Source organism: Rhizophagus irregularis, chromosome 1, assembly GCF_026210795.1.
Source record: "Rhizophagus irregularis chromosome 1, complete sequence".
NCBI lineage: Eukaryota > Fungi > Glomeromycota > Glomeromycetes > Glomerales > Glomeraceae > Rhizophagus > Rhizophagus irregularis.
Window position 1 is genome coordinate 4,598,306 of NC_089429.1, and position 112,528 is coordinate 4,710,833.

At 28.4% G+C, this 112,528-nt stretch overlaps 26 protein-coding genes across 26 annotated transcripts; 16 read left to right on the forward strand and 10 right to left on the reverse strand.

The window, feature by feature from the left end:
* Positions 1-5,783: 5,783 nt before the first annotated feature.
* Positions 5,784-8,113, reverse strand: OCT59_000939 (uncharacterized protein; the record flags this gene model as incomplete). The annotated part of the gene is made up of 3 exons (XM_025309024.2): positions 5,784-7,061; positions 7,143-7,648; positions 7,927-8,113. 3 exons carry the CDS (start codon positions 8,111-8,113, stop codon positions 5,784-5,786), a joined length of 1,971 nt encoding a protein of 656 aa, XP_025186744.2.
* Positions 8,114-8,680: 567 nt separating this feature from the next.
* OCT59_000940 (uncharacterized protein) lies at positions 8,681-10,092 on the forward strand (the record flags this gene model as incomplete). The annotated part of the gene is made up of 3 exons (XM_066139219.1): positions 8,681-8,736; positions 8,789-9,709; positions 9,834-10,092. 3 exons carry the CDS (start codon positions 8,681-8,683, stop codon positions 10,090-10,092), a joined length of 1,236 nt encoding a protein of 411 aa, XP_065988642.1.
* Positions 10,093-16,256: 6,164 nt separating this feature from the next.
* On the forward strand, positions 16,257-17,696 carry OCT59_000941 (uncharacterized protein; the record flags this gene model as incomplete). The annotated part of the gene is made up of 1 exon (XM_066139220.1): positions 16,257-17,696. The coding sequence occupies one exon, from the start codon at positions 16,257-16,259 to the stop codon at positions 17,694-17,696; it is 1,440 nt and encodes a 479-aa protein (XP_065988643.1).
* A 9,661-nt stretch (positions 17,697-27,357) lies between these two features.
* Positions 27,358-28,390, forward strand: OCT59_000942 (uncharacterized protein; the record flags this gene model as incomplete). Its single annotated transcript, XM_066139221.1, has 2 exons — positions 27,358-27,486; positions 27,581-28,390. The coding sequence occupies 2 exons, from the start codon at positions 27,358-27,360 to the stop codon at positions 28,388-28,390; spliced, it is 939 nt and encodes a 312-aa protein (XP_065988644.1).
* A 4,872-nt stretch (positions 28,391-33,262) lies between these two features.
* On the forward strand, positions 33,263-34,921 carry OCT59_000943 (uncharacterized protein). The gene has a single exon (XM_025313753.2). The coding sequence runs from the start codon at positions 33,303-33,305 to the stop codon at positions 34,728-34,730; it is 1,428 nt and encodes a 475-aa protein (XP_025186749.2). The 5' UTR covers positions 33,263-33,302; the 3' UTR covers positions 34,731-34,921.
* Positions 34,922-35,602: 681 nt separating this feature from the next.
* Positions 35,603-37,029, forward strand: OCT59_000944 (uncharacterized protein; the record flags this gene model as incomplete). Its single annotated transcript, XM_025310062.2, has 1 exon — positions 35,603-37,029. The coding sequence occupies exon 1, from the start codon at positions 35,608-35,610 to the stop codon at positions 37,027-37,029; it is 1,422 nt and encodes a 473-aa protein (XP_025186751.1). The 5' UTR covers positions 35,603-35,607.
* Positions 37,030-37,691: 662 nt separating this feature from the next.
* On the forward strand, positions 37,692-39,101 carry OCT59_000945 (uncharacterized protein; the record flags this gene model as incomplete). The annotated part of the gene is made up of 1 exon (XM_066139222.1): positions 37,692-39,101. The coding sequence occupies one exon, from the start codon at positions 37,692-37,694 to the stop codon at positions 39,099-39,101; it is 1,410 nt and encodes a 469-aa protein (XP_065988645.1).
* A 571-nt stretch (positions 39,102-39,672) lies between these two features.
* Positions 39,673-41,094, forward strand: OCT59_000946 (uncharacterized protein; the record flags this gene model as incomplete). The annotated part of the gene is made up of 1 exon (XM_066139223.1): positions 39,673-41,094. The coding sequence occupies one exon, from the start codon at positions 39,673-39,675 to the stop codon at positions 41,092-41,094; it is 1,422 nt and encodes a 473-aa protein (XP_065988646.1).
* Positions 41,095-41,504: 410 nt separating this feature from the next.
* On the reverse strand, positions 41,505-43,791 carry OCT59_000947 (uncharacterized protein). Its single transcript, XM_025313757.2, has 2 exons — positions 42,097-43,791; positions 41,505-42,007 (listed from the first exon to the last, which is right to left on the reverse strand). The coding sequence occupies exons 1-2, from the start codon at positions 43,740-43,742 to the stop codon at positions 41,974-41,976; spliced, it is 1,680 nt and encodes a 559-aa protein (XP_025186754.2). The 5' UTR covers positions 43,743-43,791; the 3' UTR covers positions 41,505-41,973.
* A 1,869-nt stretch (positions 43,792-45,660) lies between these two features.
* OCT59_000948 (uncharacterized protein) lies at positions 45,661-47,190 on the forward strand (the record flags this gene model as incomplete). Its single annotated transcript, XM_066139224.1, has 1 exon — positions 45,661-47,190. The coding sequence occupies one exon, from the start codon at positions 45,661-45,663 to the stop codon at positions 47,188-47,190; it is 1,530 nt and encodes a 509-aa protein (XP_065988647.1).
* Position 47,191: 1 nt separating this feature from the next.
* On the reverse strand, positions 47,192-53,433 carry OCT59_000949 (uncharacterized protein). The gene is made up of 29 exons (XM_066139225.1): positions 53,248-53,433; positions 52,993-53,161; positions 52,763-52,916; positions 52,535-52,673; positions 52,187-52,450; positions 52,019-52,119; positions 51,828-51,912; positions 51,602-51,745; positions 51,463-51,529; positions 51,326-51,387; positions 51,160-51,233; positions 50,919-51,084; positions 50,784-50,844; positions 50,640-50,716; positions 50,010-50,570; positions 49,864-49,947; positions 49,690-49,791; positions 49,509-49,614; positions 49,342-49,434; positions 49,248-49,276; positions 49,187-49,203; positions 49,022-49,095; positions 48,877-48,934; positions 48,698-48,800; positions 48,505-48,604; positions 48,340-48,394; positions 48,233-48,268; positions 47,865-48,169; positions 47,192-47,767 (listed from the first exon to the last, which is right to left on the reverse strand). Exons 1-29 carry the CDS (start codon positions 53,260-53,262, stop codon positions 47,211-47,213), a joined length of 3,858 nt encoding a protein of 1,285 aa, XP_065988648.1. The 5' UTR covers positions 53,263-53,433; the 3' UTR covers positions 47,192-47,210.
* OCT59_000950 (uncharacterized protein) lies at positions 53,410-57,222 on the forward strand (the record flags this gene model as incomplete). The annotated part of the gene is made up of 24 exons (XM_025331051.2): positions 53,410-53,580; positions 53,652-53,721; positions 53,797-53,824; positions 53,903-53,919; positions 53,995-54,080; positions 54,144-54,206; positions 54,289-54,447; positions 54,511-54,594; positions 54,674-54,738; positions 54,817-54,929; positions 54,995-55,085; positions 55,156-55,285; positions 55,403-55,512; positions 55,578-55,656; positions 55,730-55,778; positions 55,855-55,982; positions 56,050-56,082; positions 56,162-56,295; positions 56,371-56,416; positions 56,488-56,603; positions 56,679-56,738; positions 56,808-56,844; positions 56,915-56,990; positions 57,077-57,222. The coding sequence occupies 24 exons, from the start codon at positions 53,410-53,412 to the stop codon at positions 57,148-57,150; spliced, it is 2,019 nt and encodes a 672-aa protein (XP_025186758.1). The 3' UTR covers positions 57,151-57,222.
* Positions 57,223-62,144: 4,922 nt separating this feature from the next.
* OCT59_000951 (uncharacterized protein) lies at positions 62,145-62,399 on the reverse strand (the record flags this gene model as incomplete). The annotated part of the gene is made up of 1 exon (XM_066139226.1): positions 62,145-62,399. The coding sequence occupies one exon, from the start codon at positions 62,397-62,399 to the stop codon at positions 62,145-62,147; it is 255 nt and encodes an 84-aa protein (XP_065988649.1).
* Positions 62,400-62,944: 545 nt separating this feature from the next.
* On the forward strand, positions 62,945-63,526 carry OCT59_000952 (uncharacterized protein; the record flags this gene model as incomplete). The annotated part of the gene is made up of 1 exon (XM_025310063.1): positions 62,945-63,526. The coding sequence occupies one exon, from the start codon at positions 62,945-62,947 to the stop codon at positions 63,524-63,526; it is 582 nt and encodes a 193-aa protein (XP_025186759.1).
* A 7,639-nt stretch (positions 63,527-71,165) lies between these two features.
* Positions 71,166-72,510, reverse strand: OCT59_000953 (uncharacterized protein; the record flags this gene model as incomplete). Its single annotated transcript, XM_066139227.1, has 8 exons — positions 71,166-71,356; positions 71,442-71,612; positions 71,689-71,755; positions 71,824-71,889; positions 71,969-72,064; positions 72,161-72,247; positions 72,337-72,397; positions 72,473-72,510. The coding sequence occupies 8 exons, from the start codon at positions 72,508-72,510 to the stop codon at positions 71,166-71,168; spliced, it is 777 nt and encodes a 258-aa protein (XP_065988650.1).
* Positions 72,511-75,977: 3,467 nt separating this feature from the next.
* On the reverse strand, positions 75,978-77,319 carry OCT59_000954 (uncharacterized protein; the record flags this gene model as incomplete). Its single annotated transcript, XM_025313762.2, has 8 exons — positions 75,978-76,171; positions 76,255-76,425; positions 76,503-76,569; positions 76,639-76,704; positions 76,784-76,879; positions 76,978-77,064; positions 77,146-77,206; positions 77,282-77,319. 8 exons carry the CDS (start codon positions 77,317-77,319, stop codon positions 75,978-75,980), a joined length of 780 nt encoding a protein of 259 aa, XP_025186763.2.
* Positions 77,320-79,304: 1,985 nt separating this feature from the next.
* OCT59_000955 (uncharacterized protein) lies at positions 79,305-80,691 on the reverse strand (the record flags this gene model as incomplete). The annotated part of the gene is made up of 8 exons (XM_025323399.2): positions 79,305-79,594; positions 79,663-79,833; positions 79,907-79,973; positions 80,050-80,115; positions 80,194-80,289; positions 80,366-80,452; positions 80,520-80,580; positions 80,654-80,691. The coding sequence occupies 8 exons, from the start codon at positions 80,689-80,691 to the stop codon at positions 79,401-79,403; spliced, it is 780 nt and encodes a 259-aa protein (XP_025186764.1). The 3' UTR covers positions 79,305-79,400.
* Positions 80,692-81,008: 317 nt separating this feature from the next.
* On the reverse strand, positions 81,009-82,664 carry OCT59_000956 (uncharacterized protein; the record flags this gene model as incomplete). Its single annotated transcript, XM_025324358.1, has 1 exon — positions 81,009-82,664. The coding sequence occupies one exon, from the start codon at positions 82,662-82,664 to the stop codon at positions 81,009-81,011; it is 1,656 nt and encodes a 551-aa protein (XP_025186765.1).
* Positions 82,665-84,700: 2,036 nt separating this feature from the next.
* OCT59_000957 (uncharacterized protein) lies at positions 84,701-86,411 on the forward strand. Its single transcript, XM_025333484.2, has one exon. The coding sequence runs from the start codon at positions 84,755-84,757 to the stop codon at positions 86,147-86,149; it is 1,395 nt and encodes a 464-aa protein (XP_025186766.1). The 5' UTR covers positions 84,701-84,754; the 3' UTR covers positions 86,150-86,411.
* A 4,645-nt stretch (positions 86,412-91,056) lies between these two features.
* On the reverse strand, positions 91,057-92,238 carry OCT59_000958 (uncharacterized protein; the record flags this gene model as incomplete). The annotated part of the gene is made up of 2 exons (XM_066139228.1): positions 91,057-91,520; positions 91,578-92,238. 2 exons carry the CDS (start codon positions 92,236-92,238, stop codon positions 91,057-91,059), a joined length of 1,125 nt encoding a protein of 374 aa, XP_065988651.1.
* A 3,485-nt stretch (positions 92,239-95,723) lies between these two features.
* OCT59_000959 (uncharacterized protein) lies at positions 95,724-97,121 on the reverse strand (the record flags this gene model as incomplete). The annotated part of the gene is made up of 2 exons (XM_066139229.1): positions 95,724-96,187; positions 96,245-97,121. The coding sequence occupies 2 exons, from the start codon at positions 97,119-97,121 to the stop codon at positions 95,724-95,726; spliced, it is 1,341 nt and encodes a 446-aa protein (XP_065988652.1).
* A 6,687-nt stretch (positions 97,122-103,808) lies between these two features.
* On the forward strand, positions 103,809-105,257 carry OCT59_000960 (uncharacterized protein; the record flags this gene model as incomplete). The annotated part of the gene is made up of 2 exons (XM_066139230.1): positions 103,809-104,210; positions 104,640-105,257. 2 exons carry the CDS (start codon positions 103,809-103,811, stop codon positions 105,255-105,257), a joined length of 1,020 nt encoding a protein of 339 aa, XP_065988653.1.
* Positions 105,258-105,380: 123 nt separating this feature from the next.
* On the forward strand, positions 105,381-106,910 carry OCT59_000961 (uncharacterized protein; the record flags this gene model as incomplete). The annotated part of the gene is made up of 1 exon (XM_066139231.1): positions 105,381-106,910. The coding sequence occupies one exon, from the start codon at positions 105,381-105,383 to the stop codon at positions 106,908-106,910; it is 1,530 nt and encodes a 509-aa protein (XP_065988654.1).
* An 83-nt stretch (positions 106,911-106,993) lies between these two features.
* OCT59_000962 (uncharacterized protein) lies at positions 106,994-108,876 on the forward strand (the record flags this gene model as incomplete). The annotated part of the gene is made up of 2 exons (XM_066139232.1): positions 106,994-108,122; positions 108,200-108,876. 2 exons carry the CDS (start codon positions 106,994-106,996, stop codon positions 108,874-108,876), a joined length of 1,806 nt encoding a protein of 601 aa, XP_065988655.1.
* A 113-nt stretch (positions 108,877-108,989) lies between these two features.
* OCT59_000963 (uncharacterized protein) lies at positions 108,990-109,460 on the forward strand (the record flags this gene model as incomplete). Its single annotated transcript, XM_025329730.2, has 1 exon — positions 108,990-109,460. One exon carries the CDS (start codon positions 108,990-108,992, stop codon positions 109,458-109,460), a length of 471 nt encoding a protein of 156 aa, XP_025181761.2.
* A 93-nt stretch (positions 109,461-109,553) lies between these two features.
* On the forward strand, positions 109,554-109,970 carry OCT59_000964 (uncharacterized protein; the record flags this gene model as incomplete). The annotated part of the gene is made up of 1 exon (XM_025325292.2): positions 109,554-109,970. The coding sequence occupies one exon, from the start codon at positions 109,554-109,556 to the stop codon at positions 109,968-109,970; it is 417 nt and encodes a 138-aa protein (XP_025181762.2).
* Between the last annotated feature and the right edge of the window lie 2,558 nt (positions 109,971-112,528).

The following is a 112,528-nucleotide window of genomic DNA, read 5'->3' on the forward strand; positions in this document are numbered from 1 at the left end:
AATAGGTCCATCTGACCAAATAGCTTTATGAATTTCACTAAATCCACCTTTATCATGATAATTAATACTTGAAAGTTTATTATAAGGTATCCACTCTAAAATTTCATAACTATTTTTAGCATTTAGCTGTGCTTCTTGAATAAATTTATCAATAAATTCATTTTTACTAGTCCACTTTGAAAAATTCCTTTTTAATCGTTTAGTATTACATTTTTGACACCATTGGTAATTACTATATGGTCGTCTGCATTCATTACATAATTCATTCTTATTTTTAAAACTTACACCATCACTTTCTGCTGCTTTTTGATGCCAATAAAGGGCTTTTTCTAAATTCCTTTCTGTTCCTTTCCCATCTTTGTAATATATAGATAAACTATTCATTGCTTCTTTGACACCATTCTCTGCTGCTTTTTGATACCAATATAAGGCTTGTTTAAAATTTTTTTTTATTCCTTTTCCATTTTCGTAACATCTGCCTAATAACCACATTGCACCAATGTGACCATTTTCTGTTGCTTTTTGATACCAATGAAAGGCTTTTTCTAAATTCTTTTTTGTTCCTACTCCAAGTTCATAACATAAGGCTAAACTAAAAATTGCTTCTTCTTGACCATTTTCGGCTGCTTTATGATACCAACAAAAGGCTTTTTTTAAATTCTCTTCTGTTCCTTTGCCAAATTCATAACATATGGCTAAGTCAAACATTGCACTAGTCTGATCATTTTCTGCTGCTTTTTGATACCAATGAAAAGCTTTTTCTAAATTCTTTTCTGTCCCTTCTCCATCTTTATATTTATTGGCTAAATTAACCATTGCTACCTTATCACCATTTTCTGCTCCTTTTTGATACCAATAAACGGCATTCTCTAAATTCTTTTCTATTCCTTCTCCACTTTCAAAACATATGGCTATTTGATTTATAGCTTCTTTACGACCATTTTCTGCTGCTTTATGATACCAATAAAAGGCTTTTTCTAAATTCTTTTCTATTCCTTCTCCATTTTTATATTTATTGGCTAAATTAAACATTGCTTCTTCATCACCATTTTCTGCTCCTTTTTGACACCAATAAAAAGCTTTTTTAAAATCCTTATTTGTTCCTTCTCCATTATAATAATATAGAGATAAATTATACATTGCGTTTTTATCATTCATTTCTGCTGCTATTTCATACCAAATAAAAGCTTTTCTTAAATCCTTTTCTGTTCCTTCTCCATAATAATAATTATATGCTAAATTAAACATTGCTTCATTATCACCTTTTTCCATTGCTTTTTGATACCAATAAAAGGCTTTTTCTAAATCCTTTTCTGTTCCTTCTCCATTTTTATAATAAATAGCTAAATTCCACATTGCATGAATATAATTATTTTCTGATGCCTTTTGATACCAATGAAAGGCTTTTTCTAAATTCTTTTCTATTCCTTCTCCATTTTCATAATGTGTAGCTAAACAAAACATTGCTTCTTCATTATCATTTTCTGCTGCTTTTTGAATCCAATAAAAGGCTTTTTCTAAATCCTTTTCTGTTCCCATTCCATTACGATAGCAAAATGCTAAAACAATCATTGCTTTAATATGATCAATTTCTGCTGCTTTTTGATACCAATGAAAGGCTTTTTCTAAATTCTTTTCAATTCCTTCTCCATTATAATAACATATGGCTAAATTATACATTGCATCATTATTACCACTTTCTGCTGCTTTTTGATACCAATAAAAGGCAGTTTCTAAATTCTTTTTTGTTCCTTCTCCATTTTTATAACACACAGCTAAATTATGCATTGCATCAATTTGCCCATTTTCTGCTGCTTTTTGATACCAATAAAAGGCTTTTTTAAAATTCCTTTTTGCTTCTTCTCCATTTCTATAATATGCAGCTAAATCAAACATTGCTTTTTCATTCCCATTTTCTGCTGCTTTTTGACACCAATAAAAGGCTTTTTCTAAATCCTTTTCTGTTTCTATTCCAATTTCATAATGTATGGATAACATATATATTGCATCAGTGCAACCATTTTCTGCTGCTTTTTGAAACCAATAAAAGGCTTTTTTAAAATTCTTTTTTGTTCCTTCTCCATTTTTATAACACATAGCTAAATTATACATTGCATCAGTACAACCATTTGCTGCTGCATTTTGAAACCAATAAAAGGTTTTTTTCAAATTCTTTTTTGTTCCTTCTCCATTTTTATAACACATAGCTAAATTATACATTGCAAGAGTATAGTTATTTTCTGCTGCTTTTTGATACCAATAAAAGGCTTTTTCTAAATTCTTTTTTATTCCTAATCCATCATTATAACATATGGCTAAACTAAATATTGCATCTTCAAAATCATTTTCTGCTGCTTTTTTATACCAATTAAAGGCATTTTTTAAATTCTTTTTTGTTCCTTCTCCATTTTTATAACACACAGCTAAATTATGCATTGCATCAATTTGCCCATTTTCTGCTGCTTTTTGATACCAATAAAAGGCTTTTTCTAAATCCTTTTCTGTTCCTTTTCCAGAATAATACTTATTGGCTAAATTAAACATTGCACCTATATAATCTTTCTCTGCTGCTTTTTTATACCAATAAAAGGCTTTTTCTAAATTCATTTCTATTCCTTCTCCATTTTCGTAATGCGCGGCTAAACTATTCATTGCATCTTCATAATCATTTTCTGCTGCTTTTTGATACCAATGAAAGGCTTTTCCTAAATCCTTTTCTGTTCCTTCTCCAAAATAATGCTTATTGGCTAAATTAAACATTGCACAAGTATGATTGTTTTCTGCTGCCTTTTGGTACCAATAAATGGCTTTTTCTAAATCCTTTTTTGTTCCTTCTCCATCTTTATAATACATGGCTAAAATATTCATTGCATCTTCATCACCTTTTTCTGCTGCTTTTTGACACCAATGAAAGGCTTTTTTTAAATCCTTTTCTGTTCCTACTCCATCATGATAACATATGGCTAAATTAAGCATTGCATCAATAGAATCTTTCTCTGCTGCTTTTTGATACCAATGGAAGGCTTTTTCTAAATTCTCTTCTGTTCCTACTCCATTTTCATAATGCAAGGCTAAACTATTCATTGCTCCTTCATCACCTTTTTCTGCTGCTTTTTGACACCAATGAAAGGCTTTTTCTAAATTCTTTTCTATTCCTTCTCCTTTTCCGTAACATATAGCTAAATTATTCATTGCTGCTTCATAACCATTTTCTGCTGCTTTTTGATACCAATGAAAGGCTTTTTCTAAATCTTTTTCTGTCCCTACTCCATTTTTATAACATTTGGCTAAATTAGTCATTGCTTTAATATGATCTTTCTCTGCTGCTTTTTGATACCAATGAAAGGCTTTTTCTAAATTCTTTTCTATTCCTTCTCCATCTTTATAACATATGGCTAAATTAAACATTCCTATTTCATCATTATTTTCTGCTAATTTTTCTAAAGAATTAATACATTCTTCACACCATAATTCTTTAGTAAAAGGTTTATTGCAATATGAACAATTTTTTGTTCCTTTTGTATTGATATCTTTATCTGAGATATTTGGTTTACTAAGTTCGGTTTCCATTGGTTATTTTAGAAATTTATTTTATTGGAAAAAAAAATTTTTTATTAATTTTTTTTTAGGCGAACTTTTTATAAGTAATATTTTTTTTTTTGTAACATTAAAAGGGAATATTCTAACCAAATAAAGGTTAATATTTTTCGGGTCACATTTTCCGTTGCATTGAACTGCATTAGGTGAAGTTACTAATGATAGGAAATTCTCGTATCAATAAATAAATTACCATATTAATAAATGAAAAAAAAAATGTCAATGTATTAAGTATACTTTAAAACGAATATTCTAACCAATAAAGACTAAAATATTTTCGGTCACATTTTTCCGATGCATTAGTGAAGTTTCTAATGATAGGAAATTCCGTATCAATAAATAAATGGTCCATTATTACCCATAATAGGTGTAAGATTAAAATACAAAAATTACGATAAAAAATTATAGGTAGTGCTTTTTTTAAAAAAAGAATATTCTAACCAATAAAGATTAAAATTTTTCGGGTTACATTTTCCCGATGATAGGAAATTCCCGTATCAATAATAAATGGTCCATTATTACTATAACAGTGTGGTAGTGTATGATCCAGCAAAATTTTGGAAATCGGTAGAAGTTGATCATCGGAAATGACTTGATCATTTGACCATTTTTCGAATTAGGGTTAAATGATTTCATTCCGTAAATAACCCAAATGCTAAATGATTGGATATCATTTTTGCATCCTTTGTCATTTGATCATTTGTTATTAAAATACAGAAAGATCATTAGACAATTTAATTACATTATCACGTGATGTACAAAACTAAAGATATGTGTATATAAATCATAATCACCGCACCAAATTAAGAACGGCTAGGGAGTTCAGCTCAATCAAGGTGGCCACCCCTTGTTCTGAAAAGGCAATCGGGTGTTGGTTATCAATTTTACATAGACTATTTTCGGCTTTACATATGTAGAGTTTGTATTCTTTACTGTAACCGGGTTCATTTTGTGAATTAAAAATAGAAATAAATTAAAAACTACACCAAATTATTTCTTTTTTTTTTAGCCTCCCCCTCAGATTTACCTTCCAAATGCACATGAAGAAAGGGCCCAAAAGGTTCTTCCTACAAAAAGAAACAAAAAAGAACGTTAATAAAATTAAATAACAAAATATTAAAGAAAAAAGCCCTCCTCAAATTTACCTTCAGATGCTCATTAAGAAGGGTCGCAGATCATCCGACAAAAAAGAAACAAAAGAAATTTAGTTGTAACCTCCTTAAACAAAACTACTAAGGAATACCTTCAAACGTTGTTCTGAAAGGTCCAATAGTCCAAAAAGTTAATTTTTACTACACAAAGAAATAAAAAAAGTACGTTAACAACGTTCTTAAATCAAATTACTAAAGAAAACACACTCCTCTATTGAATTTACTTTTAACGTCCTGTTTCGGAAGGTTTAAATATTCAAATTTATTTCTACAAAAAAAAATCGAAAAGAACATATTAAATAATGATAAATAAATAAAATAAATAAATAAATAATAGTCTTACCTTTTCCCGCAAGAACCGAAAATCTATCGTATATGATTCTAGTAGTATAGTAAGAAGGATACATTTGCAAATCTGCACCACTTATTTTGAATGTTACACCATTCTGGACGTTACACTCATTACGAACATTACACCACTTATGACTAGTTGTAAAATTACGGCAATAACTTACAACTTTATCGACATACGGTTATAACCTTCACTTATTGCAACTATTACCATTTACCTAATCAACAGTACATAAATTTTTAATTAATATTTGCAAATTTATTGAAATACAATAAAAAAAAATATGTTTCATTTAACAAATTTTTCTTTCAGTATGAAATTTCAAAAAAATAATAAAATATTTAACTGAACCGTTCATACTGTACTGTATCTTAAACATTTATTATAAAAATTGTTATCATGCTAAAAGTTTTTTAAAAAAAAGATTGGAAAAAGAAAAGTTTGCATTTATCTTTACAACAATACTAAATTCATATTTAGGGATTGAATATAATAGATTTAAAAAACTTAACTAAAGATTAGTCTTCAATTATGTTAAATTTATCGACCTTCATGTTATATAGAATTTTATTTATTGAAAATGTTAAATACTACATGGCTGTCACTAATTAAAAAACAATATAAAATAATAACTTGCCAAAATTTTCGCGTAAAAACTTAAGCGAGACTATTAATCCATTTATTTAGTGTGTATGACCACAAGAGTTGCATTCCTTTCTGTTAAATATACCTGGTCGAAATGTAATACAACCACAGCTACAAACACGTGGATTCCAACGTGATGCGGAAGTTGCTGAACCTTGAGGTATAAATGAAGAACTTGATGCTTTTTGAGGTATATTTGGAGGCATACTTTGAAGTGTAGATGTATGAGAACTTGGTGCTTTTTGAGGTATATTTGAAAATATACTTTGAGGTTTAGATATATGAGAACTTATTGAAGAACTTGATGCTTTTTGAGGTATATTTGGAAGCATACTTTGAAGTGTAGATGTATGAGAACTTGATGCTTTTTGATGTATGGGTATATTAATACTTTGAGATGATTTTGATGCAGAAGTTATTGGGCTTTGAGGTGAACTTTTTGCTGAATTATCTAGAAGCTCTTTTAACTCATTAAGCCAGGTAAGATCATGATCTTTTTGGAGTAAGGCATAAGGTTTCACTCCATAAGGCCATGATATTGTTGGATTCATTGACAGTGGATACCTATCTTGATTGTGAACTCCGCACCAATCGAAGTCAATAAGTTTTGCTCGCTGACATCCATCTATTTCATCAACCAGAATGTTTGGTGTTCGAAGATCCGCAAACACTAAGTTCTTGTCATGTAGCAGTTTAATAGATTCCTTCACATCAGCATAAATATTATTTTTAGTTTTGATCTCGCCTCTATTGAATTTCCGTGCAAGTGAAATACCATCAATATATTCCATGATAATCATTTTATATCCCCCCAATCTCTTGGCTTCTTCTTCATCACTGTAATACAACAGTTCCGGAGCATAATTTTTTTTCGCACAAATAATGTGTGCTTTAGCATTGTATTTAAGCGCAAATTTCACAACAATCATTTTGTTATTATCGTCTCTCATAGCCTTCCAGATAGGTCTTGAATGGTCATCCAATATTTCGCATATGTAGGTAAAAGAAAAAGCATTCTTCCCGAATCCAGCCTGTTGAATATAAGGGAAAACCCGCCGGTCTGATGGTAATGATGATAATTCCACCTTCTGGTAAAAAGAGGTAAGGTGGTCAAAAGCAATATCTAGTGCCTGAAAAAGGCGAGCAATTCGCATCACTTGTACATCATTTCGTAGATTGACTGTAAATGGAATGGTATCTGTTAGTGGCTGGACTACTACCCTATTAAGAAAGACAGCTCCAAGAACACAAAACCATGGGCCAGCTACGGTGATAATTAAGGATGGAACGCAACAGCTATTTCGAATTTCTTGAGCCTGAATAGAAGATATCAATTGCCATATGAACATAATAATAATAAGTTTTGTACCAATTGAGGAATTAAAATTAAAACATACACGATGCTGAGACCAGTGGTCTCTATAATAAATTGCCCCTTGAATGCTGGGATCACATCCACCTGATCCAACCTCGTTCTTTCCTTCGATGAACGCGATGTAAGCGGTGAGTTTGTTTTTTATTTTACACATAAATACTCCATCACAGCTGTGGCCTATCCCTGACTTATCCTGGTATTCTATCAAGTCTATGGTCCATTTTTTCGAAAGGATATCTCTTATTTTTTCCAAACGTTCATCTTCGGTATCATAAAATTCTGCTGCTGCAAATATGAAATCTGTGATCCAGTTAAAAATGTCAGGAGATATTTCCAAATTCACATCCTCAAAATTTTCGAGAAATTCACTAAAAGCCCTATGGTAAAGGGTGATAGGAGGACCAATGAGATCAAGCGGTCGACCATTAAGGATTGGATTTTTCTTTTGATCTACGGAGAAACGATTTGGCTTGGCACTAGTAGAGGGTGGTTCTGCCTCAAGGCTATTTTTAACAGTATCCATATATTCTGTGATAAAGAAAAAAGAAATTAGTCACAGATTTCAACTTATATACCTTGAAAAGGATGAAAGGAGAACCTTTTTTTCGCTTTAATTTTCTACTTTCATCTATCAGTAGCTGAAGATCTTCCAGCTCCTCAATTATTCCCTCTACCCCTTCTGCTGTAATGTGAATGTGTTTTTGGGCGGGTTTGACGATAAGAAGCAGGAAAAAAGCACAAGAATAAGTAAGTATTCGGAATTTTGGTGAATACGACAGCGCACACAACACAATGATGAAACATACTAGGCGTGGATAATAATGATAAAGACTTCAAGTAAACCCGCCTATCACCATCCGTTGTAAAGTTAGGAAGAAAAGATACGATTTTTTGTACGTTATGAGTGAAGTATTGGACTAAACTGATTTGTTCTTTTGGAGTGAAACCAAGACGATTAATTTCTGTTGTAAGAGTATGCAGTGCCTCATCCATTTTAGTATTACTAATTGCTTAATCCGAGAAAAAATTTTTTTTTTGGGGATCAATGGATGTGAGAAATCGATCGTCGCACAGATTGATTTTGACATTTTGATTGATAAGTTACACAATTGCTTTACTGAAACCCTAAAATTTCAAACATCTTAACGACCCCATTACTACTACTATGATTCCATTGAAATGCATGAAATTTTTTGGAGTGCTACGAACAGTACGAAAAGGTGTAGAGTAGTGCCCCCGTGGTGAGTAGAGTATAACGAGGATGTGACATTATACTCAAGTGATAAATAAACATCTCGGCCAAAGCTCGGCCCAGCGGTTTGGCCGGGTGACTATTCATCACTTTCGTATGTTTCGCACCTTTATGTTACACTCTGCCAAATGTCACCATACTCTACTCACCACGGGGGCCCTACTCTACACCTTTTCGTCTTACCGAATTTTTTGCTAATACTTTTTTACCAAATACTATCCTAAATTTGTAAAAAACCGGCATCATATTTATTATTTATATACTCATTGAACTACAAAAAAAAAAAAAAAAAAAAAAAAAATGTTAAAATGACGAGAGGATATTCGTTAGAAAAAGATTTAAGATTATTAATAAATAATCCAAAGTACAGTGACAGAAATTTTATGTAAAGATGAAAAGAAATTTTATGGTTGTAGAGTAATTTTAGCAGCAAGATCAGAAGTATTTGATAGATTACTTTATAATGGGATGAAAGAAAGTTATGAAAATAAAATTTCTTTTCCAAAGATTAATTCCGTTGGAATGGAAATTGTATTAGAATATACTTATACGGGATCAATTAAAGAAGAATCTTTATCAAAAGATAATATAATTGAGGCATTTTATGCTGCGGAATATCTTCAATTACTAGGCCTTCAGGATTTTATTATGAAAGTTTTCAAAAATATATTAGAAAAAAATCAAACAGAAAATTATTCACCAGAATTATTATCTAAATTTGCAAGTAAAATGCCATTAACAGAGAATAATATACTTTTAAATTTGTCGGTTGAAGCGGTAGCTACTATTCCATTAAATACCGTTGAATTTGGTCGATTATCTATTGCAGGACTTCAATATCTTTTAGTTTGTACATATGAAAAAGAAAGACCTTTTGCGACCCCAGAATACGAAGTTTTCCGATATAGTGCTATTCTTGCTGCAAAGCAAGTTTCTAATGATGCATATAAAACTCTTATTGAACGGTCAATCTTAGAAAAAATAGAACAAATAGAAAACTCTGTACAATTAGAAAATAAAAATAAATTTATTACCGGTCAACAAAAAGTTGCTAAAGAATTGGAACCTTTAGTTGAATTTATTGATTTCAAACGAATTCATGGTCAAGCATTAGTTGATATCATCGAACCATTAGAAATTGTCCCAGCTAAAATAATTGTAAATGTTTATCGACATAATACAATATCCAATAATTCCAATAGAACTTATTTTCGAGGAATACCCATAACAAATTGTACCAATTATGTTTGGGATGAGTCAGCATGTGGATCAAAACTTATAATTGAGGATAATGGAAAAACTGTACATGCACAAATGGTCTTAGTTCACACTAAAGTGTTAGAGCTAAAATGATATTAGAAAATAATGGTATTTATGAATGGGATGTTATTATTGAGAAAGTTTGTTCATGGTCTTGGGTTGGAGTAGCATCAGAAAATTTAAATTATGAAGATTTTGCAGGACTAGATGGGTATTAGGTTTCAATGGTTATTGTTACAATTCTGGAAATCGTATAAACAATCACTGTCCATCATTCGGAGATGGTGTAATGATAACTATTCACTTAGATATGAACAGAAAAACTTGCGCTTTTACAGTTAATGGAACAAAGTATCAAGAGGTACCAACATGGAATAATTTACCATCAAGACTTTATCCAGTAGCATCATTAACCTACCCTGGTCGATATCGAATTCAACCTCATAAAAAAAATATTTAATTGCGGAGATTTTAAAATAAATAAATTTTGCTCATTATTTTTATAACTATAAAATTTAGTAAAACAAGATTTAATTCATGACAAGAAAAAAAATATACTTAGGTCGTTTAGTTATTTTATCGTTTGAGTCATTTAAAATATAATGCTGTATAGATTTATATTATCACATGACAAATTTTAACTTCAAAACTGTATAAATAAATTTTGGCCAGAATTAAGATCATAGCTTAGTTGCTTTGTCATCATTTATGACCCAAATTGACATGTGACTAATGACCATGTCTTTTCAAGTCAATTAAATGCCTAGAATGTTTTAATAGCTTTATTGAGTTTGACTGTTAATAAACTGATTATTATTCAAAACAAATGTTTTTTGATGTATAGTATAGAGTTTGGAAATCATTTCTCAGTAATTTTACAAAAAAAATATTTTTTAACATTTTAGTGATGCAACGCCCTTAACTAAAATACTATTGTAAAATTCGAAAATTTTTATTTTGCACTAAATAAAAACCCTGAAATTTTATTAGCTAAAGTAATTATTATATAAAAAGTCAAAATTTGTTATCATTACAATAAAAATATATGTATAAATATGCAGTAGACATTTTTGGCCCGCATTATAGAATTATATTTAATTATGGCCAAAGGATGATACAGGCCCCTGAACTCGAAATTATCAATTAATAAAAAATTTTTTTTAATTAATTAAACATTAGCCACAATTAAACTTGATTAGATAATGTTTGATTAAATTCTCAATTGTCTAATTGTCCAATATCCAATTATTAATGATCAAAAAACCATTACAATAATTTTTTCAATTTTTTTTGTTAATTCTGAGATTTTTTTCGTTGTGGCGTAGTTATAGAAACAGCAAGATTATATTACTAGATTATATTTGCTGCGCCAAAATATAAAAAAATTCGATTTATTGGGACTCAAAAGGTTTGTGCTAAATTTGTGCCAAACGGGCTAATCATACGATATTTGTTTGAATTTTATATTATTTTTAGTACAAATTTGAATAAATGTTGCATGACTAGCCCGTTTGGCACAAATTTAGCACAAACCTTTTTTATAGGGCGATTTTTAGATTCGATTAATCAATTATATTAGATATGATTCAATTTTCGATTAAATCAATTTTAGTCGAATCGATTCCAATCACTGGTTCCATTTTCGAAAACGGATTTAAAATGGGTTCAAAACCCGATTGAAATTGAATAACTGATTTGCGTATATTTGATAATTCTGGCCAGAATTAAATGTGACCTATTACCGATCATCAAAAAGTTGGGAACCTTTAGTTGAATTTATTGATTTCTGATCAAGCCACTAGAAATTGTCCCAGATAAAATAATTTTAAATATTTATTTACATAATACAAATCAAATAATTTCAATTTAAATGATACTCGGGGAACAACTAATGAATCTGATTATGTTTGGGGTGAGCCAACATGTGTTATAATTGAAACGTTGTACACGCAACATCAAGTGAAGCATGGCAAAATGTTAGAGCTAAATTGTTATTAGATAAAGGCATTTTTGAATGGGACGCTATTATTGAAAAAGCTTGCTGTTAGTCTTGGGTTGTGAGTACTATGTGCGCCAGAAAATTTTAATTTCGAGGATTTTGCAGGAAAACAACTTACTGGATGGGTAGATTATTGAAAATGGCCAAAGTTGCAGTTCATTTAGACATGAATAGAAGAACTTGTGCTTTTACAGTCAATGGTACGTATCCAGAAGTATCAGCGTGGAATAATCTACCATCAAAGCTTTACCCAGTAGCATCATTAATTTTTCCCGGCCACTTTCAGTTCAAAGAATGCTTGAAATTTTGTGGAATAAAAATTATTTCCACGCAGTATAAATGAGAACTTGGGTATTTAAAAGCGTTTAAGATCTATACTAAAATTATTTCAATGGAGAATTATTTGAAGCAATACATATTAAGTTACTGTATTACCGCAACCTGTAGCATTTATTATTTATAATTAAAATAAAGAAAGCAAAAAAAAAAAGAAAAATTTGATAGTATTATTTACGATGAAAATTTAATTTCTAAGCTTGTAGAAAATGATAAAACATCTTTATTTAATACATCCTATTTCGTTTTATACAATAATTTTATTACAAATATGAAATATTCCTGATTTGATAATTACGAATTAGTGTTGTGATGAGATTTTTGTACGGGTATGAAATTGATGAATGACTGATTTGTTTTATAATTCACCCTTGGCTCATTGGTTAGTCCGTGAGTCCCCTCGTGAAGCCTGAGCATGGTGAGGTCGCAGGTTCGATTCCACCGATCACAGAAATTAAAAGAATTTTACTGCGGACACTACTACCAATAGTGTGAAGGTACAGGGATTAGTGTAGGCTGGACTGCATCATTCAATAATGTAAAAATGATATTTAAATTTAAGGAATGTTAAAATTGTTGTTTGAACAAAATCAATCAATAATGAATTAGTCAACTGCAGAAATCAAATGTCATAAACAAAAGAACTAAGAAATCTAATTAAACACAAGAAATCTTTATATATAAAATCTTGAGTCACTTGGCTCGGTCGACATTGATTTAATAGATATGGTCATATGGCCTTTGACTATATTTAGGTTGTCCATAATTAAAGATAACAGTTTGACCATTATATCATAGACTATAACATTTAAATTCCTTAAATATTTTTTCGATAATTCTATATTTCTCCATTTATTTTCTATCTAACATATCAAACAAAAGATATACTTTATTAGGTATATAATAAATATAATAAAGCTATATAATTATTTGCTGTCAGTGTGGAAAGTATTTTTTTAGTTTAGGAAATATAATTTTGATATAAATTCAAAAATTTTAAAATATCAGTCAGATGAAATAATATATACTAGGTAACAGCAGGAACTATTGGAGCGTCCAAGGCGTTAAATCACATGATCATCATTTAAAATAAAAAAAAAGTATAAAAACTAATACTATCGATTATTTTTATCACGTATGATGTAAACAAAATCACATAACGTAGATTGGTATTTAAACGCGCGTGCGAACAGACAAGTATCTGGAATGGAGTGTACCTAATCATAAGTGTCCTACGCTTACGTCCCGGATAATTATTGATACAAAAGACATTCTAAACCGAAAAATTTATTCGTAAGATATAAATTTCTGAATTTTCCATTAATACTTTTATTCACAGTAATCTTGATTGGTATAATATTAGTTCCCATCATTGCCCAACTTGGATAAAAATAGTTGGTGAGATCGTGAGAAAAATCAATTTATTACAAATGACAAAATTATAATTTTTTTTTTCTCTTAAATAGTTGCACAGGTTGGCTTGGTGGCTAACCTTTCAAAAAATATGATGTCAGTAACTTAGCCACACTGGCACCAAGTAAAGCCATCACATTCTCGTATTAATGTGCCTAAATATAACCATTAACTGTTAAAATTAAATCAAAGATGTGATTAGAAAAAAAAGTCTAGACCATTGATTTATTGATTTGTTACGATTGAATCAATTTATTACAAATGGCTAAATTACAATTTTTTTTTTCTCTTAAATAGTTGCACAGGTTGGCTTGGTGCCAAAAAAATGTAACTGAGCCACACTAGCACCAAGTAAAGCCATCACATGCTCGTATTACAAATGACAAAATTACAATTTTTTTTTTCTCTTAAATAGTTGCACAGGTTGGCTTGGTGCCAAAAAAATGTAACTGAGCCACACTAGCACCAAGTAAAGCCATCACATGCTCGTATTAATGTGCATAAATATAACCATTAAATCAAAGATGCGATTAGAAAAAGCCTAGACCATTGATTTGTTACGATTGGGGCTTAAGAACATTAAGGCTGATACACACCAACCATGATTATAATTAACTTTTACCACGATTTGAGGCTTTAGTATATTAAGGGAGACTGAAATTGGCCCTTAATTAACCAAGCGTGAACGCGAAATACCTTCCTTTATAAAAGAAAACTAAAAAATTACAAATTTGAATCACGTATTAATTATGAGCTATCAGGCCACGTATGATATGCAGCATTAAAATTGGCTTAGTGATCGTACACGTTGAATATTCTGAAAATACAATTAGGCTATGCCACACCTTTTTCAAATTTCACCATTTTTTATAAATACTCTCCTAAAACTTTTTCCTTAAAATTCCAAGGCAAACAACCATTTTTTTAGCCTTACAAACAAAAAGTTACAGATTTTTCTAATCAAATTTAAACTTTCAAGTAAAATAAGTAAGTCTTTTAATAATGTTAATTTAATATAATCGAAATTAAGATAAATGTCTTTTTATTTTACAAATTTCTCAACTTGTAGATGATGCTTTTCAAGTTTATTTTTGTCTTGTTGATTGCTCAACTTGCATCAGCATTCTACTTTGAGGCATGGTCACAACCAAACTATCACGGTGCTGCCAAGACTTACACTCATAGAGGAACTTTTAGACCTGGCTATACCATTAAATCTTACAAATGGGATAGTCCTATTTGGGATGATTGTTGTGTTAGGATGTGCAATGGCAATAGAAATGTTGGTTATTATTGTAGTTCTCATAGCAGTGGTCAACCAAGCGCTAATTTCAACAAAGTTGTTATTGGATGTGGTAATGAACAGCTAATTTGTTAATTGATAAATATTCTCGTTATGTATTAATAGTAATAAATAAAATTTAGTTATATACAAAAATTTTTCTTTGTTCTTAAATGGCAGATCGGGCATTTAATTGTATAAAGTATGTTTTTTTATAGACCGAACCTCTAATTAAATACAAAACCACGCGATTAGTAAGAACTGAATGCATTCGTAACGATTTTGATCTGTACGTGTCTCAATAAAATAAAATCAATTTCCTCTTCTCTCGTATGGTATCCGATCTTTGAACCAATATTTTTGAATGAATCAAAAATTCCGCATGGATAAAGTCCTTAATTTAATCTCTTTAATCTCTTCATTATATTTTTCGAAAACTGTCATCTGCAGATATTTAATTACAAAACGGATATTTATGAATTTTAATATATTTGAATATTTTTATGTTTATTTTTTTTTTTATAAAGCTAAATAAAAATTCAAAAATTAATCATGTTAAAATCTATAACATTAATATATTTGCGGTTGTCCTAAATAGATTGCAAACAGAAAGATCAAATATTTTAAAGTGATATTGGTAGCACGACAATATCATAAGCTTTTCCTCACGAACTTTCTTATAAAAAAAATATTCTATAATTTATCCTATTTTCAAACAAAAAAATTTATTATAACTATTATTTAGAAATTTTCAATAATTTTAAGGCCACACAAATTCAATTTTTCGGTTCACGTAACATTGAAATTTAAAATCGACCCGGGGACCCGGGGTTTATTGTTTATTAGTAAAAAAAGTTTATATATAAAATCGTGACATCTGATTGGTTGACTTTTAAAAATGAGGAATTTATTTTCGCTCTAGAAGTTCTCAGCCGCGTGATAAACTTACCCGCCAATAAAAAAACGTCCTGATCACGTGATAAATTTTTTATATATAAACTTTTTTTTATTGAAATTTGAAAAAGTGACCCGGCCGGGTGAAGTGAACCGAAAATTCGAATTTGTGTGGCCTAATAATGTTTACGAGAATTTATGAAACTTAAGAGATAAAAGTAACTTAAAAGATAAGTATCAGTTCTAAATACTTATTGTATAAAAACATATGCAATAAGTGTTTTATTATATAGACTCTCACGATCACACTATTAAATCAGTCACGAGTTAATTTATCGTCTATTTAAAGTTTTATTGTATAAAAATCTAATTTATTAATGTATTTGTAATGATTAAAACAGTATTCATTTATTATATATAAAGCTATTCAATAAATGTAAAAAAAATACAGTGTGAGTTGTGATTAATTTATTTTATAAATTGTTTGATTATTCACTTTAAATGTATTTTTAGAATAATGTAAAACTCATTTTTTTACGGCAAAATGATACGCTGTATCGTGATCAAAAAATAAAGCATATGAGATCATCCAATTCTGTGTACTCGTGCAATCATTTAAATTTGTAAAAAATCGACATAAAAGGAGTTATTTGTACCCACCACAAAAAAAAGAAAAAAAAATATTTTTTTTAAAAAAAAAATGACGAGAGGAAATTCATTAGAACAAGATTTAAGATTATTAATAAATAATCCAAAATATAGTGACTTAGAAATTTTATGTGATGATGAAAAGAAATTATATGGTTGTAAAGCAATTTTAGCAGCAAGATCCGAAGTATTTGAAAGAGAACTTTATAATGGGATGAAAGAAAGTTATGAAAATAAAATTTCTTTTCCAAAGATTAATTCTTCCGGAATGGAAATTGTATTAGAATATATTTATACGGGTTCAATTAAAGAAGAATATTTAACGAAGGATAATATAATTGAAACTTTTTACGCTGCTGATTATTTTCAATTAACGGACCTTCAGGATTTTATTATGAAAACTTTCAAAAATACGTTAAAAAAAAATTACAATGAAAATTACTCACCAGAGTTACTATCTGAACTTGCGGAAAAAATGCCATTAACAGAAAATAATATTCTTTTAAATTTACTGATTGAAGAAGTAGCAACTATTCCGTTAAATACCATTGAATTTGGTCGATTGTCTATTGCGGGTCTTCAATATCTTCTAGTTTGTACATATGAAAAAGAAAGATCTTTTGCAACCCCAGAATATGAAGTTTTTCGATATAGTACTATACTTGCAGCAAAACAAGTTTCTGATGATGCATATAAAACTCTTATTGAACGGTTACCAACCTTAGAACAAGTAAAACAAATAGAAAATTCAACGCAAGTAGAAAATAAATTTATTATTGATCATCAAAAAGTTGCTAAAGAATTGGAGCCTTTGGTTGAATTTATTGATTTTAGACGAATTAAAGGCCAAGTATTAATTAATATCATCGAGCCACTAGAAATTGTTCCAGCTAGAATAATTTTAAATGTTTATCGACATTATACAAAATCGAATAATTCTAATTTAAATGATATTCGAGGAATACCCATCTTACCAAAGTATAGTATTAATGAATCTGATTATGTTTGGGATGAATCAGCATGTGGATCAAAACTTATTATTGAGGATAATGGAAAAATTGTACATGCACCAAATGATTGTACTTCACACCAAAATGTTAGAGCTAAAATAACATTTGAAAATAATGATACATTTGAATGGGATGTTGTTTTTGAGAAAGTGAGTTTTGCATCTTGGGTTGGAGTATGTTCATCAGAAAATTTTAATTATGAAGGTTTTGCAGGGGATCAACCTAATGGATGGGTATTGGGTTCTAGTGGTTATTGTTGTAACTCTAGAAATTATATAAATAATTATTGTCAACCATTCGGAGATGGTACAAAAGTTACAGTTCACTTAGATATGAATAAAAGAACTTGCGCTTTTACAGTCAATGGTACAAAGTATCCAGAAGTATCGGCATGGAATAATTTACCATCAAAACTTTATCCAGTAGCATCTTTATTTTATCCTGGTCGGTTACGAATTCAACCTCATAAAGAAAATATTTAATTGCAGAAACTTTAGAATAGCAAATTTCGTTTCATTATTTTTTATAACTAAAAAATGATAGCGCGTGAATTTAAAAGAAAATCTTAGAAGTGATATTTCGTTGATATTTAAATAAATAAAGTTATTTATTGTTATTTATCAATTATTTGAGCGTTGCAAGTCCAATAACTTGTATAGTTAATAGCTTGATTAAGATTATTATTCTTTAAAACAAATGTTTTTGATGTAAAATAAATATGAGATCATATTATCTTATTTTTATTCTACAGCCAAATAGGATCATGCTTTTTTCATCATGCTGATATTTTTTTATTAAGCTATAAATAAACTACCATTGCATAATTATTATTGATATTTTTGACGTTGATTAATCAATAGTTTATTGTATTTATAAGATGATCATTGGCGGCTGCAGAATAACACAGTTATTTGATAGGGGTGTTAAAATATCATCCGAACTGCTTCGCAGTTCGGTGATATTCTAACCCCCCTATCAAATAACTAATATATATCCTATACCGAATAATTACCATAATATTGAAAAATTTTCTTATGATGTAGATTTGTCACCAGGCGAGTATAAAATAAAATTTAAAAAAAAGATCAAAATCATCGTTAAATATAATACTGATCAATTTTTATATTTTACGCACGCATAAATTTTCAGAATTTTATATTTAAAATTTACAACATTTAGGCATCCAAAAATCTTTGTTTGCTATTTCACTTTTCAATTGTAATACTGTAAATATATAATAATAATATATATATATGTATATAAAGCAAAAAGAATCTATTTCATAAAAGTCACTGAGCGTAGGGCGATATTTGCGATGAAGGGTGCAATATTAATTTTAGGTTTTTCAATAATAAGAGGATTGCATCAGTGAAATCCATATTTCATGTATTATCATAAGAACGCAACTTTCCGAAGTGGTCTACCCATATACGGATTGGAATCGATTTCCATAATTTGAATCGATTTTAGAATAAGCTAATCGCGATTGATCGTTTCTCAAATTTCGATTTCGATTAATCGTTTCCGCATCATTAAATTTGTGGCAGGAAAATTTCCAATGATCACAAATTTAACATATAAATCATTTAATTATTGAATTTTATGATTTTGCATTTAAAATAAAACGTTTATTGCACGAATAATCAATGATCGGTGGTAACTCTGGCCAAGCTTATAATTCCGGCCAGAATTAAACTTCAATTCAATCATATGTCACGCGATTTATAAGTTCGTAATTCGGGCCGGCACTAGAGTTTCGATTTTTTATTCGATAATCGATTCCTGATCGGATTTTCGATTAATTCGATTTTGGCAGAATCGATTCCAATCCCTACATGATGCAACCTGCTAGATTCCCACAACGACGGAAACCCGCTATACATCACTTTTTCGATAAGCTTTTAGCCTTTTCAGGTCTCATGCAACAGACATAAATCGTTTCTTCCGAAAGGCATTTTATTTGCCCATGAATTTATCTGGCTATTAATATTTTGTTTTACACAGGAAATTACTGTGGGATATTTTTGCAGGATACGTTCTCTCATACTTATTGAGATATATAAAAAAGTCAGAACTCACAAATGTAATTTGGAATTTGCCTTCCTGAATGATTAAAAAAAAACTACAGAAACTTAAATTTCTATATAACATTTATACTTGTATAGTATTTTGATATTTACTTTAAAACTAAGAGATTATTATTAGTCATAGATTAGCTTCTATCTTTATCATAACTAGTCGTAATAGTTTAATCAAGAGTTTAATTTTTCGGCGATAATGTATTTTGTCACAGAATCAAGAAAAAAATCATTATATAGGTCTTATTCCGATCATAATATTTCCCAGACAATAAATAGTCACAGCCTCAAAAGTACATTGCATTGATCAACTAAATCTCTATTCTCATATACCTCCTTAGTTTCAATCTTCAATAACAATCTCTTTCTTTTGTATCTTTTAACATTAGAAACAGAATTATCGCCGATACCGCCTGAAACCATAATCATGATGTAATTATGTTAGATCCATATAAAAAATAAACAGGGTTCATTACGCCACATAATCGTTAAGCCAAGATTAATGGTCGTTTTCCTGCTAACTGGTATTGCAATTTCGATATTAAAATATATGAAAAAAATATAATTCAAGCGACTGCATTAAAGTAATATGAAAATGCCATCATACAAAGCGTATTCAAGATAACTGTCTACTGGTTATATTAGTTATATTATAATCTTTATTAATCCTGCCTTGTTACATTTTTTTTTTATTTTTCTGTAATCGCTTCTCTGTGTCTTTAGTAATTTTATTATGGTGATTTCTAGAGGAAAAGTCATACGCGATGGAGTGGGATGATGTTTCTTTAAAGGAAATCCTCATGAGTCAAAGCAGGAGTCACATAACATTTTGGTGCAGAAATTAAATTTTGACAAAGAATTAAACCAAAAACCTGGAAAGCTTTAGCTTTTAAATATGAATTAGGTTAGTGTTTTGAGAGTACTAAAATATCTGCTCCAGTTATAAATATAATAGTAGTTGTTATCACACGTTCTCAGGAATGTGAAACATTAACAAGTAAGCGTCTAGTCATGTGAGCAACTTTGTGATGACATGGAATTTGCAGGAATTTATCGGGATCTGTGCAAATTTTACATTAGTAATACTGTACAAACCTCATAAAATTCCACGTAACAGTTAAATAACCCCAGTCACATGTCTTACCGTGGGGGCGGAAACAAATTCGCTTAAGAAAAGTCAAAAAAGAAGGTGAATAGTATAACGCTGTGTTTTGACACATATCACCATTTCACCCATTTAAGCGATTTCACGGTATTTAAAATCTTCAATTAGTAAGATAAACGAGGAAAAGCGAGCCATGTTAATATTTTAGAAGGTCGAAACCTTCCTTTTGAAGTGAATATAATGGTAGTGATTTCGTTTATACAATTTGAAAGGCTTTTCTTTTATATGTACGAAATAAAAGATGTTAAAGGCCTGAAATAGACAATCGACCAAATTCAATGGTATTTAATGGAATGTCCGAATGTCCGCTACCGCTTCAATATTATTTCCAAGTTTAGATGACGAGTAATTTACATTGTAATTTTTTCTAACGTATTTTGAAAGATTTAATAAATTCCTGAAGGCTCGGTAATTGAAAATAACCGCAACGAACGTAAAAGCTTCAATTATATTATCCTATGTTAAAGATTCTTCTTTGGCTGATGATTGTTGAGCAATTGAGCATATTCTAATACAACCTCCATCTCAGAATTAATCTTGAAAAAGAAATTTGAATTTCGTAACTTTCCTTTATCCCATTATAAAGTAATCTATCAAATATTTCGGAACTTATTGCTAAAATTGCTCTACAACTGTATAATTTCTCTTCATCTTCACATAAAATTTCTATATCGCTGTGGATTGTTTATTAAAAATCTAAATCTTGTTCTAATGAATGTCCTCTCGTCATACTTTTTTTTTTCAAAAAAAAAATCTTTTTTTAGTAATTCCATGACAACGAACCACATCAGGAGTTTAAATAGGGTGTGAATTTGCAAAACTATACACGTATAAAAATACACGTTGAATCACACCACCTACGGGGTGCTGTAAATTTGCGAATATTACTTAATAATGGAAATTCTTGAATAACAAAAAATTCCGTATTTTTTAACAAAATTATATCCCTAATATATCATAGCTCGCAAGTCGCAACCTAACCACTATACTATTTAACTTTTATTTTAATTTTACATATTATATTTATATTTATTCTAATTTATATAATAAAAATTAGGGTTGAATTACATAAAATTGTGTATTTATACAATTTTTTAAGGTGTAAATTGCCGAAATTTTCTATTTATATAAAATACATGTAATTTTTTTAAAATACAAAATACTAAGAATATTTTGACCAATATATTTATATGTAAATTACTCAAAATTGTGTATTTACTCAATTTTTTAAAGTGTAAATTACTTAAAATACCCATTTATATGATTTCACGTAAACTTTTAAAAATGGAAAATTACCGAAACTATATTTTCATGTGTAAACTACATGAAATTGTGTATTCCCACTTTTTTTTTAAATTGCAAAATACTGATAATACCTGTTTATGTGATTTTACATAAACTTTCAAGATGAACTATGTTTTAAGGTGTAGATTACACATAATTGCGTATTTACACTCTTTTTTAAGGTGTAGACTTTCGGGTATTACACATATTTGATAAATCTACGCATGTAATCGCACAATTTAATCTCCTGATGGCACAGTATAGGATGTTTGCACATTTATTTTACTGTTACATCAAAAAACATTTGTTTTGAATAATAATCAGTTTATTAACAGGCAAACTCAATCAAGTTATCAAACAAATTCTAATAATCCGCATCCCTAGAACTTTAGTAATTCAATTAGCAAAAATAAGGTTTGATCTAAAAATCACTACATTTTATTATTTTCAAAATTTTCGATGATTATCTGACGAATAAACCCTACAAACCTGTATAACATTTATCTCGTGCGCGTTTTTCAAAAAGCTTAAAACAGATTCACGTATCTGTAAATTCTTCATTTTATATATACTTAACTTTTTTTAACAATAATAATACTTTTGTTTAATATTTCTTTAATGAAATAAAGTATTTTTTAACGAAAACAATATTTTTTTTTAATATTTATTAATGAAATAAAGTACTTTTTAACGAAATATAATATTTTAAGAATTTTTTTAAATGATTTTTTTAAAAAGTATATATTTCTATTGGAAAAATATAATTATAATATTTTTTTTCACCGTATATTCAACACATTTCGTTTTTATATGGAACGTATATTTTAATAAATTTTATTAAAAAAAATGTCTTATATTTTTTAAAAAAAGAAAGTATTATAAATAAATCAAACCACGAAAAAAAATGTTTGTGTATAACACATGACTTTTAAATTCAATAATGTTATTTCAATAATGTTTATTTCCTACCAAATAATGAAATTATGTTGAAAAATGCGTTAATGAACAAATCTTTTGTTATTAGAATGTCTTGTAATTGCCACTTACAGTATTTCTTTATATTTGATATTTCAAATTATCGTTCAGCACAATAAGTACAATAAGTCCGATATTTTTATTAGGCGTAGTAATAATACATGATTGATATGTAAAGAGGTGTATACAAAGTTTTATATTCATATTGTTTACTTAAATGAAATTTTTATAGGAAAAGTTTAAGTAAAGTTATAAAGTGGATTAAAAAATGAAATTTATAGAAAGTTAAATTGATAAAGCTTATTTATGTTATAATTAATGCATGGCCATCCCATACTAGATTGCCATCAAAGATCCAGGGACTTTTATTCTCAACTTTCTCGCATATTCTCAAAATTATTACATATATTATTTTAAAAGGACCCTTGATGATCTTAACATATGGATAGCGTTAAATTCTTTTATTGTTAAATTAAGGAGAGTCCATTGATCAGATTTTCATGATGCGATCATATTAATCCTGCAAATTATATAAAAAGGTGATGTCCTGGTTAGTGAACCCTTTTATCCGCCTTATGCAAGTAAAACGAAAAAATCAAGCAAAATAATAAAACTTACATCATCATTATTATTAATAAGGTATGTTGATTTTATTGCTCGGCTAGCTTCTTGAAAACGATGCTAATCGACGGATTTTCCCTCCTCTATAGATGTTCCAATATAAAACGGGCATACTACCCTTATTAATTATTATATATCTGCATTTTGATCTCGCCGCTGACCATATTTATATTTGAGCTACGTAATTTTTGGTTTTATTTCTTTTGATACTTTGGTGATCGTGTATTCTGTTGCTAGTACTGTATTAATAAATTGAATAAAAATTTTATTAATACTATAAAAAGTTGGATTTATTATCATAAAAGTAGAATGTATTATCATCACGCGTATAATAGGCGCGGTGAAATTATTCAATCTAATCACATGCCTTAACATCACGCTCCTCAATAAATTTGGCGCAGTATATCTAACGACAATGAAAAATAAGCATTTTCACGTGTAGTGCTTCGATCCGGATGAAAACCGTCATCCGGGTTACATAAAAAAAGGACCCGGATTTTATCCGGATCAATCCGGATTCTAATCCGGGTCAAATAATCCGGATAGAAACCGGAATCCGGATTGGATTTACAACTGATCGGCAATAATTCTGGCCAGAATTCATAACGCCGGCCGGAATTACAACTTTGTGTGACATTAAAAATTTTCGTGCCACTATGCATAGCCAATAAAAAATTTTTTACCCGGTGGCTAAACTATTTTTTCGGTGTCACGTGATATTAATTTCGGCCAGAATTACAAATTTGGAAAAGAAATTCATTAGATCCTGATTTATTAGGAAAAATGATATTTTTAAAGTGTAATATGCAAACTATGGAATATATTAATGTATTTCCTCCAGACTTAGATGTGGAAAAAGAAGACTTTATAGAGGAATTTTTGCCTGAATTTGAATCAGAAGAATAGTAAAAATTAATTTTTTTATTTTGTATTTTTTTTTTAAATACTCTAACAATTTAGCAAAATTTTTTATTTTTTAAAATTTTTTTTTATCTTCATATTTGAATTGAAAAAGGTGTATTTTTTACATTTTTAAAGTTAATAAAATAAAGAACATTTAAATATATTTTACATTTAAAAAAAACTATTTTACAGTTCTTTTCTAATTAGTCAGAACTGTTTTCGCGCAATAACTCGCTATCCAGTGATCGTAAAAAAATGATTAATGGATCATTAGAATCCACTCATAGAGAGCTTTCGAATGGTACCAAAATAACCTTTCTAGCATCAATAGATGGAGAGTTATTCATGTAAATATTTTAAAAATTATCTCATCATCTATCGAAGCTAGAAAGCTCATTTTAGTACCATTCGAAAGCTCTCGATGCGACGATTCCAATGACCCATTAATCGTCTTTCTACGATTACTGGATGGCGATATATTGCGCGAATATAGTAAATATATATGAAAACTCATCCGGATTCCGGTTCAAACCGGATATTTTCCATCCGGATCAAAATCTGGGTCAAAATCCGGATATCCGGATAAAAAAAAATCCGGATTCATCCGGATTCATCCGGATGAGACAGAAACGGATCGAAGCACTATTCACGTGCCTAATTCTTGATGTTTGGCGCAGTATCGTACTGGCGATAAAAAATCGACATACCTTTATTATAACGCATTAAGCAACAAATTTCTAAGAGGTTGGTCAATGATCACTTCTTCATCCGAATTCTCTTCGCCTGTTTCTTCTCTTTCATCTTCATCTTCGCTTCATTAAACTTTGCATCATTCTTTCATATTCGCTTTCAAGCTGTATACCATCATCGTCCACTTCATTTTCTATATTGTTAAATATAAGGCGGAGTGGAATATTGTGAAAATGAATCGTAGAGGTAAGCATGTAAGTACGAATAGGAAATATTATATTAATTATTTTTTTACCTCAGTTGCTAATCCCTGAATTTATGCTGTAGAAACAAATTAGCAATAGATATTTTTCGTAAACGTGAGAGAGCGAAGAATAACTTGATGCTGGAACTCGCATTAAATGGTCTAGGACCCGCGTACTCCCTCCTCTTTGATAGCATCATGCATTTCATTCGCTACCTCTATCATTTTATATTTATTTCATATCTAAAAATTAAAAATTAATAAAGATTTCGCCCACTAGGGCTTATATTTTTTTAATTATATAATTTTGATTGGCAAAAAGTGTAAGACAAAAAGTTAATTCGTTAAAATCTTAAATGAAGTTAAGAATTAGATAACAAACGAAAATACTCCCTTTGAAATCATAAAACATTAGGGCAAGCCAAAAAAAAAGTGCAGTCAGTGTTGAAGCGTACCACCTGGTCGAGCGTACTCTTCGCAGACGGACTGTAATAACGTCCCGCTTATCCATGATGAATAACCGTAGTTTTTTCCCGACCTTCAACTTAATACCTAGCAGACACTTGCGCAGGGATTATTTACATATTTAATATGAAAACGTCTGCAGAATACAAGCGAGTAACCGTAGTTTTTTCTGCACGAGTAAACCAACTGCACTTTGAAGGAAAAGATTTTGTTATACGAAAATTTATTAGATCGAGAAATCGCGAAATTAATACTAGCCGTAGTGGTGGTACAAAATATCCCGCGTGATGGTTTGTCACATGGTCACGTGATGGCGCGGACGCGTTGTTTATACTTATCTCGGCGACGAATTTTTTTGTGGTCTGATCTTTATTTGTCACTTGCACTTGCATAAAATGTTACACCCTTTTTGCAGTGATACGATCACGTGCTATTTTCTTATACGATCCTTTTTATGTATCTTTCTTGGACCATCAGATACTATTTTCTTGTACGATCAGATACGCAAAAATTACCTGTCAAAAGTACAGCCTTTATGGACGACACTACAATAATTAGTGATAGTAAAGATAAATTAGAAAAACTAATTAGTATGTGTCATAGCTTCTTCAAAATTAATAATATTCAAGCAAATATCCAGAAATATGAATTAATTAAAATTAATGCAAAAGAAAAAGAAGATTTGAATATTGAAGGAGTTAAAATTAAGAAAGTTAATGATGAGGAAGGTAATCGATATTTAGGTTTTTACTTTGAATATAATAATAAAAGATCAATATATAAAAGGAAAATTAAAGAAATTGTTGATAAAGCTGCAAAGATAATGAGATTCAAGATGCTGACAGAAAAACAAGTGACAGCGGTTTGGAACATGGTGGTTATATCTCAAATTGAATATCAGTTTTGTTATCTCGAGGTGAATGTGAAAAAATAATGTCGTCAATTTAAAAGTAAAGGTAAACTTGCCATCATCGTTACCAAATTATATAATGTATGACAAAGACTTAATTGGTTTAAAGAACATATATGATTTACAAAGTGAAATGTTAAGTAAGAATATTATATATTACGCTAATAGTTGCAGCGAATTAAGTTTATTATTTGATATACAGATGAGAAACTTACAACTAAAATATTGGACAAGTTATTGCTTAGGCGAACATGGAGAAGTTTTGACGTTAGGGAATAATAGTTATTTAGGTGACGCCTTAAAAATATTAAAAGAAAATAATCTAACAATATGTGATCCCGAAATTGTGGATGGAAGAAATTACTCAATAAAAGGAGGCAATATTAAAATAGAAGACATATTTACGCCTTTAGAATATAAGAAATGGAAAACATCTTTGAAAAAATAAAAATATATTGTTCTTAGAGTAATGCCTTGAAGTGTCAAAGAGAAAAATATTAAAGTGGAAACATTTATGCAAAGCTCAAGGGTCAAGTATCAAAGGAAAATCACCCAAGTGGTACGAGCGCTTAATTGAATTAACTACAGATAAAGATGGAAGTAGAAACTTATCACGTAAATATGTTAATATGAATAAAAATTGGTCATGTAGAAAACAGATTAATTTATACGACGAAGAAAATGATATAGGAAAAAATCAATTAATTACCTGGAATGATATTAATAATGACATAGTTTTGGAAAATACAAAAAGAAATCCAAAAGTTAAAATTTTAAGAAAATTGGAGTACATTGGATAATAGAAAATATGTCTAACATGGATGATTCACCAAACTTGATTAAATGTTCGGGATGTGAAAAAAACATATCAAAGGGATCAAAGGCGATGCAACATAATAAATGTTGGATTTATTTAGACAATAATAGTGGCGCAAGGGTAATTAATTATCGAAAACACAAAGACGCTCTAGATGTAGAGGTTATTAAACCATACGAATCAATAGATAATATTATTCATAATAAGAAATTAGAAAAAGATTTATGTGGATGATACGTCGCTTTATAATAGAAATGTAGAATTTATTGATCAATTTGTAGATGGAGAAGTATCTGCTATCAACCGTTTAAAAGAAAAATGGCTTTCATCGCAGAGGAAGACGTTTAACTTTATTCAAAAAGGAAGTTCATCAAATAAGAAATTTACAAATGGCGATGATAATGCTTTAAGGTCATACAAGATTAAAAATCTGTTGAAAATTTTGCCAACTTATACAATTTTATTTGAAAGAAATTGTGGACATATATTGACTGATGTATGTTTAAGGTGTGAATCAGAGGTTGAGGATTGGGAACATATATGGATATGTGATGACAATGATAAGTCGGAATATGAAATTCTATTGGATACATTAATTACGACTGAAGAGAAATTGAAGGATTTGGATAAAGAAAAATATAAAAGCGTTAGAATTCTAGCGAAAGAAATGGTAAATTTTTTAAATACTCCATCCAATATATTAATAATAGGAAATCAATTACGAATTAGAGAGTTAACTAGAGGAATTTTTAACAATGAGTTATATAAACTTTGTAATTCAAAACAAGAACGACAATTGTTAGAAGAAATTTGGGAAAATTGTTATTTAAATATACGTTCAGGTATATGGTTACAAAGGTGTGAAAAAGCTAACGAAATTGATAAAAGGAAAGGCGTCACTAAAAATGACAAGAAACGTAAACGCTTAACTAGTGGAATAGATGAGGTTGAGACTAACACTTTAGACGAAGAGCGTGGGAAAAATAACAACAATAATCATAAAAAAAAATCAACAAAATGTTAAAAAAATTAAAAAAGAAATTATAATAGAAAATATAGTTAGTAATGGTAATAGGCCAAACATGATGTCATAGACCAGACCTATATAATTTATAATGTCTAGTTTAAATTGTTTAGTATTTTATACTATGATTTGCTTCTTCTAGCTTATAAATTGTATTACGCAATAAATAAATAAATAATGCATATTACTAACAAAAAAAAAAATTACCTGTCAAAATACGCGATAATTGATGATGTGATAAACAAAAAGAAATATTTTATTTTTTATCATATTTATACAAAAATAGCGTTCTACAATATTAATAAAATTAAAATAATTACAAAGATAGCCAATAAATAAGATAAGTACATTAATTAGGTAATAAATAATAAATTACCATCGCATAAAACTAAATATTAGAAATAAAGTTAGTAGGGAACGGAAATTACATGTAATAAATAAACGAAAACAAAAAAATAAAAAAACATACCTTAGTAGTTGCAGAGAAGAACCGAAAGACCTAAAAAGAATGAAAGAAACGAAATATAAGAATGAAATAAAAATAAGAAGAAACGCCCATGTAGCGTTGGATATACCTTAATTGCAAACCCGAAAGAGCCAAAGGACCTAAAAACGAAATAAAGTTAGTAGGAAACAAAATGCAAGAAGCAAAAATGAAAAAAAAGAAAGAAAACGTACCTTGAGTGCCGTGCAAAGGAGTGAAAGGACCTAAAGAAAAAAAGATTATCAGAGTACGTTTAAAAAAAATAAACAAACATAAGCCCATTAATTAGCCAATAAAATTTAATAGGGTGCTATCACCGGGTAAATTATTATGGTTAAATCACCCAAGGTGAAAAATTGTTAGGCCGGGCAAAAAAATTTTTAGATTCACGTGACATAAAATTTTAAAAATAACCCGGCCGGCCGGCATTTTTTTTTTATATATCAGATATGTAAAAATTTTTTCATATGTAAAATTTTTTTACGCACATTGGCCAAAAACTTAAAATCACATGATAAAAATTTTTTACTATAAAAAAAAAATTTCCATTTTTCGAAAAACTGACCCGGCCGGGTCACGAGAATCTAAATTTTTTTTTTGCCCGGCCTTAAATCACCCTGGGTGATAAAATTTTTAGCAAAATCACCTGGGTTAAAATTAATCTTAATATTAATATTTATATAATATTTAACTATTTATTAATTTCTATAATAATAAAAAATAATTTCTTTTTTTGCAATATTTTATTATGAAATAATTTATTAAATACATTACTAAATTAGTAGAATTAGAAGTTATGTATATAAAAGAAATAAAGAAAAAGATTATTTTGATTTATAAATCTTGTTCATTCTTTCTGACGTTTTTGACCAATTTGAGGACTTAAAGTTTCTCATGTTATCTCATAAATCGATTTTTCTTAATTACAAAATGTAAGCGGCAACCATCTATATTTTCGCAAGAAAAGTTGAAAAAAACTTAATAACTTATATGCGATTGTAAATATGACATCACCTAAATAATTAAAATTACAAATATTCGGTTACTTTATTATAAATTTTACGATGGTTTCTTAGGAGTATGTTTACATAATTAAATTATGCCAAAATTACGAAACTTTAAAATAAATTAAACCAATATAAACACAAAACACACAAAGACGGATTGTATTAAATATTTTTTTCCTCTCGTGATCTAATTTCTTATATTTCGTTTTGGAGGATCGTGCCATCGTGTGATGATGTTCAACACTTAAACAGTAAAACTTAAAAGATCTGTACTACAATACTGTATCCGAATACCTCGATTAGAAAATACAAAGAAAATCTTGCTGATAGACGTGGCATTTTAAGATTTGATCAAACTTAAAGCGAACGTGATAAAATTCCGCCAATTTCAGCCGGCAAAAGTTATCACATCTGTTGCGTCATCATTTTGATCTCGAATTTACATCATGATTATTCCTATTAATAAAAGTAACTACTAATCAACCACTGAAAAAAAATCAGACTAAACTTTAATTATGTAACTGGGAGTTGACTTATTTCTTACACACAATAATTTTTTTGCTTTCGTCCTTAGTATTGTTCATAGTATAAAGTTGTTAATAAAAAAAAATCAGATAATAAAATCTCATTTTTCCCACAAAAAAAATTTTTTGAAATTCGGTGTGGTAAGATAATCCACAAATTAATTGTTAAATAAAGAAAAAAAAAAGAGCTTTTCTTATTTTTATTTCACTTTGTTAGATTTTACAACCTTTATTACATTGGTTAGGGTGGTTGGTCCCTCAGGGATGACCCGCCGCGGTTCCTTTGTTCGATCAACCAAAGGTGACAACTTCACGATAGCGGCGGTTTGGTTCATAGTTTTTGTAAATTGCTTTAGGCTCTAGATTTGATATTTCAGTAGGTTTTTCTTTTTTTTTTTCTTTAAATTTTTTTTTTAATGAATGGTTCTTAACGTTCCTTTTTTTCTTTTTTAGGACACAGAATCTTGGTGAGAAATCTGGAAAAAGCTTTACAGAAGTAACAAGACTGGAAAGCAAAAGAAAAGTAAGTTTCTTTGCAAATTTACTTTTGGAGAAACGTCAATCTTATACAAATATTTTATTTTTAATATGTCTATAGGGGTTCTTATTGAGAAATTGATCACGTGGCTTATCGCTCCGGACTCAACAACAGTTACCGTTTCCCTAGTGATACTAATCCGGACTAAGTCACACAGCTAGTGTAATGTACTACAAGATCGCGAATTTTTCTGCTTATCAATAAATTCCAAATGAAAAAAATACAAGAGATTCGCAAAGAACAATCCAACTTCCTGCGAACTTGCTTAAGTCCTCGTCCGCTTGAGTTCTTCAAGAGGTTTATCTGGCTATAACAATTATAAATTAGGATTAGAAAAGCGTTGAAGGATGAACCAAATTCAGAGAATTTACTGGAAATGGAAAGAAAATATAACAACGATGAATTTAAGGATGGGTGGTCGTTATATGATGATTGAAAAAAAAAATAAGAAAGTCAATGTAAAGTTACCTTCAAAATAATAAGAAAAGGTAAAGAAAAGTTTCAACATCTCAAGCTGAAAAAGACATCTTAGATATATATCGCTATAAGTTCAGCCAATGTCCAGTCATAGATCTTCGATTAAATTCATACCTCTCCCTTTCTTTAAATCAGGAATTACAAGATAAGATTTTACATGAAGTTTTCGATTCAATATATCTCTCCGATTTCTTTAATGCTAACTTGGGTTGGTGTGAAGCAATTTGAAGAATAGTCTATTTACGAAAATGATTTAGGACTGTTAAAAGACATAAAAGAACTATTAAAAGAGACATTAGGGTGATTGTAAGTTGTTAGATCATAATAATCATTAATACCTATTATATGTAGTGTAAAAGTTTCTCTCTGGATGCATTGAACTCATTGAGGGATCTCTTTATTTTTTTATTAAAATATAATTAGAATATATTATGGAATATGGAGAATAAGTTAAAAAGTATTTATGATTTATAGTTTAGGCATTATTCTATAATTCTTTAATATCTTTCTAGAGAATTATATAGCTTTATTTTAGTTTAGTATTTTGTTTAATATTAATTATATTAATAAAAAATAAAAATGCTGTATTTATGTTTGCCTTAAAAATGTAATCTATGACTTATTTTAAAGGTTTTTAGAATTCTTTATTAGTTAAAAAAACTTAGAGAAATATATAGAAAATATATTGAATGTTATTAATTAATACTAGTTGCAACCTGTTGCTTCGCACCATTATTCTATTCTTCATATATTTAAAGTAAAAGTAGTGTAATTAATTTTTATTTAACGCTATAAAAGATAAATTTGATAAAAAAAAATTTTTTTTAACGCAAAAAAATGGCGCAAATGATCGGTGTGTTTGGTTTGAAGTGATAACTGACGTCGGAGATGTCAAACTGATCAGTTGTGGCAAAAAGGTCAAACAGTAAGATTATAGGTGTTTCAATAATTTTGTAACAAAATATAGGAGTATCACTAATAATCCCAATAGAAAATTAGCAATGAAAGTATAATTCCGGTAAATAATGTAAGGGTTTCTTAAGAATAAAATCTATCAAACAAAACACAAGGGTAAAACAAGTAAAACACGCAAAAAGTTTACTGTAATAAAAACTAACAATCAAATCATACAAAAAAAACAGCACTTCGGATAACACCGTTACTTTATAGTCATCCAAAAGTTGTGGATTATCAGAAGATAACATTCTTAAAAATTCTTAAATTTATTGGTCTAGCCAGCAACAATCAATTCGTGCACTTTAAAGTTCTCTTTGCAACTTTCAAATAAAACTTACTCGAATATAAAGTCAATCAAGTATTATTGATATTATCGAGCATTATCATCCAATATTAGTATCTTTACGTTATAACGGCCGAATTCACATTCAGGCTTCTAAAGATATGCTTAATTGTAGAAATATCGGAAAAAGTTTTTTTTTTGTATCATTATTTTCATAATGATGATAAATTAAAAATTAAAGACTTATTTGTAATGGATCATATTTAAATAAATATATAATAATTTGAAATTTTCATATAAAAATAAATAAACATTTCTTAATGTTCAAGACTAAAAAATTGTGAAATTACCGGCGTAGTAGTGAAAAATTAGTTATTAATGTGGCTAAAAAAAAAAATTATTAGCGAATTATTACGTCATTCTATGTCTAAAATCGTTTGATTTTGCTTACGAGTATCGTACTAACTAGACGGATTGCCTTATAATGAGATGAATCTTTTATGACGAATGTCGATCGTAAGGCGCAGCTAATGTTCAATGAGTGGTACAACATAGTACAAATCTAAATTTATATATTTGAGTAATGTTTCAAAAAAAGCCCTATCGAAATTTTCTTTTTATCAAAAAAATTTTTTTCAAGAAATGACGAGAGGATATTCATTGGAAAAAGATTTAAGATTATTAATAAATAATCCAAAATATAGTGATATAGAAATTTTATGTGAAGATGAAAAGAAATTATATGGTTGTAGAGCAATTTTAGCAGCAAGATCCGAAGTATTTGATAGATTACTTTATAATGGGATGAAAGAAAGTTATGAAAATAAAATTTCTTTTCCAAAGATTAAATCTTCTGGAATGGAAATTGTATTAGAATATACTTATACAGGATCAATTAAAGAAGAATCTTTAACAAAGGATAATATAATTGAAGCTTTTTACGCTGCTGACTATTTTCAATTACAAGACCTTCAGGATTTTATTATGAAAGGTTTCAAAAATACATTAGAAAAAAAATCTACCGAAAATTATTCACCAGAATTATTATCTAAATTTGCAGGAAAAATGCCATTAACAGTAGATAATATTCTACTAAACTTATTGGTTGAAGCGGTAGCAACTATTCCATTAAACACAATTGAATTTGGTCGATTATCTATTGCGGGTCTTCAATATCTTTTATCATGTACATATGAAAAAGAAAAGCCTTTTGCAACCCGAGAATATGAACTTTTTCGATATAGTGCTATTCTTGTAGCAAAACAAGTTTCTAATGATGCATTTAAAACTTTTTTGAAACGATTGCCAACCTTAGACCAATTAGAGAATTCAATGATCCAAGTAGAAAATGAACCTATCCCCGATTATCAAAAAATTGCTAAAGAATTGGAACCTTTGATTGAATTTATTGATTTCAGAAGAATTAAAGGTTCAATATTGGTTGATATCATCGAGCCGTTAGAAATTGTCCCAACTAAAATAATTTTAAATGTTTATCGACAAAGTATAAAATCAAATAATTTCAATTTAAATGATATCCGAGGAATACCCATCTTACCAAATGATAGAATTAATGAATCTGATTATATTTGGGATAACACAGCATGTGGATCAAAACTTATTATTGAAGATAATGGAAAAGTTGTAAGAGCACCAAAGAGTCTTGGATCATGGAGAAGTGTTAGAGCTAAATTGATATTAGAAAATAATGGTATTTATGAATGGGACGTTATTATTGAAAAAGCTTGTAATGCTTCTTGGATTGGAGTAGCATCAGAAAATTTAAACTATGAAGATTTTGCAGGGGATCAACCTATTGGATGGGTATTAGGTTCCGGTGGTTATTGTCGTAATTTTGGTATGACGGTATATTATTGTCCGCCATTTGGTGATAGCACAAAAGTTACTGTTCACTTAGATATGAATAAAAGAACTTGCGCTTTTACAGTCAATGGTACAAAGTATCCAGAAGTACCATCATGGAATAATTTACCATCAAAACTTTATCCAGTAGCATCATTGTGTTATCCTGGTCAATTTCGAATTCAACCTCATAAAAAAAATATTTAATTGCGAAGATTTTAGAATAAAAAAATTTTGCTCATTATTTTATAAAAAATGAGAACGTGGGCGTATTTAAATGAAATTTAGTAAAACGAGATTTAATTCGTGACGAAAAAAAAAAAATGCTTACTAGGAATGATAATATGAATTTTGGTAATATTTAAATAAATAAAGTTGTTTATTACTATTTATTGTTATTTATCACTTATCTGTTATTTCTCTGACCTGGTCACTTGAGTGGCTGTATAGAATTACAAATTATAATATAAACGTGACATAATTTAGCCTTGAAATTGTATAAATAAAATTTTGGCCAGAATTATAAGATCATATGATATAATTTTTTAATTGAAACGACATGTGACTAATAACCCAAGTCATTTTGTCTTTTCAAGTCTAATTAAATGCTTAGAATTTGTTTGATAACTTGATAATAAACCGATTATTATTCAAAACAAGTGTTTTTTTGACGCAACAATTAATTCGTCCATTTTTAACATCATTATCTTTGTTAAATTTTACTCGAATTCAAAGGTCAATCAAATATTAATTGATATTATCGAACTTTATCCAATAGTATCTTACGTTATAACGGTCGGATTTAAAATTCAAGCTCTTAAAAAAATGCTTAATTTTGTAGAAATATTAGAAAAAAGTGTTAAGATTATAAAGATAAATAAACATCTCTTATCGTAATCTAGTACGGATTACTTCATAATGAGATGAAAAGATATAAAAAAGAACGTGATCTTTTATGCGTACATACGACCATAAGGCGTCTTCAATGGTAGTACAGTACAACATAGTACAAATCTAAATTTATAAGCTTTTTAAGCCCTCGATTGAAATATTTTTTTTTTAAAAAAATAAATTTTTCCAAGAAATGACGAGAGGATATTCATTAGAAAAAGATTTAAGCTTATTGGTAAATAATCCAAAATATAGTGATATAGAGATTTTATGCGAAGATGAAAAGAAATTATATGGTTGTAGAGCAATTTTAGCAGCAAGATCCGAAGTATTCGATAGATTACTATATAATGGGATGAAAGAAAGTTATGAAACACAAATTCCTTTCCCAAAGATTAATTCTTCTGGAATGGGAATTGTATTAGAATATACTTATACGGGATCAATTAAAGAAGAATCTTTAACAAAGGATAATATAATTGAAGCTTTTTATGCTGCTGACTATTTTCAATTACCAGACCTTCAGAATTTTATTATGAAAGCTTTCAAAAATACATTAGAAAAAAATCCTACAGAAAATTATTCACCAGAATTATTATCTAAATTTGCAGGAAAAATGCCATTAACAGAAGATAACATTCTATTAAATTTATTGGTTGAAGCGGTGGCTATTATTCCATTAAATACAATTGAATTTGGTCGATTGTCTATTGCAGGTCTTCAATATCTTTTATCTTGTACATACGATAAAGAAAAACCTTTTACAACCCGAGAATATGAAGTTTTTCGATATAGTGCTATTCTTGCAGCAAAACAAGTTTCTAATGATGCATTCAAAACTCTTTTGAAACGATTGCCAACCTTAGACCAAATAGAGAATTCAATCCAAGTAGAAAGTGAACCTATTACTGATCATCAAAAAATTGCTAAAGAATTGGAACCTTTAGTTGAATTTATTGATTTCAGAAGAATTAAAGGTTCAATATTAGTTGATATCATCGAGCCACTAGAAATCGTCCCAGCTAAAATAATTTTAAATATTTATCGACATAATACAAAATCAAATAATTTCAATTTAAATGATATTCGGGGAACACTACTATATAGAACTAATGAATCTGATTGTGTTTGGGATGAGACAGCATGTGGATCAAAACTTATTATTGAAGATAATGGAAAAGTTGTAAGAGCACCAAAGAGTCTTGGATCATCATGGAGAAGTGTTAGGGCTAAAATGATATTAGAAAATAATGGTATTTATGAATGGGACGTTATTATTGAAAAAGCTTGTAATGCTTCTTGGATTGGAGTAGCATCAGAAAATTTAAACTATGAAAAATTTGCAGGAAATCAACTTACTGGATGGGTATTGGCTTCCAGTGGTTATTATTGTAATTCTGGAAATTATATAGGCAATTACTGTCCAGGATTCGGAGATGGTGCAATAATTACTGTTCACTTAGATATGAATAAAAGAACTTGCGCTTTTACAGTCAATGGTACAAGGTATCCAGAAGTGCCAACATGGAATAATTTACCATCAAAACTTTATCCAGTAGCATCATTGTATTATCCTGGTCAATTTCGAATTCAACCTCATAAAAAAAATATTTAATTGCGGAGATTTTAGAATAAAAAATTTTGATCATTATTTTATAAGAACGTTGGCGAATTTAAATGAAATTTAGCAAAACGAGATTTAATTCGCGACGAAAAACAAAAAAAATACTTACTAGGTGTGATGATATGAATTTTAAATAAATAAAATTATTTATTGTTATTTATCACTTATCAGTCAGTTATTTACTCATTTGGCCGTATAGAATTACAAATTATAATATCACGTGACATAATTTAGCCTTGAAATTGTATAAATAAATTTTGGCCAGAATTATAACTAAGATCATATGATATAATTTATAATCATTTAACCTTGAAATGATATGTGACTAATGATCCAAGTCAAATGGTCTTTTCAAGTCCAATTAAATGCCTAGAATTTGTTTGATAACTTGATTGAGTTTTCCTGTTAATAAACTGATTATGATTCAAAACAAATGTTTTTTGACGTAAATATGTAAATACTGTAAATGTGGATCCATTTTCAAAAGAATTACTAAACACACGAGATCATCCTATACCGTGATTCGTTGAAAAACGTATCGTAATAATTTTTTATGCTAATACTTTTTTTATATTTTATATAAATCTGCGACAAAATATTGAAATTACGAAAAAAAATTTTTTTTTTTTCTTTTTTTTTTAAGGAAAAAAAAAATGACGAGAGGATATTCATTAGAACAAGATTTAAGATTTTTAATAAATAATCCAAAATACAGTGATATAGAAATTTTATGTGAAGATGAAAAAAAATTATATGGTTGTAGAGTAATTTTAGCAGCAAGATCTGAAGTATTTGAAAGATTACTTTATAATGGAATAAAGAAAAGTTATGAAACTCAAATTTTTTTTCCAAAGATTAATTCTACTGAAATGGAGATTGTATTAGAATATATTTATACAGGATCAGTTAAAGAAGAATCTTTAACAAAGGATAATATAATTGAAACTTTTTACGTTGCTGACTATTTTCAATTATTGAACCTTCAGGGTTTTATTATGAAAACTTTCAAAAATATTTTGAAAAAGAATTACACTGAAGATTATTCACCAGAATTATTATCTAAATTTGTGGAGAGAATGCCATTAATGGTGAATAGGATTTATAGTGTTTTTCTAAATTTATTGGTTGAAGCGGTAGCGAATATTCCATTAAATACAATTGAATTTGGTCGATTGTCTATTGCAGGCCTTCAATATCTTTTATCTTGCACATATGAAAAAGAAAAGCATTTTACAACCCGAGAATATGAAGTTTTTCGATATAGTGCTATTCTTGCAGCAAAACAAGTTTCTAATGATGCATTTAAAACTCTTTTGAAACGATTGCCAACCTTAGACCAAATAGAGAATTCAATCCAAGTAGAAAGTGAACCTATTACTGATCATCAAAAAGTTGCTAAAGAATTAGAACCTTTAGTTGAATTTATTAATTTCAGAAGAATTAAAGGTTCAATATTAGTCGATATGATCGAGCCTCTAGAAATTGTCCCAGCTAAAATAATTCTAAATATTTATCGACAATGTATAAAATCAAATAATTTCAATTTAAATGATATTCGGGGAATACCAAAAATAGAGTACGTTTGGGATGAGACAGCATGTGGATCAAAACTTGTTATTGGGGATAATGGAAAAGTTATAAGAGTACCAAAGGGTCTTGGATCATGGAGAAGTTTTAGAGCTAAAATGGTATTAGAATATAGTTATATTTATGAATGGGATGTTATTATTGAAAAAGCTTCTTGGGTTGGAGTAGCATCAGAAAATTTAAACTATGAAGATTTTGCAGGTAATCAACCTAATGGATGGGTATTGGGTTCCTGTGGTGGTTGTTACAATTCTGGATATTATAAAAACGACTACTGTCTATCATTCGGAGATGGTGCAAGAATTACTGTTCACTTAGATATGAATAAAAGAACTTGCGCTTTTACAGTCAATGGTACAAAGTATCAAGAAGTACCATCATGGAATAATTTACCATCAAAACTTTATCCAGTAGTATCATTTTATCATACTGCTGCTTGTCAATTTCGAATTCAACCTCATAAAAAAAAATATTAATTACTAAATTTTTGCTCATTATTTAATAACTATAAATGAAAACGTGGACGAATTTAAATGAAATTTAGTAAAACGAGATTTAATTCGTGACGAAAAAAAAAAATATGACCTGGTCATTTTGCTATATAAAATTACAAATTATAATATCACATGACATAATTTAGCCTTGAAATTGTACAAATAAATTTTGGCCAGAATTATAAGATCCATATGATATAATTTTTTAATTGAAATGGCATGTGACTAATGATCCAAGTCAATTGGTCTTTTCAAGTCTAATTAAATGCTTAGAATTTGTTTGATAACTTGATTGAGTTTTCCTGTTAATAAACTGATTATGATTCAAAACAATGTTTTTTTGACGTAAATACGTAAATACTGTAAATGTGGATCCATTTTCAAAAGAATTACTAAACGCACGAGATCATCCCATACCGTGATTCGTTGAAAACCGTATCGTAATAATTTTTTATGCTAATACTTTTTTATATATTTTATATAAATCTGCGACAAAATATTGAAATTACGAAAAAAAATTTTTTTTTTTCTTTTTTTTTTAAGGAAAAAAAAAATGACGAGAGGATATTCATTAGAACAAGATTTAAGATTTTTAATAAATAATCCAAAATACAGTGATATAGAAATTTTATGTGAAGATGAAAAAAAATTATATGGTTGTAGAGTAATTTTAGCAGCAAGATCCGAAGTATTTGAAAGATTACTTTATAATGGAATAAAGAAAAGTTATGAAACCCAAATTTTTTTTCCAAAGATTAATTCTACTGAAATGGAGATTGTATTAGAATATATTTATACAGGATCAGTTAAAGAAGAATCTTTAACAAAGGATAATATAATTGAAACTTTTTACGTTGCTGACTATTTTCAATTATTGAACCTTCAGGATTTTATTATGAAAACTTTCAAAAATATTTTGAAAAAGAATTACACTGAAAATTATTCACCAGAATTATTATCTAAATTTGTGGAGAGAATGCCATTAATGGAGAATAGGATTTATAGTGTTTTTCTAAATTTATTGGTTGAAGCGGTAGCGAATATTCCATTAAATACCATTGAATTTGGTCGATTGTCTATTTCAGGCCTACAGCATCTTTTATCTCATACACATGAAAAAAAAAAGATTTTTGCAACGCCAGAATATGAAGTGTTTCGTTATAGCACTATTCTTGTAGCAAAACAAGTTTCTTATGAAGCATTTAAAACTTTTTTGAAACGATTACCAACCTTAGACCAATTAGAGAATTCAATCCAAGTAGAAAATAAATTTATTACCGATCATCAAAAAGTTGTTAAAGAATTGGAACCTTTGATTAAATTTATTGATTTCAGGCGAATTAAAGGCCAAATATTAGTTGATATCATTGAACCACTAGAAATTGTCCAAGCTAAAATAATTTTAGATGTTTATCGATATTATACAAAGTCAAATAATTCAAATTTAAATGATATTCGAGGAATACCAAAAATAGAGTACGTTTGGGATGAGACAGCATGTGGATCAAAACTCATTATTGAAGATAATGGGAAGGTTGTATACGCACCAAATGGTCTTAATTCATGGAGAAGTGTTAGAGCTAAGAATAAGTTAGAATATGAAGGTATTTATGAATGGGATTTCATTATCAAAAACCTTTGTTTTGCTGCTGTTGGTGTATGTGCATCAGAAAATTTAAATTATGAAGCTTATCCAGGATATCAATTTGCTGGATGGATAATTGATTACAATGGTTGTTGTTATTCTTTTGGAAATTGTATACACAATTACTGTCCACGATTCGGAGATGGTGCAAAAATTACTGTTCACTTAGATGCGAATGAAAAAACTTGCGCTTTTACAGTTAATGGCACAAAGACTCCAAAATTATCGGCATGTAATAATTTAACATCAAAATTTTATCCATTAGTATCATTATATAATTCAGGTCGGATTCAAATTCAATCACATAGTAAAGAAATTGAAATTTTTTAATTTTAGTATAGAATATTATTTCTCGTTAATGTTCACGTGATGATTTCGATTAATGTAACGTAGTTCAGTATATAATAAATTTGAAGACGTCACAATCGGTACATAATATTTTTTAATAAATATGACTTTGCAGTATATTTTATTTAATTTCATACGAGATTTTTATATTACTTAGCGACGGAAATTTTTTATACAACGCAGTAAAATATACTTGGAGAATTTTTTTTATATCGTTATCGCATTATTCGCATAGAAAAAAATTAATACAATTTTTAATAGGTCCATATTATAACGTAATATATTAGATTAATTTTTCATTAAAACCAGTATATAATTATGCCTATTTCTATTATAATATCTATTAATCTATTCTTAAATAAAATTTTGAAAAAAAATACGCAAATAAAAATACGCAGATAAATATACGTGTTTATTGAGATCTGTGTAATACGCAATTATTAAATTTTTATTATTTGCTTAAAAAGAAAATAACTAAAATAAATTATATACAATTTTTTTTTAACATGTATTCCAAATATCGAAAAAAATATTAAAATAATTATAACTATTTCTATTATCTTATCTGTTATAACCCTTAAATAATATCGATGTTTTTTTTTTGATAAAATTACGTATTACGTATCCAGATCTGTACGATAAAAATAATTACTTTTACTTTTTATTATTAGCTTAAAAGAAAATTAACTAAAAAAAAAATTATATACAATTTTTTTAATAAATCTATATTATTGATCTATATTATTATAAATCGAAAATCGAAATTCTAAAAATATATCTGAATATTAAATTAAATTTCTTATTAAAATAAATATATCTATTTTTCTATTTGTCTTAATCTAATTATTATAACACATTAATTTAATCTAACCTCATATAAAATTGTGGTGATAATCTGTAAATAAAAAAAATTAATAAATAAATTAATATAAATTTTTTAAAAAAATAAAAATACGGACGTAACTATTTCATATTTATACATACCCAGATTTGTACAAAGTAATATTTCCATAAGTTTTTAATATACCCAAACTTTTATATATAGAACATTTCTCTATAAATTCTTTAGAAGGTTGAAAATTATGTTCCATCCATAAATAAGAAACAGATTTTCTTATTTTATTTGATTCATTTTTTTCATATGTTTTACATAAAAATTTCTCCCATACTTCAACAGAAAAACTACAATTAATTAATTCAAGAGCATGTAAATTGGTGGGATTATTTTCTTCAAATTTTAATATCTGAAGCAAAAAATTATCACAATAATTAATATTAATTTGATTTTCTGAAGGGATGGAAAAAAGACATAATCTCTGAATATCCTTACAAGATTTGAGTAGAGTAATTAAAGGAGGATTAATCGTTGAAATTGGGATTGAACAATTTTTTAAAAGAGGACAACAAGTTATAATAGAATCCAATAATAAATTACAATTAGATGGATCTTCTATTCTTGAACCTTCAATTATAACTTTTCTTAAATTTCGAGTATTCTTAATTAATAAAGCTAAAAAATTCATCTCATATTTATGATCACATTCAAATTCGATTTTTTTTAAATTTTTGAGTTTTGGAGTCCTCGCAGATCTATTACTATTACAAGAATTTCTATGAACACATTTTAAAGAAAATTCTTCTAAATTTATAAAATCTGGTAATAATTCTAAAAATCCACAAGAACCTTCTAATTTAAGTTTGGTTATAAAAAAAGTTTTCCTTTGTAATTCTAAACCAACGCCAGGTGTTGACCAATATTCATTAGGTGATATTCTATTAATATTTACAATATATAATTTTTGTATTTTTTTCTGAACACTTATTAAATCTGCCAATGATTGTGTATTTTGACAACCATGAATCATAATTTGAGAAATGTTTGTATTATTTAATGCGAGTTGTGTATAAATTTCTTTTGTATTTTGATCATCCACGCATTCTAATCCGGTTAGATGTGAAAGACAATTCTTAGTGTCACCTAATTTTACTAAATATTCAAATAAAGGAAATGTTATTTCATATTTCTTTGGTTTTATACGAATTAAACTTAATTTTGGTGATTCTTTAAAAAAAAGTAATAAAAGTTTCGAACAGATTAAATTAATTTGATCATATTTTGTCTTATCTTCATCGTCCGATTCCATAGAATTATCTCGACCTGTAACTTTTTTACCAAGTTTCTTAAGACGAGTAACAACTTTTTGAATAGGGTGAGTTGAATGTTTTTCATTATATTTATCATTCCAACGTAAAATTGATTTATAAAGATAATTAAGGTCTAAACCTCTTAAATAACTTGGATAATTAAAACTTGATCGAATTTGATATGTTGGAACATTAATTCCATTTGTTTGTAATTCAATTATTAATTCTTGAGGAAGTAATGATAAATATGTATTAATTAATTTAATCGGTTGAATTTGAGTTGAAGGGGATGAAGTATTTTCCAATCGATAAAAGAAATTCCAAGGATCCCTCCATAAGATTGGAATTGTTAATTCACACCAAAGTCGATTTACAAAAAGGCATGAATATAATGATTGTCTATTATATCTTAGAAAATATAAAATTATTGATAAAACATCCGTATTAAATCTATTATTATTTTTATTATAAATTTTTACGGACATTTTTTTATTTTTTTAATAAATTTTTAATTTTTTTTTTTTTTTTTTTATTAAAAAAAAAAATAAAAAAAAATTAAAAAATAAAGGAAAAGAAAAAGAAAAAAGTTCGTTAAAAAAAAAAAAAGTTAAAAAAGAAAATCGTAAAAAAAAAATGAAAATTCTATCATTATTTATATTTTGAATCATATATTTTGGATGGTATACCATTTATAGTAAGATCCTTAAATTTCGGACGATATTTTCCTTTTTTTGGTTAGTTGTAAGGAACAAAGGTCAGATTGGTTTGTACTTCTTTGATTTATTGTTACACTATTATATTATAAGAACTAAATGTTGACCAATTGTGAACAAACAACTTTGCATACGATATTGTTATTTCTTTGGTAAAAAGTCTTTAAAAATCAAATAAAAAATATCCGGTGCGGCAATTTAAGTTTTCTCCACTTGAATGGTGCATGAATTGCAGAATGGGCGGAGTTGCGGAGTAGTAACGTAACGCGCCGACATACTTAGAATAGAAGCTTTATAATGATGATAATTGTTTATAGAAATTATTATGTCCTACAAGATCAATGATGTCATGATCAAAGCCTTTTGAATGCAAAACGTTATACATATCTTTCCAATATTTCGGACAATTCCAATATATATTAATTAATTATAAATGGCAAAATCCTGCCACTATTCCTGATACTATTGTTGAAATTATTAAAAAAAAAACTTGATTTTTTTTATGAATGTTTTACAATAGAAAAATTATTTGAATGACCATTGATGATCGGAAATTTTTTTGGTCATAAAAAAAATGATTTTACTAATTCCGACCTAATTATGGAAAACCTCGATCATTTTGACGAAGAAAAAAAAAATATAAAAAAAAAATTTTTTTTTTTATTATTCGAAAAATAGAATAAGTTTAATACACATTAGATTGTGTTTGCATGATCTGATACTATAATAAAAAAGATGTACATATTTTTTTTTTCTTATAATAATAGTCATTATTTATATTATTTGTAACATGAATCATATGAATCATTAAGATTTGAATTAATAATGAATTTTATTTAACAAAGTTTATTTTTTTAATCAAAGAAATTATTTTTTTTATTGTTGTTATTATTTGTTATTTTTTTTTTCTTTTTTTTTCTTTTTTTTTCTTTTTTTTTTTTTTTTTTTTTTTTTTTTTTTTTTTTTTTTTTTTTTTTTTGTTAGCGGTTTATTATTATTTTATTAACAATTTCTTTTACGTTATTTTATTGGCTCAAGCGAAATATAACGAAAAACTATTGTTTTCTAATAGTTATCCAAATAAAGATAATGGAGATTCTTAACATTTATTACATTAATTTATTACATTTATTACATTTATTAAGATTCTACCAATAATAATAAAATTAAATTTATGACAGTTTTATGACCTCGCATTAATTAGTTTCATATTAAAAAAAAAATAAAAAAAAATAAAAATATTTACAGTCAAAGAAATTCATTATAGTAGCTATAATAATATAAAAAACGGCAAATACGCCAAGTGGTTTCACAGGACAACTTTAAATTTCTCCGCCGCAAATCTATTTTTGGTAAATTGCGAAATGTTCTTGAAACGTATTTATACATTAATTTTTTCATATAATAAAAATATTATGTAAGAATAAAAAAATATTTCTTTGTTTCCAATTAATATACTTTTATAATAATAATAATAAATAATTTAAAAAAAAATGACCAATTCCATTCATTATGCATTAAATGCGTCTATTACACCGTTACTAAATTTAGAATATATGATCAACTGCTTGTACAACGTAATTTACGCAAAAACTATTTGGTGTGATTCAGGTAAATAATATATACATTGGTCATATTTGTTTTTAATTCTTCTTCTTTTTCTTTTTTTTTTGAAAAATAATAATATATTATGGCATCAACATTAATTCCGGAATGTCTTATTCCAATATTTAAATATTTAGAAGATGATCCAGTATCATTATTCCCTTGTATATTAGTTAATAGATATTGGTGTCGTACTGCCATACCAATATTATGGAGTAACCCTTTTTCTTTAACAAAATTTGATAGTAGATATGGATCAAGAAGAATGTTTTCTCTTATTAATACATTTATAATAACATTACCACAAGAATCAAAAAATATTTTAATTAAACAAGAAATTAAAATACCTGAAATAAAGAATTTAACATTTAATTATCAAACATTTCTTCGTGTTATAGATATGCTTTGTATTGACTTGGCAGTGAAAGATTGGTTTGCTCATCCAAATTATGGTAAATTATCTTATACTTCTACTCAAATTAAATTATTACTTTCAATTTTAACTACACATTTACATAATTCTTCTTTTATAAATATTTTAAAAATCAGTCATACTATAATAGTTAAAACTACTGGTACTACTTCTGATATTATTTTTGATATAATTAATCAAATTCCTATATCATCAGGGAAAATAAATTGTTTTTCAAATCTTAAAGAATTTCAATATAATTCTGATACTCCTATAATGGAAAATTTATTTTTAAAACTTTCTCAAATAACAAATTCTATTGAAAAAATTTCTTTTACAATTTATAAAATTATGACTAATTCTTCTCTTATATTATTAAAATCTCAAAAAAATCTTAAAGAATTAATTATACAATATAATATTAATTATAATATTTTAATTGATAATAATGCTATTTTAACTTTATTAGAAAAATCTTCTAATTTAATTATTTTAAATTTAGAAAAATTTTTTTTCCCTCTTGAAAATTTATCTTTATTTATTAATTTACAAGAATTAAGTTTATCAGATTGTGGTTATCATAATTATAATTTTTATGATTGGTTAAAATTTTCTTTAATTTCTTTACCAAATTTAAAAAAATTATTTTTTAAAGATTCAAATCCTATTTATTTAGATATTTTTTCAAAATTTATTATTAATACTAATTTTAATAATTTTGGTAGTAAATTATCTCATATTATTATTCAATGTTGTAAATTTAAAAATTCAATTAATACTAATTTACTTTTAATTTCTATATCAAATAATTGTCCTTTACTTTCATTTTATAGTGGTCCAATTTCTTCTAATGATACTTTTGAATTATCTCAATTATTAAATTCTTGTTCTTTTATTAAAACTTTAAAATTTCATCCTTCAATTTCAAAATGTTCTACTGATTCTGATATTAGAATTAGTTTTGATCCTCTTTTATTAGAATTATCAAAATCTCCTTTATTACATTTAAAAACTCTTACTATAGTTCACGGTTGGATGATTCAAAGTAATATTTTTGAAGATTTTTTAAAGAGTAGAAATAGAAATGAAATTAGAAAATTTAATTTTTATTGGAATAATACTCTTATTATTGGTGATTTAGTGAAAATTTGTGAAGATTATCCTAACATTATTAAAAGTTATGGGGAATTTAATAGTATATAGTTAGATTTATAAATAAAGAATTATACTTTTGTATATTTTTGTATATATTCATATTTAAATATTTCTATACCAATTCCAACAATTGTTATGTATACAATATTATCACTAATTCTTAGAGTATTCATTGAAGACGGATCACATACATCTACAAATTCGGATTTAATTAATTTAAATTCATTACGTTTGTCGATCTCATTTTTGACCTCATCACGTTTGTCGAATTCATCTTTGAAATATTTCACCTCATTACTTTTGTCGAGCTCATCTTTGAAATATTCCACCTCATTACGTTTGTCGAGCTCATCTTTGGAATATTTCACCTCATCACGTTTGTTGAACTCATTTTTGGAATATTTCTCCTCATTACGTTTGTCGATCTCATCTTTGGAATATTTCACCTCGTTACGTTTGTCGAATTCATCTTTGGAATATTTCACCTCATCACATTTGTCGACGAAATATTTCACCTCATCTATCTTATCTATCTTATCTCGACTATAAAAATCTATTTCCCACAAATTTAATCTCTGATCTAATGCTGTGCTTAGTATTTTCGTATCATTTAGTACATGAATACCTAATTAATAAGGACAATCAGTAATCTAATAAGGATGGAGTGTGTATATATATGTACAAAGTATATAAAATTTTTTTAAGTACGATTATTTATTTACCTTGAATGGATGATCCATGAGCGGCCTCTATTTTTACGATTTCTCTATATTTAGGTCTAATTATTAACTGAATCTTATTATAATCATCCTCTTTGCGAAATGTATCCCATAAAATTTCAAAATATGCTATTGATATAGCATTATCATCTCCCCCAGCTACGATCATATATAGACTATTATAATAAGACATTGGATGTATTGCTAAGCAATTTATTCCAGATTGATGAGCTTGATAATAATAAACTGGTTCTCCCAAATCTAATGAGTCAATCGCCTCATTACTTTTATCGTATAAATCTAAATAACTAAATGAAAGATGATTATATTTAGTTAAAGAAATAAATTATAATATAATAAATCAAACACACCTATAAATAGGCCTCGATACGTCCCAAATAGCAATTCTAAAGACATAAAATATTAGTCACATTTTTCATAATAAAAAATATTCACTTTCTAATGTACTATACTATACCTCCCATCCGTTGCAGAAGTAAATAAAATAATTCCATCCTTTGAATTTTCCCCTGCTATTTCAAAGAAAAAAAATTAATAATTAATTATTTTTTCTTTTTTTTTTTTTGCTTAAATAAAAGTTTATATCGCGATCATTTTACGAATAACGAATATATATATATACCTGAAATTACTAAATGACGAACTTGCAAAATACATCTAGTATGAAATTTAGCGTCTCCGATTAAAAAAAATTTCCTTTTCTTTTCATCAAAAAGCCATACCTATTAAAAAGAAAATTTAGGTAAATTCGTGGTTTACCGACGAAAATATTCCCCGTAGAATTGGATTATATTAAAAGTTAAAAAGAATCCTACTCTTAATACAGAGTCGGAATATACAGCTGCAATAAAATGCAATCCTTTGAATGAATTAATTAAACAAACACTTGTATCCATAATCCTAGTTTCCGGAATTTCACTAATATTTAATCAAATAAAATAAATAAATTTACAAATATAGCAAATATGTAATTCGAGTAAAATATTTTGAATACCTGACAGCTGGACACAAGGACCATTCTAAACAATTAACGCCTACCGATGGATATGCTGCTATAGTGGAAAATTATTAAATTATTTAATTAGATTACAAAAAAATCAATATATAATATATATAGTAACTATCGCTATTGAACTTACAAGAGCCTGCTTCCGGTTGATTACATGCAAGGCTAATTTCAACTTTCCAACATCTTAACTCTTCATTAGCTCCACTTGAAAATAATAATAATTCAGTTCCTAGAAAAAATTCATAAATACACTCTTATGTTTTCTATATATTTAATATATTTAAAAAAAATTTACCGTAACTCCACTCTACACTTTTAATTACAGAAGTATGCTTCTTTATGCTGCATAAACTAACCAAATTTTTTTCTTGCTTATCAGGAAAATCTAACATACATCAGAGAATGTTAGTATAAACGAATTCCTATTATAATAATTAAAGCTAAACCTACATTGAAAGAGTCTTAGAATACTATCCTCCGCTCCTGTAGCAAACATTATTGGTTTTTGATCATTATTTCCTAAATCAAGATCAAGCGGATAAGCTGTAGGAAAAAAAAAATTAATTAAATATCGTATCAGATGATCAATAATCGTGTATGGTCAATAAAATACGCACATAAATAATTAACAATTCTACACTCTCTTCCATGAAAATTTCCTTGTAAATTACATTCGTTAAATCCCTCATTAATAGCTGAACTTTCCCTTGAATAAATATAAACCTATATAAATATAAAAAATTAATAACCTGAAGAATATTTATAATCTTTATAATAATAAATTAAAAATGTTCTTACATTTTCTTTTCTAATAAACATAAAACTTGCCTTATCCATTCTTTTATCTTTAGCTTTAAAATGCCACATTCTATGTGCTCCTCCGCACGCTACGGAAAACATCTAACAAAAATACAAATTATTTTACAAAGCTTCTAATGTAAATCAAAATAAGTAACCCAAATAAGCCAATACCTCATATTTCTTGTCTTCGTTATAGACAAAAAATCTTTTCCGGAAAAATCCTAATAGTATAAGTTCATCTTCTACGAAAACCACCTTTTTAAATCTCATCAGAATTAATATAAAAATTTAATAAAATTTCATTTTATATAACTTACCCTTTCTAACCATCCTTTCGTAATCTTCACTTTGTAAACTTGTTCTAAAATTAATCCATCTACTAATTCTTTCTTTTGCAATTCTTTTGCGGAATTATCACTATCTATATTATAATCTTTCGTATCCTCGTATAAATCATCATCACAATGTTTTGTCTTATTGATTTCTATTATTATTGGATCTTTTTCTGTGCTCTCGGAATAATTAGTTTTTAAATTTAAAATAGATAAGCCTCTGAGCCTATATTTAATATATCCGCCATCTCTTCCTGAAGTATATATCATTAATACCTCTTCTTCATTACTCTTTAATTTATCTATCCTAAAAGCCACAGATGTCACCGCTTGCCTTCCATGTGTTTTTTTTAAATATATGATTGGAGACAGTTCTTTTATAGAATTTTCCGTATTAGATAAAATAGGTGAATTCAAGTTATAAATTGCTAACCCGCTCTCTCGTGACCCGCATATTAATAGACGATATGATGGACAGAATGCAAGGGACATTAACTGAAATTGCGGTGGCACAGAAAGCTTACATAGCATTTCAAATCTAGGTTCCTATTATATTATACAATTAGTGAAATAATAATCACGTACGTCTTTATAAAATAGATAATTTTGACTTACCGAATCATTTAAATCCAATTTTAATAAATATATTTCATTATGAATAGCATGAGAAACCACGTGTAAAATATTTGGATCTATTTTAATTAAGATTATAAGTAAATAAAATGTAAAAATGAATAACTTATAATACTTAATACAAACCTTCAGTTTCCTCTAAAAATAATTCGAACACTTTATATTGATGTAAATTCTTCTCTATAGTCTTATTAGAAGTAACATAAAGAATTATTAATAATTCTACAATTAATAGTTCAATCATTATTTTTTTTCATTTACCTGAAATTCTTGATTTACACTTATAACAAACACTTTACCATTAATACTTCCACAACACACAACTCTCCCACAATTTGAAACTTTCATCATCGTATAATTTCGTAATTCTTTTGAATTATATAAAGACAACCATTCTTTTGTTACATAGCTATATCTTAATAAGTGTCTAAAAAAAATATTGTAAAAAAAAGATTAACTCATTATCTTATACTTAAGCAGTATAAATCAAACTTAAGCTTGCCCATAGTTTGTAGCTATAACAACAGTAGAATAATCAACTTGAACAAAATTTCTAACGTGTTCTCTTGTATTTCCCTATTAATTAAGAAGAGCGAAGTATTTTGGAAGGAATAAGAATACAAGAATATAATGAAGATAATCGAAATTCCTATAAACATATCACTTACTTCTAAGTGAGCGTAAGAATCAACAGGAGGCAATTCGATTTTAATCAAATCCTTATCAGAATCTATTTTTTTTAAAAAAAATTAATTTATTATGCCAAGATCTCTTGTAAAACGTTCGGAAAAAAAAAATTGCATGCCTATCTTATTATTTGTAACCGACGAAAGTGACCATAATCGAATTTCTGAATCTCCTCCACCTGTAGCCTGAAATAATAATACAATAAATTACATTATTTACTAAAATTTCTTGCCTCTTTCACCTAAAATACAACTTACAACGATTTTCCTTGAAGGATCAATCGCCAAGCTCCAAACACTTTTTCCAACATGACCCTCCCAGCAGGCTAGGCAATTTACATCACTTGCTTCATCATCCACATTTAAATCTATTGAATTTTGCCAGACTCGACATGTCGAATCCTAATAATAATAATAAAATTGTATTAGAGAGTAACAATAAATGAGTAACAATAAGTTAGAGTGAATAATAAAAAAATAATACCTCTGAAATACTGATGAGATAATTGTCTAAAATTTGACAATCCCAAACACGCGCCATATGTCCATAGAATATAAGAGGATTAGATCTATAAAAATCAGACTACCGATTTAAGAGAATGTTTTTGATTTAAACATAATCTCCACTTAAAAAGTTCGACAAAGAAATCGTAGAAGAAATAGATGTCTACTTACTTTTCATTTCTGTCAGTCTTCCAAACGCGAATAGTTCTATCGTCTGATACCGAAGATATTATTTTTCCATCATCACTAAAATTTACTCCAAATATAACACCCTAACCATACATAAACTAAAAATTAATTTAGTCCAATTAAAACATCATTCTGATATTTATAGCTTACTTCATGTCCAATGAGCTTCTTAAATACAACTCCATCTCCAAATTCATTCTTTTTCATAACGTCCCATAGATGAACTTGATTAAATACCGTACCGGAAGCTAAAATTAGTTCATTCAGAGTATCCCCAAAAAATCTTGCAGAATATAATATACAACGTTCTTCGCATTGAATAGAATAGACGCAGGTTTTATTTTGAATATTATAAATTTCAACAAAATTATGAGCAAAAGCTATCGCTAATTCTGCTGGATTAGTTATAGATGACTATAATTTTGAAAAAATTGGAAATTAAAGTTAGATTAAAAAAAAATAAATAAAAAAATGTAGATAAATTGTTTTATTTCTTACTCCAACAAAATCCACAGAATTAGTAGATGTAGATGTCGAATTGTTAATATAACCATATAACCATTTGACATCATGAACCCAATCTCTTAATGGTGATAACCTCGACCCTAAGGTAATTGAAACTCTAGGTAGCTCTAACCTATTTTTAACCAATAAAAGAAATAAGAAATACAGGAATATGATGTGGGTAATATGAAAATTCTCGAAAAAGTAAAACCATCAACATACCTGTCCTTATAATAATCTATACTAATGTTAACAATTTGAATAGTCTTTGATCCGTAAATGGCCAATAATCTCTGTTCTTTAATAATACTATTATAGTACGTCTTGTTATTTTTGTTTTCTTCTACAGTTATTTCTTCTTTCTTTACAAATTTAACTTTCAAGAAAAGAATCAAAATTTAGTTATCAATCATTAAAATATGAGCAAACCTAACGATTGTGTTTTGGATTACCTGGTACAATCCTATATATTCTCCAGTATTCCATAATAGGATGACTATATAATAAATTTCCAGTTGGAACATAAAAAACTTTAAAATAAGGTCCTTGACCAGATAACAATATTATGTCATTATGAAAACATAAAGATGTTATTGGACCTGCGTAGAAAAGTTTCTGAAACTGAAAAAAATAAAATTGATAAGTACTACAATCGTTTTTAATTACGGAATTTTTTTCGTAAATAACGACAATCAAAAAAAATATACCTTTTGAGTATCCATACTTTTATTTCATTAATTTAAAAGAGAAAGTGAAAAAGATAATCGAATCTTAAAATGTACGAAATTTATCCTTTTTTGTAGTTATCAATGATGCAGATTACCCAGATAAAATTTATTTTTAATTTTTTTTTTAAAAAAAAAATCGAAATGATTTTTCGACCGATTCTTTCTAATTTTAAGCCACAATTTTACAGCAATATCCATATATTTAATCGAAATTCATATATTTTAAATAGAGTAAACCGATCTTTATATATAAATTATGATAATTTAATAAAATCATTACAGAAAAGAGATCAATCATCATCGTCGAATTCGGTAAAATTCTGTTGTTTCGTGAAAATTTTTCTTAATTCATAAAAAATAACGATTTGAATACTTTATTTTAGAACAAAAATATAGATTTATCTAAATTTCCTGCTGAAAACATTAGGAATTTTAGCATTATTGCTCATGTAGGTACGTTATAATTTTTTATTTTCTCAAAAAAAAAAAAATATTTTTTGATATTAATTCTACTTATATAATTTACAGATCATGGGAAAAGTACATTGGCAGATAGGTAGAACTTATACTAGTCGATGAAACTCATTTTATCAAATATAAGAAATAATTTTAACAATTTGTCGTTAAATTGAAGGCTTTTAGAACTTACAGGTAGGAACGTTATGTTTCGTCAATTGCATCTTAATAATGGAATTAGGGCTAATTTTATTTTCTATAATAATGAAGGAACAATTTCTTCTAATCATTTACACCAACAGGTGCTAGATAAACTTACTGTTGAAAGAGAAAGAGGGATTACAGTAAAAGCTCAAGTATGGTATATTTATTTGCATCAATAATGCTGCATTGTATTTATTAAAAGTTTATTCATTTAGACATGTTCAATGTTTTATAAATATAATAACAAAAGTTATTTACTTAATTTAATCGATACGCCAGTAAGATATTTTCTTTATCAATTTCTTATAAATTTTAAATGAGTTGATAAGTTTAAATTAAAATTTTTATTTAATAACATAGGGACACGTTGATTTTAATTATGAGGTGTCAAGATCACTAGCGGCATGTCAAGGAACAATATTATTAGTAGATTCATCACAAGGGATTCAAGCACAAACTGTCGCTAACTTCTTTCTGGCTTTTAATGAAGGATTGACTGTCATACCTGTTATAAACAAAGTACGGACGTAAAGTTTCTTTTTGATTATTCGATGTATTCAAACAAACTTATTTAATTTACAGATTGACCTTCCTACTGCTGAACCTGATCGTGTCGTAAATCAAATCGAAAGTACATTTGAATTGGATGTTTCGAATATTGCATTGGTATGAAATATTTAGTATTGTTCCTCATGCTTTTTTTTTGTTTTTAAGCCGTTTTATAATTAATTACGATGTATTCAAGATTTCAGCTAAATCTGGAGTCGGCGTTGATAAAATTTTACCAATCGTAATCGAAAAGATACCTCCGTATGTTTTATTTAGTTTACTTTATTTCAAATTATGACATATTGTTTGGCAAAATTTTAATTAATTAATTAATTTTAGACCCAGTGGAAACATTAATAAGCCTTTAAAAGCTTTTCTTTTTGATTCATGGTATGATACATATGTTGGTGTTGTTTGTGTAATGGCAATTGTCGATGGAAAATTACAAAAAGGTAATTGTCTTTTTTTGAAATGTGTTCTTAATGTTAAATTAATAGTTAACCATTAAATTTTTTAGGTGATAAGATAATGTCGGCATATTCAGAAAAAAAATATGAAGTTATTGATATTGGCATTATGCATCCTGAACAAGTTACGACCGGATATTTGTATGCAATAAAGCTCTTATTATCATAATATCTTTATGTCGCACGAACTAAATTATTCTTATAAATTTAGACATGCTGGGCAAGTGGGATACGTTATTTGTAGCATGAAGGTCGCAGCTGAAGCTCATATTGGTGATACATTTTATCATATCAAAAATCCAGTGGAACCCCTGCCAGGATTTGAACCTGCAAAATCCATGGTATGAATTAGTTGAAATTCCTAATTCTCTAATATGATCTTAAAATCGAAATACGGTGTTTTGGTAAATATGCTAAAAAAAAAATTAAATCAAATTTGTTAATTGTATAATTTGTAGGTATTTGCCGGTGTATTTCCTACAGATACAAATGAATTTAGCCGATTGGATGAATCAATCACCAAATTGACATTGAATGATGCTAGTGTTTCTGTTCAAAAAGAGACAAGGTATGAAATCAAATTGATGTGCATATAAAAATAAACATTTTAATAATTTAAATAATTGTTTAAAGCATGGCTTTGGGGCAAGGCTGGCGTATTGGATTTTTAGGAACACTGCACATGGATGTATTCAGACAAAGATTAGAAGAAGTAAGTGTACTTTAAGCGCTTGAATCGTGCAAACTTCTTAAGGAAGATTAAAAATCCTTTTCTCTTGTGATAGGAACATGACGCTAATATAATTATCACTCGGCCGACAGTTCCTTATAAGAGTGAGTTTAATAACAAATTATATTTTGCTACATATTATAGGTTTATTTTGATTAACTTGATTTAACTTAATTTTAGTAATTTATCGTGATGGATCATCAAAGTTAATTCGTAATCCGGCTGAATTTCCGGATTCAATGGAAATGCAAAATAAGGTGGTTGAATTACAGGAGCCAATTGTTATGGCTACCATTATATTACCAGAGGTATGTCAAATAATAAAATTGATTAACTTTTAAAAATTACTTATACTTTCCTTATACTTTCTTTTAGGATTACATGGGTTCTGTTATGGATCTTTGTGGAGTATGTTTATTTTATAATATCAAGTAACGTTTTATTGAACTATTACATTCACTCTCTAATAAACATTCTTATTTTTAAGTCTCGTAGAGGAGAACAGTTGGAGTACAATTATATGGACGAATCGCGTGTCATTATGAAATATTGTATACCACTAGCAGAGATAGTAACAGATTTTCATGATGAATTAAAATCAAAATCTAGCGGTTATGCAAGGTTTGGTAATCCAATCTTTAAATTTTAACCACGAATCGTGTATATGTTAACTAATATCCAATTATGTTATTTTAGTTTAGATTATGAGGATATAGGATATCAAACAACCGATATTGTTAAAGTAATGCTATCTAATTCTCATTAAGTCCTATTACGTCAATAAACATTAGTAATTATGGTTTTTTAATACAGTTGAATGTGCTGATTAATAAAAAACCTGTAGATGCCCTGGCAGCAATTTTACATCGATCTCAAGTTACACATGTTGGAAGAGAATGGGCAAAAAAATTAAGTGAAGTTATACCAAAGTAAGTATATTTAATATTAAATAGATTATTATTATATAGAATTTTGTATATATTAAAATTTTTCTATAAAATTAGACAATTGTACGAAGTCGTAATACAAACAGCCGTTGGAGGAAAAGTTATTGCTAGGGAGACGTAAGTTCTCTATCGTTATCATTTGCAATTATTTTGTGATTGACGTAATTCCATCGGAATTGATTTTAGAATTTCTGCTATGCGAAAGAACGTTACCGCAAAATGCGTAAGTCATAATTTATTAATGAATATTTTTCGTTAAAAGAAATGTTCTAAAACACAAATCTAATTTTTAGTATGGCGGAGATGTAACTCGTAAAATGAAATTACTTGAAAAACAAAAAGAAGGGAAAAAGAAGATGAAGATGATCGGTATGTTATAGTCTAGATTACTTATTAGTTGAATGCAGAATGAATTGAAAATGTTTATTTTGTAACAATCCTAATTTATTTATTAGGAAATATTGAATTACCTCAAAAAGCATTTTATGATTTCTTATCAAAAGGTTCTGGTACATCAAAAAAGAAATAAAAAAGATTTTCACAAAACAAAATAGATCAAGTTTTAAACCCGTATAATAAACATTTTTTTTGATATCATTAAAAACTTTGATGAATTTCGTTGATAATTGTTAAATAAAATAAATTTTGATATTAAAAATAATATAAATTCAGTTTATTTGTTTATAGAAATTAACATGCACGTTGATATGGCTTTCATAATTATAAAAAATTATCCATGTCAATGTACGAATATTTTAATCGAACGTATACTCAGTGAAGTATCATAAAGTACCATAGAGTTTCTAAACGAATGTGACAAAGAACCTTTCCAGACAAAAATAGATACACATTTAAAAGGTCTCGACTCTCGAAAACATTATTAGAAGTGATAAAGGAAAATGAGATAGCATATTTTCGACAAATTTAAAATGGCAAATAAAAATTTTTCTATCATTCAATCTTTAGTCAATCCAAACTGATGGCAAGGTACAGGCAATATTTTAGTTTTGCTTCAAGTTTTTTAGAGAAATCAGATGGTCGTGCTGTTGAAAAAATGTTAATTACTTGATTCTTCTTTAGATACTCGACTGCCTGACCGCCAACTTGTCGTAGATCGAAATGAGCAATGAACCATCATTTAATATTTATAATTCAACATTTTCAAGAAGCGCCCAGAAAACTGGAGCAATCAATAATGAACCTTTTAGCATTGGTAATTCAAAGAGAAACCCGGGGAGGGAAGTTAGATACACTTTTGTTTTAGCTAAAAGTCAATCCTTTAGGACTATTATAGTAAGAATTAACAACCCATTTTTCACATCTAGATCCCTCCTCCACGTGCTGTCATCCCTTTCATCCTTCGCCATGAATGCATGAACATCAGATGAATTCCTCCGTTTCTCCAACCACAAGAATTGAGAAACCGATAGTGATGTCCGTGATGATTCTAACGCAGATATCCATAGCCCTAAAGATTTTATATGGACGATAAACTGAAATGGAGACCAAAGACGAACATGTGGAGGATGTCATTTATGAGTTCGGCAGATCGTATCTCATTGAAAATTCTTTTCACTCTTGTGTGTTCTCTAAATGACGTCTAGAAAATACTCGTTCATCAATTTGGATGACCGCAAAATTATGGGACTCTTCACAGGAGGAGATTAAATCTACAAACATTAGGTACGATCCGGTACCGATGAAGGTGTGGAACTTGTCTAAACGCGTTTAATAAAGTGTTGTCTGTCGCTTGAAAACCGCCTTTATTGTTCAATTAAACGACTTTAAACAAATTTCAAATTTGCATGATATTCGTGCATGCTCCAGGATGCCAGATACATTTTTCAAACAGACTTTTCGACCGACGCAATAATTTACGTTATTCATTGTCTAAGTATTTCTAATGCATGAGGGGTATTATGCACTAATACTGAGCTTAGTTTATCTGGCAGGACGAAAGGCACTCAGCATTATTCATTTCTAAAACTGGCATAACGTCAATCTCTGGGTCCTATTGCTGACACAACTTTGAAACATAAATGAGTCCGTATTTATGTGCGTAATATGCCCACTATATGAAAAAAAGGTTGTGTGCGAGAATTATGAATTGTGATACACAATTAAAATATTTTTTTTCTTTTTTTTTAATAATTGTATGTGCGGGTACTGTGTGGATTGCATACAGCTTAAAGAATTATATGCGGAAATCTTTCATGTTTAACAGCATATGATCACATCGTTAAAATCATAATATTATCAGGTGATAACTTACATAAACTCTGCATTAATAACCGCATGTTGTCGTTAATATAAAGGAGATTCCTACAGTATTGTAAGTAGTGACGGAAAAAAAGAAAGCATAAATACACGGACAGAAAAGAACTTGGGTGATGTCCTGGTTTGATCATCAGAAAGAGCACCGGTTAGGCATTCTATAATAGCAAGATAGGGCCTAGATGGCTTGTCAAGATTGGATTGAAGGTGCAAATATACTTTATAATATGTTTATTGCAACTCTGCAGTCAGGTAAAAAATAATTCAAAAACTAGAGATATCATACATGAAGATATATAGAAAAAATTTTTTTCCTGTTATTTCTTCTGTCATTAATGACATAACACATCCTTTTAACAAATATTTAATGATATTGGACAATTTGGCTGTCCTATCAACACTAATATGGGGCAGAGTCACAGAGAATTCTGTCTCCTTAAATTCTTGTAGCTTAGAAATTCATTATTTTGAAAATTGCGCTGCATGGAAAAAAGCAATAAATAAATTAAGGAACCTTACATATATTTAATCTCTACTTGGAAATTTAAAAGTAAGTATTTCAGTTTTTATCAAATCAATTAGTTTAATGGGACCTATGTAACCTAATTACCAAGGGAGATTCCAGAGGATGTTGAGTCATTTGTATTAGTCATTTGCATTGGCTTAGAACTAATTGACTCATAATTTTTTCCCAATACTACTTGTAAACTAATTCTACTAATTCTAAATATCTTTTAAAATTCACAAGAACAATAAAGATAATAAATATAGTATAAAATATTCCACAACTTAAAGAAGTAGTAATTATAAATCTATTTTTTACAACACTTATAATACTTCAATTCTTGTAAGAAATTATGTAGGCATTTTGAGAGACCTTGTTTATAAATTTATCATTCAACTTTTTTTTATTTAGTTAAAAATTTAACATTTAGGTCATATTTTGTATTTACTTATTAATTTATAATAATTACAGTATATTCTAAATCTTAATAGTAAAGTTATGCCGTTTTCAAACTTTAACAAAGAATTTTTTCCAATTTATGGTCTCGCCGCTGCGATCTTTTCACCTCCTGGGAACGATCAAAAGGTATCTCCCGAAAATCGAAATGTCACCCAAGTTCTGTCCTCCCATCACGCCGACCTTCTCTTCTACACCCTTCTTCTTGCACTTCAGATTCTTCCTTTCGTCCATACACCCGAATAATCCATTGAATTCACTCGCTTGTCGCAAGGATAGGATTGGCTCACAAAGATTTCGGATTTTCCGTCACGTCGAACAGTTCGAGGATTTAAGTTTATAGGTGGAATTTTACTTAGGTACTAACTAAATTCTTCGGATAGTTTGCCCGGAATTTGTTCTTTTAGAATTCAGGTTGGGGCATACGGTACTTACGATACGGATTTGGGATTTAGTTAGGTTTACTTAGATTAGATTTCTTTGATTTGTATTATTTTATCGTGCGACTATTTAATTTGTTATGTTAATTTTGATTTTATTATAATAAAGTTTTAGCATAATGCTGTGTTTGCCTAAATCTTAATAGTAAAATTAAATTAATAATATTTCAGCATCTTAATGGCAGTTGTTTCTCAAATGGACGATTAGATGATTTAGATGATCCAAATTTTTTGGAACAACCCTCAGGTAGTAGTCATGTATCATATGATTGTCGATCATTGTGTTTTTCAGCTTTTGTAGGATACTTCTAGAAATAAAATCTAATTGTTTCGTTTTGATGACCATTATGCGTACCTACAATGATGTGGATTTTAGTCTAGGTCGTAATTCATAATCTCATACATTATGGTTTCAACACAATTTTCAAATTGCAAACTTTTCAAAAACGACCAAGCTCATTTTTAAGAAATTTACGAAAGTTACGATAACAAATATTGCGAAGAGCAGAAAATTATCTCAATTATAATATAAAATGATGTTGCCAAAAATCAAAAAATGAAGGATTAAGAAATTCATAATAGAATATTATCGTTATAAATATGTACCAAAAATTTTCCTAAATTTTCGCCAATATTTTATAATAATTAACAATAAACTACGTTCGTTCGTAAGACAACAAATTATTTGAGATGATCTTCATTCATAATTCTAAAATATAGATTAAATTTAGAAATTTAGAAATTTTGATTTTTCCTGATTAGGACTAAAAAAAATCGCAGATAATTTTATATATATTGTAACTAGAAAAATGAACATTTATCAAAGTTTTTCCCAGGAAATTTTTTATGGGGTCAAGAGTCCAATCAAGACTACTTTGAACCATATTATGAAGAAATATCATAATAACAGGTGTTTATAATTTGTAGAAAAAGAAATTTGGACGGAATATGTTTTTTTTGCTTTCGTAATTTTTTTTTTCAATTAATGTAGGATGTAGGAGCAATTTTTTAGATTGATAAAATTTTTTTATGAATAAAAATATTTTGACAATTAGTTTAAGAAAAGAAATTTTGCAGTTTTGAGATATAAGTGAATTTTTGTATGAATGTACATATTTAATTTCGCTAGGAATCTTTATAAGAAATCATTCGGCAACCATGCGATTCGATTTGAGCGTAAAGAAAAACTTCAACGATGCGTCACAATAAAACGCATAATTGTCGCGAGTCGCGACTGAGGACAAAAAAAAATGTGTTGTATAATTATTTTTGAAAGAAAAAAATATTTGTAGATAAATGCGCAATCGTCTTTATTACTTGGTCTATGGCAATATATAAATATATTCGACTATATTATAAAAATCATAACAGATAAAGGGGACTGTTTTTGGTTAGCATAAAAAACAGATATACAGTGTTACGAAGGTAATATTCTGATTAAAGTTTTCTTATTTAACTTCATTATAAATCAACAAATAAAAAAATGCTGTGAAAAAAATTGCAATGGATCCTTCCCCCCCTTTTTTTTAAAAAAAAACTAGGAAAAGAAAAAAAAATCAGAAATCGGAAAAAAATAATAAAAAAAAAATTTTTTTTTTTAATAAATATATATTTAACGTGGCAAGTTTAGGACATCTCATTTCAATCCAATACAATGATCGATTCGTGAGACTTGTACATCCGAATAATTTTAATTTCTTTAAGTGATGACATGATTTTCAATTACCCTATCAGTAACTGTATAACAATTATAAAAATTAACGTTCTCAAGATTTGGTATGTTTGGAAAAAGATCGCATTTCCTCAGTGACATGATTTTTTCTGTGAATTCCCGATAAATCAAGTCTTTTAACAAAATATCCATAAAATTTTGTTGAGGTTTTGTAAAAGAAATTTGGGTACATCTTTTTCTTCTTCTTCTTTTGAAGTTCTTGAAGTGGGAGACTTTATTACGTTCAAATATGCTTTTACAAATCTACTCCAATTATCTAACGCTCGATTTCTTCTCGTTTTCGTTATTAGCTGTAATATTTCATGAAATCTTGAAAACGTTTCAAACTTATTAAATTCTACTGTGCGCCATATGTAATTATATGGTGCCATGTTTGATTAACTTGTGCGCATAATAATAAATCTTAAACGGAATCTAAAAAAAAACTAAATATGTTTACGAGAATCATAACGACAATGCACCTCCATTTATATCTGCTGCGGCCGTACAGGAATTTATATCTCACTCATTGTTTGTTACTTCCATTAATTTTATAGATAAAATAAGAAAAAGGTACTTCACAAAAAACTTGATTGAGATTGAGATTGAATATAGAATTTCTTTTAATATGAAAATTCTATATGAAGTATTAGTGGTACAAGCACGTATCATTTCGGAGTAATTACCATATATGGCTTAAGGAATATTTCGGATATAAGGTTAGTAATACAAGGAAAAAAAAACCAAAAATAACGTTTTAGTGTTACAAACTCGCGAACAAAGAAGTGAATCATAGAAGATATATAATCTGGTTAATATTTTGAGGAATATTAATTTTTTTTTTCTTACATATAATACAACTTAATAAAAAAATTTTTTAATTTAGTTGTTTATACACCTACAGTACCTCGCGAGCAGAAGTCAAGCATTTTTAAATATGAATTCACAAGGTCAGTTTTCTGATTCAGAAAGCAACCAAAACCCTCTTATTTCTACTGCTTTCAATCCACAAGACACTCCCGTTTCATTTCATGAAAGACAAGAAAGTTCAATTGCTCCGAGCGAGACTAATATGACGCAGCCTCCTGACTCTCAGCCTCAACCAACAGTTACCAACGCATATTTACAACCCGATTCTTCCGCAAATCTTAGAACTCGACCCGTTCATCCTACTGATTTTTTCTTTCGACCACCAAATGATTATTATCATTATCATGTTATTTGCAAGGAAATCTCAAACGATAACGTTGCATATTTATTAAATAAATCATTAAAAGAACGTAACGCTCAATCTAATGAAGGTATTTTCTATTATCAGCAACAATATAATAACCAACTTTATCAGGTATCATACGAAATTGTTTCTCCTCTCTTGGTCAATAATTGTTTGAGTAAAAATTTTCTTGGGATTGAATTTCAACAAAATATGGAACAAGAGCATTTAGTATTAACTTTTGATCAAAGAGAATATCTTGAATGTCACTTAAAGAAATATTTAAGTCAATATTTATTAGGCTAAGCAATTTACTTTTTATACAAAGAATTTTTCATTTTCAACGACTTATTTGCTTTTTATTTGTTATCTTTATTATTATTATTTTTTTTTTGATAAAAAAATTATAGGGCTATATATGATATTCAATGTGACTTTTTTTTATTATTTATTTTTTACAAAATGTATTAATATACAGTTTACCCTCTCTATAGTGAATTTTTATAGTGAATAACTTTGCTATAATGAAGAAAAGTTCAGGTACAGATTTTTTTATATAATAAAATGACTATAACGAGGGTGAATTGTATATAACATCAAGGTTTAAATAAACAATAACATTTTACTTGTTAATCCAACAGTTTAACATTACTTAATAATAATGTTTTAATAAATAATTACCGTATTGTTATTAACAATATTAGTTGTTTGTCCTTAAAATCATTCATGAGTCACACATGTCGATCAAAATCATTCCCTTTTTTTGTTTATAAAAACTTTAGTCGAGAAAATATTAATTGTACAAAAAGCGCAGTACGCACAAAAATCTACATGTATTTATAAACTTTATTCAGCGTTGTAATTATTGGTGAAGCTGGTAATTTGTGTATTCAAAGAACTTTATTTTGAGAAATAATTTGATCATTAGTACCCGTATTTGAAGACTTGAGAAACTACGCATTTATAAATATTTTTATTTTCTTGATAATTTTTGTAATTTTTCTTTTGCTATATATATTGTATTCTAAGTAGATTAAACAAGTTATATTCCACAGATAGCTAAGTGTTTGAATCGTACTCAATACACGTTTTCACATATTTAAATTTTTTTTATATTTTACATTGTGCTCTGATCACGGGATCGGTATTCTGCGTACAATACGGTCCTGTTTTGCCATATTTGCTAACCAAATTAAGACCTACTTCTGGAATACAACTTTTTATTACAACGGCCAATCACAATAAACAACACTATGAAATTTAGATCAGCTGATTATTGATAAATAATGCCGATCTTCTCTCTTCCGTTTTTACGAATGAAACAGTTATTATTTTTTCAGTAGTAAAATAAAGCAGTTCTTTATAGTGAATTTTTTATTATTTCAATAAATATAACTTGCTATGTTTGATTATCGAATCAATTTTTATGATCATACTGTAATTACAGTATATACAAAATTATCATCATATAGTACAAAGTTAGGCGTAATACAATCGGACATAAAATTAAGCCAATCTATTTTATCAAATATTATTTTAATCACAAAGCCACTTTAATATCATCGATATGTAAATTAAGATTCCTTTATAATGAGAATTCAGAAAAAAAGAATTTCTTAACTGTTAAATATATTTAAATTTGAATTTAATATAATACGGCGACTATACGTTTATAGTTTTATTTATATTAGTGTATTAATATCGATAATATCGATAGGCGCGCAGTCACTGATTATCTATGCAATATAAAAACATAAACAAAGAAATAAAATGGTTTTTATGTTGATTAATCGGAATCGAAAATCGAATTTTAGAATCGAGATTTGAGAAACGATTAATCGTGATTAGTCGATTCTATAGAAGGTTGGAATTGAAAGAAATTAGAAGTTTCTAATAGCTTTCAATTTCCCAGTACACATCATTGCCTGTTAGTCTAACTGAACTACCCAAATTTTTATGTGATACAATGTTTACAGTGACCTCTTTTACATTATATACAATTCTTGTTTTATGAGTGATACGCTTTTACAATATTAGAAAATAAAATTTGAGTACGTACATTTTATAGTAATTAATCAATTTACCATGTGCTAAATCAAAAAATATTGGTACTGTACGAAAGTATATTTAAACATTTAATAAAAATTAATACAAATAATAAATAATAACATAATAAAACGAATTTATAATTTTCCTAATCTAGTACCAGCATTAATTCTAACGATTTCACCATTCATGTAAGTATTCTCAATCAAATGAACAACTAGCTTATTAAATTCACCATCTGGTTTACCAAATCTAGCGGGGTACTCAATTTGACTTATCAATTTTTGTTTCATTCTTTCATTTATAATGGCAGATAGAGATTCTATTACATAAAAATTAAAAATAAATATAACTTTAATTAATATTAACATAGTAAATATTAAATAAATTATATTTAATGTTAATAATACCAAATAATCCGGGAGCAATAGTAACAACTCTAATGCCAAATCTAGATAAATCTCTCGTCATAGGTAAAGTCATTGAAGCCACACCACCTTTAGATGCGGAGTATGGAACATTTCCTGTTTGTCCATATTGATAAGTGATTGATGATATATTTATTATTACACCTCTTTCTCCTAATTGAAATATTAACGTTAATCATAATATATTAGTCATATATTAGCTAAAATATTTAATAAATAAAAGATATTTTACCTTCTTCTAATGGTTTTTGTTTAACCATTTATGCAGCTACTAACCTACATACGTTAAAAGTTCCAACCTAAATAATAAAAAATATGCGTGTGAATCGTTTTATTTAATTATTTGATTAAAAATTTGTATTTACCAAATTAACGTTAATAGCAAATTTAAATGAATCTAAATTTAGTGGCATCCCTTTTGAATCAACAATCTATTCAATTAAAAATAATTTCAATTAAATATATTGTGTAAAAAAAAAAATTTAATACATAACTGAATATGAAAACATACTTTTCCTGTTACAAGTACACCAGCACAATTTAAAACTCCACGAATATTCTCCCCAAATTTATCAATTGCTTGTTGAATAGCTTTAGTTATTTCTTCCTAAAAATAAAAAATAAATTCAAATTCTTTGTGCATTTTAACGAAAATAATATTTTTTTTAATTAAAGATTGGAAAAAAATTATAATACATACTTCTGATGTTACATTCGCTTGAACAAATAAAACATTTTTTTCTTGTTCTTTAAAAAACGTTTTTTCCGTCATCTTTTAAATCAATTACCTAATCAAATTTTTTTTTAAAAAAAAAAAAGAAAGAAGGAATAAAAAAATAATAATAAAAAAAATAAAATAAAATAATTCCAATGTATATTGATATTTACCGCTACATTTGCTCCTAATCTTAATAATTCTTGAGCTGCCTCTAAAAAAGAAGATCTAACGTAAATACAGTATTTTTTTTTTAATAATGAAGTTGATATTTATTACTTACTCCCCAGTAACAATAAATGTATTCCCTTTAATTTGCATGATTTGCAGTTCACGAAGAGAGGAATTTAAAAAAGGTTAAAGTACTATAGACCTTAAAAGTTTACCATGGTAGTAGTGTCGGGCGCAAGATTGTTTATTTATAATACGATTGTGATTTTCATTATGAAAAGCTAGTATATTATCGAAAAATTTAAGCTATATTATAATCACTTTATAATCAATCTATAAGAAGCCTAAATTGTAATAAAGATTAAGCAACATAAAAGTTTTATGTCGACATCAGTATAGATTAATTTAATTATTAACTAGAGTAACTTGGTAATTATTAGTGAGTTATAATCATTATACTGTCAGATTGACTCGAAAATTTTGGGTCGGGTCATCAAACGTTTTTATAATTAAATATAAAAAAAATTGATTTTTTTATTAAAAACGTCAGACTTGACGTTTTTGTAATTAAAAAAACAAAAAAATGACTTTTTTAGTTAAAAAACGTCAGGCTTGACGTTTTTGTAATTAAAAAATCAAAAAAATGACTTTTTTAGTAAAAAACGTCAGACTTGACGTTTTTGTAATTAAAAAATCAAAAAAAAAATGACTTTTTCAGTTAAAAAACGTCAGACTTGACGTTTTTGTAATTAAAAAATCAAAAAAAATGACTTTTTCAGTTAAAAAACGTCAGACATGACATTTTTGTAATTAAAAAATCAAAAAAATGACTTTTTCAGTTAAAAAACGTCAGACTTGACGTTTTTGTAATTAAAAAATCAAAAAAATGACTTTTTTAGTTAAAAAACGTCAGACTTGACGTTTTTGTAATTAAAAAATCAAAAAAATGACTTTTTTAGTTAAAAAACGTCAGACTTGACGTTTTTGTAATTAAAAAATCAAAAAAATGACTTTTTTAGTTAAAAAACGTCAGACTTGACGTTTTTGTAATTAAAAAATCAAAAAAATGACTTTTTTAGTTAAAAAACGTCAGACTTGATGTTTTTTAATTAAAAAATAAAAAAAAATGATTTTTTTAGTTAAAAAACGTCAGACATGACATTTTTGTGATTAAAAATAAAAAAAAATGATTTTTTAATTAAAAACGTCAGATTTGACATTTTTATGATTCAAAAAATTATTTTTTACGTTATATTTGACAATTTTGTAATTAAAAATCAAAAAAATTGATTTTTTTAGTTAAAAACGTCAGACTCGACGTTTTTGTAATTAAAAAATCAAAAAAATGATTTTTTTATTAAAAACGTCAGACTTGACGTTTTTGTGATTAAAAATCAAAAAAAAATATTGGTTTTTTTTAATTAAAAATGTCAGACTTGATGTTTTTGTGATTAAAAATCAAAAAAATATTGATTTTTAATTAAAAACGTCAGACTTGGCAGTTGGCATTTTGTAATTAAAAATCAAAAAAATATTGTTTTTTTTAATTAAAAACGTCAGCCTTGACGTTTTTGTAATTAAAAAATCAAAAAAAATGATTTTTTTGATTAAAAATGTCAGACTTGATGTTTTTGTAATTAAAAAATCAAAAAAAAAAATGATTTTTTTGATTAAAAACGTTAGACTTGATGTTATTGTAATTAAAAAATCAAAAAAATGATTTTTTTGATTAAAAACATCAGACTTGACGTTTTTGTTATTAAAAAATCAAAAAAATGATTTTTTTAATTAAAAAATGTCAGACTTGACATTTTTGTGATTAAAAAATAAAAATTAAAAAAATATTGGTTTTTGTTTAATTAAAAACGTCAGACTTGACGTTTTTGTAATTAAAAAATCAAAAAAAATGATTTTTTTAATTAAAAACGTCAGACTTGACATTTTTGTGATTAAAAATCAAAAAAATATTGGTTTTTTTTAATTAAAAATGTCAGTCTTGACATTTTTTGTTAAAATAATAAAAAATGAAGAAAAAACGTTTTTGTGTTATTTTTTTTATAATTTTATATGGAAAAATGCTAAAACGTTTTTTTCTTAATAGTAATGCAAAAAAAAAAGTTTTTGGCATTTTTTTTAATAATATTATATGAAAAAACGCTGAAACATTTTTTTTACAATTTTTTTATTTTTTTGCAATATTTTATGAAATTTTAATGATCAACAAAAAAATGAAATTATGCAAATATTGAATGATGCAACAATTTAACAGGGACTTTTAGTGGCACAGGAAGAGTTTTTGCGAAAAGTTGGCATTAGAAGTTTTTTTCATTGTCATTGTCATTGTCATTGACATTGACATTGACATTGACATTGACATTGACATTGTCACTGACATTGACATTGTCATTGACATTTACATAAAGTTATATAAGATTAATCTGAGAGTTTTTTACCAAAAAGGAAATTTTTTTATAAAAAGGGAAATGATTTTCAATTTCGAGGCAATTCAGCAGGTGTTTTAATAACAAATTGAGAAATGATTTCCATAGAAAATCTCGTGACAAAATTTATAATAAATTTAAAATAAATGATCAACAAATGATCAACAAAATCGTTACTAGTTTTATAAAAAACGCCCAATAATATCTTTTTATTGTTTTAATTTATGCCGATACTAATAAAAAATAATAAAAGCTACATAGAATAATTTATAATCACAAAAATCTGATATAAAAATATTTCCTCATCGGTATTATGTTATACCGATGATTTTTTTTGTAAATTATTCCACCGGTATAAAATCCATCGGTGTGTATATACGCCATACACAATGAGATAATTAAAGTTATTTCTTCCTAAAAACAAATAATAAAATCGGTTCAAATCTTTTATCGGTAGATCTTAATAAAACAAATATATATAATACACACCCCAGATGTTACGTTCGCTTGGGCAAATAAAACATTTTTTTCTTGACCTTTAAAAAATGATATTCCGTCATCTTTCAAATCAATTGCCTATAAGAAAAAATCTTTTTAAAATAAATAAATAAATAAATAAATAAAAATTAAGATTTCAATATGTATAATAATATTTACCACCACATTTGCTCTTAATCTTTATATTAAAAAAAGTTCCGTTTTAAATTAAATATTTTTTTTTTTTTTGAGGTAATGGATTATGATTATCGGCAGCTCAAGAATTATTAAGTCAATCAATTACAAATAATATTTACCCCCCAGTAACGATAAATGTATTCCCCTTAAGTTGCATGATTTGAAGTATAGAGAGTATCGGACGCTAATAATCGGCGTTTTAATTATATAAGATTAGAAGTCGAATCAAGCCTTGGTTTATTTATTTATTTTTTTGGAATATATGAAATGCTAGACTGGACAGAAGTTTAAAGATGGAATACATATTGCTTGACGTTAAACGTCATATCATTTGACTCTGGAGTACAAAGTACGGTTGTTAACATCATGTACCGACAAAAAAAAAAGATGTGATTTAAAGGAGATATTTAAAAAATATTACAAATGTTGAAACAATATTATAAGATCATGTTCAATAAAAAAAAAACAAAACAGAAAACTTAAAAATGATAATTACTAGATATTCCGATATAACAGGAACTACTATATATAATTCCTTAACTCCTTTAAGTAATACTAATGGGGAGAATTATGTTTTTAAGGCTAAGAAATTATTAGAGGAGCCATAAGATCGTTTATGGTTAAAGAAAATTTGGCCAAATTTCAAAATTATTGAAAAAGATGAACAATACTAAAAAAATCATACTACATCATAATACAGGATGAATAAAAGTGTTGATGAGCCTAATAAATCGCTCTTATGTATAGGATATTATAAAAATAATTAAGAATAAAAAGCTAATTACAGGAAATCAAGTCTATAAGATTGCAAATTATTTTAAATATTAACAAAAATAATCAATTTATTTAGCAATAAAATAGGAAAAAGAAATAAATTTTATTATTTATAAAATGACTGTAGCAATAAAAAAATAGCAAAATTTAGTAACATAATAATCTATTATTATGAATAATAGAATAATAGTGTATAAAATGAATTTTTAACATTTTTTACCAACGAAAAAAATAAATATGATTTCGCACTATCGAAACATAATTACCGAGAAAAATCATCTGTGCAGATCACGTGTAGCCTGGAAACAAATCTGACGTTGTTTTGGACGTTTACCGTACAATGATTTATTTTTCGTGCTTTTACAACTTTAAGATTAGGGTTAGGGTTAGGGTTAGGGTTAGGGTTAGGGTTAGGGTTATGGTTATGGTTGTATTAGAATGTATAATTTGTTTGGGTACATATATTTATAATTTACCAAGTGCAAAATCAACAAAATAATATTGGTACTGTAAGATAGTAAGTACATATTGAAATTTAATAAAAATAATATATAGTAGATTATAAAATAAAAATAACTTAATAAATAAAATAACTTAATAAATAAAAATAACTTAATAAATAAAAATAACTTAATAAATAAAAATAACTTAATAAATAAAAATAACAATAAATAAGAATAACTTAATAAATAAATTTATAATTTTCCTAATTTAATACCAGCGTCAATTCTGATGATTTCACCATTCATATAAGTATTCTCAATTAAATGAATAACTAGCTTATTAAATTCACCATCTGCTTTACCAAATCTACCAGGGTACTCAATTTGATTTATCAATGTTTGGGTTAATCTTTCATCTGCAGCAGCTGATACCATTGGAGTATCTAAAAAATTTCAAAATGATAAATATTACTTTAATCAATATTAAACATAATTATTAAACAAAATAATGTATAATGCTATAAATACCAAAAAATCCGGGAGCAATAGTAACAGCTCTAATACCAAATTTAGATAAATCTCTCGTCATAGGTAAAGTCATTGAGGCCACACCACCTTTAGATGCGGAGTATGAAATATAGCCTACTTGTCCATCTTGATAAGCGATTGATGATATATTTATTATTACACCTCTTTCTCCTAATTGAAAAATTAATCATAATATATTAGTCATATATTGGCCGAAATATTTTATAAATAATAAAAGAAACATTACCTTCTTCTAATGGTTTTTGCTTAACCATTTGTGCAGCTACTAACCTACATACGTTAAAAGTTCCAACCTAAATAATAAAAATATGTGTGTGTGAATCATTTCTATTTAATTATTTGATTAAAATTTTATATTTACCAAATTAACGTTAATAGTAAATTTAAATGATTCTAAATCTAATGGCTTTCCGTTTTGATCAACGATCTATTATTATTCGATTAAAAATAATTTCAATTAAAAGTTTCATAACAAAAAACACAAATAACTGAATGTAAAAACATACCTTCCCTGCTATAAATATACCACCGCAATTTACAACTCCACGAATATTTTCCCCAAATTTATCAATTGCTTGTTGAATGGCTTTAGATATTTCTTCCTAAAAGCAAAGAAAAATTAAAATCGGTTCAAATCTTTTTTAGTAAAAAAAATGTTTTTTTTTTCATTAAAAATTGGAAAAAATTTTAATACATACTTCAGATGTTACGTTCGCTTGAACAAATAAAACATTTTTTTCTTGACCTTCAAAAAATGATTTTCCGTCATCTTTCAAATCGATTACCTATAAAAAAAAAATTTTTTTTTTAAAAATAAATAAATAAATAAATAAATAATAAAAAAAATCCTATTATATACTATAATAATATTTACCACCACATTTGCTTCTAATCTTAATAATTCTCGAGCTGCCGATAATCCTAATCCACTTCCTCTAAAAAAAAAAATTTAATTTAAAAACAGTACTTTTTTCTTACTAATATAGTCATTTAATTACAATAATATTTACCCTCCAGTAACAATAAATGTATTCCCTTTAATTTGCATGACTTGCAGAATAGAGAGAGTTGAACGCTAATAATCGACTATTTTAAATATGCTGATCATTGATTTAACTGTATAAATTCGCAGTAGTATGCTTTTTCGCGGTAGCCTTCCTTATTTATTCACTTTTTCGCTCAATTAGTAAGTGATCCACTGATCTTCATGCAGATTTTCATCTTTTTGGGAATGCACCATGTGAATTTCGTAGTTTATAGCTAAAAAAAAATAAAAAAATCATTGCTATTGCTATTCCTATAGCTATAGAAATTGCTTCTTTTGTCATCATTAGAATAAAATCACAAATTATTCACTTCTGTGCCACTTTTAATGCATTTTTAATTGTACCATCAAAAAAAAAGTTTTTGTAAATAAAAAAAATTTAATTTCCGTTGATCAATAAAAAATTTCATTGATCAACGAGAAGACCATTTTTCAATAAAGATGATTACATATCAGTTCAGATTATTATTAAAAAAAATATTTCATTTTATTTATTACATTACGCATTATTTATTTATTCAAAAAAATAAATATATTATTAATAATTTATGCCATTTATTATTTATTTATTAAAAAAAACTTTTTATATATTTAATGATGTATGATATATCTACAAGATTTATTTTTTAAAGGATGGCCTTTTTTTTGGGATGGCCTTTCTTTTTAAATAAAAAAAAGAAATTTGAGAAATTTCTTGGTACAAAATTTTATTGTTTATTTAATTAATTAAAAAAAAATTGGTTTGGTAAAATTTACAACCCAATCAAAAAAAGGAAAAATTTGAAAAAAAAAATAGTTCAGTAAAATACAGCCAACCAAAAAAGATAATATTATTTGTAAGCTATAATTATATTAATAAAATATCAGATATAATATAAAAAATGCAATTTTATATTTAAAATTCATATTTATATATGCTTATTTTTTGTTTTCTTATTTTTTTATTAATAGAATTAAAAAAGATAATTTTTTTACAAACCAAGTTACATACCTTTAAACAGTATTACATCCAAAAAATATTTACATTTATTAAAGAGAAATCCTTTTAGTCATACAAAAAAATCACTTAGGGGGACGAAGTCCCCACAAATCGCAACTTCTAGTTAATTATTAAATTAGAAGTCGAAATCCATTTTTTTTTTGGAATAGAGAAATAAACATAGTGTTACACAGTAAAATGTCGTGCAGCAATCACATGGTATAACCGGACCCGTGATGTAGCATATATAAGATATATAACATATGTAGCATATATTTAATAAGTTAATATGTGCCATATGTTAAACATTTTTAGTTTGGAATTTTATGTATATATAGACCTGTAATAAAGAGCATTTAGGATAAGAACGTGTGTGAAGAATTTAATTAATAAAAAGTTTCAGTTATCTTTTAATATACACCTTAATTTTAAGTTTAGTTTTATATGGTTAATCTGCTTTCCTTTATTTGTGTCTGATTGTATGCGCCAGTATGAAGCGATACTCTATTCACATCTGATTGGATTGATTTTAACATATACGTTGATCTTTAAAATTAACCTTCTGCTTTATTATAAATAAACATTTTTTAATGTATAGCTTATTTTTAAGCATACAAGAACTGATAGTAACATCACATGGCATACCGCGTGACTATAATAAATTTTAAAAACCCTGATTTGGATTTCAGTTAATTATAAATTTTTTACTAAAAAGTTATGTTATAAAATGCTGCCAAAATTATAAATTCATTACTTTATATAATAAATTACACATAAACCAAATGAATTATGGCATTCCAAATTATATAATTATGGCATTATAAATAATTTTGGTCACATGTATAAACAACAAAAATAAAGATTTGTGAGATGAAATTTAAAGAAGATATTTAAAAAATGCTGAAACAATATTACAAGATGATAATTTGGTATTCCGATACTATTAACAGACTATATAATTTTAAGTAAATACCAATGAACTTTATGAAAGAGAATTATGTTTTAAGACTAAGAATTATTAGAGAAATCATGCATGTAATAAGCCATAAGATCATCTATGGGTAAAGAAAGTCTGACCAAATTATTGGAAAAGATGGATGATGATATTTTACAACACTAAAAAAAATTATCATTTAGTGAACATACATATATGAAAATATCAGTATGTCAAAAACAGCATGATCCTATTAAATACATATATAATAAAAGTATTGTTATTTATAAGATGTCTAATATGGAAGTCTTGAGCTTATTTATCAGAGGCACAAATTTAATTGGTGAAAAATCACGTGATGGACAGAAACACCCGTGACTTTAAATTTTAACTTTGCGTAGGAATAAAAATAGCAAAAGTATTAGGTAAAATGCAGTACCATAATAATTTATTATTATGAATAAAATAATAGTTTATAATATGCAGTTCACCCTTACTATAGTGAATCCCATGGAGATTAAAATTCGTTAGTGAGAAATTCACTATATTGAGGGTCGGTCATTTTATTATAAATAAAAAAAAATTTGCACCTGAACTTTTCTTAATTATAGCAATTTAAAAGTTAGCTAGCTATAAAGAGGGTGAACTGTAATAAGAATTTTTTTTCGGTATACATATAAATTGGAAAACTAGATACATTTAGAATTTATGCTAAATTTTTGTCGAGTTTAGGTGTTACGCACCATACAATATGTGGTTTCGCGAGAATAATCACCCGATCATTCAAGATGAAATTACTGGAAAGAACAGGTGAGAAGGGAGAACTGTGAAAAATATTACTATGTTTATTTTATATAAGAAGTACAAAGTCACGTTACGAAAATTTTTTGGCGGTGTTCTTTGGGGTAGTTGCAACAAACCTGGTTACCATTTTCATAATGATGTTGGTAACGGTGTTACTCTTTTTTTAGTTATCCATAAGGAACGTAAATCCCGAAACATTATTATTTTGTATATGCTTTGTGTATTAATCATACATGTTATCGATAACACGTTACGATTATGATTGAGACTTTATTTAGTCCCTTCGAGCGGCAAGCCTTCCAATTCCAGTCCTTTCCAATATTTCAAATGCATCATCACTGCCCGTTAGTCTAGCATCCCAAAATTTCTTTGTGGGATACACCGTTTACAGTGATTTTTAGTTTTTATTTTATGGATGATACCCTGCAGGCGCATACTATTTTTCGTGCTTTTAACGATATTATAACGTATAATAATTTGTTTGAATACATATATTTATAATTTATCAAATACAAAATCAACAAATATTGGTAGTTTAATAAAATAATATATAGATAATATATAGATAATAAATAATGAATTTTTCTAACTATCACCGGGGTGATGATCACCTGTGACTGAAATTATTACAATCGACCAGCATTAAAAAAATATAGTGCCGGTAAAAATTGATAATTCTGGCCAACGGTGATGATCACCCCCGGTGATTTGAAGTAAAAACCATAAATAATAATAACTTAATAATAAATAAATTTATAATTTTCCTAATTTAGTACCAGCATCAATTCTAATGATTTCACCATTCATATAAGTATTCTCAATTAAATGAATAACTAGCTTATTAAATTCACCATCTGGTTTACCAAATCTACCAGGGTACTCAATTTGATTTATCAATTTTTGGGTTACTTTTTCATCTGTAGCAGCTGCTGATGACAATGGAGTATCTAAAAATTTCAAAATGATAAATATTACTTTACTCAATATTAAACATGATATTAAACAAAATAATGTGTAATGCTTTAAATACCAAAAAATCCGGGAGCAATAGTAACGGCTCTAATACCAAATCTAGATAAATCTCTCGTCATAGGTAAAGTCATTGAGGCCACACCACCTTTAGATGCGGAGTATGAAATAATGCCTGCTTGTCCATCTTGATAAGCGATTGATGATATATTTATTATTACGCCTCTTTCTCCTAATTGAAATATTAATCATAATATACTATTAGTCATATATTAGCTGAAAATATTTAATAAATAAAAGAAACATTACCTTCTTCTAATGGTTTTTGTTTAATCATTTGTGCAGCTACTAACCTACATACGTTAAAAGTTCCAACCTAAATAATAAAAAATGTGTGTGTGTGAATCATTTCTATTTAATTATTTGATTAAAAATTTGTATTTACCAAATTAACGTTAATAGTAAATTTAAATGATTCTAAATCTAATGGCTTTCCATTTTGATCAACGATCTATTATTATTCGATTAACAATAATTTCAATTAAAAGTTTCATAACAAAAAACACAAATAACTGAATGTAAAAACATACCTTCCCTGCTGTAAATATACCACCGCAATTTACAACTCCACGAATATTTTCCCCAAATTTATCAATTGCTTGTTGAATGGCTTTAGATATTTCTTCCTAAAAGCAAAGAAAAATTAAAATCGGTTCAAATCTTTTTTAATAAAAAAAAATATTTTTTTTTTTATTAAAAATTGGAAAAAAAATTTAGTACATACTTCAGATGTTACGTTCGCTTGAACAAATAAAACATTTTTTTCTTGGCCTTTAAAAAATGATTTTCCGTCATCTTTCAAATCGATTACCTATAAAAAAATTTTTTTTTAAAAAAAAATTAAATAAATAAATAATAAAAAATTCCCATTATATACTATAATAATATTTACCACCACATTTGCTTCTAATCTTAATAATTCTCGAGCTGCCGATAATCCTAATCCACTTCCTCTAAAAAAAAAAAATTAATTTAAAAACAGTACTTTTTTCTTACTAATAAAGTCATTTAATTACAATAATATTTACCCTCCAGTAACAATAAATGTATTCCCTTTAATTTGCATGACTTGCAGAATAGAGAGAGTTGAACGCCTAATAATCGACTATTTGTTTCTTTTTTTTTTTGTTTTTTAGGTTGTTAAATGTTTTATTATCATGCTGATCATTGATAAAACTGTATAAATTAATTATTAAATTAGAAGTTGAAATCAAGTCTTGGTGCATTTTTTTTGGAATAGAGAAATAAACATAGCATCACATTTATGGAAATGGCATACCGCGTGACTATAATAAATTTAAAAACCTGATTTAGATGATTATTTTCGGTTAATTATAAATTTTTTACTAAAAAGTTATGTTATACATGCTGCCAAAATTATAAATTCATTACTTTATATAATAAATTACACATAAACCAAATGAATTATGGCATTCCAAATTTATATAATTATGGCATTATAAAGTAATTTCGGTCACATGTATAAACAAAAAATAAGATTTGTGAGATGAGATTTAAGATATTTAAAAAATGCTGAAACAATATTACAAGATGATAATTTGGTATTCCGATACTATTAACAGACTATATAATTTTAAGTAAATACCAATGAACTTTATGAAAGAGAATTATGTTTTAAGACTAAGAATTATTAGAGAAATCATGTAATAAGCCATAAGATCATCTATGGGTAAAGAAATCTGACCAAATTATTGGAAAAGATGAATGATTATATTTTACAACACTAAAAAAATTATCAAACAGCACCAAGAACCGGAAAAATTTGAATTATGATACAGTGTATTGAGAATAGTATTATGCTAAATTTGTAGTATAAATATTGGTTATTGGATAGGGACGTTAGAGCTACCTGTGTTATTACGCAGACTTCCGAGATCATGTTTATATATAAATAAACCAGTATTTAGTGAACATACATATATAAAAATATCAGTATGTCAAAAACAGCATGATCCTATTGAATACATAATAAAAGTATTGTTATTTATGAGGTGTCTAATATGGAAGTCTTAAGCTTATTTAGTAAATTAAAAGTATATCCGTGATATAGATCAAAAAAATCAGAGGCACAAATTTTAATTGGTGAAAATCACGTGATGGACAGAAACACCCGTGACTTCAAATTTTAACTTTGCGTAGTACTTATAGCGTCCTTCGCTACTGTAGGAATAAAAATAGCAAAGTATTAGGTAAAATGCAGTACCGTAATAATTTATTATTATGAATAAAATAATAGTTTATAATATGCAGTTCACCCTTACTATAGTGAATCCCATGGAGCGTTAGTGAGAAATTCAGGGTCGGTCATTTTATTATAAATAAAAAAAATTTTGCACCTGAACTTTTCTTAATTATAACAATTTAAAAATTAGCTATAAAGAGGGTGAACTGTACAATAAGAATTTTTTTTCGGTATACATATAAATTGGAAAACTAGATACATTTAGAATTTATGCTAAATTTTGTCGAGCTTAGGTGTACGCACCATACAATATGTGATTTTGCGAAAATAATCATCCGAATCACTCAAGGTAAAATTACTGGAAAGAACGGGTGAGAAGGGAGAACTGTGAAAAATATTATTATATTTACTATTTTATATTAGAAGTACAAAGTCACGTTACGAAATTTTTTGGTGGTGTACTTTGGGGTAGTTGCAACAAACCCGGTTACCATTGTTGGTAACGGTGTTACTCTTTTTTTAGTTATCCGAACCTCCTTATTTTGTATAGTATGCTTTGTGTATTAATCATACACTGTTATCGATAACAAAAAATTACACGTTACGATTATGATTGAGACTTTATTTAGTCCCTTCGAGCGGCAAGCCTTCCAATTCCAATCCTTTCCAATATTTCAAATGCATCATCACTTCCCGTTAGTCTAACATCCCAAAATTTCTTTGTGGGATACACCGTTACAGTGATTTTCAATTTTTATTTTATGGATGATCGATACCCTGCAGGCGCATATTTTTCGTGCTTTTAACGATATTATAATGTATAATTTGTTTGGATACATATATTTATAATTTATCAAATACAAAATCAACAAATATTGGTAGTTTTAATAACAATAATATATAGATAATATATAGATAATAAGTAATAATAACAATAAATAAATTTATAATTTTCCTAATTTAGTACCAGCATCAATTCTAATGATTTCACCATTCATATAAGTATTCTCAATTAAATGAATAACTAGCTTATTAAATTCACCATCTGCTTTACCAAATCTACCAGGGAACTCAATTTGATTTAACAATTTCTGGTATACTCTATCATTTGAATTATTTGTTGATGCCATTGGAGTTTCTAAAAAATTTCAAAATGATAAATAAATATTAAATATTAAATAAAATAGTACGCAATATTATAAATACCAAATAATCCGGGAGCAATAGCAACAACTCTAATACCAAATCTAGATAAATCTCTCGTCATAGGTAAGGTCATCGAAGCCACACCACCTTTAGTTGCAGAATAAGTAACTTGTCCTACTTGACCATCTTGATAAGCGATTGATGATATATTTACTATTACACCTCTTTCTCCTGATTGAAATATTAATCATAATATATTAGTCACGTATTGGTTGAAATATTTTATAAATAAAAGATATATTACCTTCTTCTAATGGTTTTTGTTTAACCATTTGTGCGGCTACTAGCCTACATACGTTAAAAGTTCCGACCTAAATAATATAAATATATAAATATGTGCGTGTGAATTATTTTAATTAAATTATTTGATTAAAAATTTGTATTTACCAGATTAACGTTAATACCAAATTTAAATGTATTCAAATCCAATGGTTTCCCATTTGAACCAATGATCTATTATTATTCGATTGAAAATAATTTCAATTAAAATTTCATGACAGATAACATAAATAACTGATTGTAAAAACATACTTTTCCTACTATAAATACACCACCACAATTTACAACTCCACGAATATTCTCCCCAAATTTTTCAACTGCTTGTTGAATAGCTTTAGATATTTCTTCCTGAAAACAAAATAAATCGGTTCAAATCTTTTTGTCGGTAAATTTTAACAAAAAAAAATATATATTTAATACATACTTCAGATGTTACGTCCGCTTGAACAAATAAAACATTTTTTTCTTGACCTTTAAAAAATGATTTCCCGTCATTTTTCAAATCGATTACCTATCGAAAAAAAAAATTTTTTTTTTAAAAAAAAATAAAATTCCAATATATATATAATAATATTTACCACCACATTTGCTCCTAATCTCAATAATTCTTGAGCCGCAGATAATCCTAATCCACTTCCTCTAAAAAAAAATTTCAATTTAAAAACAGTATTTTTTTTAGTAATATAGTTCAATTAACTACAATAATATTTACCCTCCAGTAACAATAAATGTATTCCCTTTTATTTGCATGATTTGCAGAATAAGGAATGTCGGACGCCGCTATTAAATATTGTTTAACTATGCCGATCATTGACAAAACTGTACAAATTAATTAAAATTAATTATATGAGTTTAGACGTTTATTTATTTATTTTTTTTGGAGTAGATGTACATGTTTTAGACGTTTAATAAATATATTTGATACATAATAAAATATAATAAAAAATTTTTTTTTGGAATAATCATCAATATAATATAGAATAATTTATTTATACATAATTACATAATAAAAAAAAATATTTTTTTTTTTCACATCTAAACTTTAAAAATCTAACTTAAATTATAAACTAATACATTTCTTCTATATAACTATAATGTTGAATCTTTAAATCACCATAATTTTGAACCTTAATATTATATGATTCAAATATCTTAACTTCATCCTTCATAGAAAATAAATCTTTACATTTTTCTATTGAATCATCTGAATCATCCTTCATTTTAAAAGCAAAATAATCAATTTTTTTCTTTTTCATAATATATTCTTTTATAAAAGATAAAATATTCTCATTTCCTATTTGAATTTTATTATTAATTAATAATTTCTTAATAAAAGTATTTTGAGAATTTTTTAAAAATATTTCAAAAATATTTTCATCAATTGAAAGAGATAAATCTAAATATTCCAATTTTAAAGGTAAAATTTGACCTAACTCTTTTAATATAATTGAACTAATATTAAGAATATCATCATTTGGTTGATTAAGAATATGAAGTCTATCAAAATCAATTATAATATAATTAAGATGATGATTATTAAATTTTTTAATTAAATCCATTGATAAATAAATATTTTGATAATCAAAACCTGGTAAATCAAAAAATTTGATATTTTTACAATATTTTATAATAATTTCAAGTAATTGATATTTTAATTTATTACTAGTTAATAAACCAATATTTTCTAAATAATCACCAGAAATTTGTAATAAAGCTTGAAAATTATCAATTTGAAATTTTTCTTTCATAAATAATGAAGTTAATTTAAATGGTTTGTTAATATTAATAATTTGTTGAATAAAATCATAATTTAAAGAAAAACAATAAAGTATATGAATAGATTTTAAAACATTTAATTGTTCAATAACTTGTTTAAAATTTGTTATATTTTTAAAATTTATATTATAAAATATAATAGTTTTTAAAGTATTTGAACAATTTGAATTTTTTAATGATAAAAATATTGAATTATAAATATGAAATCCAAATAACATTTTTTCAAGATTTTGTTGTGAAATGATTAATTCAGAACAATATTTTATGATTAATAAATCATCATAATTCATCTTATGATGAAAATAAAGTATTGAAATTGTTTTACAATTATTATATAAAAATTTTAAAAAATCATAAAATATATTTGTTGTTTTAATAATTCCATTAAATGAAATTTTTAAATTTTTAATATTAAGAATTAAATTCTGATTTTGTAATATTAATTCCAATATATCATTAAAATAATCATGATCTCTAATTAATATAATTTCAAATATACGTAAATTAATATTATTTTCATTTTTTAATATGGAATTATAAATTATTTTTGATATTTCTTTTATCTTATCAGAATTTAAAGGTGTTCCTAATTTAATAAAATCAATCCATTTTTCAATATAATGAAAAATTTTCCATGTATTTAAACATTTAATATAATTAGGATAATTAAATAATGTGTTTGATGGTATTAAATCAATATTAATTTCATATTCAATTAATTTTGTTTTATCATTATCATTTAAATTATATAAAAAATTTCTAATGAAATGATAATTTGCTGTAGGATTAGAGAATGGATCTTCCCATAATAATGGAATAGCCAAACGACACCATAATCTATTAACTAAAATACATGAATGTAATGTTAAAAAATCGTTACGAAAATATTGTATAATTTCATTTAATAATTCAGGTAAATTTCCTGAAAATATTTTTGAACATGCCATTGGGGAAAAAAAGAAAGGGAGAGAAAAAAAAAAATATATCAGCCGAATTTTTTTCCATAAGGGTCAAATCCAAAATGCAGGATATGAAATCCGTACTAATATTGAAATGATCATGGTGTGACGGATATTACCTTAGTCCAAAAAATTTGTTGATCAACCTATAAATATGGAAAATTTTTATTCCGATACATTTCCTAATAAATTTTAGGCACTAAAATTAATATTGAACATCTTGTGATAAATAGCCGTTTTGAACTTATTAATTTTACAAAAAAAGAATTTAACTAATATGTATTAGAATCCTGGAATAAGTAAAGATTATTATGTAGTGGAACAATTACGATATTAGTATGATCAAATATTTATGGAATACGTCATACCACGCAAGAATATCTTATAATTCCAATTGTATAAAAAAAATCATACATTAGAAAGTCCGGAATTTCTCAAAGAAAACATTGTCTTTTTACCCCTGATGTACTAAACCATTTCCTCATTCCTGTCCGTAAACACAACTATTGACAATCTGACAATGAAAATGGTTTAGGTAAATCACATGCTTTGTTCGACTTGCACTACATATTACATAACTGACATTCTCGAAAATGTCGTCAGGATTTTATGATCTACATAATCAACTGGTTAACCTTATTCGGTTCCAGGACGGGGACCTTTTAACTAAATCTAATATAGTAAAGATTTTTATGTTGTGCAGATGATTTTCATTTTCATGGCGGAGAATTGTTAAAATACTTTGGAAAAGAATTTCAGGATACGGAAAATATTATGTAAATTATATCATATTAACTATTTATAAAATATTTTCATTATATAAAATCTGCTGATTTTTTTTTTTGAAACGAGCAAAAGTTGGGCAATATTCGAATAGGATTGGTCCGTTCGAGCGTTAGAATGTTGGAGCATGCGTACACTGAACAAAAAGTTTTATATATAGACATAATCTAATAGTTTAAAAAAAATAAATGATAATTTTTAGATTTTAAACTTATACTAAACGACAATAAGCTTTATGAGTTTATTTTATCGACATTATTTATTATGAGTGTTTGTTTTAGAAAAAATTATTTATTACCACTAATTAAAGGATTATTTTAAATTTATTCCTTGCGTGTTATGTGTATAAAATTTTACACTTAAAAAGAAAACCAACATTTTTATAAATACTGTATAATCTCATAAATAGTTTTACCGTCAAATGAATTGTAATTTATACTTTTTTTAATAGTTATAAAGGAAGAGATATCTCATTGTGTCCCGTTCATAACCCACGCAATCAATTTGTGACTGCTAAAGTAAAGAAAATCTGATTATAAACACAAAAAAAATTGTTTCTAACGGTGTCATAAAACATGAGCTATGTGAAGCAAAATTTTTTTTCGTTGCACGTGAATTCTTAAAATAATTATGTTTGCAACGATTAATATCACAATTATTAACCAATTATAGCAGATGATTGGTAAAGATTTGGTCACGTATAACAATATTATCATGTGACCCATTGACTTTAGCTTAATTATAGCTTAACGTTAATTATAGCTTATTTTTGATTTTTTTAAAAATAACATTATCGGTATATTTAATATACGGAGCACGATAATTTTACTTAACGAACTGAAAGAAAGGCTCAACTCAAATGTTAATAGTCGATAAATTTAAATTTTTGAATTAGTGATTTACTACTCCGTTAAAATAGGACCCAGAAATATATAGGTTTGAGTTTGCGTATTTTGAACTAAAAAAATCATGAAAATCTTTCCTTTTTTAGATAATTTTGATAATTCCAGTCAGAATTTTATTTCCCATTATAGTAACTGACTGACATTATCATAATTCCGGCTCTGAAAAAATGCGTACAACTCATAGTACATCACCTGACCCCTATATATATATTTCTGGGTCCTGTTAAAATTTGATACCCTAAATCAATGACAAAGGATATTTCAATGGATTTACATAATATTTTAGTACAACATAGTACAACATATATATAAATATATGTTTTAATCCAAAAATCGGACCATTTTTAAATTTTCTTCTTTTTGAGAGAGAAAAAAAAAAATAACTTTAAAATGACAAAAGGATTTTCACTAGAACAAGATTTAAGATTATTAATAAATAATCCAAAGTATAGCGACGTAGAAATTTTATGCGAGGATGAAAAGAAATTATATGGTTGTAGAGCAATTTTAGCAGCAAGGTCCGAAGTATTTGATAGACTGCTTTATAATGGAATGAAAGAAAGTTATGATAATAAAATTTCTTTTCCAAAGATTAATTCCGCAGGGATGGAAATCATATTAGAATATATTTATACAGGTTCAGTTAAAGTAGAATCTTTAAAAAAAGATATAATTGAAGCTTTTTACGCTGCTGATTATTTTCAATTATCAGACCTTCAGGATTTTATTACAAAATCAGTTAAGAATAATAATTTAGTTAAAAATTATTCACCGGAATTATTATCTAAAATTTCAGAAAAAATTCCATTAACAGAAGATAATATTCTTCTTAATTTATTGGTTGAAACAGTGGCAGTTATGCCATTAAATAATATTGAATTTGGTCGTTTATCTATTACAGGTCTTAAATATCTTTTATCTTGTACACATGAAAAAGAATTACCTTTTGCAACTCGAGAGTATGAAGTTTTTCGGTATAGTGCAATTCTAGCAGCAAAACAAGTCTCTGATGATACTTGTAAAGCTCTCATAGAACTGCTACCAACCTTAGAACAAATAGAAAATTCAATCATAGTGGGAAATAAAATTATCACAGACCGGCAAAAAGTAGCTAAAGAATTAGAACCTTTGATTAAGTTTATTGATTTCAGAAGAATTAAAACTAAGATATTAGCCAATTTTATTGAGCCACTAGAAATTATTCCAATTGAAATAATTTCTAATTCTTATCGACATGTAGCACTATTAAGTAATTTAGATTCATGCGATATTCGTGGAAAACCTATTAATCTATCCGGTTATGTTTGGGATGAGAAAGCATGTGGATCAAAACTTATCATTGAAGATAACAGAAAAATTGTACGTACACCAATTGGTTGTGGTCACCAAAATGTTAGAGCCAAAATAGCATTAGAAAGTAATGACATTTTTGAATGGGATGTAATTATTGAAAAAGTTTGTTGTAATGCTTGGGTTGGAATATGTGCGTCAGAAAATTTTGATTATGATACCTTTGCAGGAATTCAACCTACTGGATGGGTATTGGGTGACTGTGGTTTTTGTTATAATTCTAATAAAAAAGTAATGAATTACTGTCCTTCATTTGGTGATGGTACAATAGTTACAGTCCATTTAGATATGAATAAAAGAACTTGCGCTTTTACAGTCAATGGTACAAAATATCCAGAAGTATCAGCTTGGAATAATCTACCATCAAAACTTTATCCAGTAGTATCATTATGTCATCCTGGTCGTTTTCGAATTCAACCTCATCAAAAAAGTTAAAATATTTATTACAATTTTATGACTTTATATGTATTGTATATCTTTTTTGAATACAGTAAAACTAATTTAAGAATTATCAATTATACTAATATGTACTAATTGAATTATTAACATCAAATTTATTTAATCTATTGTTAATACTTGTACAAGAATTGTTTCGAACTTAATTTTTTATTGAAAATTTAATTGGTAAAAAAGTAAGCTTATCAATGAATGTATCGATACTATTAAAATTATTCATAGTAATTAATCATTTTATTACAATGAAAGAAAAATTGCTTTTAAAGATCGATTTGAATGGTTGCAAGAATCTAAAAATTTATACTTCGTTACGATCGTATCACGTAATAAATTAGTAGGTCTTTTCTTGAAAAGAAGACCGTCTTAAGATATACAGTGGTGAGCAAAATTATTTGGAAAATCGTCACGTGTGTGCAATCACGTGATGTGGCTTGTTGAAAATTGCAGATCAAATTACAAAATACTTAATCAAATGCTATACGCCTCCAAATAAATATTCTTTCTTTACACGACCTTTTATATAAGACTTTTCAAGAAAAAATAACACAGAAATAAAAGATTTTATTAAAAAATGATAGCAAAAAGTAAATTTATAATTGTGGGTTAAAGAAGCGCAGTATTTGAATGGAATTTAACTTCATATCATCACTAGAGTCTCCAGATTTTATTATAGTTTAAAAAATTATAAAACAATAAGAGGATGGGAAGATATGGTTTAAAAACCTAATGAAAATCGACTAAAAAAATGATATAAATATCGCAATAATTATTAAAATTGATGCATTAAATGGAATTTTATGACAATGACCAATAATCTGGCCGAAAAACCATGCATTTTAAATAATAATAATTTTCATACATATAATTAAAAAATATTTTTATCATTATTGTTATAAAAAATTTTTTTTGCTTGCTAGCTAATGCTAAAAATTGAAATCACAAAGAAACTGTTGAATAATTAAAATAAACCATTCTAACATAATCAAAAAATTGTAGAAGTTTATTAACAGAAACACAAATAAAATGGAAATCACAAAATTTGGGGAATTTAAAAATGTTAAACGTTAAGGAATGAAAATTTTATTTCCAAAAAAAGTAAAATGATTTGATTAACTCAATAAATTAACTTTTAAGGAAATTATTGAATAAGTAAGGAGAGGATAAATTTTATAATTGTCTATAGTTTAAATTTCGTGGTATTGTACTTTTAAATAAATTAAATTATTTGCAAATATAATCACTGGTTGCTGAGTAAATTCACTTTAAAGTTTTCCAAATAATTTTGCTCACCACTGTACCTTTTTAGTCGTATTATACAAAAATATTAATACCTACTAAATTATGTTTATATGATGCAGGAAATTAATGAAGGATAATCTCACCCAATTGAACAGGTCTTAAATTATGAGGCTGAATTTCAATAGTATCCGTGCAATTTATGGTTTGAGTTAATTAAATAATTATTTTTTCCAATGAATGCGTAGCCGAAAATATTTCTTCTTTTTCATAAGGATCTAAATTTATGATATATATTAAATAAGTCATTGGTAAATTTCACCCTTTTATATATCACTACAACAGTATATTTATTCAGTTAGAAATCTCAATAAATATCTTCAAATTTTTTTTGTGGCTATTTTATGATGGAATGAAGGAAAGTTGAATTTCTTTTAAAAAAACAATTCCTCTGGAATGAATTATTATGCTAGAATATAGTTATAAAGAATTATTATTCAAATATTTATACATAAGCAAAAATCATACCTCACGTTCATTTTTCGATCTCCTGGATTTTGTACCAATTTTATATTCTTTATTTATTTTGTGGAATAACTAGTATGTTATTATACTATGACAGATGTGTAAATTTTATTCGCTACGCGTAAAGTTCACTGCAACTATAGTTGGGTGCCGAAACTATTCATATGCCGAAACTTATTGACCATATACTGAAAATAGTTCAGCTTTTAGTTTATATAGTTGCCAAATCTGAAAACCTAAACCCATTGCTAATATCCTAAGCCATTTCCAAAATCCTAATTTTACTGAAAATTTAACCTAAATCTAGATTTAGTAATGGTCTAATAGTAGTTTGGGATTTCGGCAATAGTTTCTGCAATTGCATATATATGTCGAAATGTTTCGGCACCCTACTATAACTGCAACATTTTATGATGTAATTTATTTATAAAAATAAGATTCATTCACCCCAACTTTCAAGTGTACTTAGTGTTTAAGGTTTGTAGGTTTGTATTATTTTTACGTTAACAATTAATGGTGGATTTAATATATAGTAATTTCTCTTATAATTGTTTCTTTGGGATTTATTTATAATTGTGTAATACAGTTGTTGCTTCTAAGACAAAAAAAAAATTATTACTCTATAAAAAAGTATGGTTCCTAAAATGGTTTTGTAAAATAAGATCTATTTAATATTGTCACGGGATATTTTTTTTATTTTTATTTTATTTATTTTTATTTTTTTATTCTATTTTTATCTTTTAGTTATTTTTAGTTATTTTTAGTTATATTACCTGTAGTTGTTTTTAGTTGTTTATAGATTAGATAAAAAGCGGATGCTTAGCGATATAAAGTGGCTGAATATAAGTGGCTGTATAGACAAATGTGCCCAGATCGCCACAATTGGCCGGGAAATGATATTGGCCGGGAGACAATTATGTCCGAAGGACAGATTCGTCCTAAAAATTTAATGTTATATAAAGGGCCGATGTTGGAGGATAAAAGTTCATGATAAGTTTAGAATTCGTCTAGTTTTATTGTTATAAGATAGATATCGGGATATTACAGAATCGTATTCTTTTATTAACGAATAAACCTGTCGATTTGCTTCCGAATTATTATTTATACACGATTTATCGCATTTTATCACATTATTTATTATTGTTTATTATTGATTTATTATCATTTATTAACACTTGTTAACTTTCGTTATACATCGTTGATTTGCTATATACATTTATAATTAATCGATATTATAAACATATTATCCGATTTACCCTTAATCCATAATATCATTAACTATCGTTTATAATCGCCCATTATTGTTTACCGTATAGACTTTCACTTTATCATCAGTTATATACTTATATATCGTCATATTATTTTATCGTTCATCAACCGATCCTTATATTTATTTCTGTTACTACCTACCAAACGTCATAAATCGGTGGTAACAATATCGTATTCTTGCTTAATTGTTAATATTAAACCGCCGATCTGTCTCCGTATTGTTCATATACATTTTATTATATTTTTTTATATACACTGTTTATTATTGTTTATTATCATTTTATTATCTTACCCTATAATTATCATTTATTACCATTTGCTAATTATTTGTTATACATCGTTGATTAATCGTATACATTTTATAATTAATTATTTATTAATTGTTTTTATACACCATCCGAAATACCCTCAATTTATCATATCACTTTTTATCGTACATAATCGTTTATTATCGTTTATTTTTATCTTATCGTTTGTCATACATCGTTATATTACCCTGCCATTTATTAACCGATCCTTATATTTCTTTCTGTTACTAACGTAGAAACCGGTAGTAACAATATCATATGAAAGCTGCGCCTTCATAATGATCCGAAAGTTGGCCTTATTCTTATAAATAAATTACATTATAAAATGTTGCAGTGAACTTTACGCGTAGCGAATAAAATTTACAATCGCTATATAAGAATTATTCCTTACTATTAAATAATATAAAAGTTTGTTCATAAATAAAATTTCTGTGCACATCATAGTAGTATAATAACATAATTATTCCACGAAATAAATAAAGAATATACTAACATAGCTCTACTTCTTTATAATATTATAACAATTCGCTGTCATAAACTTTACAGAAACTTCAAGATCGTAGCGATGGCTTAATGCGCAGTAACTGCATATATGTAATTTCTTTACGATTACATCATGTGGTCACTATGTATTTATAACGCAGTTACTGCGCATTAAGCCATCGCTACGATCTTGAAGTTTCTGTAAAGAAGTTCTTGCAAACGAAAATAATTGAATAATCTGCAGCATTATATTGACTATAATTAATAATTCTTCTCAAAGATTTCAAAGTTGAATTGATACAAAATCCAGGAGATTGAAAAATGAAGACGTCGGTTAATAATGGCGTATGATTTTGCCTGTATGAATATTTGATTAACATTCCATCATAAAATAGCCGGCCAAATATTGCTATAATTGCAAAAAAAAAAAGATTTGAAGAAAGATATTTGTTAGAACAAGATTTGAGATGTCTGATAGTAAATATATAATGGTTGATATAAAATTTTGTGAGTGAAAATTACTAACGATATCACAAATTTAAAAAAAGAGAAATATCTTTAGCTGCGCATTCACAATTATTTGTTAGAAATAAATTTCTTGCATGATATAAACGATAATCTAGATCTTAATTTTCTTATACAATACGACAAAAAAGGTATATTTTGAGACGGTCTTCTTTTTCAAGAAAACACGATCGTAACGAAGTGTAAGTTCTTAGATTCTTGTAACCATTCATATTGAACTTTCGAAGCGAATTTTTTTTTATAATAATATGACAAATTCTGCATGATTTTAATAGTACAGATACATTTATTATATTTATTGAATATTCTGACTAAGCTTACTTTTTTACCGACTAATTACATTACTCAATAGAAAATGATATTCGATACAATCCTTTTATATCACGTACTAATATTAATAATAGATTAAACAAATTTGATTTTACGAGGATATAAGAAATTAGCTTCAGTTAATAATTTAATTGGTATGCATAATATGATACTATAATTCAATGATTTGATTTCAAAAAAAAAAATAGTCATAAAATTTGTACTAGCGTCCTAATTTTTTTGATGAAGTTGAATTCGAAAACGACCAGGATAATTTAATGATCCTACTGGATAAAGTTTTGATGGTAGATTATTCCAAGCTGATACTTCTGGATATTTTGTACCATTGATTGTAAAAGCGCAAGTTCTTTTATTCATATCTAAATGGACTGTAATTATTGTGCCATCACCAAATGGAAGACAGTACTTTACTGCTTTACTAGAATTATAACAATCACCATTGGAACCCATTACCCATCCAGTAGGTTGAAATCCTGCAAAGGTTTCATAACTTAAATTTTCTGACGCACATACTCCAACCCAAGCACAACCACTAACTTTCTCAATGATGACATCCCATTCAAAAATGTCATTACTTTCTAATGCTATTTTGGCTCTAACATTTTGGTGATCACAACCATTTGGTGCATGCACAATTTTTCCGTTATTTTCAATAATAAGTTTTGATCCACATGCTTATTTATCCCAAACATAGTCGATTTCATTAATTTGTCGTTTTCCACGAGTATAACTTAAATTTAGATTATTTGGTAGCGCCGCATATCGATAAAAGTTAAAAATTATTTCATTTGAAACAATTTCTAGTGGCTCAATAAAATCGGCTAATATCTGAGATTTAATTCTTCTGAAATCAATAAACTTGACCAAAGGTTCCAATTCTTTAGCAACTTTTTGACGATCAGTAATAAATTTATTTCCCACTTTGATTGAATTCTCTACTTGTTCTAAAGTTGGCAACAGTTCCTTGAGAGTTTTATATGCATCATTAGAAACTTGTTTTGCTGCTAGAATTGCACTATACCGGAAAACTTCATATTCCGGGGTTACGAAAAGCATTTCTTTTTCATGCGTAATAGATAAAAGACATTTAAGACCCGTAATAGACAATCGACCAAATTCAATATTATTTAATGACATAATTGCTACTGTTTCAACCAATAAATTAAGAAAAATATTATCTTTCGCTAATGGAATTTTTTCCGTAATTTTAGATAGTAATTCCGGTGAATAATTTTTAACTAAATTAGTACTCTTAACCGTTTTTGTAATAAAATCCTGAAGGTCTGATAATTGAAAATAATCAGCAGCGTAAAAAGCTTCAACTGCATTATCTTTTGTTAAAGATTCTTCTTTAACTAATCCCGTATAAATATATTCTAAAACAATTTCCATTCCAGAGGACTTAATCTTTGGAAAAGAAATTTGATTATCGTAATTCTTTTTCATCCCATTATAAAGCAGTCTATCAAATACTTCGGACCTTGCTGCTAAAATTGCTCTACAACCATGTAATTTCTTTTCATCTTCACATAAAATTTCTATGTCACTATACTTTGGATTATTTATTAATAATCTTAAATCTTGTTCTAACAAATATCCTCTTGTAATTTTTCAAGAAACTTTTTTTTTTTAGAAAAAGTAATACTTTTTTTCAACCCATTTATGAATATTTATATGTTCTGTACTATGTTGTACTAAACCAAAAAATGCATATCAAACGAATTTTTAGCTGCGCCTTCATAATAATTTTGCACGTGCTTTGGTCACGTGTTCTCCAAACTTTCTCGTATTTTTATTGAATCAATAAAATACGATTTCCCTAAATACAATTAAATATGTGAGAAACCCACATTGGTGTAATTTACATACTAATTCTTTAATATTAAACGAGATTAAGAACTTTGGTTAATGACATTATTAATCGGTCTTTAACCAATACATTTTAATACATAATTTTAAATTTCAATGGATTAGCCGATAATTTTATTGAACCTTACTATTTCTATGTTAATTATTTATGCTTTGTAATTTTGGTTTAAAATAAACTTCACCTCCTCAAATAGATCTTATTTTACAAAACCATTTTAGGAACCATACCTTTTATAGAGTAATAATTTTTTTTGTCTTAGAAGCAACAACTGTATTACGCAAATATAAATAAAATCCCAAAGAATCATCTTTTTCTTATTAAAGAGAAATTAATATATTAAATCCACCATTAACGTAAAAATAATACAAACCTTTAAACGCTAAATATACGCACTTGAAAGGATTATATATTTTCACAATTGAATCTACAGAGAGTGCAGAGTATAGTCTACTTGTCAATACTATACAATTGTGCTGATTTTATGCAATACTATTATACTCTATAGTATAGTGACGAAATACTGTATAGTATTTTAATTATTTTGTGATTTGCGTAGAGTTTACTTCTTCATAATTAAATTTAAATTTGAAAAATTCGAATAATCATGTGCATAATTCGATCAACAACTTATGAATAACTCTAAAAGGTCTCAAGCCAAAATTTTTTTTCCCACTTAAAATTTTCTCTCTTTAACTGAACCAGTACTAATTTTATTTTTTTAACCGGTTTCTCTTTCAAAATGCAATCTGATGATTTTTGTGATTTATTCGAAGAAAGATATTTAAGTGATAATGGAGATAATGATGTCCCAATTAATCTTATTTGTTAATTATCATTAATTAATAAAAAATTCTATTTTTTTCATTTTATACTATTCCTTGGATACAAGCGCGCGTTGTTAAATATTTTACATTCCTTTATCAGTGAAGATATCTGGTACAAAACTCCAGATAAATACCAATGTGGCTGAATCATGCCATGCAAATGAAAATCGAGACGGTAAATCATTATCGCTTGAAGCTGTAATTTTAGGGTAAAATACTAATTAATTTATTTATTTATATTTAATTAATATTTTATCATTATTATTTAGAGCTATAAAGTATGATACATGTCAAACTCAGTATTAAAAAACCGGGAAAGATCTTGGGTTGTAGCAAGAAATACGTAGATCCAGTTAGTATTATTTTAAAAGCTGGTGAAAATTTTTATTTACTATATTTTTAACTTTATTTTATTTTTATAGTAAAACTAATAAGGTTGAGCCGTCTGCACTGAAAAAAATAATAAATCGAAGAAAGTCACACAAACTTCAACATCTTCAATTGTAAATGATGATCTTGAAAAAGAAAAACAAAAAGATTTCTTTGAGAGAGAAATTAGAACTAGAAGAGAAAGAGCTGAAACTTGAGAAGGAAAGGTTGGAAATTCTTAAATTAAAGCGAGAATTAGGAGTTACGGAATAGGTTTTTAGACATGATAAATATTTAAAATATTTAAAAAATAAATGCTGAGCGTTTATTTTTTTATTTCTTATTTAGTATTAGATTAGATATACTTTATTTCTTTTTATAGAAGATCTTTTTACCTTTTACAAAAAGCTTTGATAATTGTTTTGAAATAGACACTTGAAATTATGTAATATAAATATTTCTAAATAATTGAAAGAAAGTAAATTTTAAAGAAATATTAAAAATTTTTATTATATTTATAAAATTTGTATCACAAAGAAAATTTGTCATATCGCAAAGAATTTTTCCATTTTCATTATTTTTTTGAGTCGAAAAAGCCAAAAGGGTATTTTCGGAAATAGTTATACTACTGTTATACTACAATGCAATATTTATCTGAGTATTCGAAAATTTGAGACGTATACTCAACAAGTAATGCTGAGTTTTGCAGTTCACAGTTTTGCTAAATTATACTATACTGAACTCAGCTAGGCGAGTAGACTCAATTGTGAAAGGAATTACCGACTTGAAAGTTGGCCTTATTCTTATAAATGCTAAATTGCATCATAAAATGTTGCAGTGAACTTTACGCGCAACGAATAAAATTTACACATCATAGTATAGTAACACAATTATTCCACAAAATAAATAAAGAATATGACATAGTTCTATTTTATAATATTAAAAATTTAAAACAATTTCAGTTACAGTCATACTAAAGTCATTGCAAACGAAAATAATTGAATTATTTGCAGCATTATTGATTATAATTAATAACTCTTTTTAAAGATTTTAAAGTTGAATTGGTATGTACAAAATCTAGGAGATCGAAAAATGAACGTGAAGAATGATTTTTTTTGCCTATGTTTCCTTCATTCCATCATAAAATAGCCACAAAAAAAAATTTGGAGATAATTATTGAAATTTCTAACTGAATATACTGCTGTAGTGATATAAAATAAAGGATGAAATTTACCAATAACTTATTTAATATATATCATAAATTTAGATCCTTATGAAAAGAAGAAATATCTTCGGCTACGCATAACGCATTCATTGGAAATAATTATTTAATAAACCAAACCACAAATTGCACGAATACTATTGAAATTCAGCGTCATAATATAAGACTTGTTCAACTGAGTGAGATTATCCTTCATTAATTTCTTGCATCATATAAACATAATTTAGATATTAATATTTTTGTATAATAAGACTAAAAAGGTAAATCTTAAGACGGTCTTCTTTCGATCTTTAAAAGCAATTTTTCTTTATTGTAATAAAATGATTAATTACTATGAATAATTTTAATAGTATCGATACATTCATTATATTTATTGATAAGCTTACTTTTTTACCAATTTTAAAAATTTTCAATAAAAAATTAAGTTTGAAACAATTCTCGTACTAGTATTAATAATAGATTAAACAAATTTGATGTTACGAGGATATAAGAAATTAGCTTCAGTTAATAATTTAATTGGTATGCATACTATACTATAATTCAATGATTTAATTTCAAAAAAAAAAATAGTCATAAAATTTGTACTAGCGTCCTAATTTTTTTGATGAGGTTGAATTCGAAAACGACCAGGATAATTTAATGATACTACTGGATAAAGTTTTGATGGTAGATTATTCCAAGCTGATACTTCTGGATATTTTGTACCATTGATTGTAAAAGTGCAAGTTCTTTTATTCATATCCAAATGGACTGTAATTATTGTGCCATCACCAAATGGAAGACAGTACTTTACTGCTTTACTAAAATTATTACAATAACCATTGGAACCCAATACCCATCCAGTAGGTTGAATTCCTGCAAAGGTTTCATAATTTAAATTTTCTGACGCACATACTCCAACCCAAGCACAACCACTAACTTTCTCAATAATGACATCCCATTCAAAAATATCATTACTTTCTAATACTATTTTGGCTCTAACATTTTGGTGATCACAACCATTTGGTGCATGCACAATTTTTCCGTTATTTTCAATAATAAGTTTTGATCCACATGCTGATTTATCCCAAACATAGTCGATTTCATTAATTTGTCATTTTCCACGAGTATAACTTAAATTTAGATTATTTGATAACGCTACATATCGATAGAAGTTAAAAATTATTTCATTTGAAACAATTTCTAGCGGCTCAATAAAATCGGCTAATATCTGAGATTTAATTCTTCTGAAATCAATAAACTTGACCAAAGGTTCCAATTCTTTAGCAACTTTTTGACGATCGGTAATAAATTTATTTCCCACTTTAATTGAATTCTCTACTTGTTCTAAAGTTGGCAACAGTTTCTTGAGAGTTTTATATGCATCATTAGAAACTTGTTTTGCTGCTAGAATTGCACTATACCGAAAAACTTCATATTCCGGGGTCACGAAATGCATTTCTTTTTCATGTGTAATAGATAAAAGACATTTAAGACCCGTAATAGACAATCGACCAAATTCAATATTATTTAATGACATAATTGCTACTGTTTCAACCAATAAATTAAGAAAAATATTATCTTCCGCTAATGGAGTTTTTTCTGTAATTTTAGATAGTAATTCCGGTGAATAATTTTTAACTAAATTAGTATTCTTAACCGTTTTTGTAATAAAATCCTGAAGGTCTGATAATTGAAAATAATCAGCAGCGTAAAAAGCTTCAATTGCATTATCTTTTGTCAAAGATTCTTCTTTAATCGATCCCGTATAAATATATTCTAATATAATTTCCATCCCGGCAGAATTAATCTTTGGAAAAGAAATTTGATTATCATAACTTTCTTTCATCCCATTATAAAGTAGTCTATCAAATACTTCGGATCTTGCTGCTAAAATTGCTCTACAACCATGTAATTTCTTTTCATCTTCACATAAAATTTCTATGTCACTATACTTTGGATTATTTATTAATAATCTTAAATCTTGTTCTAACGAATACCCTCTTATCATTTTTTCAAGAAATTTTTAGAAAAAATAATACTTTTTTTTTCAGCCCCATTTATGAATATTTATATATTCTGTACTATGTTGTACTAAACCAAAAAAAAGCATTACGTGCATATCATATGAATTTCAGTTAGCTGCGCCTTCATAATGAACCGATTAGATTCGGCAGGTAGTAAGTAAGTAACGGAAATTGGCTAAGGCCGCACCAATTCAATTTTTCGTTTAACATAACCCCCTCCCCCCCTGTTTTTGGATTTTTTATGTAAAAAAAATACATGTAATTTAGGCCGGAATTATACAAATCTTTAAGTCTTGGCCGTAATTATCATCCAAAATTTTTGCTCACTCTTTTGGTCAAAATTTTGGCCAATATTAATGGTAATTCTGGTCATGTATTGTATTTTATGTATTATTTTTTGTCCTTCCCCCCCCCCCCTAGATTGGGGCCCCTATGTTATGTTAAACAAAGAATTGGCTTGGAGCAGCCTAAGTAAGTAACGTAAAATTACTGTTTTAGGTCAATTTACGCCCTATGAAAAAAAATCATCCAATTTTTGTACAATATTTGTTCAAGTTCGTGTGGAAATTGTACAATTATTGCAGATTTTTGGATAAAAATAGCTATGAAGTTTTCCAAAGCATATTAAAAGTATGCAATTTTTGTACAACTTAAATTTAGGATATAGAAAATGTTCAATTTTTGTGTGATTTTTATACAACTTAAATTTAGGATACAGAAAGCATTCAATTTTTGTACAATAAAAATTGTGATTATTGTACAACTTGAAAATAGACTTAAATTTAGGATACAGAAAGCAATTTTTGGGTAATCCTACTATACTACTTTCCAATGGTTACATTTGACCACTTTTAGGGTCGAATAGACCACTTTTAACCATTACAAATAGATTTTCCTAAGTAAAGTGATTTATGCAGTAAGGTTACACAAAATTCAACTGCATATTTGCTTATAAACAGGCATCTTCCGGACCCATTGGTGAAATTTTTGTATCATCTTGTAACTAAAAAAAAAGTCAAAAACTTTTTATTAGGTTACACAATTAGTTCTGACCGGAATTATAATTTGGCCAGAATTATGCGGTAAAAATCAACTCTTAAAATTATATATGTTGATCACGTGATCTGATCGTCAAAATAAATATGACGACGCGAAATGTTTTTGTTTGTTTTTTTAACCTTTTAACTTTTCTTCAACTTTCTTTTAAAATATTAGGTAAGAAAAACTTGTGTTCTTTATCTTTTTATTTTCCTAACTTTTTACATTTTAATGTTACTAACTTGCTTTCTTCACTAACTTCATACTTTTTTTTTGGGTTTTGTTTTTTATCGCACCCGCGATATGTCGCAAGGGCATGCGCCTCCTAATTTTATTGGCGAAAAATTTTTTTGTGGCGCGTCAAATTTCAATTGTAACACGATCTTAAAAAATTTTTTTTTAAAAAATTCTTCGATCTGTTTTGGTTTCTTTGTCCCTACCCTTTAATAAAAACAAACCTTTACATTTCTTTTCTAATTACGTTTTCATTAAAAACATTGTTTATCATGTTTATATTCGATGGTTGGTTTCTTTTTTCTTCTTTTTTGTCTTGTTTTGAAAACTACACTAAAGGTTTTTTTTCTTTTTTCAGGTCCTTTGCGTTGTGGATTTTGACGTTAATATCATTTGAAAAGAGACTTTTCGTTCTTTAAAGACTCAGTAGGTGAAGTTTAATACACCGTGTTTAATAACCTTAAAAACACTATTAACGATTTTTTTTTTTACTTTAGATTCTTTCACTTTAGATTCTTTTCACAACGGAAGTTTAATGTCAATTTCGTTACTCTTCCTTCTTCTCATTTGGAAAAAATATTGGTAAGTGTCGGTTATATAGACTATGAACTAATTTAAACGGCCTCTTCAAAGTTTTTGTATATGTATTAACCTCTTGTAAACAATATTAACCAATTTTTTTCTTTTTTTTAGGTTCTTTAATTTGATTTCCTTTCTAAAGAAGACCTCTTACTTTCCACTTTGGCGAAGTCTCAGTAGGTGTTATTCAGGTTGTTGGTGTACGGGAAGCTTTTAGAAACAACACTAACAAGTGTTTTTTCTTTTTTTTTAGGTTTTTTTTCGTTGTAAAAGCTAAGATTTACCGCCAATTGTGTTTTTTTTCATTTCGGTAGGTGTTATATAGGTTAATAGTGCATGTAATAACCTGTTATAAATGATATTAATGAGTTTTTTTCTTTTTTTAGGTTCTTTCACGTTGTTAAAGCCAAACTTTAAAGCTGATCTCATTTTTAAGGTACCTTTGTTACCTTTCACTTCGGTAGGTGTTATATGGGCTAATGGTGTATGTAATAACCTATTATAAATGATAATATTAATGAGTTTTTTTTTCTTTTTTTAGGTTTTTTTCACGTTGTTAAAGCCAAACTTTAAAACTGATCCCATTTCTAAGGTACCTTTGTTACCTTTCACTTCGGTAGGTGTTATATGGGCTAATGGTGTATGTACTATATAGTAGTCTTTAAAATGAATTAATGGTTTTTTTTTCTTTTTTAGATTCATACGGATGTAGTTCACCCGACAATGATGATACAGCAAGTGTAACAAGTACGACTAGTGAACATGAAAAATGCACATGGAAACTCTGATGTCTTCTATTTCGGAGATAATAAATAGATTAGTGGTGTATGTATATCTTTGGGAAGTATTAGTGAAGATTTAATTAGGAGGCTTAATAAACTTTATTGTCAAATTTAAAGATACTTTAGCATTTGATAACTATCTTAAAATATTACAATTTCGCTTATTATGACCCATATCACCACAATTTCCACATTTATATTGTTTACTATTTACTGAAGTCGTAGTCTTTTCTTTTTCATGGCTTGCTTTAATTCGTTTTGTACCCTTCGGGCATCCTTTAGACCTGGTTTGTTTATTAGGATTATTGAGAATAAAAGGAAAATTTTCCTTATCAGATTCATCATCTTTTGTATCTTCTAATTCGATATTTTCATTTTGTTCTTCATCTTGTTCTTCATCAACATCTTTTAAGTAATTCTCCAAAATATGTATTATACGTATATCCCTTTTACTAACAGCTTTCATAGTAGCTTTATGTGATAAGCCAGCAATTTTACCATATAATTGTATGTCTGTAAGTTGTTCATGCCGAGTAATAAATTCTTGTGATGTTTTGCAAATTGCAGTTAAAAATGGAACATTATGTTGAGAAATAAGAGGTGTAATCTCATTTTCAAATTTGCTAGCAACTAAAAATTGCTCTTTACTAGGATCTTTATCTCTATAATACCATTGTGAAGGAATAAGTCTTAAATGGAATCTTGCTGCAGGACTACGAAGCATTATTTGAAAATAATGCCTGCAAATAATTCCTCGATTAATAAGAGATAGACAAGAGCAATAATGAGATCCATTTATTAATAAGATAATAAAATGTTTCTCAACAAGTTTGTTTTCAACATTTACAGCCCACATAGATGAAATTTGATCTTTATTAATGTTGGAAATCATACATGCTGCAGTTATTTGACGAGCATCAGATACATCTTCCAAATATTGACCTAATAAGAGATCATACTGCAAACACATGTAATAGCAATGTTAAATCAAGTAAAATACAAACATAATAAGTATACAATTATTATTGTAATATATACTTTATCAAATTCATCAATTACTTCTTGGGTAACTTGTACAGCATTATAAAAAACACACTGACGAATTTCATCTCTTTGAAGTTCTAATATGGCAGGAGGCAAATATTCTTCAAGTTTTTGGTTAATAGAAGTAAACATGAACGCAGCAGTGGAAATCTGAGTAGGCATACAGGGAATAGCAGCTTTCCATAACACAAGTTGATATTTTTTGTTTTCTGCCATTTGTCTTCTCTCTATTACATCCCCAAGTTCACATAAAGAAATATTAGAGTTAAAAATATAACTTTTAATCCATGCATTAATGCTTTCTACAGGAGAAGATGCATGGAGTCCTGCAGTAAATTGGTGACATGTCCAAGGATGAGCCCATGATTCTTTAGTATTATAAAGAGTATTTATCAAATATTGCTGTATTTCAGGATATTGAGTAATTAATTTTCTCCATTCTGATTCAAAGGAAAGTGTGTTTAGTGTATTACGTACAGCATGAAATTTTGTAAAAAACTCTTGAAATTTATTTCCAATTAGTTTTTGAACCTTTTTAATCAAATTTTGGCTAATATGAAAAGTGCAATGCATCGGGTATGTGGTAGGAAATGTAGACCTAATCGCAGCATATACAGCTGGATCTGCATCTGTCATTATTACTTGTGGATACACATTATTTGTTGCTAAATTGAGTTGTTCAAATGACCATTCATGTGATTCTTTTGTTTCATCAATTAATAATGCTTGTGCAACAAGTCTTACATTCCGATTTTCATCAAGAATAATAAATAAACTTAAAGCCATCTCATACCTATTGGTTTTACAAGTTACATCTTGTACCACAATATCTGAATACCGATACCATAATTCTAACTGAGATGGCGTCATCCAGAATAAATGTGTAAGAGTATTATTATTATCAAATTTGATCGCAACCTTCCACATTGGATTATTTTGTGATAATTCAAGTAATTTCGTATACAATTTAGCTGCATCATTACTATCATCTTTATTTTGTGGACGAAAATGTTGAATTGCTTTATACAAATCATTATCATAAATTATTTGTCCTGGGAACTTTGCTTCAAGATATTGTCTTTGTGTAGCAGCTCCCATTCTGCATTTAATAGTAAGAAATTCAATCTCCTTCATAATTTCAGGAGGTATGTATTTGTTATCTCCAAATTGAATGATATTAGGATTAAGATTATGTGAATGGATATCATGAAGTGTTGTAATATAAACATATTTAAAAGGATTTTTAGAGGTAGGTTCTGATAAATTAATATGCCAAGCACAGCCTAGACGTTTTGTTGTTGTCTCTTTATTGGATTTTGTAACATAATTACCATGATGTTCACATTGTGCAGTACGTCTACGAAAAGTTCCATCAGATTTTTTCTCAACACGACTATATATGATATTAAACCCTTGCTGCTTTGCCCGACTTTCAATAGTTTCAAATGCTTGCTTCCAAGTGGTGAAAGCCTTTCCTTGATACAAAACTGGTTCAGAGTTTTCTTGTTGCATTGTAGTAAACAAAGGTATAAGGTGTGTAAAAAGCAAAAAAAAATAAAGGGACGTACAAAAAAATTAGGTAAACAAATAGTAACTTTTGTGTTACAATCACAATTCATATATTTACTAGCCAATAAAATTAAGCATTGTCCGCACACTAATATTTTCGTTTATTCAGAACTAAAACCAAGTTAATGACATTTATAAAAGCAATAACATATACTATTAGTCCTATCAACACTTTACCGAAAATGAAAAGTCTTTTTTTAACAAGATTTAAAATTAAAATTAAGCTTCTGCAATAAAAGAAGTCTTTTAATATAATATTTACCAACTCTCTATCAAAATAAAAAGACAATACCATCAAGAAAGTAAGAAAAGTAAGGATTAATCATTAATTATTAGACCTTTTCTATATAAGAATTTTATGTGTATGTAATTAATTACTTTATTAAAAAAATTGTTAAGCATCCTGGTTCCTAATTTATATACTTTAATCATTTCCAAAGGCTGTTTCATACACCATTAGCCCATATAACACCTACCGAAGTAAAAAATAACAAAGGTACCAAAAAAATGGAGAAAAAAGGATTTATACCATTTATCCTGGTAGAGCGTTAGAATTTTTCCGCCAAACAATTTCTACTAGTCCTTTATTACCTGGTATGTTTCGTCCGACGGTATCAGCTTTAAAGTTTGGCTTTAACAACGTGAAAACCCCTAAAAAAGAAAAAAAACTCATTAATATTATCATTTATAATAGGTTATTACATACACCATTAGCCCATATAACACCTACCGAAGTGAAAGGTAACAAAGGTACCTTAGAAATGGGATCAGTTTTAAAGTTTGGCTTTAACAACGTGAAAAAAACCTAAAAAAAGAAAAAAAAACTCATTAATATTATCATTTATAATAGGTTATTACATACACCATTAGCCCATATAACACCTACCGAAGTGAAAGGTAACAGTCGTCGGGCTGGATGTGGGAGGTGCAAGCACCACCCACCTCTGGGTCTAACGACCCGTCGCAGTACCTATTTGGACCTTGCAGGTCCCAGGAATCCCCATATATACTACCACCATGGCCACAGTGGCCATGGCTGGTCACACTACTTTCCAACTCCTTTTTTTTATCCATTTTTTCTTATACATAAAACTACTATGACCACTATGACCACTATGACCAGACTACTAAAAAGTGGATAAAAACGCGAATAAAGCCAAAATCAGACAGAATATCCGGTCATAGTACTGGCCACAGTTCGAAAAACTTATGATAATACTATGGCCACCTTAGTTAGCCCCTCAGGCTCCAAAACCCGATTTAAGCTATGACCACCCTTTATCTACATACCTGGGACACCGAACTATGCCACTGAACTATGACCGCCGAACTATGACCGCCGAACTATGACCACCGAACTATGGCCACTTTCCCCGTCAGAAAAAATAAGTAATTGAACAATGGGTATACCATAAGTAATATACAATGATGAACTTACACGCAGCCACTTATCTTGCCAAAAACCTCGGACTTGATCTTGTAGACATCTATGGAATCCGTAAATGGATCCAAATGCGGGCATCGCCCCTCAACGACCCGGATATAGTAGCAGAAATAGTCAGAAACCTTCCGGCCAAAGAATTTGGAAAGCACCTCAAAATAAACAGACTCTGGTACAATTGTTGTAAAGCCGAGTTGTGGAAGCGATATGAGAAAGCCGAGGAGGCATACGACAGGGCAGTAGAAAAGAAGGAAAAAGCGGGGGATGCTCTTGGTCAATCATTTGAGGAAGAGGGTATTGGAAATCGTGAACTTCATGAGCTTAATTGGAAGGAGTATCAAAAGGCTTATAAAGAGTTAACGGACGCTAGAAAAGAGCAAATAATGGTAAGGTGGGCTCTTGAGCGGTGTGGATTTCACTAGATATACGTGGATTGAAAAGGGGGAAGGGAAGATTTAGAGCAGTCGTAAAGGTTCGTGGTTTATAGTTTTTTTTTACCCCTAAAAGATAACCAGATATAACCGGAGGACCGCAGAACCGCAGGACCACAGGACTACAGGAGGGTAACCTGGTAGGAGTGCAGATCTTTGGAAAAAAATATTCGGCAATTGAAGATTAGGTAACTATAAATTAGTACTCGATTTGATAGAACAAAAAATGGCCGCTCAAGTTCCAGCAATCTTTAACCCCAACAACCGTTTCTTCTACGATGACCTTCTTAAAAAGTGTATAGGTACACACACAAAAGAAAGCATCAATTCAGCAATCTCAGCTTCTGTGGCTTTCATCACCACGAAGTCCGGCATGTGGATCAGAAAAAGAAGGCTTATAATGGAAGCATATACTTCGAGTTTGCTGCAGATCTCAAGGGAATTTCTACTAAGCACAAGGTAAGTATTCGGTCAGATGCAGGAGAAGATGATGGTATGACCACATCCATCAAGTTAAAGGACCTTCTTATCCAAGCCTCAGTCACAAAGATCTGTTATACAGATGTTAATTTCATGCCTTATCCCCCAAATGCACCAAAGTATAATCCTGAATTCTTCAATCTCTTTCTAGGTTTCAGGGCTCAACCCGCTGAGCACATCAAACTGAACCTAGTTAATCCAATCATTCGACATGTTCATGAGGTATGGTGTGCAGAGGACAAGCAGTTAACCACGTACATCCTCAACTGGCTTGCATTTCTGGTTCAAAATCCTGACAAAAAACCCGGTACAGCAATTATTATGCGCAGTCCCCCCAGATGTGGTAAGAATATCTTAACCGATTTTATCGGAGAACGTATTCTCGGCCGTGAAAACTTCCTCTCCACTACGCGTCTTGAAGATGTAATGGGAAGGTTCAATGCGGCTGTTCGTGCCAAAAAACTCATTATCCTCAATGAATGTGATATGACAGGCAAGGAATGGCATGGAGCAAATAATTGACTCAAGAGTTTAATCACTGAGCCTTACATCTCTATCGAGGAAAAAGGAATAGATGTGAAGGTTATTGATGACTTTGCTGGCTACATGATCCTGAGTAATCATGCTATGCCAATTCGCATAGAAATGGGAGATGAAAGATTTGTAGCTCTTAACGTCTCAGCCAAATATAAGGGTAATCGAGAATACTTCAGTTCTCTAGTAAAAGTATTAGAAAATCCAGATACAGCCAGTTCCTTCATGTCCTATCTACTTAGCCGAGACTTAACTAGCTTCAATCCCCGATCTATTCCTGATACTCAAATGAAACAGGAGCTAATTGAAGCAAGTATTCCAAATCCCCAGCGTTTCATACAATATTACCTTGAAATGATGTGGCCCGACAATTGTGATACACTTGAAATTCCTTGTACAAATTTCTATAGCACTTACCAGAATTGGTGCAGTGAGAAGGGCGAAAACAAAACACTTAGTGATAATAAGTTTGGTATGGAGATTAAGCAATTTATTCCTAAAACTCGCCCAAGACGTTCAGGTGCTAGAATAAACTATTACATACTAGATAAAGCAAAAATTGCGAAGAATTTTAGTAGAGTAATCCAGGAGACACAAGACATACAGGAAGCACAGGTAGATCAAGAGGAAGTAGAGCCAGTTGTTGAGAAACCTGCTAAGGAAAAACCCGCTTCTGTCGAGAAGAAGCCTACTGAAGAGAAACCAGTTTCCAAAAAGACTCCACCACCAGTACCACTTAAGCCCGATTGCTTGAAGGTAAAACCCGCACCTGTCATCAATGAGGATCCTATTCCTGAGGAATCTCCAGCTCCTATAGAGTCAGATACTGATGAACCTATAGATAGCTTCTCGGACTGTTATCTATCTGATGAGGAACCTGATCAAGAAAATGAGCCGCCTGCTGAGGAACCTGCATTTAAAGCTGATGATGACTATGACGTTTTAGATGACTTGCTATCTGACTCAGATTTTACAACTGTGAACCCAGCTCCTGAACAACAACCCGAGTCTCTCGCAGAATCTTCTGCATCTGTCACTAAGCCTGACCCAGAACCGGCTCCTGAAGAGCAACCTATCCCAGAACCCGACACAGAACTAGAAGTTGACTGGGACCCTGAACCAAAGGAAGGTACTCGAGCACACTGGGCTTGGCATGAAAGGCACCGATGGGATTATAAGCCATGGGTCAAGAATTCAAAGGACCAGGTCTTCAATGATCTTTACAATACAGGTAAGGATTTATGGGCTAAGTACCAAAACGCGTCAGACGAGTATGACTGGGAAATACTCGCGTTTGAAGTAGAGGAATGTCCCACAACACGTATTGAAGACGAGTACCAGTACTACCTTAGGGAAGTAGTAGACCGCTTCAAGGACTGGATCGAATATAATGGATACTTATCTAAAACACCTAGCCGTAAAGAGCTTGCAGATTTAATAAGAGCATATAAGGAGGATCATGATGCCGAGATTATCCCTACTACCTCCGGTTATGAAACTATGAAGATGAATAAGGGTAAGGCACGAGAAATCCCAGAGGAGTGTCCAAAGACCGAGATGGAACGCCAGTGGGAGGCCGCTAATGGATTTGTAGACGAGCTGGATATTGATGAGGCCTGTGATATGATTGACTCCTTTTAATAAGATAAGCGCCTCTTAGTTATCTTATATTTTTTATATAAAAAACCTATATTACAATTGAATACAATTCATAGTTATATCAAATGGCCTATTCAAAAATTGCACGCGCTTTACCTACAAGACCAGATATCAAAGAACTACAGTATTCAGGCGCAAGATTTTCTAGAGGAGCTATTGCCAGACTTGGACAGCAACTCCAATCCCGGTATCCGACACATAAATTTCAGATTCTGCTCCCCTATGAAAACTGGAAACCCGGTGGATGGACATCAGGAAACCAACCAGCCAGCCTCTTCTCACTCTTGGACCACTATGATGAAGCACAACTACCAGATGATGCAGATCCTGATTACTTTGAACGATTCATAATTTATGTGAGAGATGCTCCACCGGTTGCAGGGGGATGCAATGGAGAGCTAAATGATTGCCTGTATGAATGCCTGAAGCATATCTATGGTATATTCTCTAAAATACCCAAGACTATAAAAAAGCCTGAATATATCAAAAAGGCATTAGGTCTCAATCGTGATGCTCCAGTTCCAGTCTCATATATGGATAAGATTGAACAACTTGCAGGAAGCCTTGCACTTAATATTGTAGGGGATTCCACTCGAATTTCCAAGAGCAAATCTGACAGACGTGCAACCCTCATCCTATCTGAAGGCCACTACTCTCTTGCACTGAATCCCGGAAGACTTCACCCTAGTAAATTAGATAGAAAACAAAAGTCTCCCTTTGTTTATCGTGAAGATGGGGTTAATAATGTAGTAACAATATACAATGGTAAGACAGTTAAGTCTCTTACAGTTGGACAGTTTCAGAAAGGTAAGAACTCTGATAGTTACTCCTTCATCCCTATCGAGAAGAATTGTAAAACTGGAATATATGAAACACTTGAGGAAACATACCAGAGGATCCATGAAGAGCGGGATTCCTTCCTACAGGCTACAAAGAAGTTCGGTCTAGGAATCGACTTATCTTACCACAACTGGTCATACAAGAGAACTGCACTCTGGCTTTTTGAACGGTTTAGTGTAGGGGTTCCAGCCAATGATCCTCTTGACCCAGTCGAAGCAGAGTGGATAAGTGATGCAATGATGGGAGGTCTTATCTGGGCAGACAATGAATGGAAGGGCTATGGAAGGCAATACGACGTGACAAGTTTGTATCCAAGTATTCAGCAATCAAATGCAAACTTTCCAATCCGACAAGGTAAGTTTCAAATACTCAAAGACTTTGTAGACCATAGAGGTTATGCCTTGTATGGATTATTTCGTGCCAGCTCCCAGAGAGCGCCCCAAAGGGCAAGGTAAGTGGTAATGACATTCTCTTCCGACAGAATAAGAGGGGAGTCTATACATTCATTGACTTACAACGAGCAAAGAAACTTGGTCTCGATATACAGTTAATCCAGGATGGAAAGCCAAATGCCTTGATATATGACAGAGAAGCAAGAATTCCTGGGACTGTAATATTTGGTGAGTATGTCCACTTTCTCTTCAATATAAAGAACCAGGGTGGCGTGGCCGGTCGTGTTGCAAAGAGAGTTCTCAATACACTATGGGGAGCACTCTGCCAGAGGAAACGCAATTACAAGACACTCACCACAGATCAAACAGATCCATTCAAGTTTCCAGAAGGCCACACACTTGACTCCATCGTACCAGTAGGATCTGACCAGTGGCGATTCCAGTTCACAAACCCAGGTAGTCCCTTCAAGGGTGAGTATCCTAGGATCGCTCCATTCTTATTAGCACATGGACGGAAGACGACTTCAGAGTTATTAGAACCATATAAGGATAAAGTACGACGCATCCATACAGATGGATTTATTCTAGAGGAACAGCCGAGTAGTCCTACACTTATCACTTGTCCAGAAAATGCATCCAAAGCATTGAAAGCTCTCAAGTTTGAAACCGCAGGATACTGCCATGTGAAAAATGCAAACAAGGTTATCTGGACATGATTGCCAAGAATGCGGTTGGATTTACAGTAGGTATATATATTTTTTCTTGCTTGAATGTAAAGTCAATTTGAAGATTCCTATTTATTACAAAGTACAAAAAAGTATAAGGAATCATGTCAACATATACCGAATTAGCAAGCATTATTAACAGCACTGACAGCATTAGTGATAAAGTTATTTATGATGCATCACACAATCAGTTCACCATTGTCTCTGATGAAACTGTCCTTAAGATTATCCGTGCATTGAAAGACACTATAGTAGTCGCATTAGTATCTGGGTTTAGCAAAACCAGCTACCTTGTCCAGGATCATGTGAAGTATATCAAGCGAATCCAGACGGCAAATTCTCCTGTATCATATGTGAAGTTCGTGGCCAGAAAACTCTTCCCAGATAATGCAGCATATACTGCTAAGATAGCAAAGATTCGTGAATCATACAAGAATAAACAAGCTCTTTTAGACAAACTTGAGGCCCTCTTCGAGTTGTATTATAATGTAACTAAGGACTCATTAACAGGTTCCCCAAAGCGAGCTGTCACTATGAATGAGGCTGAGAAAACCTTAGCAGAACTTCTTGCATAAGTGGCTCCTGTATGAATTTAGTTTATATTTATTATCCATTTGTAATGGGCATACAGTAATTGAAGATGGCTATAGTATAAGTAACATAACATCATGTTGGACCGATTACCAGTAGAAATAGTCGAACGCATTGTTGCAAAGATCCCAGATACTGACCTTATTGCAGCGAGTAAAGTAGATAGTGTGTGGTGGCAGGAGGTTCGTCAAGAAGCATATAAGAGATGGAAAAATTATGCTACTACAATTGGGCATGTCCAAGCTCTTGGAAAGCCGTTTGAAAAAAGGAATATTGACTGGATATCATTTGAAGATGTAAACGACTTCTATAAAAGATGGATAGACCGCCTCACCGAGGATCAGCTTTATATTATGGAGAAAATGCTTAGGAATGGGATGGTCGTGGACCCCCAAGAGAGGGAAACCATAGAGCATGCATTAAGTGAACAAAGATGGGGAGGCGACCCTTGGGGACTGAACTGGGAGTGGAACGAATGGACTCAACAGGAGTAGCTTATTTATCGGGTATCCTCATATTTCTCGACAAGGACTGATGACCATGTAACCTTATCATCAGGTATCCTTGCATTTTTTCGACAAGGATTGATGACCATGTAACTTTATCATCAGGTATCCTTGCATTTTTTTCGACAAGGACTGATGACCATGTCACTTGGTTATTGTAAATTGAAGAAAACTATTAGGTATGTAGACACATACAGAAAAAAGACATGTCTTACCCTTATATAGCTAACCCTATAACTGGACGTCCAATTATTATCGGTGGAGATACCTTTAATCGAATAGTTATGGAATCCCATGATTATATTGATGGAAGGCTTGTCCGTAGACAAACTGCACCTCCACCTGAAGAGCAACCTGTATATTTAAATACAGATACAGGACGTTATGTTCGACGTGGTACTAGAACATATCATAGACTGATTGAGAGTGACTATGAGGTAGTTGAGGATTACTACCTTGTCCATTATGAAGAAGAGGCGCTTATAGAGGAAATCATCAATGAAACACGCTATAATGAGGAAAATCTTGATGGGCAGCGGTTAACTTTCAATGATATACAACAAATCAGGGCCGCTATTCAGGCTGACCAAGATGAATATGATGATTTTATCTTACAGCAGGATACGACTAACGGGACACCTTCCTCCGGTCCTTCCGGTCGTCCACGAACTTTGGAGGACCATACCCCGAGACTTGCAGAGCTTAATATTGAGTTGTGTAGGGAATGTCTCATGCCTGTAAGCCCAAGTGACTTAACGGACAAGTTGTGCAAGGACTGCTCTGAATAGTTACTTAATTTTGAATAATTCTTTTTTACATAAAGAAAGATAGCCATGTCAACATCAATCGTAATAAACCAGTACCAAAACTGTGGAGTAATCACTCCAAAAACAGCACATAGAGGATTATCCAGTGTATTATACAGACAGATTATAAAGAAGATTAGTGATGAGAATGACCCTCTACAAGCCTTGGGACTTGCTAGGGATAAGTTAGTTCAGATCATTCGTCGGGCAAGTAATGTGGACTTTACACAATTGTTTACACAAAGACTGGATATGAAAATTATAGATGGAGAGCCATATGAAGATATTAGGAAGTGGCTTCTCGAACAGCTTATAGCCATAGGTTGTGATAGTGGAGAAATTGCCTTATATCAATTTCTAAGGGGTACATATCCAGATGGTATCGACGAGCCTTTCAATACATTCTATAAGAACTATGTAAATCATATAAGTAATTCAATGACTAAGAACTTTGCTTCTCGTGCCTTAGGAGCAATAGGGTTGAAGGCTAAGATGTTAAGGATTGACTTTGAAGGCCGTAAAAAAAGTGCTATGATTCTTAGAGCTTCTGCAAACGAATTACTTGATATTCTCACAAGATACTATTAATCCCTACTTGTAATGCTCGACGGTCCATGTGGCTCTTAGAAAAGATCTGTAGAAGGACTTCAATACCTTCTATTATTTTTTTATTATCCAGAGGGCGACTAGACTTCAGGGCTTCATATCGGGAGAATAACTCCTTCACATTCTCAGTTTTCAGAGTTTCAGTCTTTGCAGTCCTACCCTGTACTTTTGCTAAGAAATCCTGAAAGTCAGCTCCTAGGGTCTTACCAGAAAGTCCATAAGCTTCCCGAAAGACAAATTTAATCCAGGTATCTGTATTCTTGGCTAAGACACCAGGTACAAGTAAATGTTGACGCTCTTTAGGGGATGGAAATACCCGAGCAAATTCAATCAAGTGTCCACCTTTTTTTGCTTCAAATACAGCTTTCTGACCATAGGGACTAAACTTGGATTGAACTGTGATTGAACTGGGTTCAGACTGAGATCGAACTGGGTTCAAACTTGGATCAAACTGAGATTGAACTGAGATCGAACTAGGATTGAACTGAGATTGCTCTGTGATCGAACTGAGACTAGTATCCCATCTTACTCGAATGGACAGTGGATCACTTTTGGACCGTCTAAGATCAAACACTACAAATTCACGTTGCAGAGTAAGATCATCAATTACTGGTGCTAATGACTCTGATTCTTCTGTATATTGGCGGATGATTCTCTTGGTATCTGTAAGGCTCCCATGACCTCCATGCAGTGAGATGTAGTTAACATTTTCTCGAATAGCCTTAGGAATGGCAAAGAATCTTTGGGCTACATAAATACATGAAATATTTTTGTGTCGTCCATGTGTAAAGTAACCAGTGATGAGATCCTGGATTTTTTTAGGTGCATCCATCAGATCCTCAAAGATTACCACAGTAGCTTGAGTAGGGTCGAAGGAGTCAATCTCTGGAATCTCACTATGGGTTACTGCAGTGAATGGGATCTTCTCCTCTTCGAAAAAATCATGTACAACTGCCCACTTTGGCTCGTCAAGATATCTGCCAACTAAAAGTACTGCATCACATAGTACATACCGATTACCATCCTCCTTTGCCTTCTTGTCACCCATTAACAAGTTAATAATCATAGTTGTCTTACCTGAGTCTGAGCTACCTGCTACGGCTAATCGAAAGGGCCATGATGGAGCAAACTCAT

What these genes read in the sequence shown, in the direction of transcription:
- OCT59_000957 (XM_025333484.2), top strand. Translation starts at nt 84,755, where the DNA reads ATGACAAAAGGATTTTCACTAGAACAAGATTTAAGATTATTAATAAAT.
- OCT59_000949 (XM_066139225.1), bottom strand. An exon ending in AGAAGCTCATTGGACATGAA is followed by an intron (nt 52,120 to 52,186) that starts GTAAGCTATAAA and finishes ATGTATGGTTAG; the next exon opens with GGTGTTATATTTGGAGTAAA. An exon ending in GTGTAAATCAAGAATTTCAG is followed by an intron (nt 50,845 to 50,918) that starts GTAAATGAAAAA and finishes ACTTCTAATAAG; the next exon opens with ACTATAGAGAAGAATTTACA.
- OCT59_000943 (XM_025313753.2), top strand. Translation starts at nt 33,303, where the DNA reads ATGACGAGAGGATATTCATTGGAAAAAGATTTAAGATTATTAATAAAT.
- OCT59_000947 (XM_025313757.2), bottom strand. Translation starts at nt 43,742, where the DNA reads ATGTCCGTAAAAATTTATAATAAAAATAATAATAGATTTAATACGGAT. An exon ending in ATTACTTTGTACAAATCTGG is followed by an intron (nt 42,008 to 42,096) that starts GTATGTATAAAT and finishes TTTTATTTACAG; the next exon opens with ATTATCACCACAATTTTATA.